The sequence below is a fragment of the Manacus vitellinus genome, unplaced genomic scaffold (genome assembly GCF_001715985.3).
Source record: "Manacus vitellinus isolate BGI_N305 unplaced genomic scaffold, ASM171598v3 scaffold_6_pilon, whole genome shotgun sequence".
NCBI classification, from domain to species: domain Eukaryota; kingdom Metazoa; phylum Chordata; class Aves; order Passeriformes; family Pipridae; genus Manacus; species Manacus vitellinus.
The window spans coordinates 32,735,563-32,878,545 of NW_021940750.1; the positions used below are offsets into that span (position 1 = coordinate 32,735,563).

General features: G+C 44.9%; 1 protein-coding gene and 1 long non-coding RNA gene across 3 annotated transcripts; both read left to right on the forward strand.

The window, feature by feature from the left end:
* The first annotated feature begins 12,708 nt into the window (after positions 1-12,708).
* On the forward strand, positions 12,709-15,853 carry LOC108641345. The gene is made up of 3 exons (XR_001921914.1): positions 12,709-13,031; positions 13,705-13,799; positions 15,696-15,853. It is a non-coding gene; the product is annotated as an uncharacterized LOC108641345 (long non-coding RNA).
* An 11,725-nt stretch (positions 15,854-27,578) lies between these two features.
* On the forward strand, positions 27,579-111,215 carry RCOR1 (REST corepressor 1). 2 transcript variants are annotated; one of them, XM_018082866.2, is made up of 11 exons: positions 27,579-27,633; positions 69,890-69,973; positions 87,169-87,221; positions 91,287-91,448; positions 94,052-94,170; positions 97,587-97,665; positions 102,257-102,451; positions 103,377-103,454; positions 104,182-104,239; positions 104,789-105,018; positions 107,556-111,215. In XM_018082866.2, exons 1-11 carry the CDS (start codon positions 27,585-27,587, stop codon positions 107,595-107,597), a joined length of 1,149 nt encoding a protein of 382 aa, XP_017938355.1. In that variant the 5' UTR covers positions 27,579-27,584; the 3' UTR covers positions 107,598-111,215. The 2 variants fall into 2 exon arrangements, with proteins under 2 accessions (XP_017938355.1, XP_017938356.1); XM_018082867.2 differs by lacking the exon at positions 27,579-27,633 and adding an exon at positions 64,297-64,384.
* Positions 111,216-142,983: the final 31,768 nt, after the last annotated feature.

Sequence of the window (142,983 nt, forward strand, 5' to 3'; positions counted from 1 at the left end):
GCCCTGCGGGACTGGGGAGTGGCAGTAGTGTCCCTGTGCCAGCTCTCATGTATGCTCAGCAGAGCCCTTTTCTAGTCTTTGGTCCCACTGGCTCCCTGTGGGCTCCTCATGGTTTGAGGAGGGGACGTGATGAGCTGGGGCAAATCTTCCAAAGCGTCTGCACAGGCTGGTGGTCGCAGCAGGGAGTCTCTGCGGGGGGGGGGTCTGCTGGGGCTGTTCTCAGCAAAACTGGGCTTTGGGGACACTTGGGTAGAGTTGGCCATGAGTTTACATGTCTCAACACCCAGTTCCTCAGTTACCCCCTGTAAGAGTGGTACCTACTGTCCTCTATAGTCTTTATGGGCCCTGGAAAGAGGCAAAGTTTGGGTGTTACAAGCAGTGCTGGCCAAAACCCAGTGCCTGTGTTCCCCTCCCACATCCTCAGGTGGATTGTGTGTGTGAGCCACACTTCTACTGACAGATAAGTGGTCTTAATGTTTTCAAAATTTAAAAAATCTACTTTTCTTGTTACAAATTATTTCAAAATGGGAGTTAACTGTCTAGATGATTCCCCTTGTACCAGAGAGTTCATCTTTCCATACTCAGCACAGTGAGGGCCTTGTCCAAGAGTGGGGCTTTTGCTGCTCTGACAAACAGCGATGATCAGGAGGAAAAACGACAGTGACGTTGAAACACAATATACTGAGCTGGACTGCAAACATTTTTTATTCTGACAGCTGGACAAATCTCCGCCTGGGGATCCCATGCTGAGAAAAATACCCCTGGGAAAAGCAGTTCAAAGGCATTTTTGGGAGGGAAAACTTTCTTCCAGCCCAGCTTTGGCAAAAGGATACACAAGTGTAGCAGTATAGACCAAAACCCTTCTGACCTCTCCCAGCAATGGGCTGCGTTCCTCAGGAGCCACAAGCCCTCCTTTCTCTGCTTCTTGACTAGAGCCAACCCAGATATTAAGGGCTTGGCATCTGAGTCCTACAATTTGTCGGTGACCTGAGCTATTTGGAAACTTGGGAATGTGCCACCAGGATGCAGAGCAAGACTCTGTTTATAAGTCACGCTGCTGCTGGTAACATATGTCCTTGAGGGCAAGTAGCATGAACAGCAACTCTGAGATGAAATGCTCCTGTGCAGCTCTGTTTCCCCTCACAGGGAGAGACGTGCAGCCCTTCCCAGCAGCTGGCATTGGTTGTGATTTGCAGTGGAGGAGTTTGCATGCAGGGCTGGGGATTCTGGGGGAGGCAGGCAGCTGGCATGGCTGTGCTCGCAGAGCTGGTGTTGGAGGCTGACCTGCTGGTAATGATCTGACCTCTTTCCCTTAATTAAGAGAGCGGCCCCAGTTGGGGTGATCATCATTATGGTGGCTCCTCGCTGGTGCTGAGCTGCACAGGCAGGCAGACGGACACGTAGCCTGCCTGTGCGTGGGGATGGGGATGGGGCAGCTTTCTGAGCAAGGGTGTTTTAACAGGGGTTGTGAGAGCCTACACAGACCTCTGGAAGCACTGGGTGGCCTCTTTATCCCAGGAGGGCATTAAAGGCAATCCCAGAGGGGAAAATGCCAAGACAGGGGGGTTAGGGAGTCATGAAAGGGACTGAGGGGGAAGGGAGGCAGAGAAGATGTTTGCTGAGGGCCTAATTAGCACGAGTGAAAAAATTATAATAGGGTGGAGATAGACTGGGAAGGAAGGGAGAGCTGTGTGTATGGAGAGACCAGCTGGTGGAGAGAAACCAGATGAAAGGGAAGGAAACAGAAGCGGGAGAGGAGCAGGGATGGGAAAATGGGAGGTGGGAGGCAGAGAGAGAAGGCAGGAGGATTAGTTATTTTGAGGGACTTTTTCAGCAGAACAAAATTAAGGTTAGGGGAAAGGGAATCTGTGGAAAGTAAAAAAGGAGACATGAACTGAGGGAGGAAGACTTGTGTTTTAATAATTCTCCTCTCCTGGGAGAGGAGAAAATGGTTTCAGGATAGCTGTGTGTTTGGTCACACTGAGAAAAAAACCTGAATAGTCAAAGCAGGAAAAGGAACAGAAAAAGAGCAAAGGAACAGAAAAAACTATTGAGGTGTTTATTGCAGAGAGACTGCAATTGAATTTTCTTTTTCCTACTACAAAGGATAAAAGTGGACTCACCTCCCCTTCTCTCTCTGGAGTAATCCTGGGGTGGCTGTTTTGCTGTTTCTCTGTTGATTATGCTGCTGTCAGGTTATACCCATGCTGTGCACACATGAGCAGAACTTTTCCATGGGGCTGTTTTCCATTTCCAGGCCTGTCCCAGGGGCTTCTCCTGCAGGGCTGGGTGAGGGCACTGGCTGTGCCTGGGTCTACAGTCACAACACCAGGCACAGGGCTCAGAAAGCTGTGTTGTGGGGGAGATGTTCTCCCTCATCAGCTGTACCCCAAGGAGCTAAACCTCTGTGGCAGCCTCTCCTGCTCCATCTCCCATCACGTGAGAGCTCAGTTTTAATTAATGAGCAATAAACTTTTTCACCTGCCCTTTGGAGCCACCGGTGTTGAACTATGATGGTGTGCAGTGCTGAGCCCCTGCATGTAGCTTCTTATCATACCACAGAGCTGGGAAAGAAATGCAAACAGGAGAAGAGCCCAAACCATGGGGATGTGGCTGTGGTGGGGCCAGGTAGGTCTCTCCTGTCTGTTGGTTTCTTTCTGCAATACCCACCCTCTGTGATTCTGGTTACATGGGTGTAATCATGTCTAGAGGTCTCAGTTCCTGTTCTTCCCAGTTTGTACAGCAGTACTGGTGTGCTGCCTACAAGTTATAGGCAGAGGAAACTTGGGTCTGATTCAAGAAAAACTTGTTACTGCCTGGGCAGTACAGGCTCTGCTCATAGCTGATGGCTGGGCACATGCAAAACAGCACTGGTATCCAGGAAACTAGATTGTAGGAATTTTTTGCTGTGTGTGGTTTTTTGCAACTTCAGTTTCTGTACGTGAATTTCTGACAGACCTGGTGAAAACTTTCAACAGCTTCCACATCACTTAAAACACACCCCCCTCCCCATTTCCTCACTGTAATATGGCATTTGGTAAAATAGAATGAGAACTATCCATGTAGTCTATCAAAGGTGCTTATGGAAAGGGCCCTTCTCTGAAGCATAAATAATTTTGCATTTTAATGCACTTCTGGATAGCTTTTGGTTCTGTGTGAGGTTTGCACTCAGCAGAGAGGGGAGAAAATGTCTGTTAAGCGGAAATCATTATCAAAATAATGACACCATAATACAGGTCCAAATCCCGTTCCTTGTCACCACCCAAGTAATCGTGCCGGACCAAATGCAACCAGAAGTGAACTGCCATTCCTACAGGAATGTCTAAATCCACTGTAGTGGTGGTGTAAATCAGGAGTGACTCCAAAAATCAAAGCATCACCCTTCCTTTTATGTCCTTCATGGGGAAGGCACACTATGAACTGTGAGGTCAGGGATATGAGTACAACGTGGTCCTACACACACCAGCACCCTGGGTAGGACTCCACAGCCAAGGGGGAATCACTCCTGGGCACTATGTGTCCCCAGGAAGACAGCGGAGGGGGATCCTCCTGCCTTTGCAGCTGGCCTACAGCAACGGGATGCTGGTTTGCTGCCCATGTTCCTTGCCCTTGATGCAAAATGTACACCACTGTGCAAATATGGCTGTGCCTTTGATGGGGTAAGGGAAAATCCAGGACTGGGCAAAGCAGAAAGCAAGGTGATCCCAGATGAGTAGAGTGAATCCTTATGAGAAAATCCTCCTTAGATGGGCATCTCTGCTGTAATATAACTGCACTTCAGGCAAAAGCCACATCTGATTTGGCAAGAGATAAAGGCAATGAAAAAGTGAAACTTTTCTTGTTTATTTTTCTTAGCTTTACAGCTCATAACTGGAGTGGCTGGGTTTCTTCAACAAAAAAACACAAAAATTCAGTGACATTGAAATGGCTGAAAGGTAAAGAAAAATAAAACTGAACAGTTTCCTGTTTTTCTAAAAATTTCAAACACCACTTTATTTCAAACTTTTCTTCTTTTTTTACTCAATTTTTATTAATTTTAATTAAAAACCTGAATTCCATGGTTTGGCTCCAAACCAAGTATTTAATTTTGCACCAAACCAAGTATTAATTTTACACCAAACTGAAGTGCCAGTAGAAATAATAATCATATAAATAGCCATTTTCATAATACAAAGAAAGGAACATGCTGAAGCTGGAGACTGTTTGGAAGGGGAGACACATTGGGACCCTGGTGACAGCAGCAAGAACAAGTGCAGAGAGTGGTCTGTCCCTTTCATTGACAGAGTAAGATCATACAGTCAAATCAGACAGTCACTGGCCTTACAGACAGTGGAGCCCTTCTGGGATGGAATAAGGAAACTACAGTCCCTCCATTTCTGCCTTTAACTGCAGTTTGAGGCTATGGATCACAATGTTCCCCTCTCTTCTCTCCTTTCATTTATAGGAGGCCAAAGTGAGTTTGCTTGGTAAAAAAACCTCACAAACCAAAGCCTCAGAAAAAAATACCAAACTCCCTCCTACAGCCAAATTAGGTATGTTTTATAGGGTGACATTTCGAGGGAAGCAAACATCATGAGAGACGGCAAGCACAGAGAGAGCTGTACGTGATGTGGGATAAACTGAAACCATAGCAGGTTGGGGTGGTTTAACTGTTTTAGCAGCCAGCGGGCAGATGCAGAAGGGTGGGAGGATGTGGGGATGTAGATACAGTCCTGCTGCCCTTCAGGACCGAACCTGCGATCAGACTGACCAGCAGGGGGGTTCCCGACCTCCGCTCCCCAGGCTGCCTTGCCCTCGGCTCTGCCCGTTTGCTTCACTTTTGAGGGTTTTGTTTCCTGTCCTGCGGTGGATGGGTTTGCAGGCAGCGCTTCCTCTCAGGCATCAGCTGTGGACCACAAAGCGAGCCAGATCAATGGTCCCACTGCTGTGACATCCTTTCGATCAGTGCAGGGACACGGTGGCCAGGTCCCGCTGTCATATGAGCTGCCCTTGGCTTCAGGGATCAAACTGAGCCAGGCTCGGCCCCTCTTGGAAGCGACAAGGTTTTCTAAAGCATCCTGTTATTGGCAACTTCTCCTTTGTGTCAGACACAGACAAAAGACTTGTCGGGTTTCCTCTGCCTGAGGAGAAGCAGCTGTAGATGCCTCCCCTATGCAAATGTGCGCGGCCAGGCAAAGAGCACAGCCACCCATGGGTGTCAGGGTCCCCTCAGGGGTCTCCAAAGATGTCTCCAGTTTTCTGGTCACAAATCATGGTAATAAAAACGCACTCACTTCCCTCTTCCCCTCCACCTCCAGAATGAAAAGAATGTGTAAAGGCAAAACCACACAGCTTCCAAGTTCTCTTCTTGGTCCCATCTTGGTGTTGGGGGAGTGCTTCCCCATCTGTTTTATAACTAAAGGCTGAAGGATTATGTTCAGCCTTTTACTATCCAGTTCTCTTTCTCCACTCCTTCAGACAGTGTCACTCTGAGAGAAACCTGATGGAGGTGACTTGGCCCTGTTCTGTGCTCTGGCTCTGAGAGCTGGTGCCTGGCAGCTTGCCCACCTCAAACTGCTGGTCAGGCACGAACTTTCTCAAGCACTGTATCAATAAAAATGGAAATATAGATTGTCCCCAGCCTTGTAATGGAAAAAAAAATATTTTCACTGCACTGATAATTTTTATTTTTGTTCTTACCTTTGCAAGCACACGCGGGGAGTGTGACAGGACGGAGGCTGCACGGGGAGGTGCAGATGTTAAACTGCTCAAAATAGTGATACTTTCACCATTTTGATCAAAAGCATTCTTTTGTGAGGAAAAGATTCTCTAAGTGAGGAAAATATTAGGATCAGCTTGAAGCACAGAGCAGCTTTACATTTCATTTTGCCCCTGAGGCCAATTTAGATATCAGCTGCCCCCCACAGCAGAAGTGTGCCTGGCACAGCTCTGGCACAGCTGAGCCCCCTGGCAGGGCAGGTGTCAGAGGCCACCAGCCCCACAACTGCACTGCCCTTTCCTGCTATCAGAAGGCGCTGGCATGTTCTGATAATCCATTATTGTTTGATGTAATTGAGGAAAAATGCTGTATTTATCTTTTGCTCATCTTAACTCAGTTTGAAGAAAAGGCTCTGCTCTTGTAGCTTGAGGAAAATGCTGTCCAGAGAAGTTAACAATAGAGGATGTTTATACAGGAATGGAGCTTCCCAAGGAGGGAGCTGGGTGGAGGAGATGTCTCCTCTAGCTGTCATTCTAATTTCCTGTTTTTAAATGATTGGTTTCAGCCTTTCAAGAGGGATGTGTGTTGGATGTGTGCTTTGCCATTGTGGCGGTGTGAAATGAATAAACTGATGCCTCCAGCCCCACTCGTGGAGGCCCTCGTGGCTCAGAAGCCCAACATCTGCCATGGGTTGGGTGGTCCTGTCTTTGGAAAACAGCTGCTGGCCAGAGGGCCCCTTCAGATTAACAATGGGAGGGGTATACCAGTGACATGAGAGACTTGTTCTACCTCCAGTGCTGCCCAGTATGGTACGTGTCCCACGAGAGTTATAGGGCAGCTGGTGTGGTTATCCCATAGGCTCCTGAACCTTATTCCTGCCCACACCATCACAGAGGTTACACCCAGCCCAGTAGCAGCACCCAAACCTCTTATGGGTCTCCAGTGGTGTCATGTCAACCTGCTAGACAGGATGGAAAAAGACACGCCGGCCATCTTCTGGAGGTAGGGGCTGGAATAGTGCTGTTTTGACTGCAGATGCCAAGCCAAATTCATGCATCAGCACAGCCTCTTTCCCTATCCTGAAAGCCTGAGAGAAATTGTTCCATCACTCTTCTGCAGAAGTCACCTTGGAGAGGTGGGGACTGAAGCAGTTTTGGGGCACAATTACCTGTGTAAGGACACCAGCAACAGCTTGGAAGATAGGTGGGAGCCAGTAGACTGGAAAGGTCATTCCTGCTGCCCATGGTGCCAGAATAAGGTTGGAAATATTGATGGACAGGGGATGTTTGTACCAGTGAGGGTTGCATTATAAAGGGGCTAGCAGATGGATGCTTAACATAAAGGATTATCCAGTGCTGACCTGCACCGTGGGCAGCCCTTGAGAGGGTGGGCATGGGGTGCCAGGCAGCTCCCCATTTGTCTCGAGTGAAGCCATTATTCTAGTTGGACTCTATAATAAGATGTGGGGTTTGCTGTGTTAGTGGGAATGGGATCAGAAATATCTATATAGGAGGCACTGCACACAAACAAAAGTAATTCATCAGTTTTTCATGATTTGACTAATATTTCTGGGGTAAAAAAGGGCTCCTGATGGTGATGCTTATTTAAAATTTCTGCTAGGTAGCTGCATCCTGCCGTGTCCTGCCCTGACCCTACATCGTTTTCAGCTGTCACCAGCTGTCCCTGCTCTCGCCTTGTGAGCTGTGTGAAACAAAACAAGAATAAGTACAGCGTGAAAGTGTGAATGGCCTGTGCTGCAGCCCACCCTCTGGCTCCCTCCAGGAACAGAGGCTGGGAGTCAGCAGCTCTGGAGACATGCCCAGTGCCAGCTCCAGGAGAGACAACCTGCTCCGCACACCAGCAAAAAAACCCGCCTGGCTGAGGGGCACCAGGCTCCTGGCACTCGCTGAAGCAGGCAGGGTGGGGTGGGGGCACAGAAAGGTAAAGTCTTTTTGTGATCTCTTTGTGGTGTCCAAATGGATGGACTTGGGCTTCTGGGCAAGCAGTGCCTGCTGAGCACTCTGCTTTCCTCTTCCCAGTGCAGCAAGGGAATGGGGAAGCTCTTCCTCAGCTTTCTCATGTGATGCATCAGAAAGTCTGTTGATGCTGCTCAGCCTGGATCTCAGACAAGCTGCTCAAAGTCTGGGCCTGGTTGACTGCAAAAAGTGTTGCCCAGCTCTTGTTCCCTTGGCTTTCCTTTCCTGTGTGTGTGGAGTTTTTTGTTGTTTGTTTGGGTTTTTTTGGTTTTGTTTTGTTTTGATTTTTGTTTTAGACTGGGTAAATGGAGCATTTGAATCCCCAGCAAAGATAGATTTTTAGCAACACATAACATATCCACGGCTCTCCTGCAGTCGGAAGAGGCCAGCAGAAGGACTGTGCTGAACTGCAGTGACTTGGGGGGGGCTTTATTATCCCTGTACACCAATGTTGGAGCTGACAGCCTGCGGCCAGCAAGAGCAGCCACATGTCCTCCTGGCTGCTGCCACAGACTCATGCTCCCCAGACTCATGCTCCCTCTGCCTTCTCCTCTCTGTCAGACATGGGTCTCTGTCTGTGTATATATGTATTTATATATGTGTATATATGTATTTGTCATAATGAGTGACAGAAGAAAGCTTAGGCATACCTTTGGGTGTCTGGTTTTTTTTGGCACGGTGATCATTTGACCTCTCTCTGCTCTGCAAGGAGAGGAAGTTGACTGAATGTTTATTACATTTGGTAGATTACATATGCTCATCCACAGCATGTGTTTACAACAAATTTATAGATCCCTATAAAGGGGCTTTCAGGTATTATATTTAATTAATGTGGCAGAAATTATATCATTGTAATAACTGCCTGGCCTTTAGAGGTAAAACTCAGAGCCAAGGATTCCCAGATGAATCATCTCTGATAAGAACCAGAAATGACACAGGCCATATATTGTATGGTGAATTTGTTTGGATTGATACCTTTAGGGTATTCAGCCTTGCCAAGTCTCTGCGGTGCTGACACAGTTTATTACACATTTTCATTTATTAAGAGATTATTTGACTGCAGTTTGTTGTTTTATTGTACAGCAGGTGATAATTTTACACTAAATTAACTGTAACATCTCTGTTAGGAACAGGCCGAAGAGGCTTCTTGCTACGATGCTAAATACTAAGTAATGGCTTTTATTCATCAAGGGAGTAATTTACTGCCATGTGCAGGGCCTGAATAAGACTCTCCACCAACCTGTTATTAGACTGTGCATGTTCATGTTAGGGTTAATGGTCTTGTGCCAGTGCAGGCTGCCTCTTAAAAACAGATATCTGTGCTAACATTGCATAGCTCGCTACTTTCAGGCTTGACTGAAAAATGGTTTGAGGCAACCAAATCTGCACGTAGGCAGAGGAATGGCCACCAAGGTCTGGAGGTGGGTGGTGCTCATCATGTCAGCCCACAAGCTCGGATTTTATCATCAGAAGAGGATGGGCAGGCAAAAAAGTGAAAGCTCCTTGCACAGTTTGACTCTTCAGGAAAATAAAAAGATGTTGTTTCCATTCCTGGCTTAAATATTTGTTTTTTCAACCAAAGAAATAACTCTACCAGAAAATAATTTTCAAACCCTTTATGAAAACAAAGGAAAAAAATTAGCAACAATAACCATCCCTCTTTTCCCACAGAAATTAATAACTTTTGAAGGAAAAATATTTATTCAAAAGCCCTTTTTTTCCATTTAAAATAGATTACAGATGAAAATAATTTGCCTATCCTTTAATGAAGTCCATTATACCAGACTAGTTTCATAGTCTGTCTCGCACAGATACCGTTGAGTCAAGCTTTGTGTTGGGAGATGGGAATTCCACACCAAATTGAATTGGAGACTGAAGCAGGAACAATTATGGCTGCAAATTATTAAAGCTTTGCTATATTGGAAATTCACAGCATGCTTATAGCAGTAACTTACTATTAAGAAGAACCATACTACAAAGCTAAAAAATACAGAAAAAATCAGAACCATATTGCTTTGATCACAATTCCACGTTTAAAGAAACTAATCATTGGCAAAATAATCCCCTTCCCAGCCGTGCCATGGATTAGCTTTGGTTAATGCTATCATTTCCTTTATATGGGACACATCAAGGGAAAAATTATCAAATAAAATCTAGGGCTGTCTAAGTAATTCACAGTAAATAATGTACTCAGGGGAACCCCCTGACACACACACACTCTTTCTCACTTATGATTTTTCTGCGATCCAGCTCCGACTTTCAGGGAGCGATAACTTCCCGAGCGGGTGGCTGTGAGTCACACACATCTGCTCTGACTGGACAAGCAGATGAAGTGTTATATTTCTAGCTGCTGAAAGGATGATCAGAGCTCCTAAATTAGGTGTCCAGTGTAAAGTTTTTTATGATTAGTTATTCCAAATTGTCTTCTGGGGAATATTTTCTAGGGCTTCTTTTAAAAATTTGCTGCTCAAAGATAGTTCTGCAGCAAGCTTGTTAGCTGGAGTGCTCATGGAAAGCTGCTCCCAAAGCAATGTGCATCCACATGCTGAGAATATGAAATAATATTCCTAACTACTTCTTTGCAGTATTCCCTAGATCTAAAAGCAATGAACGGGTGTGTCCATTCCATTTATTTGGTGTTGTTATTACCTTTAGGTGAGGGAATGTGAGACTATATAAATGAATGTTGTCTTGTTGCCTTTTGGGAATGACCTTTGATTTCTGCCTCCCCCCCCCCCCCCCCCCAATTTTTTGGAGTCCCTGTTTTCTGTGAAGGGAACGTACAGCAAGTTTCCAGTTTGTCCTTAATGTGGGATGTTGGGGTTTTTTCAAGAGCAGGAGCAATATCAGCCTATGAAACAAAACTCTCCTGGGCCCCAGGCCTGGGAGTTAAGTGTTTGTGAGTGGAAGGTTCTGCCTGTGCATCCCAGCTCAGGTGTGAACATTTGAGGAAAAAAACCTGCACACTTGGGAGCAGAGGGGGTGCACGGCACCCTATGGACACCACAGACACACCTGCACAGAAGGTACGCGAGAATGAATCCTTTGCTGGACAGCTACAAAAGCTGCTGCTCCTAAAGCCACCAGCAAAAAGATGAGCAAATCTGGGAACGAACTGAGATTCAAACAAATCTTTTGTGTATATTCATAATACTTTTTGTGTGTAGTTGAGAATTTAAATGCAATCAATCCTTCAAGGGAAGTTTCAGTGGATGTGGTTTTAGAGGGATGTGGTCATGCACCTGGACTGGAACCTGTAGATCCCATCTGCCCTTGCCTCTGCACTATCCCAGTGATGTACATCTCTGTGGTTTTTAGCTGGCACACAACAGCAAAACATGAGCTTGTAAAGCTCTGAGAGATCCCTAAGTGAGGGCTGTTCTACAAGGGCCCCTGGAGATTACGAAGCCCTGTTGTGTTCAGAGAGGATTGCAAACAGTGAGGTGAGCTGTCATGAGTGACAAGAACATCAGCTAGATCATATCTATTTTTAACATCCAGCAAAACTATTAAAACCACTACTGGAGGACTAAAACCCTCCTAGAAGGACAGGGCATTGCGGGACATCCCATACAAAGTGATGCTTGGAGGTTGCACCACATAATATGTTATTACCCCACATTTCTACCCATCTAGAATCCCTGTAGCCTGTTCAAAGAACTGTAAGTAAAAGCTGAGCTGCTGATAACCACTATACAAATGAAAACCCTGATTTTATTTGATGGTGTAAGACGTAAGAAGAAAATAGGGGGGAAAAACACGGAGCAGAATAAATTTTATTAGTAGAGTAGATGTGGCAGAATAATTACAGTTTCTGGGAGAGTGTTGGAAATGGCATAAGAAGGCTGGAAAAGAAATAGCAGCTTAAAATTTGATTGTCTGTCTGTTTGGGGTGATAGTAAAGTCAAGAGTGCCATTTCCAGTCTAAAATCCCTATATCCAATACTAAAGAGCATTAGAGCCTAAATAAGGATTTGAATACAAATGTCTTCAACTCCGTCTCACCACAAAATTAAAGGATCTGTTCCAGGAAATACAGTGTCTGCATGAAGAGACCCCCTTAGACCTACGCCTTTGAAGCTTAAGTTTTAATTTGGGATTAAAAAAAAAAAAAGTTGCACAAGGCCCTGCAGAAGTCTGACACTAAAAGAGATCTTGTGCTGGGCGGGGGGTTCTTGCCACTTGCATGCCTTGTAGAGGGAACACTGCCCACGGTGATGCTGCTGATGTGAGAGTGATTCAGCAGTGAACATGGAAAGAAATTCTGAATCCCAGAGAGAAGCGCTGAATCCAGGACATGCAGGATGGCACAGAGGCTGGTTGAGCCCTGCTAATGCTGGTTTTAAAGCCAGACACACATGGTTTGGGTTAAGGATGGCCCCCTCTGTCCAAATGCATTGCAGATTATGGATGATGTAGGCTTTGCATGGGTAATTTTTTTCTTTTTCATCTCAGCATAAGGCAGCCCAGGAGACACCATCATGTATGACGTGAGAATTTTTCTTGTGCTCTGTGTTTCATTTAATCAAAAGAGGTTTCTTAGCAGCCCAGATACACAGGGTGACCACTTCTACTATTCTCAGCATTTTGCAACACTATTATTTTGCCTGTCCTCTTTTATGTGCAGGCTTCAGTGTACTTGGAAGCACCAACCACAGCTCACTGAATTCGAGACATCTGATCTGGGATAAAATAAGACAGTGGGTAGCTTTTAGCATCACGCCTTTACCTCCTACTGTAGATAGAACTGGCAGTGGGGTCATCTTCAACAGGTGCCCCTGGGTGGCCCTATCCAACAAGATGCCTCAGTGCTGGAAGTGCTGTGTCCCAGCAGCAGGGATGGCAGAGTCTGGGGATGCAGGGCATGCTGCCAGCTGGACTGCTGGGAGCTGAGGTTGGCCCACAGCTCCAGTGCTGGGCCATCTGGTGTCAGAGTTTGTGGCCTCTGTGGTGTTCTCTCCAGGTTGGTGTCACAGACCCAGAAGCTGCAGGAGGCTCTGCCTCAGGGTGACAGTGGGGATTCGCTGCCCGGCCTCACTGATGCTCTGCCCACTGCCCAGCTGCTCTGCAAGCAGTCTTGAGGCTGGGTTTTGGTTTTATTTGTTCCATTACATAAAATATTCAAACTTGAAAAAAAGACCAAAAGCCATAAAAATTACAAATACCTAAAGATATTTTCAGATAACAACATTTCCCTTTTGCTCCTGCTGGACACGGTCTCTGCCCTTTCAGCTCGCAGTGCAGCAGTTTCCATTTTGAGGTGCGATGTTCTCAGGTCAGACCTGGACACAGGAACCTACCCAAAATAGGGGTGTCCTAAGCTTGGTTCATGAACCACTTGCAAGCTCCCCTCCAAGGTAAGCGTATGCAAATTCACTGGTTGTGCTCCTTGTCTTTCTGGAGCTTGTTGTGCAACAAAAGATTGGTTTCTGAGTGATCCCACTGTGAATCCCAAGTCCTGCAGGGAGACATGCCAATATGAGCCATATTAGTAAAAAGATCTAGTAAAGGGCTCAGCATTTTATCCAGTGAGAAAATTTGTGCACCACAGCTCAGCTTGGGCTTGGAGGGCAAGGAAACCTTCGGTGAGGGGCTACTGGGGGCAGACGAGGGTTAATTTTTTCACCTGGAAGAGCTGCATCTTCCTGAAGAGGGAATAGCCTCTGAATCTCTCCTGTGAGCTCTGGAAAACATTTTGAAAAATTTTTTCTTCTTCATATAAAGAACTCATTAAGTTTTCTGTTCCTCTGAGTGCCCGTGCCTCCCATTCCCAGAGGCATAATATTGAGCCTAATCACCAACTAGAACAACTGAGGCCTTTATTTTGGTGTAAAGCTGCATGAAAAAAGAAAAGTCCCCTGTGTATGCAGCTGTAACACTGGCATAACTGTAAGAAATATGGAGAAACTCACAACTGATTTCCAAATCTGCGTCTTCCTTTTTCCTATAATGAGTGTGATGCATAATTTACACAGGCAAGAAAACCTACAGAGCTGATTATTTTTTTTCTTTCTGTTTGTTTTCATTCAGTTGCAGAAGGGCTGGAACTGCAGAAAGCTGAGATAAGAGCCCTACCCCTTCCTTGGCGCGGTGAACACGATATGAAGGATGAAGAGGAACTCAAGGTACAACCATGAGCACTCGGGTCTTTCCCGCAGCTACCAAAACCAAATATGTCTCGTCTGTTTCCTGTCTTGAAAAGAAGGAGCATGAGAGCCATGGTGTGAAACACTCAGTGGTGTTGGGGGCAATCACAGCCTCAGCCATTGAGACACTTGCCCACACCCACGACTGTGGCAATAAACTGCTGACTACGACCAATATTATAAAAATTCCTCCCTGGATGCCATAGACACGTCAACAGTTTTGCATATGTTGAAAACTCTCTGGCTAATGACATATTTCCTCCTTGGGCTGACTCATGAGCTGCTTCTCCTAGTTGCTATGAAAGTTGGAAGCACTTTAACACTGCCTGCTGCAAGTACATTTCATGAAAAGAGAGGAAAATCTCTGTATTATTTCTGGATGCACAGATTTGACCCTTTCACTTTTGCAGCCAGTAAGCTTTGCCACTTTGACACTTATTAAATAGCCTGTTAGTGGCAGAAGCAACGACAACAAAATTTGTGTGTATAATTTAAAGCAAACAATCTCTGCTGTTAATCCAGCCTTCGAGGTCTGAAGTAAACAACCACATTTCAAGGGAATGCTACTTAGAAAAGGAAAGGTCTGTTGGGTGCTACTTGCTTTTAAACATTGAGACAAAATATTTAACAGCCTAAAAGCTCTAAGCCCTGCATTGGTATGGGGAGATAACAGCTCCATTAATTAGATGATCAAATATTACTTTATTAGTATATTCTTGCATTGGTCTGGGATAGCTTGTGCTTGTTTATGAGACATGTGACTCTCTTCTTTTGAGGTTATTTAATGTAATTGTCATAATTCTCTAATCCACATATTTACATCAATGTTGTGTGTTGATTATGACCTGGTTCAGGGTATTTATCTGTGCTCATTTTCAGTAGCTCTCAGGGAAAGAATAAAAGGTCTTTTCATGATGTTCAGGTCTGCCACCATGTCAAACCTTGATTTCTGTCCCTCATGAGGAGAGGTGAGGCTCATGAGTCTGTGTACTTGAGCTCATTCCAAGTTAGCACCATGCCAGCACATGTGCAGAGGGAAAAGTGAGAGAAAAGAGGCTGAATAAAGCCTTTGGGGCTGCTGACAGACAGACCAGCAGCCAACCTAGCTCCCTTGCCACTGACTCCTGAGCAGGGGCAGTTTATATGGGGATGGACAATATCTTCCACTGTGTCTGCTTGCCCTGACCCCACGGCAGTTAAATCATCTGCGAGCTGTGATGGCCAGAGCTTACAGCCTGGGGGTTTAAGGGAAACTAAAATCACTGCTAATTCACCTTGAAAAGTGGGCTGTAGGCAGAGTGCTCGGGGGTGCAACAAGAGCCAGAGCAGGGAGCCAAGTGATGGTGTCAGAGCTCTGCCAGCAGAAGTTACCCGGCCCTTGAGCCAGCGCCAGGCTGGCTTACGGGGACATGGGCTGCCCAGACTGAAATCACCGGTGGATTTAAATCAGTCCTAGCATTTCACAACACAACTTCTCCCTGTAGCTCTCTATGCAGGGCCCATACATATTTGTATATCACACAGCTCCTTCACAGCCTGCAGTACTTTTAACACATAATATACATATGTTTATCTCAAAGCAGGATAGACACCAATTAACACTGCTCATTAATGAGGGCACAATCAACTTGCATAACCTTGAAACACTGAGTGCACACAGTGATGTATGAATGAGAGGTTAACTGCAGATGACAGCTCATTTCTTTTTGCTCTTCTGCCCAGAACATTCTGCCAATACACATATTACAAATAACATGTTCTTGTGATGGTAATGGGGGGGGGCATTTCAGAAGCCAGCATCGCTTCTTTGTTTTAGGAGTTATTACATGACATTTGGGGTTTCTGCCTTAATACCTTTGCTGCTTTCCCCCTCAGGATCTCCTCTGCTGGTACCCTTGACTGCAACCCAGTTCTGCTTTCTGAATTAGAAAGTTGAATGTGAAACGGATTAACATAAAAACCTACAGAAAAGGGCAAGTGGCATTTCTGATGTGCCTGAGACACCCGTGCCCATGTGACTCACAGTTCATGACTCGTGGAGTGATGCCATTCGTAAGTCATAATTCACCCACACACCCCATGTCAGACACTGCTTTTCCATGGAAAACGCTCAGCCAGCGATAAAGCCCCGTTAGCATCACACTACCTCGGCTCTCACACAGATTATGCCACATCAGTGTTCTTTCTGTGAGGAATATATTTACTTGCTGTAAGGAGCCATCTAGTGAGGGTTTACTGCACATAAAATCAAAGTAACTGGTTCTTTACTGTTTCCAGGCAATACCAAAAGAAAAGGTACTAATTTTTTCCCCTCTTCCCCCCCACTCCGTGCGCTCCTGCCACACTCGAGCCACGGCTAAAGCAAACAGCTTGAGCAGGTGAGGCTGTGTGGACTGAATGCTCATTCCTCTAGCTATCCCTTTACAAAAGACAGGGAGCACATGTGCTCACCCTCGCTCAGCTCTGCTCTCAGGGGACCCATACAGAGCCAGGCACAGTCCCAGAGGACCTGCCTTATGTGCTGGCAAGAATAAAAGCGAAGTGTGTGGGTGGAGAATATAAGGAAGGGCCATGCTAGGCAGAAGTGAAAGGCCTTAAACTTGGTCCCGTTTTAGTGTACAGGAAACTGAAGAGCAGAGCCAGCCAGTGAAGTGCCTTTTGTCACGCAGGCAGCGATGGCATAGCTGGGAACTTAATTTAATTGACAGAAGGCTGAGCCAGAGCCTCAGTCATCAAACAGATAGTGGCATTTGACTGGTGGGCACTTCTTACTAGTTTGCTTTTTTTGGTTTGTTTTGTTTTTTAAAGAACAATTAACTTGTGCAGATAATGAGAGAGTAGAGTTGAGAGTGTCTGTGCACTGCAGAAATCTGAAGTTACTGCTCCTGGAGCATCCAAAACACGGCTACATTGCAAATCCATCTTGTTAGGAATTGTACAGTCTGCAGAAAGGACCAAACACACTGAGTTAAATATTAACAAGACAGGGAAATGACAGTAGTTCTTCGGGTTAGAAGTAAGACTTCTAACTTCAGGTTAGAATTAGGATTTTGTGTTGTGCTGTGAAACTATACCCAGCGAGTGCAGCTGGGGGAAGGGATGGGGTGCTGGGGCAGCATCATCTGTTTTGGTTGTTGAATCAGTCTCCAGACTAAAACAGAGCAGGCAGTGGGGTGTCCACCAAGGTGTGCCTGGGATGCTCCACAGCAGGTGACATGCCGGAGTCTCCATCGTGACATTCCCTGTGGAGCCTCCTCCAGCCCCTGCAAGCCTCCTGGGGTGGGAGTTTGCAAGCAGCTGTGCAGCATTTTGAGCAGCCTTATGCTGTGCTGGCACTGGAGTAATCTTCCCCATCTCCCAGCTATCTCCAGTGCTGGTTCTAAGGAGGCAGCTTTTCTGCCCCTCGATAACTCAGCTCTGTGCTCCCCCACGTTGTCCTCAGCCCAATTCCCCTTGGCACAACTGGCCAGCCCTCAATGGGAGAGCACTGAGGGACAGCTCCTCCAAAGGGCTGAAAAAAAATGGGCACCCTGGAGGAAAGAGACTCTGAGATGTTTGACACTGTGATACACAATAAACAGGACTGTCATTTTCCATAGCTACACTGCATATCAGGATAGGGAAAGTGATCCAACTTTCATAAACAAGCCTTTATTCTACAAAACCTAGACACTCTCTCCTGTACTAGAAAATGCTCTGAATTATGAATGCCTGCCATTTTACAATAACTATTCCTTGCTTTTAATTTTTTGTCTTGAAAATGCAATTTATTTATTTATTTATTTATTTATTTTTACAGTGAGAAAATCCCTATTTTTAGTTGGTGGAAATTATTTGACTACATCAATGATTAATAGGTTTAATGTAATAGCTGCAATGGAAATTTAAAAAGCAAACACACCAAACAGAGCTAAATGGATTTGTTATAATGATTTCATTAGGGATTTTTAAAAGTTTGCTTTATACTTGCAGTTTGTTGCCAGAAAGAATTCGCTGAATTCAGTCAAAATGGTTTGTTCTTTGTCTGTCCGTGGTCACCATAGCTACCATTTCAATCTGTTAACATATGTGGTATTATTTTGTTCCTTTCTCTTAAACTCTGTTCACAGATGCTGTCAAGATTTTCCTTTGTACATATCTGATCGGTTCATGCCAGGTTTGGCTCCATGCCTTTTCAGAGGAGAGCCTCTGTGATGAGGACAAGGTGGTCAGGCACTCGGTGCAGCAATGGAGACAAGATTAGAAGCTGGGGTGGGGGGTGGCTCCTACTCCACTAAGGCATGGGATCTGTGAGAAATACCTCAGGAACACATTGTCAGAGGTGTATCTTTTTTTCTGGAGAGATAGGTATTCCCTGGATGTGCTGTGGCAGCTCCTCAGCTGCCATAAATCAGTATAAATGCATTCATTTCAGTGGAGGTGTCGCGTCTGCTGGTAGTCAGGTCCTGTGATGTTGCTCATTACACAGGTTTTGGGTAAGGAGCCAAGAGATGAAGGGAGGCACGGCTACAACATTCTGAATAAATAAGTAATAAGATTGTACAGTCTCTATTCTCTTGCTTTTTCCAGTCTTAGAAAAGGTTCAGGTTGCCAGTGAGTACCGAAGTATATCCACCCTGTGCTATGGAGGGGATTGGAATATTTAGTGGAGATCAGATTATCCACATTTTGCATTTTAATTGGCATCGAGTGAGGGAAAAATTCAGTTTTCTCTACTGCTGAATGTGAAGATGATTGAGATGGCTTCATTTTCTGTCCAGCTGTGAAGCAGGCAGGTAAATATATTGATGTACATATGCAGTACAGTTTATAGTGGTGAAGCCGTAAGAGAAATCAGATAGTCTGGAAAATATACAATTTTCTTTCACAACAAAGCACTCACAGTAGAGAGTAAAGTTAAGGTGAGTCTATATATTTATATTTTTAATGGCATAAAAGCATTTGTTTAAAGCTCTGTGGCTGTGATTTTTCAGAGCCACTGAGCACCCTGCTCTCTGATTTCTTTTAACTGGAGATGTAGGTTTTCAGCAATTCTGGCAGCCGGGGCCTCTCTACTAATGCCTGCAGAGAGTAGCTGGAGAAAGTGTGAGAAACATTATTGTAATGAGGGGCTAATTCTGCCTCTCCTTCCTGCCTCTCAGTGCAGATGAAAGAGTGCCTGCAAGTCATGTTATGTGCACAGGGAAAGGGAATTCTGATTACTGGCTCTGGCTCCCCAGGGGCAGGGATGCTCTCCTAGCACAACTCACAGTAAGTCACATCTGCATTTCCAGTATAAGGCTCATTTTTAAGGACTCCTAGTTTGGCTATAAAAATTCACTTAGCATGCATGAATAGAAACCAAATTGACAAGATAGACCATAACTGCTCTGAAAGGGCCATTAGTTCCTGTCGTATGAAAAATCCACGTTTTAAAAAAGCGAGTGTTGTTCACATTTGCACAACAGGCTGTAACTATTCCTTGTAAGTCATTATAGCCTGTATGGAAATAATAATTTTCAAAATCACTATTGATACCACAGACACAGAAACAGCAGGAGGTAGATGCCTGTGCTTGATATTAATCCAGAGCCTTCCAGTGCCTCCGAGCAGGTTGGGATCAGTTTAAACCCTCGATTTACAACATTGTAACTGAGAAAAAGTAGACCACAGAATAAAGATTTGGTCTAATGTCTGAGTTTGGTTTCTGGTGTCATCAGGTGAATTCCAGTGGTGCAGTGGCTGTGAGAGGGTACCAACAAGTTGTCTGTTGAGAAACAGCATCCATCCCCTGTGCTCAGTGCTGGTGTGGGGGGGAAATGCATCTGTCTTAGATGTGTTCAGTGTTTAATAAGGGAAAAAAAATCTTGGGGCAGATAGGAATGTAGCTTTCTTTTTAATAATGATTTTAAGAGGTACTAGGTCATGTTTTTTTATAAAATTGTTTCTTTTGGTTCATGATTAGTTCCTCACTTGACACTAAATAGAGCTTTCATTGATTTTTTTAATTGTCTTTTTTGGGTTTTCGTGTGTTGCAGGTTTTCTTTAGACAAACATCAGTGAAGGACTAACCTTGATTTCTCTTTTCTTCCCCTGAGATAACTAGCATTTGAGATTTCCAGATTATATTTGGACTGAATGGAAGAGAAAGTGCACAATAAAAGGTTGGCACTAGAGTCCTGATGAGCTGTGCTGCCTTAGGGGTGTGTTCACAGAAACACTGGGCCTGAGCCTTCTACTGTTTTTTTTAACAAAGGGAATTTCCAGGGATTTCAGCAGAGTGATCTCCATGTATGTCAGAATGACGCGAAAGACAATTTTCTCCACTCCCACATACGTGTATGGACATACCAACCTGTACATTTTTACTCTGTTACAACAGTTTGCTTGGACCTATGACTGTGAGTTTTGAGGGGAATTTCAGATTAATTCAAATAGTTCCCTTTCCCATAGGAATGCCAGTGGTCAGAGGCCCTTCAGGATACCCCTGGCTGCATTTCCCTAAGATCAGCCTATGTCATGGGAAGAGATTGAGATGAATGGTGGAGTAAAGGGGGCTGTGTTGGCAGGACGTCAAACTGGGGGTTTTTTTGGTAGGATTTCAGGAGCAAGCAGCTGCCTCTCAACTGGACCTCTCTTCCTCATTGCTGAGATTACCCTGATAGCAGCAAGACATGAGGGGGACTGAGGGAGGCTTGGTTGAGGGACTTAGCTGCGATTGCAGCCCCGGGCACTATCGTGGGAGGGTGCTGGTAGGGAGCTGCCTGCCAGGTTGCAAAGGTAGGACACCTCTCTCTGAGCAGCCTTTTCTGCTTCCACCTCTGTTGCTGTGGACTGCAGCAACGTGGAAAGCTGCTCCCATCGAGAGGCTTGTATAGGAGTTTTCCTGCTGGATTCAGGTGATGTTTCTCATAGTTGGTTAGCCTTGCCATAGCAGCATCCTTCAAAGATAATGCCACAGAACTGCACAAGTAGCTGCTCCCGAGGAAAACTTCCCTCACTCAAAAAAAAAAAAAAAAAAAAGAAAAAAAGGTTGATTTAAAAACTGAAGTGCAAGGGATTGTATTCCTTGCAAACCTCTTGCAATGAATATCTACTGTTAAATCTCTGTCCCGCTAGGTCTTGTGACAAAGAGCTCCACAAAGGGATGTGCATTGCTTGTTCAAAATCACCAATGAGGAAAATTATGTTATTTGACTCCCAATCACTCTAAAAATGATGGCAGCTGTCCCCTGTAATTCTGTCTCCCCTCCCAGACTTCAGCACTGTGCCTCGCTGCTGAGATGGTGATGAACGAGACAAGTGAAATGAAAGTTTATAAAAAGAGAGGAGTATCTTCCCAGATAAGTGCTGTGCCACCTGCAATCATCTCTACAATTAAGTGGTTCCCTAAAAGGAAATATTGTTTCTCCATTTGTTTTTTTAAGGAGTAATCTCTTCACACCACGTGTTTCTCTTCAAATATGGAGATAAACACAGAAGTGAGTGGGGCAAGCCCATCAGTTATCTGAGGCTTTCTACTCTGATTTTGCTGTGTGCCTTTTCCTCATCCTCAGGCAGGTAAAGGTCCCTGTCCCACCTCATTCAAAGTTTGGTTTTTGTGAGAAGGCACCAGCTATGGAGGGATTAGTACCACCAGAGACTAGCTCCTGTCTCACCTCCTCTCACTGCTGTCCCTTCCCACTTTCTCCTCCTGAGCTCTTCTCCGGGGCTGATCAGGGGTGCAGGATGGTGTTCAGAGAGGGGCTGCCCACTCTGGGTGCTGCCTGCCGAGGGTGCCCCACTCTGGAGCCCTGCTGGCTGGGCAGCTGGGGGAGCTGAGGGGGAACAGGGCTCCTTGACAGTCTCAAATTTAATTAGCTGAGAGAAGCTCCCAGGAGGAAAGGGAGGAAGTGGAATCCTGTGAGAGCAACACGGGGTGACAGGGAAAGCCATACACCCCAGGAGTCAAGACCCTGCTAAGGGGATGGGCACGAGAGCACAGACAGATGGATGATTCCTATTCCCATCAGCTTCACAGGCTGTGAAATAGCTCCCAGCATGGATGCTGAAACAAAACCACTAGAGTCTGTGTCCATACTTTGCTGGGATACACAGCAAATTCTGCCTGTGCCAAGATGTCGTGTGTTTGTCCCACTGCTCTCCCTGGTGTCGTCAGCCTCTGCCTGTGCAGGATTTCAGTCTCATCCTCTCCTTCCTCCCAGGGCCAGCCCTTAGTGCCTCCCCTCCGGATCAGCCTGGAGCTTTGCTTCAAGCCAAGACATGGTTTCCTGGGCTGCTGTGGCTCCTCTAGTCCTGCCGTGCTTACCCTGCAGCTGCCAGCATCCCTTTTCCTGCCTCCTGCTGCTGATCCAGCCCCAGCTGCCTCTCTGCACCCTCTCACTCCCACCATAGTTCCCCCCTCTATTTTTTCCGCTGGCCTCCCACTCACTACAGGATATGAGCCATTCTCTCCAGTGGGAAATAAAAGTTTGGATTAAAATTTGCTATACTATTCCTTCTCTAAAAGCAACTTTCAGGCTGAAAGGCTCCAAGGACAAATTTGCAAAGGCTCGCAAGAGATTTAGGGACAGACTTTAAAAGTCTTTTAGTTACATTAAAGTGAAATTAGATGCCCCTTGGGGTTTTTACAGCAGAAGGGGGTGTTTTTGAAATTTTCACATGATGCCTGTTTCTGTCTTTTAGGCTTGTAAATGCTTCCAGAGATTTTGGTTTTGAACACCCAAGTCCCCTTGAAATCTAAGAGAACCAGGCATCAACTCCCATGCATTCCTTCCAAATTCCAGCCAAAATTGTTGTCGAACTTGGAGCACAAAGTTCTAATGTAAGAGATTATAAACCCGACTTCCGCTCTGCATTAGCAGGCAGCTTAGCACCAGTGGGAAAAAAAACAATCCATAGTGTTGACTGTATAAACATCTTGTTCAAAGGGCAACATTTTCCTGATTAATAGCCTTTCAGTATTAAAAACAATCAGTCCAGAGTATGATTAATTGTCCCTTTTACTACTAGTAACCAAATATATGTGTGTATATATATATATACATACATACATATATACTTGTGTAAACACACAGGCACATTCTCACTGGGGTAAGCATTTTTAGCATGTCTGTTTTCAAGGAAAATACTGTACAAAAGAGGTGAGAGCTGCTTTTTACAGCTCCAGCAAATGGGTAGGGTTTTAGCTCTCGTAACCCTTTGTCGCAAGAACTGGCAGCCCTGAGGATGCATGATGAGCATTGCTGCCCTGGGAAAAGTCTCAAAAGGAAGGAGACCAAGAAAGAGGCAGAAGACACTTTTTTTTTCATCCAGGGAATGAAGGCTGCTCAGTTGTTGGGCATCCTGGCTGCATTTCTACTTCATCTGTATTTCACTTGTGGGAGTGACAGGGTTAATGGCAATAAGAAAAGTTTTCATTTAAAAACTGGCAAGGAGAGGTGCTTTTCCCTTGACAAAGAGAAACAAATTTCAAGAAATTATTTAAAAAGACAGTCCTGCCTCATGCAACCTGTTAGGTTACAACACACATGCAACAATAACACTGTCTTTATAAGGAGGAGACCTTTTTTCCCATCTTTTTTGGTCTGATATCTAAATAGCTGAGCAGGTTAACCACTACATTTCAGTAATGTCCAGAAGTTGCAGTCAAGCTCAGGATCTAGGAAAAATATCATCCCTGCTTTACATCTGTTGCAGATCATGCACAAAACTCCTCTTGGTGAGCCTTGGCAGGTCACACAGGTGTGCACAGTTACATGTGGGATCATGGCCTAATGTGTCTCAATAGAATTTTGATCCGGGTAAACAGGACCCCCACACACCATAGGCTCACTTAGTGCTCAAGGGGTTTCCTCCTCATCTGTCCCACCTTGCAGAACTTCAAAATAAGTTTTAACACAGGTTTTCTGCAGAGCAAACAGCACGAGCCAGAGGAGTAGAATTCATTGCTCTTCTGGCACTTGTATTAGAGGCTGATAAAAGTGTATTCACTACTGCTGCTAAAAAATAAAACACAGTTCTGTGTTTTGTGTACAGTTTCTGTGTACATGTTCACCCACACTCTGCAAAGAGTTTTCTTTATGGCCAGAAAAGAATTTTTCAAAGTTTCCTTCAAGAACACCCCCAAAATCTGTAGTGCTGTGTTGGAACACCCTCATAACTTCAGGCTAAAGCCGAAGCAGAAAGAAACCCACCACCACAGTGTTCAGGAAGAAGAAACAAGCACAAAAAATTTTTCTCAATGGTTAGAAATAAAAAGCTCCCATTAGCATCAGAGATGTTCTGTTCAGGGCTTATGAATTTCTGCAGAAAGGTTTGAAAACAAATAGGAGCCCTGCTGTGGGTGAAGAGGATGTTGTTGGCCTGGGACAACAGCTGTGACAGGTGCAAACTGCAGTGACAGTGACAATGCCAAGACTTCCTGCTTTGGGGACATACACACATGCACAGAGTGCACACATGCAGCCTTTGGCACCCAAGGCAGAAGGCAGAGATCTGCTGCTGTTCCTGGGCATCTCCTTATCTTCTGCTGGGGTCACAGAGCAGCCTGGTGAGTGGGCAGGAGGGGTAGAGTGTGCCCTACTGCCCCAGGGTATGGTTTCAGCAGCGGTGGCCTCCCTCATGGCACTGCCAAGCAGAATGGGGGACAGGGAATACACTGCTCCCCCAGCCTGGGGGTGGACTGCACTGCTCAATCCCAGTTCCAGGAGGAGCTGCAGGGGCCATGGCTTTGGGAAAGGCAAACAGTGGCGAAGCGGCAGTAAATGTTGTTTCAACAGTTTAAATGAGTGAAATTTTGTTATAAATAATTTAGATGATTGACTTAATATTTTAATCCTGGGGCCTAAGTGGGTAAGGGCTATAAAGAGAGGAGGAGAAGACAAAAATTAGGAGGAGAGAGAGGAAGTGAAGACAAAAATTAGGCCCCAATTTGCAAAGCTGTACACATGTCTCGGTGTAAACTGTACACACACGCTTCCAAATGTCGTCTGTGGTCTTGGGTTCAAGTTCAAGTGTGTTTCAGCCTAAGTCTTGGGTAAGCCTTTTTTTTTTTTTTTAAGTGGTGGGACTTTCAAAAGCAATGGAGAAACCTTTTGAGTTTCACTCAAGCTCATTTTTAAATGAAAGAGTGGGTGTTCCTTTCCTGCTCTTGGATTTCTGGTGTAGAAATCCTAGAGTGTTAGGATTTCTGGTGTAGAAATCCTAGAGTACAGAGAAGGATAACGAACACTCAGCCATGTTTGCATTCCTGTCTATCATGAAAATGTATTCTGCACTACAGAAGTAATACACTTCACACTGGAAAATATTTGTGGCTGTCAGTGCTGGGGATTAAGAGCATCACTAATTACTCCCCTGATTTAGAGCTGATATTTTTAAAGAGTGTGGGATCAAGAGTCATAGTCATAAAATTTAGCATTGTGAGCTAGCAAAAGTTATTTTAATGCAGTGAAAGTGAGCTCAGTTTTTCTGCGTTAAATAACTGTGTTGAATAAATATTCACAGGTAAACGCATGTGTACATGAAGGAAACTGTGCATGTCAGTATGTACAAACAACACACATACCGAGTGTAGAGGAGAAAGGAGATATTGTAAAGACGACAGTATGCTGAAACGAACTACCATGCATTTCAAAAAGGTATTTCTTTCCCTAATTTTAATGGAGAAAATACCGTGTCTAAACTAGAAGTGAAATGATTTTGATAATCTTAAGCACAACACAGAGAGGGAAGGATAAGCCCAGGGCTGGAGACCACGGCTCTCCCTCGGCAGCTCTTTCCCCCTCCCCCTGTGCAAATTCTCTTGGATTAAAATGGCAGAGGGAGGCGGGGAGTGGCTGGGGACAGTTTGGCTGATACGAGATAACCGCTGCTAGTCAAATGGCACTTTTAATTGCACAGGCCAATAAAAAAACCAACTTGCTACAGAAGTTAATTTGAATGAAAATAGCAGACACACCCCACAAGCTGCTTTCCATGATCGTGCATTGCGTTGCCTCATCCTGACGTACAGTCCGAGTCGCAAAATAACAGCGAGCGGTCTATACATACTTTGGTTGCCCATTTAGCCAGGGCGGGTCCGGACTCCCCGTTCCCGTCCCTTCTCCCCCACCAGTTCTCCCCCGCGGCGTGCAGGTTTTCCCGGCAGGAGCCTCGTGTGACGAAGGGAGGGAAAGCGGTCCCGCTGCCCCTTTTGTTCCCTCCCTCGCCCCGCTCCTGGAGCGCTGCCGGCGGCGGGGCAGCCGCTCGCTTGCTGGGTCACCCCGGGGAAGGCACCGGGCGTGGGACGCGGCCGCCCCCGGGAGGGATTCCTGATCCCGGCCGGCTCGTCCTCCTCCGCCGCGTGGGGAACCGGGCGCGCCGCTGGGAATGTGGGAATGCGGGGCGCCGGATCTGTTGCTCGGCCGGGCCCCCAGCGCGAATCCCGGCTCAGCACGGGAGCGAGGATGGGGAACTCAGGAGTTACTTGAGCGGCAGCGGCTCCTCGGCACCGTGCGAGCCCCGCGGCGGGCGGCTCTGCCCCGGGACTGATATCATCGTTGGCAAGCGCCTGCGGGCAGCGCGCTGCACCGCGGACCCCAGTCCGTGCGGTCCCGCTTCCCGGCGGGATTGCTGCCGTTCCCTCGGGCAGCAGGAGCGCCCCCAGTCCCAGCGCTGTCCCGCAACCTCGGCGCCGCTACGCGAGGCCGCCCCCTCCGGCCCGCCGGACACCGGACACCCTTGCCCCTCTGGCGGGCTGTGACCGCGGTATCTGACGACAGGAGCCGTCCCGAACAGGAGAATCATAGACCACAGACCTCCGACCCCGCCGGGCTCAGATCCCCCAGGGAAACTGAGCTTTGTAGGGAATCCCATTCAAACCGCGCCGTAACCTTCCGCCGCGGGGGGAGGCGGAGGGGGGGGGCAAAGTAGTCCCTCGCCACGCTCCTCCCAGGACTGAGTTCCCGGCGGGACGGCGGAGCCGGGCCGCCGGCCGGGGAGCGGCCCGAGGAGAGCTCCCCGGCGGGAGCGCGGGCCCGCCTCTCCCCCGCCTCGGCCCGGAGCAGGGGAGCGGGGAGCAGAGGTATCCCGGGCGGAGAGATCGCGGCTTCCAGGCACACACCCACGGCCCGCCGCTCGCCCCCGCCGCGCCCAGCGAACGGAAGCCGCGCGCGGCCGCTGCGGTTACGATGGACAGCGGAGCCGGGCCAATGGGCGGGCGGGATGGCCTCCAATTGTAGGTTCGGCCAATGGGCGCGGCAGGGAGCGGAGGGCGGGGCTCTCGGCGGGCAGCAGCGCCAGGTGGCGTGAGTCCCAGCGCAGGGCTGGGAATGAGCCTCAAAGTTCGGGGCGCATCGCGGTGGGGGATGTAGCAGCGCCGCCCACCGCCGCGCACCGGCCGGCCCGCCCCGGCCTCCCGCCCGCCCTGTGGCGCTCCCACCAGCCCCCCCCCCCGCCAGTTTTTAAACTCTGATCCCCCCCCTTCCCTTCTTCTCCACTCCCCCCCCCCTTATCTCCCCTAAACTGCCAGCCATGATCGAGAAGGGCCCGGAGGTCTCGCGGGACACAGGGCAGGAACCAACAACGCCCCGGGGCGAATATAACAACAAGGCGGCAGTAAAAGTTTATCCGCCGCCCCAACGGCACAGCGCGGGAACTCTGGTGAGGAGGTTAGGAGGCTCGGGGTCCTCGCGATGCAGGAGCCGGTGAGGGAGCGGCGAGGGGGGGTGGTTTTTTGTGAAGGGGCCGCCTGGGCCCACGCGGGTAACGCTTGTCCCTCTGCCTCCCTCAGCTGGCGGCGGAATGAGGGTCGGGCCGCAGTACCAGGCGGTGGTCCCTGATTTCGACCCCGGTAAGTCTTTATTATATTTTATGGGGGGACAACTCCTCCCCTCTCATCGAGTGCTTTGGACCCCTCCCGATGAGCGGAGCCCCCTGGGGGGTGGGGGTGGGGTACCGGGGCTCCTCTCATCGGAAGGGGTCCAAAAATAATCCTCCCTTAATTCTAGTCTCAAACACCCAGAGCAAGAACAAGGACCCCCCCCCTTCCTCCCCCCTTCCCCAACGCACACGGTTGATAAAAGAAGTCTCGATGCTTTCCAGAGGGCGCTTTGCAGGCAGGGAGGAACAGGGAAGCTGGCAGGGCTGGAGGAGGCAGGAGATGGCAGTTGGGGGGGGTTTTTTTTTTCTTCTTTCTTTCTTTCTGGTGGGATTTTTTTTTTCTTCTTTCTTTCTTTCTCTCTTTCTTTCCCTTTTTTTTTTTTTTTTTGTTTGTTCTATCCTCTCCTGAACTCGTGTTTCTGTAGTCTCAGTGATAGGTGTGGAATTAGAAGACGTCAAGTTACAAATATTTTTTTCGAAGGTATTTAGAAGTGACTTGGGTCTGTATTTTAATTTTCTCTCTTCCTAAGAAGCTGCTCACCTCCCTCCTCCAAAAAAATTATTGTTTCACGTTCCAGCTATTCCGCTGCGGTTCTTTGTAAGCTAATTTAAAGTGGTATGGAAGCAAATTTTGAGCAAACAAAGGAATTGGGGCTGTGCTGAAAGGCAGGTGCTGGAAGCACGTTAGTACTGATGTATCTCCGTGTATAGAAAGACAGGCTGTTGACCTCTTTAGTTTGAAATCTAAGCTTTTTTTTTTTTTTTTTTTTTTGGTATTGTTCCTTTGTAAGTGGAGGTTGAAGCCAGTGAAAACCCTCCCCCTGCCTGCTGGAGATCCTAGCGTTTGGAGTTGTCCCTTTGCCCAGCCCAAACTTAATTGAATCCTCCGCACCTCTCGCCTTAAAACAAAAAGAACAGTGTGGAAAGCCACGGTGTCTCTTTATCGAATAATCCTTAGAGTTACTATTGTGTGGGTTCAGGAAAAAGGTGTCTCGTGGGTCATCCTCAGACTGTGCACTAATGTTGGATACCTTTTATATTATTAAGTATGTTTGTTCTTAACTGTTCAGGTCTCAGGGTAAAGAGGATTTTTTTTTCTTAAGTTCAGTATTACTTGTATTTATTTACAGAATAATTTTTCCCCACCCCTTCCCCCCTTCGTTTTCATGACAAAATAAGATGCAAGGTCTTGGCACATGGGAGCTCCGTTTCTTGGTTGACCAGGAGGAAAAAGGGGGCGGGCGGGGAGAGGAGGAGGAGGAGGAGGAGATGGGGGGGAAGGGAGGGGGAGCAGTTGGTTAGGCAGCAGTTGACACTGGTTTTCAATCTGTAGGTCAAACGTAACATTTCTGTAGCACACACAGCGTGCATCACACTGACTATTCAGCCACGTATCACAACAATACTTGGGCTTTTCGGTCACCCTGGAGAATTATGCTCTTTTGTGCAATTCATTTCTGTAACATAATAGACGGAGGGGGAAAAAAATACTGTGAGCCCCTTCCTCACTGTTATGTGCTCAGCTGTACATTGTTCTGGTTTAAACTCACAGGCATACGGTGACCTATACAAAGGTTATTGTTTTCTGTGCTCTGTGGAGTAGGAGGGAGAGAGGAAGTGTGTGATGTGAAGAAACAAATTTTTTTCTCAGTAATACGTACCCTAACCCAGGATCAGCAGGTACTGGTGTTTGAGTACACAGTGTAATATAGCAAGCTCATAGTAGGGTTACCTGAAGTGAATGGACATCAGATCCTCCTGTACTGGTCTCTATTTTTCACTCTGGTTCTTGAAAGTATACTTGTTAGGTAAGAAGTTTGGGGTGAACTTTTGTCTGATTGGGTATTGAAGAGTTGATTTCCTGGCTCGTGGAACTACCCAGGAATAATTTTGCAGTGCCAGCTTGTTCCCTGAATTTTGTCATCTCTTCTTGGTCCTAAAGGCTAAAAGCCAAGTTGTGTTCATCTGTTATGTCTCTTTGGTTTCTCTCTTTAAGAAAGAAAACCCTAAATAAGCCTAACGTGCTGTGCTAAGACCGTTTGACTGAAACTATTAAATTGTCCTGTCTTGCTGGTAATTTAGAAAGTTAAATCTATGGAATAGTGTTATCAGAGTGCACAGATGCTGGGTCTGTTTCTCTTTAGAAATTTGAGGGGCTGATTGACCAAAGGATCCTAAAGCTTGAAGGTTGGTTGTTGTTGAGTTGTGGAGGCTTTCACCTTCAGGTTAGCTGGCTGGGAAAATGCGGAGTGCTTGTGCCTCTGTGGCTGTGTCTGAGGGGAAAATAACACAGATCAGGCCTTGTGTGTACTTCTTTTTTTTTTTTTTTTTTTTTTAATTTAATGCTCAGCTATACTTCATGTTTGGCTTGAGGTATATCTGTAACTACTGATTCTTACATCAGCATTCTTATGTGGGTGTTCCTCTGTCCCCATGCAGAGGGGCAGAGAAAGCCTTTAATTTTGTTTCACTTCTCAGCCACATGTGAGCTGCTGCAAAGAGCAGTGAAATCAGGAAAGCTTTTCTGAAATCCATTTCTGTGAAGCTACAGGAGAAAAGAGAGGTAGAGCGAAGCAGGATGTCGATTTGGGTTTCATAAATGAAATAGTCAGAGAAGAGAAAAAATTTACTACGTTGCATGGCCTGAAAGTGGAGAGTGTTCTCAATGATTGCCTAGGTTTAGACAGGAAAGGGACCTCACCACCTTTTTGTTAGCATGGAGAAAGATAGAAAGTGCTTGTCTCTTCCCTGTTTTAGTAGAGTAAGAGGGAAATGGTTAAGGGTTGTACTTCTTTGTTTTTGCTTCATCCTTGGAACTAGAAAATGACAAGTTCACTTTCTGGATTAAAATACCTTGATGTTAGTTTTTAATATTCCTTGTGGCTAAAACTTGCTGTGGCAGTGGCCAAGGAAGGGCCTGATGTGATTCTTTGTCTGTAAAAATGCTTGTGGCTGGAATTCTCTGTAAGAGGTGGTTCTTACTCTCAGCTCCTTTAGTAAATCTCTTTACAGTGGCAAGGCCTATTCCATGTGCTGACAGAGCTTATAGGTTCTTTGCCAAAGTTAATGTTGCTAGCTTTTTTACCTATCCCAGTTTCTCTTTAGTTTGAGAAAGTAAGTTCTCACTGCATTGATCCCACTTCTTTTATTCTCTCAAAAACATACACCTTTTTATTAATATTGTTACAGTACTTACACCTCTGTTATTATTTATATAAGAATAGCTGTACTGTAAAGGCAGGGCTTTTTCAGAGACAATGTGTATACTAAATAAGCCAATTCAGCTTGAGAGAAGAATAGGCAAAACTTTTTGGGCTGAAAGTCCCATGTCAGAGCTCAGTAAACTCAGTAAAACTTGCACTTCTGCTCTGTTTCACTTTTTGGCCTTGAGTTCACATATGTGATGTGAAAAATTGCTGTTTTGTCTGCTATTTCTTGTCTTATTAAAGCTCAGAGTCAAATGTTTGCCAGCCAAAAATTCTGTCCGTTAAACAAAGGCTGATATTGGTAGGTCAGCATTTCTTGGGAGTTTGGAAACTGAGACACGGAAGGTTTTGAAGAGGGAAAACTATTATGATTCTTTTAATCCATACAAATGAAACCCACATGTCTTGTTAATGGAAAAACTCAGTGAAAGGAAACATTGCATATCCTAAAGCTAAAAAAAAAAAAGCTTTCGTATAGGGAAGCTCTGATATTGTACTTGACCATTTTATTTGTTGCTTATTAACTTATGCTGTTGGAACACTGAAAATAGGAGGAAGAAAGCATTAGTGAGCACTTTAAAACAGCCAATGAATTTAACTGAAGATTAAAATTGCCATAATTTTGAGGAGTGTTAAATAATTCCCTTAAGAGAACAGTTACTCCCAAGTTTTGACTTGTGTTGAAGGCAGATGAAGTTTTTGGGTTTTTTCTCCTTTATAGCGTTAAAACTTCAGATTTCCTTATTTGTTGCAATGGCATTAACAATACCTGCCACATCATGTATCTTTGGACAGTGGTTGTGTTGGTCATCTTTGAAAAACAGCTTCTGGGGCTCTTTCCAGTGGAAATAGATGAGAAAAAGCAAGTTTGCCTCAATAGTGTCTTGTTGTAGAAATGCAAATCTGGGATATATGTCATTTGGGAGACTTCAATCCCTTGTTTGCAATGCTGCTCTTCTCCCACTTTTTTGTTGTTGTACCATAAGAATTAAAGTAAAAATGGTGGAAGGTACTTTCACCTCTTGGTTCAGAAAAGCCTGCTGGAGGGTGCTCACTAATGTCTCTAGTCCTTGAGGAGCTCATTCTCTGGTGCTCACTGTTAGCTGTGCTCTGTGTGCTCCTGCACCAACAGTGGATATTCCAGACCAAAAAATGAGGGGGGGGGAAGAAACCAGCAACCCTTTTCAATGTAGTGAGAAAGTCTGTCAGTGTAGTTGTGTCAAAGAGGGAGTAAAAGAACCCCAACAACATAGTCTGCTTTTCTGATCTGGAGTGCCTGATCACTGTGGGGAAGTGGTAGCATGGTCGTGTCCTAGGGGAGGAAACTGGTGATTTCATCTATCCATCCAATTCTGGCTGTTAAAATGTGCCCACCCTCTGCCTATTTAGGATCAAAGGTTGAAAGTATAATATTGGGACAGCCCCTAGGTGGCTGATTCCCCTAGAATTGCTGTATTGCTCTGGTGGTTGCAAAGGCCATGTTTTATTAGGTTTTATCATCAGCTGCTTCACGGGGTTCTAGGCAGAAGCACCTATTGGCCTATGCAGCTGGGACTGTAGCCCTTTAACAAGAGGTTGTTAAAAGCCCCTTATGACTTCCACTTCACAAGTCCAACTCCCAGCCAGCTTGTTCTGTTTCTTTGTTTACAGCTAGTCTTGATCCTCACAGTCCTAATAGTTTGTGAGTAGTCTGAGTACTAATGGCTGTAAGAGAAAATGGTGTTTGGATGAACGGACTCATCAGAAAGGGGATGAGGAAAAAAAGAAGTGCTCTTCAGGTGAGACTTTGCAATCTCTGTCTAAGCAAGTGGAAGAGTCAAAACCAAACTCCTGAAACTGGAAATACTGGTATCCTGGAAAGCTATCTCATCTCCTCAAATGACTATGCCTTAAATGCAACAGGCAGGAACTCCCTTAGTTCAACAGTCCCTTCGGAAAAGAAGGAAGAGTTATCAGGATGTTTGATTTAATCAGAAATATCAAACCATAATGAACTAATGCCAAGTGTGTTTGGGCTGACAGAGGCTGCCTGGTGTCTTGGTAAACCATGTGCACCTTGAGTCTTTCACTGTTGTTTGAGATGTGCATCACGCCCAACAAGAGTGTGTTTTCAGAATTAGGTGGTGGAAAATTTGGGTTTTGCAGGTTTTCTCTTAAACTGGTGGGAGAGGAGAAGTTTTTCCCCCTGGTTGTCTGCTCAACCCCATACTTCCTCATGGGCTGTATTTGTCTTGTCCTCTTCCTCAGAGGTCACAGCCTCTCTGTATGTGCTGCAGTGCAGAGCAGATGAGAAGGTCCTCAACAGGCGCTCCACCAGAAGTTGTTGCCAAAGCCTTGTTTTTTCGTCTTACCCCCATAGGCATTTAGGTACAGTCTGAAGGGGTTCTCAAGGTCAGGCTGGTCCCCAGTGGCCTTGGGGAAGGGGGAAGGTGACTCCTGCTGCCTCCTTACTGTGCTGGCAACTCTGCTGGTGTGTGGGTGAGTCTGTCTCATCTCATTCTGTCAGTGGTGCTCGCTGCTGGTCCAATCGCCATGGCAGGAGAGAGTGCGCTCCCGCTGCTGCGTTAGGAGAACGAAGCTGACACGTAGGTGCTGACACTTCAGCTTATCCTCTGTTTTTCAAATCTACCCTGGAGAAAGAGTCATGCTCATGTTGGAAACTTTATTATCCATATCTCTGGCACCTCAGCAGGAGTTCAGCTGTTGATTTGGTGCCGTATCTTTTTTACCTCTGGGCTGCTCACCTGAGGGAGACCATTTTTAAGCCTACATTGCTCTGTAGTCAGCTTTCACCCAACCTGTTCACTCATCCTGTGAAGAGGTTCAGAGGCTTCTGGTGGTGAGCACAACTCCCACTCGAACATATTTCAAGGCATGGCTTTTGGAACTTTCTCATTATTCAAGTAGTACTGAGAACATCCTTTTCAAACCTTAATGCTGTAGTAAACAAACAGGTCTCGGTGTAGCCAAAGCCTGTGGCTTCCTTCCCTGCCTGGCACATGCAGTGTTTGTATGTGGAGGTAATAGCTGTCTCATGTACTGACAAATGTATTAATGGCTGGACTGGAATTAATACTAGGTAGAGTGACTGCTTTGTTCTTCATAGTTGGTTCCTGCTGCTTAATGAGGTGCTCTTAAAACTCTTGTTTTCAGTCCTAGTTAGGTCTGTGACTTGGCCAAGTGAAGGCTTAGAGCTCCCTGTGATTAGTCATTATAATTAGCTCGGAAATCTTTGCCTCTGTGATCAAGGCGCACGGTATAATGCGGCTTATAGTGGGCTCTAGTCCTGTCACATACCTTCAGAGTGGTACAGGTGACAGTGCTTTGGTGGACATGTGTGTGTATTTAACTGTGTTGTAACTTTAATATGTAATTTTTTAATATGTGCCAGGCAGGTGAATGTGAAGTAACTGGCTCCTCAGAAACTTGTGGTTAGTGCTAGTCCCTGCTTCCCTCGCACAGGACAATTTCTGGTTGTGGCCAAGGCTTGCCTTACCCATTCCAAGTGTAAGGTGAGATTGAGACATGTTGACTCGTTGATGGAGCCCAGAGACCAAATAAAAAAGAAAACTCTGGGGTAGTTAGAGCATGCCCCTTTCCTAGGAAGTCTGTACTTCTTTCTGCACTGGGTGACCTTGTCTTCTGAGGCTTTGACTTGACAGGATAACGAGATGAGCAATCCTGTGTTCTTAAGTGTTTAAACTGGAAAGAGCAGTTTGAAATTCAGTTCTTGAAAATATGGAGTTGATTTGTAAAATAAACTTGATCTTAAAAAATACTTTTTAAGGAATGCTGGATGAGGTGTTTCTGTCTTTAAACTTGACAAGCTTTTAATTTATTGTTCCATGTGAAAGTTTTGATGACTTTGTGCTTTTTGGAAGTGCAAGAGGATGTGCTCAGCCTTAGTCAAGGCAGTGGCAGTTTCTCCAGCATGTTGGAGAACTGGGCTGCTTTTGTGCTCTTCTCACTGTTTGTTTTGAAATACAACACATTGTGATGGGACTACCTTTAAGTATTGTAGGTCAAACTCAATAAATTTACTTTACTCCTCAAGTAAAATTTTGAGATGAAACAAGTGAGTTTAACCTACCTTTCCAAGTATCTTAAATTCAGCTCTATGCAGTAGCTTGCTCTTTGAACTTGATAAAGGAAGTATAGGTAAATGTTGCCTCTTTGGGGGCAGGACGCTGCAGCAGTGTGATAAAATTGCAAAAATCCACTCCCAGGAGGAAATTCTAGTCTATTCTTCCCCTTCAGCTCTGTTCTCCTATCATGCAGGTGTGTCTAGGGGACATCAGTAGGGTCTCATAGGTACTCTGTGTCTGTAACTAGGTGTGTCTGTACAAAAATATTCCCCTGCCCCATTAGGGGCAGGAGTTTAAGGTCGTGACTTTTTGTCCTTAAAGTTATTTTATCTTCCTTACCACCTCCCTTATCCCCGTGCTCTTCACCTGGATGGATTTCACAAAACCAGAGAGAGCCAACAGCTTATTTTTGTATTGCACTTGTCTAATTAACCATGTGGCTGTCTATTGCATCTTTTTAGTTCTGCTGTCTATAGGTATCTTTGATAACCTGTTGTGATAGCAGGTGCATGTACTTTTAGATGACTGGATGTCTTATCAGGTTGAGCCTGAGTTCATACAGAGACTTTGTTTTGAAAGTTTGGTCTTGAAAATAATTATTAATGTACATGACCTTGAATTGGTATCCTTCTAGGCTTTATAAGCCTACTGTGAAAGCACAGTGTAACAAATGTGCAATCATAGTTGTGGCTTCTGGGTTCAGAAATCCCTAAGGAATACATGTAAACAAGGCTCGCATGCAGGGGTACAATGCCTGCCCTCTCCTATTAACTGGTCCCTGGGGAGGGCACATAGAGATTCTAGTTACACAAGGGGTTTGAGCATGGATAAAGACTAAGAAAAACCTCTCCTGAGTAGGAAATGGCCTTCCCTGTAGAAGAACAGAAGTGGCAGGACTAGGAAAATCTGGTCCACATTAGAGCATTGCTTTCGAAGCAACTTTTTACTTGCAGCTTGCATTGAAATGTCAAGTTTTCTCTGTTGCCTCTGACTTCCCACCTTCTTTGGGTGTCTAAACTCATCCCTCTGTTCCCATCAATAACATTGGTTTGAGTTTTCGCCAGGTGTGAATGGTAACGAGGGGGGGGGATTTTTCAGCTGCTCCCCACTCTTTGTTGAGAGCTCACTGCCCCATGTAGCAGGCACTGTTGGCTGGAGCCGTGTGTGGTTCTGCATTTAGGTTGCTAACAGCTGTGTGAGAAGCTAAAAGTGCCGCATCTGTAACCCAAGCTTTTTTGTTCCAAAGAGTGTAAAATGATCAGTACATACCAGTGTGCACATCTATTTCTATGGCTGATATCCCTCCATCCTTAGGAGGGAGCTGGCGTGGGTGCTTTTGGGAGGAGTAGGGGCTGTAAAGGCAGGCAGGCATACCAGGTGTAGCATTTGTACTTTCTCGGTATTGTTTTCTGTCTGGGAATCTTAAAGATGTCCCTCCTGGGACCCTTGTGCTGATTTGTGCAGCTGCCACCACACCGTTCATGACAGTAGCCATGGGAACACAAGTAGGATGATACAAGTTTAAAACTCTAACTTGTTGCTAGGCAGACCCAGCTCAATGTGTGCATTAAGTAGTCTAAACAACAACAAAAAATCCCCACTCCAGATATTGTACCTCTTGTGGGGGAAGACAGCTTGGCTCACCTCAAATTCTGAGTCTTTGTCTTTAGGCTGGCAGAATGAAACCAGCCCCAAACGTGCCTTGGGACAAACCCCTCTTGCACATCTGAATCATGAGTACGTGGTGGCTGGGGGGGCTGGGAGTTTCAGCAGGTAGGTTTTGACGCCACCTTTTCTAAAAAACCAAGTACTGTGAAGTAAAGTGATGTTCCCCCCAATGCAAAACCATTGTGCCACTCGGAGAGTCTAAAAGTTTTAGCCTGCGTTAAAATAGATACTGCTCAAAGCGACATACACTCTAAACAAAGGTCAGAGGCTTAAAATATCACAAGATCGTTTCTAAACTCTGGCTGTAAAAACTTAAAATTATGACTAAGGCAAGGTAAACACCTTCAAAACTCGCACTGCTTTTGCATACTGTTGGTGCAGCTGCTGGCATGTGCTGGATGAACTGGTGTAGACCTTTTAACTTGTTAAGTTGCTTTGTCCCAAGCCTGTGTTTTGGCACTAGGTGCTCAAGAAACAAGGGTAGCCCACTCTCTCATGTTGTTTTTGTTGTCAATGCCTGACCAAGGACGTATGGCACTTTATAGGGGCCCAAAGGGAATTGGAGGCCCAAACTTTAAGGGAGCGATGGGCCCCGTATGCTTCTTGAGGGCTGTGCTCCAGCCTGCCTTTGTCCCTGCAGCTGTTGGCTTCCTGTATCACAGCAGTAATTAGTTATGCTCTGGCCACTCGTTTAAATGGATCTTTTTTATTTTATAAACATTTGCTGTGCAGTAACTGTCATTCCTGTTGGAATAAGGCCATTTATAGAGATGCTCCCAATTACCACCTGCTCTTTTTCTTTCTAAGCAAAATACACTCTTACCTAATTTAACCTCCCACAGAAATTGCTTTGAAGTTGTTTTCTCTTTGCACCTTGCCTCACTGCTATCCCTTTTCCCTCCGACCACCCTTACAAACAGCAGTTGTCCCTGTTTGTCCTTTCAAAAATTACTTACTTCTGGGGAGAAAGCCTACTTGCTTGGTTTGCCCCAAATGTTTTTGCAGTCAACTCTTATAAGAAAAGATTGCTTTCCTGTAGTGTGGCTCAGCCCTTTTTTTTGTTTCCTAAGTTGCTATTTGTGGTTCTCCCACTTTCATTAGAGTTTTAGTACAGTTTTTATATCCTATCTGTCCACCCTCTTACTAACCCAGGCCTGCTTGGATTTCTGTGCTCTTCTCTGTGCTCCTGAGCCCTCTTTTCTGGTACTTTGTCTCTCCAGGAGAGTCAACCGTGTCTGAGCTTCATTGTAGTTGTTGTTGCAAGTTCTCCCTCAGGTTGGAAGAAAGTAGTCATGATTTTTACTTTGTTACAATTTTGCGCTAAAAGAGGGAAAAATGTAGCAGGACTCTGTCCCTTAGCCTCTCTTACAACTTTCATGCATCTCTGTGCATGGTGTTAGCTTGCTTTTCAACATAGCAGTGATGTTTTTGTCTTTTCAGGCTCCTTAAGGCTTTTTTTTTTTTTTTCCATCACTGAAGAATTTCAGCCTCAACTTCTCCTGTGGAAGCCTCAAGGTGCTGCTTGCTCCTGTAGGAGCACATGCTTCCCCCCACTTTAGCTGGTAGAGCATCTGTCTCTCTGGACAGTAGTGTTACTCTTCTGACCTGTTGCTGCTGTGAGCAAACAGATGCGTGAGAAAGGTGAGGGAGCTGACCTTTCCTGCAGCCAGGGCTGTCCTGGGAGCCGACCAAGCACTCCTCTGGAACCTCTAGCCAGCCCCTGCCTGATGGGCACTGAGGCTGAGTTGCCCAGAGTAGCTCTGAAGCCTGTCCTGTGAATTTGGAGAGAGGGGAAGTCTCCTTGCCTGTTTTGTGAGTAAAGCAAACCTTGAGGTTGCTGACTAACTTAAATCTGTGAGCAGGGAGTTTTGATGCAGCAAGGACACGCAAGTGCTCTGAAGAGCTTTTCTTTTTGCTGTAGTCTCAGCCTTGGGCTCATGGTTGTGTGTGCTGAGGGGAGCTGGGAGGGTACAGCTGGATCTCATCTGAAGTTCTCATCAGCTCTCTTCCCCTCTTAGGCTTTATGCAAGTATCGAATAACTTGGGAGAGAGGCTTGCTGGTGGGAACTTGGTGGCAGAGGGATGATTTTTCAGAGCTGTCCTCTGGATTTCAGCCCAAGAGCTGAGTTGCTTGACAAATTGTTCCCTCCTGTGTGTACTGGCTCTGAGAAGTGGGTCTGCTCTCTGGGAAACTGCTGCATTGTGCTCTAGCTCTTTCTGTATTTTGGATGGGTTTTTAGTCCTCTTGGTTTGGTTCTTAAAATGATATTCCCCCCAAGATTTGCTTGGGATTTTGAGTACATGGGATCAGTTTCTTTTCTTGGGCAGTTTCAGGTGAAACAGTGAGCTGTCCTCCACACAGGTCAGGCGCAGTCCTTGTGGTGCAAACCGGGCAGGCACAAATCCAGCCGTCCTGCCAGCAGGCTGAAAATTGGCAAAGGTTTAGGAGTATATTTGTAGATTTGGGTGAAAAATGACTTTTTCTACTGGAGCAGAAGCAAAGGTGATTTGAGCTGGGAGGTCTTTTAGTTTGCTCTGGTGAAACTAGTGACTGAGGAACATCCATGTGCTGCTCCAGTGTGGAGATGGGCAGCACTTGCTTTGCCTGACGATCTGAGACTGGCTGCTGCTGTTTTGAAAGGATGGATGTCAATTGAGAAGACCTTTATAAATGCTGAAGCTGTTTAAAGTGTGTGTGTGCGAGTAGTTACTTTAGGCAAATTGATGTTTTCTATTGTACTCACCTTGCTGAAGTTATTTTGAAGGAGGGAGGAGAAATAAAGACAGAACTTCTTAAACCCCACATAAGAATATTTTTAGAGATCATAAAAACAAATAAATGAGATGTTGGGGAATTAGGCTTGGAAGCAGTCCTTATTGCTCTGAAGCTTGCTGGGAAGGGGACTGTTTCGTGCCCTCTTACCTGAGCCCTTGTGAAAGAGGCTCTTGGAGCAGACACCAGGCTTCTCTTGGAACCAAGTCTCCAGCTTAGTTTGGTGGAATGCTGCCCTGTCTGGTTATCTCTCACTCCACTGTGGCTGCTGTGTTGCCCACCTCTGTAGCAGCAGCATGTCCTTTTGTTTCAGCTTGAGAGAAGGAAACTACTGGGTGCAGAAATTATTTCAGTGTCTGCTGGGTGAGGAGGTGGGAGGAGATGCAATGGAAGCTCTGAGAGAGACAGGTAGGAAAAACCTTTCCAGTGACTATGTAGTGCCTGTACTAATACAGGCAGTGGATTTAATTCATGCTGCCAGGGCTAGGACAAAGCTTGGAGCAAAGCTTGGTGCACACCCCGAGCTTGCTTAAGTTGGATAGATGCCTGCTGAAATGTTTATCAAACATGAGAATAAAAGGAAAAAGGTTGTATTTAACATTTTTTTTGATGATGCGTTTTAAAAATAACTTACGTTTCTAAAGTCAGAAGCAGTTACAACCAGGGTTTGAAAAATGGACTTGGCACTTGCAAGCATCAAGCACCTGTGCCACAATACACCCTGCAGCAGGAAGGGATAAAATGGTTGGGTGCTGCTCGCGTACTGTGATGTTTGTTGGCTGTTGCAGCGGGGTTTTCCTTGTGTGCTAGGGTTGCCTGCCTTCTCTTACTGCTACTCTGTTCTTAGTCTTTTGTCAGTAGACAGAATTTGGCTTAGTACCTGTATTTCAATGCTGTACAAGTTATTCTGAGCCTCTGGAGTAGAAGAGAATGAATCTAGTTAGACTTAGCTTAGTTTTACCTCTGTAAGACTGTGGCATGCAGTTGAGGCACTGATGCTGCATCCAAACTAAGGAAGACACTACTGCACTAATGTGCTAATTTTATACTCTTACTTGGCAGGTTGCCTTTGTAATCAAAGGGCTGGAAATTTTTCAGTTTGAACAAAATGTTCTAAGTAGCTGCGCTCTAGGTGGAAACGAATTTGATACGGGATGCTGCCTTCAGAAGACATCCATCTTTCCATATCTTTCTGGGCATAATAGTTCTAACTAAAATTCACTTTCCTGATGATAAGTGAAGCTGTAGCCAAGACTTGAGTAAGTCTTACCTGTGGAGGTTCCTTAGCAGAAGTGTATCTCATCAATCTGTGCATCTCATGGGAATGGGGAGAAGGCAATGTTTTCAGAAAGTACCTGGAAGCTTTAGGAATGACAGTTGTAATGAATTTCAACAGAACTATTCTGTTGCATGTAATTTTCTCCCTGTTTGGTTAATAAATATTGTATGGGCTTGGTGGAGAATGTAGTCAAAATACAAAAGCATTTTTTAAGGAAGTTTGAAAGAGAATTTCTTGGTGAGTTGTACAGTACCTGACACATGGGGATTATACAGTAGGGAATAAATATCTGATTCTTACCAGTAGTGTAAAAGTAATTAGAAGCATCTTTTGATGCCCTTGGATTTTTTACCCATTATTTTAGGGAATCAATGAGAACTAACTAGAGAACGTACGTATCCAGACTTACTTTTTCCAACAAAAATGTCCATAGGAGCAGAACAGTCACAGAGCAGTCATATATTTCTAAAGTGGTTGGAAATGAAATGTTAACTCAAAGGCCATGTTATGTTACTGAAAAGCTTAAAACAAATGGCAGAATTGCTCTCAGGCTGTATGAAATATGCCTTTCTGTTGCCTTTGATTTTTATTTTTTATTAAGTAGCTTCCAATGTTCATGAATCTAATATAGAAATCTTAATACGCTATTTTCTAATGAGTCTAAAATTTCTCTTTCTCCAAGATGAGAGCTGGCTGCTAAACTTCGTTGCTTTGAGTTTAAGATGAAACAAAGCTCTGTGTGCCATATGTTAAAAGGACAAGCTGACTTGACAACAAGAATGTGTTTTATCTTCTGCATTTTGGCAAGACTCTGTAGTCTTGGAGGGCAACTGTAAGGAGAGAGAAATCAGTGAAGATTCAAGAATGATGTGAGAAGGACTTGTGAGGTCAGCAGAACTGGAAGCTAAGTGTCTTGTATGGGAGGCAGGGAATAGGAAGAAAACCAACCAAGAACAGCTGGAAAGCAGCAGTGGGCAAAATTTTAACAAAAAGAAAATCTCATGCTTTTAGTGTCCTTTTCTAAAGATACTTGACTATTCTTTCTGTTGTTTTGTCACTTGATGAATTAAACATACGGTTGCTAGTTCAGGTGAATGTAAATCCTCTCTTCCTACACTTTGGGCAATAGGGTCTTGAATTGAATTCCTGAGATCAGGAGACAGCCAGGTGGTGGTGGAAGGGAAACTACATTCATGACAGTATCAAACTAGCCAAAGGCTGCTGAGGCTGAAGGCCTGACGCATCAACATTGAGCTGAGCTACTGCTTCTGCCTACAGCAGCTGTCCTTGTCTGTGTTTAGGGGCTTACATATGTGCTGGGTACTGTTCTGGCATCCTGGGCAGATATGCAGCGTGCCTGGTGATGGGAGAGCCAGAGCAGGCCTGTCCTTCCTTTTGCTCCTCCTAGGGAAGGAGAGCTGTGGCTTTCTCTGCTCACATGCCCTTTGCCAGACCTGCAGCTGCTCAGGCCATTCAGCTTAAACTCTTCTTCGCTGTGACTTTTGTTCTGCCCTTCCCAGAAGCAGTTTGCCTGGAAGTTGAGATACATAGTGGGATGCACGTTGTGTTTGGCACCTGCTGTTGTGGCTGTCACTTGTGATTTCCTGTGACCATCAGCAAAGTGTGATGTCCCCACAGCACTGTTTACCTGACCCCGCTGTGCTGGGCTTAGTCACCATGGAGTTAATGACTTGCTTGCCATAACCTGCAACGAAGGTGTGTGTGGGATCGCAAGTGTGCGTTTCTGCTGTCCTGTCACTGTATTTTACTCTGCTGTTGGTTGTCCTGCCTGCCCTTTGAAGCCAGGCAGCATCTCTTTGTACTGCTGTCAGGGCATGGGGACCTCGCGTATGATTACCTGGACTGTAGCAGGCTGCTGGAAGTGTGAGCGAGTCTAATGAACTGCTGGCTCTGGGGAATGTTCCTGAGCCAGATGCAGGAAGAGCCAAACACTGTAAGTCACCATGCAGGGTAGCTATTGGCACAATACTCATCTGAGTGTAGTTGCAAGACATGTACTTTGCAGGGTCTTGAGTCTGAATTCAACTCTGAGTAGGTCTTCTAAAGTCTTGTTACTTCTCTTCAGGCTTGAGTTTTACAGTACAGGTCTTGTTCCTCTGTCTCTATTTTATTCCATATAAATTCTTGGATAAATACTTGTTTGAGTTAAGGGACCCTTATGGCTTTCTCTCTTTTCACCTCTAACCTTCCTTCTCTCCAGACTCCTCCCTTCATCGCTGAGCAGTACAAAGCACCATATCTTTATCAGAGGTGGAAATATCATTACTACCTGCATTCCTAGACCTCTCTGAGGCTGGGACAGGCATTATCGAACTCAGATCTTGTGGGTCGTGCCAAATCCTGTTTCTTGTGCTGTGCGAGAGCTGGACCTCCCCTTCTGAAAAACAAGCAATACTGCAGCCTTTCATGCACTGTTCTCTGCCACATCTTCAGAGCAGGACCCTCTTCTGCCACTGGGGTGTCCTTGCTGCAGCAGGTGGTTACTCTGGTGCTGGTCAGGCATGCCCGGGACCTTGTTCAGTAAGAGCAGGCACTTTGTGCTGGTGCTGTTGTTATACAGGCGTGAGATCCCTGTTGTACTTTGCTCACAGTACAGTTATGCCCTGTTGTTTCACAGATGCGCTCGTGTCACGCAGCTCTAGGATGACAAAGCTCTTCTTGCCAAAGCAGATGTTTAAGTGGCTATTTAACTTACGCTGTAATGCACTATCTCCACGCAACTACAGCTGAGTTGAGTAGAATAGAAGTATGGGCTACCACTGAGGAAAGGTGGTGGGAATACTGCCTCCAAATAGCCATAAATAAATAGTCTCTGGTTGGGGCCAAGCACAACTAGAGTGTTAGTGAAGCGAGTGAGGGAATGAAGTAATGATCGTGGACAGACCCTGGAATGAATTGGACGGGGGAAGCTGTCAGCACACCAAAAATGGCCCTTCTGTGTAGATATCTGACTAATTGGCAGTGATGGGGGAAAGAGCACATAGGATGCTGGGATTTGACACGAGCCTCTGAAGGCTCTCAGGGGCATATCTGACCACTGGAAGCTGACTGATAGGTTCCTTCCAGGGTTTGGATGCATAGTAACAAGGGGCAGGCAGTGTAAAGGGAAGTAAAATAACTTGTTCCTCTCATTCAGTCATTTGGACTGTAAGAGTACGAGTTTGTGCTGGTATTGGGGAAAATGAATGTTATTGCCTGCAGCATTTGTGGCTTTTGGTACTTACGGAAGTAAGTACCTACATAGAGGAGGTTGGGACATTTGTGTGCCACAGGAAAAGTAGAAACTGTTCCTGTTCAGGACAGAATTTCCAGTGCACAGTTAATCCAGGCAGTAAGATGAGTAATTAGCACTTCTACTCTACATTTATGTTCTCCATAGTTAAGCCCTCATCCAGTTCTTAAGTTTTGTATTCTGGTAGCCCCTAGCTGGGTCACCTCTCTTTGCACAATGGAGGCTGGACTTGAATGAATGAGAAACCAGTTGGGAGGTGAGCCAGCTTAGTATGCAGATAATATGGTGATGTTTCTTCTCCTTCCTCCCCTTTTTGGCCCAGTGGCCTCAAACCCTGTTCTGAAAAAGAATCCTTCAGTTGATTTTTCAAATGGGGGAACGGACAAGTCTCTCCCTAATAAGGGAAGGTAAGCTTAGTTTAGGGTGCTCTGCCCTGCAGCAAAGAACACTAACTCTGAAGATAAGAGGTGGTGGCAGGGAGAAGCATCCAAAAAGAGTTTGGTTTCATTAAGCAAAGTCACCTAAAATCCTGACACGTGAGAATCATTTCCACTTGGTGTAGACTGTGACAGGTGTTTCACCATAGGAAACTCATTGCTTGACTTCCAGTGTGACCTTGGGCAGAAAGCTGAACCTTTTAGCTTTCTCTGGTTTATATTAAAGCTCCCTGTGTTGTTCAGGATGGGGATGAGAGTGGAGTGGACAAATGTGAGTGAATCTAGAAACATCAGAGAAGGCACCAGGAGCCTGAGAAGAGCCAGTGCTTTATGAGGCAGAGCTGAAATCCCTCGTCTGATTTGGTGACAAGTAAGATGGGAAGAGGAGATGTCAGTGTTTGTGGTCTGTCGTATTAACAGAATTGATGCATCTGAAGTCTGGTCTGACCACAACAGACTGATTCATGTTCTTGAGGTAGAACAGGAAGAAATTTTCCTTTTTAATCTGTCTCCCAAAAGTCAAAAGTGTTTCTGGCTGCAGGGTAACTAAGGTGCATTAACTATTCCACTGTGAATTCCTTGTGGAGACAGTGTGCTTCCTCTGGCTTCCTCTGGCTTTACTGCAAAGCAGGTGCAGCCAGTGCTCAGCTTGCCTGGCTATCTCGGGGAGGAGCCTGTATTTGTGCACTGGTGGGGGGGGAGAGATGTCTGTAACAAGGAAGGCAGAAGCTAAATTTACACGTTTTCCTTTCAGGTTGCTTGGAAGGAAGAGAAATATATAGTAAATAAATGTATGTTGCGGTTAGACTCTGTTGTGCCAGACCTGTTCTATGCCTTATGAATAGCCTTGATGTATCTCAAAGTTTTAACTCCTTCCCTGTGCCTGTAATGGAGCGATGAGGGACTGGAAGATTTCCTGGACTGTCCAGGAAATCTTGTGAGGGCACATATCTCTGTGTTACCTTAACTTTCTAGTCCATGGTGCTGCCTCTCTTGCTTGCTCGTGCAAGAAAAACTACTCCCAGGGACCAGTGGAACTGGGAGTTCTCTGCTCTCACTGCTTTGGCTTTGTCCCTCTTTCTGAATGTCACTTCTGTGGGTGAAGCCTGGCATGACAGAGCAGCCACAACCCTGGATCAGGGGGATTTCACTGGCTCAGGAAAAACCCTCTTACCCCTTACACAAAGGGTTTGGAAGGTGTTTCTTGGCAGTTTCTCTTTCATGCCTTTTTAAAATTTGACTATTTCAGTAAAAGGTTTCTGAGAATCTGGAGACCTGTACCCTGAAAATCTGTGAGGAGAATACAAGATACCAGAGAAAGTAGGGAAACTCTTGAGGCAGTGTGCTCCAGCATACTGGACTCAAGCAAGTGCCTGAAGCCCAGAATTTCTAGTACTTAGAGGTCTCATCTACTGCAAAAGCTGGAGAAGGAAATGTCAAATGATGCTAATAGAAGCATGTTTGGGTCTTCCAGACTTCTCTCCAGCTGCCTGCTTAAATAAACACCCTCTGCATAAGTCACACCATTCATTGTCCTATGCCTCTGAGCTATGCTGGTTTTCCCCATGATGGTGTAAAAAAGGAAATGAATTTAAAATCTTTATTAAATGACAACTGCAGAACTATGCCCTGCTACATGATGAGAGGACAGCTGGTCTACAGAGGCACCACAGCATTTGTCACTTGACCATGTGCAGGGTAGCCAGAGGGTGCTGAGTGTCTGCCACATCTGTCAGAAGTCCTTGGTAGTGGAGCTCAGGTTTGTTCCAACCCACTCTGTGCAAGGTATGTCTGTACAACATGCCTGTTATTTGGAAATCTTAACAGAACTCGTGTTCAGTTGGCTCATGAAAGGAAGAGATTAAAAGCAAGTCCTAAATGTGTCTGCTGTGGTCTGTGAAAACCATGGTCTATTGGATAGTGAAATTATCTTCCTGGGCTCATTTATAATGGAGCCTTAGGGTGTCCTGAGGGGAATAAGCTCTCGTTGCTCTGATGTGGAGGCATAATTTGAGGCCCCTCTCAGGGTTCAAGGCCTCGTGGTGACCTACTTTACCATGAAGAGATGCTACCGTGACACGGACAAGCAGGAGCTGGTCCAAGGCTATGATCAAGTACATCAGGCTGTAGTTTGACATGTGTGTTATGGCAGATGGACACACAGGTGAGCTGAGAAAGAGGGCAAGAGGTCAGAGTAGCTAGAAGAGCTTCTCCTGTATCTTACAGCCAAACAGATGTTGTCCTAATCAGCACCTTGTGGGAATGGCTTGCAGAGAAAAGGATGAAACAAACACTGGCTCAAACGCTGCTAGTGTGCACCCAGGGGTCTTGAAAATGTATTTCTGTAAGGTATATTACCAGCTATGCAGAACATTTCCTGTCTCAGACAAATTGGTCTGTAGCTGTTCCTTGGTTATCATAAGACTTTCTGCAGCGTATGTTTATCATGCTGACATAAATCATCCATCCATCCAGTGACAAAATTCCCCACTACTTATTCCTGGAAACTTGCTTTTGAGTTTCAGAGTGTGAACACTCTGGTGGGCTAAGAAGCAAGTCTGAAGTGCGTCGTGCTGGCTTGGTCCCTGCTTGGCGCAGGATGTGCAGAGGAACCCGGATGGAGCCTCCGTGTGCAGGAGCAGTTGCTGGAAGCCTGGCTGCCTGCTGCCTGTGTCTTCTCAGCTTTGAGGAATTTTATGCTTTAAAGTGAATGACCTTTCTCAGTATTTGGTCCAGGGACTTGGAAGAAAGAGGTGTGCAGCACCATGTTCTGCTGTAGAGCTGCTTGCAGGGGAGTGCAGAGCAATGTTGAGGGTATTTTGAGAGCAGTCCTTGAGGATCATCGTTCTTAAGTGCACCGTGACTGGCTCTGATCAAGGGCTTACAGGCTGGCTCTCTCGCTATGCAAAGCTCTTTCCTCACGGTTTCATCAGTTACAGCTTTAAAAATAAACTTGGAATTATTGGCTGTGTGCAGGCTTGTGATGGTGGGATCTGCTGTTAGTTCATCTTTGAGAAAGAGGTGTGGGTCAGCTGCTGGCAGGCAGAAATCCCTGATGTAGGTACTGTGTGACCAGCAAACCTCATCCTTCCACAGCAGAACTTGCTGGGAGGTGATTTGGTATAACTGTGCAAAGCGCATCTCTGCCAATGTAGCAGGTATGTACTGGGAATGCTCTGGGGATGCTTTTGTACTTAACTGCTATGGAGTGAATTTGAACTTCAGAGTGCAAATGCCATAAACCAGAGCCCAGCTAGGTCAGTGGAACAAGTTCCTGTGGGTCGGAGGACTGTAGGCTGAGCCTTGTACTGCCATTTGTCCTTTCCCTAATGTATCATATGAAAGAATTGTTTTTTTTCCTCCTATAATTTTTATGTAGTTGGTTTTAATCCACAGTAGTGTCTTATCACCTGTGACTCTCCACAATTGTAATTTGGCAAGAGACTTAATTAAATATTTTTTAGTACTCTAGGAGCTTTTACAATAAGAACAAGAAGATCCTTAGAACCTAAATGTCTTGTCTTCATTTGTTTAGCTTTTTGTTTTAATAGCTGTCTCCAGTGATCTTTTTCAGGCAGTCTGCTTGGTGCTGAGGTAAGACTTGCTATTCTGAACTTCTCAGAATCACTTCTGCCCACCTGCCTCCCAAAGGTGTTCTGCACTTGGTACTGCAGAGTCGCCTGGTTAGAGTGAACTGATGTGGCACATAAGGAAGGATGGGCTGGGGAAGCAGGGGAGAAGATGTGTGCCTGAAACTGCACAGGCATAGATAGCCTCCCTTGTTATGGCTAGTAGCTTGCTTTTCTTTCTAGTTCATTAACTTATTACTTCATTTTCCTGTGCATTAGTCTTTGAAATACTGCTAGAAAAGGATGGGCATGCAGTTTCCTCTGTTCTGAAGTCTTAACAGAGATAGATCATTAGCTTCTCTGTAACTAACTTATCTTCCTTAACTACTGTTCTTTGTTCCTGGGTTTTCCAGAAGATCTTGCTGACTTGCATCAAAACAGGAAGTCTGCAATGCTGTAAATAACTGGGTGGTTCAGTCTGATTTTTTTTTTCCAATCCAACACTTCACCAGACAGAGTTAAAATTCCTTTTTATTGGCATCAGTCATTCTGAGCTAGGGCTAGACTTTCTCTTGGCATGTAATAACCTATCAAGTTTCATTATGGAGAAACGTGGGATTTGAGGGAGAGTGGGGTTGGTCCTGCCTTGTCCTTCTGTAGTATTTTGGCAATATTCCCTACAAAGGTACTGTACGTGAAGACATTGCAGAATGTCAGAGCATCCTTGGACTCAGCCTGAAGGTTGTGGTCTGTCTTAACCTGACTGTAGGAAAAGGAGGTTTAGTTTAGCAGCCTCTGAGGAGCACACCAGATGGGCACAGAGTATTTTGGTTTCCTGGTGAAGTTCTGCTGCTGAATTGATACAATTATACCAGTATAACCATGGAGCAACCTTCCTCCACTGCAGCAGTGGGCATGATGTGGTGCAACTCCTTTTTCACTGATAACTGCTCAGTTTAACTTGCTCTCATCTTCCCTATCTGTACAGAGATTTATGTCATGACTGCCCCTCCTTGGGGTAGCAACTGTAGGTATGTTAACTGCACTCTGCAGTGGGATTCCTGGATATAACTTCATGAACTCCTGTTGATAACTCAGGTATATGGGTATCATCATTCTGCTATATTCTCTTAATAGTTTGTTTTAAGTAAAGCTTAAGCTGTGTAGCACATCTCTTGCTACAGATCTACATAGGGTTCTGCCTTACTCTTTGTCTATACTAGAAAGCTTTTCCTGTATGAGCTGAGCTAGGGTGTGAATTTAATCTGCTGTGGTTAGGGTTTTATAACCCTTACAGAGGAAGTCCACTCACTTTTTATTAGCTTGCTTTCCCCTTCCTTTCTTCTCTTTCACAGTGGGGTCTCCTATTTAGAAAGAGGTCTTGTGAAACCTTAAATGGTACTTGGGAAGTTGCAGACTTTTCTAGGTAGGCAAGGCATCTTATATCCTCTTAGACTTCATTCTGAGGCCCATGAGCCCAAGGACAGCTTTCCTTTGTCCTGCTGGAGTGAGTGGTTTCTGCTCTTGCTTTGCCGCCTCAGACCAGGAACCGTTTTATGGAGCTCTCTGATATCTCGGTTCCTGGAAAGGCCCAAGTCTGAAGCAGAAGGGACAAAGCTACCGAGAGACTTGCCCAGGTAACTGGCCTGACACTGGTGTCTGCTTTCATTAGCACTGGAACTGGATGTGCAACTGCTGGTGCACTGGAAAAGTTAGGACATAATTGGGGGTGTGACTGCAGAGTGCTCTCCTGCAGGACTCCACTTTTCTTGGTTTTTTTTCTTCTTTCTCCTCAGAAAAGACATTTTTGTAGTACAGTGTGCTGTGGAAGTTGTTCTTCAGCAGACAGTGATCTGCTTGTGTTGGTAAGCTGTTAACACTGGGCGATTCATTCTTTGGGTGGGATGGATGCTATGGCCAGCAGGAGGTAACTTGACTTGGCTTTCTGTGGTCTTCTCACTTTGAACCGCATTGTGGTAAAAACTCCCCCAACGTCGGGCTTTGCCTGGCTCGTGTGTGTGCAGCAATTCTTTTTGCCATGGAGTGTGGAACGCTGTCCTGATCATGGCCTTCAGACTTCAGACCTACATGTCTGCAAAGTGCTGAATATTGCTGCGTGTTGAAGGCAGGAGCAAATTGAGGCACTGAGGTAAAATGAGTTACTTCTGCTCCGGGGAACAAAACATGGTTTTCCAATAGCATCCCTGTTCCATGTTCAGTCACTTTCTGTGGTAGTCAGAAATAAATCCATTTTTATTCAGCTTTTTCTCCAGAACTGCAGTCTGTAAGCATTCTAGCAGGCGATCTAAGCTTTTGTAGAGGTGCTTGAGAGGAGAAAACATGGGGCTGCTGGCTGCAAAGCAACTCAGCAGGGTAAGGTCTTCATGAATCAGTAATGAAATGCAGGGAGTCCCATTCCAAGGATCAGATCTTTTAGGTCTATAAGAAGAAAATAATACCCTCGAGTTTTTTGTTTGTTTTAATAAATGAATAAAGTGGTTTTATGAGTGTCTTGCAAACTCTGGCCTCAAAGTCAGAAGGTCAGACTAACACGTATCCTCATAACTAGGATTAAATGATACCTGGGGCTGGTTCATGGATGATAGCATTGTGTTTCATGAAGGCCAGATAGTTCTCTAGGGCAAGATTCAGTACATGAAGTAACTCTTAATCTCTCTGGAAAAGTCATGGATGCAATGTACTCAGTGTGAGCATTTGGTAGGAAAAAGGCTAAGTCATTAGCTCTCAGTCTAGTGTGGAAAAATCAGAAGAGATTATCTTCAGATATATTTAGTTTTAAAAATGAAAAGCTTTAAATGGAGATGACCACTGCAATTAAGTTATTCTGAATGTTTTCTGTCACTAATGAATTTGAACATTTGCTTCATTTAAAAAAAGCAAATTGGTACATATGAATTTAATTAGTGATAACATGGGATCAGATTTACTTTTTGTCCTTGCTGTTTTCATGTCACAATGAAGGACACTTTTATGTAGACTGGGATGTTGTATTTGTTTCTTTACGTTTGCATTATGACACTAGGTCTTTATTTACTTACCATTTTAGAGCCCTCAGGATATTTAACCTTCTGTTTGAGTTAACAATATTGATATTTCCTATTTCTGACACTTTTCCTCCCTCCTTTGTCTCATTTTGGAGATATACCAACTGGCAAAAATACACTTACTACTGTAGTGTGCTGTGATGTTCTAGTCTCACTTCTGAATGGTGATAAATGTACCCTGTATTAAAGAACTTTATTTGGAAGCATACCTGGTGGAAATTTATGAGCTAACTCAATTAAACATGACATATTTCTCATTCCTTGATGAGGAAATGAAGTTCCAAGTTCCTACAACTGGCTTCTTTGAAAACTTCTGGGAAAGGCAGAAAGAAAATAGTAATTTTCACTCCCCATGTTTCAAAACTTCGGGAAACATTACACCTCTGGGTGATGCATGAGGTGAACGGGACTGATCGTCTTTACATTAGGATGTAATAAGATGGGACATAGCACGAACCTTTCCCTCTATCCTCTGCATGTGTACCTTGTTCTACCAGGATTTAGATGGCTAGGGAAGTTCTTCCAATTCACAAATGTTATTTTTAGTGTCAGTGCTGAGAGTGATACTGAAATCACCCAAACAAAAGAAATGGGTGGAACGAGGGAATCTCGCCATGTTTTTTGAACAATGGCAGAAGTGGTAGGGTTGTGGGGCTTTCAAGTGAGTTTTATACAGAAGAGCCGAGAAGCCTGGAAAGAGATTGTTAGGATAGCTAAATGGCAAACCCAGGGATGATAATTGCTGCTTCTATTTATATAAAAAAAGAAGGTATTTTTTCCCCTTGTGTCATGGTTTCTAGTGGCCAAAATTGATGGTTCTGTAGGAACAGCAGAGGAAGTGCTTCTGAAAGCACAAAAATGCGCTTTCCTAGCGATGTTGGTAGCATGTCCTTGGCTGATACATTTGAATTGAAAGCTCTGTTTAGGAAGGTGCCAGTGACACAGGGCAAAGTTGGACATGACCAATCATGAACCTGACAAGGGAGCAATGACTGACCACCCAGCACGTGTGCATACAGCTTGTGGGGGGATCTACTCAGCAGGATTCTTCTGTCAGGACATGACTGTAAGAGACAAAAGCTTACATTTTGTTTCTATGCACTAATGCCTGATGAGTTTCCTGTCCCTGTTGTCTCTCTCCTGCTCCTACAGGGTAAATTTCCTCGTGCAGGGGGGCAGCAGAGCAAAGGCACGGTGCCCTTGCCTTACACACAGTCTAAGCTGCAGGGCACTAGCTGAGCCTGCTGCCGTGTGACATTCAGGTTTAGGGATCAAAAAGCAACCTTAGGAGCTCGTTCTGAAAGCTTTAGTGTTCCTGTAGTATCAACCCAGCAAAGTGGGGCTTTGGGAGAAAGGTGCAGTTACTTTGTTCCTGTAAACCACTGGGTGGGATCTTTAGCAGGGCTTTGCTCTCCTTAGGCTGTGAGGGAGGGAGGTTGTGTCACCAGCCAGTGCCAAGCGGAAACCAGTTTTCAGCCTTACTGACTCTGCACAAAGAGAACTGTCCAAGGGCAGTAAGCCAGAGGTGTGGAAACTGTGGTGCTCTGGTGTCATCTTTCCTAGAAATTGCCGCAGAGTTCTCTGATGGAGACAGTGCAGATATTTAAACAAACTGTGTAGAGAGAGTGCTGTTTTCTTGGTGTACTGCTGTAGTCAAGGGAGCAAGGATTCTCAAACAGATAGAGCTCAGGAATCTTATTAGGCATTGCTTAATTGTCACTCTTTTTTCTTGTGCAGGAATAACTTAAAACCTGCTCTCCCAGCATCTGTGCTAGTCTCATGTGACTCTTCTGCATACTGACTGGGCAGTTGCATAAGAAGATGCTGAGGTTGTCAGGGGACATGCCAGGGTTCTGTAACTTGTTATTGGACTGTTCTTGGACTGATCCTGTCTTTTGGTGAACCTGTTCAACCTGTGTAGTTGAACTGTTGTGTTCAGGGAGGGAGCAGGGGGGGGAAGGAGAAACAGAGGCTTTTGGAGGGGATTCTGCTGGTTTAGACCAAACTCAGCAGCAACAGTCATCTAAACTCTCCATGTAAGCTGATACCTCTAGTTCAGGACAACGTCAGATGCAATGGGATTGTCTTGTTCTGCAAGTCTGGAACAGCTGGCAGTGGATCTGGAACACTGCTATGAGAAAGAGGTCTTTTAAGGAGTCTTGTAAGCAGCTTCCTCCTGTGTGGGGGCAGGGAAACAAGTAAGGCCATGCAGTCAGTAGCTTGGCAGTCTTAGGTACTGTGCTGAAGGTGGCTACATGTCTAAGACTGTTGTTGTTATGACTGTTTTTCTGGAGGCCATGTGAGTTGATCTAGCATGTGCCTTAACAGCCTGGGCACAATGCTGGTACCTATGATAGTCATGACCTTGAAGAAAAGAATATCCCAAATTTCTTGGGACTTGTCAAGGGTGCTTCTGTCTCCCTGCCTTCTGCCAAAGTCTTGCAAGCATTGCTGATGTTCAGGCCTTGCTGGAGCAGAAGGGACTGGTGTTTGTAGCTTATGCTGGATATAGTAGAAAAAATACCCGGGTGCAAAGATCCAGCATTCAGCTGTTGAAAAAGCTTGGACTGTATTCCTGCTGAATGACAGTGAAGATGGGATTTGTCTTGGGCTTCAAGGAGTCTCATTTCCCTGCTGCTTCTGTGTCTTGCACAGCAGCACATGTTCACTGCTCCTGCAGGAGTGAACAGCTGTTGCAGGACAGTGGAGGTGTGGGAGGGTGAGCATGTCAGTGCTGCAGCTGGATACCCTCACACAGGGCTCTGCAAGTGGAGATGTGGGATGTGTTGACAAGAGTGAGCTTGGAGTCTTGCATTTAGGCCCAGTACAGCCAGCTAGTGCCTTCTGTGGGCATTGCTTGGGTGGGATCTTAGGAATGAGGAGGGTAAGATGTTCTTGTTGTTCTGCACAGTAAATGGCAGGAATCTGCCATAGGAAAAGAGCTTTAGTTGTTCAGTGAAGCTGGTTTACTCTTGAGTGTTTTTAAGTGAAGCTTGGTATCTTTTACAGGCTGTTGGCTCTCCCTCCTTTGCCGTTATATATTCAGTCTAGGTATTAGTAATTATACCAAGAATCACTGCCAGCATCATGAATATCTGACTACAAATAGCTTTATCATTAGAAAGTCAGACCACTTGGAGCTGTCTTAAGGGAGCTGAGGCTCTCAGCAGGGTCCCTGGCCATTCTAACAAGTATTGGTTTAATATGTGCAAAGCTCTTGCCGAGGGGCTGTGTCTGCAAGGGGGGAGGTGAGACTGAGGGATTTTCTGAGCAAGAAGGTAGACAAGAAGAGAAGCCTGTGGAGTCAATGTACCCTGAGTTATTTTGACACTTGTTCTTTCCTTTTCACATAGATATAACTGGACTCTTAGCATTTTGTATTTGAGTGGTGGCACAGAACAGAAGATTCAAGACTTCCAAATTCACAGAGTTGCAGCAGTACCTGCAGCTCCCTGTTGCAGATCAGAGCTCAGTTGCACTAAGAACAGTGGTTGTTACTCTCTGTTTCATGGTACTGGTCTTGTAGTCTATTCTTTAAAGTAACAAACTTGTATTGAAATAGCAGCCTGTGAAAATTCAGTTGTCAGGGAAAATGGTTGTCTTTCAGTAAATGCAATACATTGTGCTGGGAAAGTTGGGAAGGAAATTCAGACCAGGATAGAAGTGAAGAGGATACACAGCTTTTCTGCTGAGGAAGATACAAGTGTCTCAAAATGCTTGACAGAGCCCCTCACTACAGGTAAATGATATGGATTCCCTGACCTGTCTTGCCTTGTAGTTTTCTTTGACAGTCTGCTGTCCTCTTGGGTACCAGTATGTCTTGGCTCTTCTCTGCTCCCGCCTGTATATGCACCTGTAAGGCTGTTGTGTTCTCCCAAGATCCTCTGCACATATTCCCCCCCTCCTTTGAAGCTCCAGCAACCCTAGCATGGTTTAGCTTCTCAGTCCCTAGTAACTCTGCTCTTCTAAATACTGTCCCTCCCCTGAGGCTCTCTGTCCTCTTTATGTCCCTGTGTGTTTTGTTTCCCTTGCTGCCTTGTTCTTGTTGCTGCGCTTTTTTTTTTTAAACTTCTGTGTGGATGTGTACAAGCCCCATTAAGCCCTTCTCTACAAGCTGGGGAACTGAGGTTGGGAGTTGAAGCAACCTGGTGGCAGAACCAGACACTACCTTGGGTCACTGATGGTCAGAAGGTGATAGTATGGAGACAGTGTTCCAGAGTGGCCAAGGTGGTAGCACTGGATGTAGGAGGACACTTCTTCAGGTGTCTGGAGCTCAGTATGGTGCCCTGTGGGGAGCTGCTCATTGCTTTTATGGAGTTATCCAGTAGTCACTGGATAAAGAAAATGAACTTGGAAGCTATATTTTGAATTTATCCAGAGCAATGTGGGGCATCACAATTGATGTGCAGGGAGGTACATCTGTATTCCTATCAAACAGCTGGCAGAGGATGGCAGCTGCATTTTTTTCCCCCATTTTATAATTTGTGGGAAGGGAAAACAAGACCTCTGGGCGCTTAGCACACACAGTGATGCTCTGGTTGCTTTCACAAGGGTGATAGTTTTTGGAAGGAAAAGAGAGAGGAGATGATTTGCCCTGAGCATGAATTATGCCTGAAAGATATTCCCTCTGCCCCCCAAATTGGAGAAAACAGAAGAATTTTCAGCCTCAATAAAGAGGCATTTATGTGCTGAATAGGATCTTACTCCTCAAATTGGAAAGACTAATGGCCCTGAACACAGTAAAATTAAGTTAATTTTGTAGCTGTGTATGTGTGTGGGGAGGGCTGTGCCGCAGGGGTGCGGTAGAGGGGACGTGCTACAGGGCAGGTAAGTGCTGTGCGAACTGCCCTCCTCTGCCTCGCCGGGAAGCGGCTCCTCCTTCTCCTCCCGGGGCAGTGCCAAGCCGGGTTCCTCCCTCAGCTCTCTACCAAACCACACTCTTCTCCTTCCAGCACGGTCTTGGCTCCTCTGTTTATCTGCACTGCCAGGCTGGCATTCGGCTGGCTTCTCCTTATCTGCTTGGCCTCGCTGTCCCCTTTGTGCTTGCTTCCTCGTGGGGATGGCTGGAGAACAAGGCTAGGTCTCCCCTTCCCCCGTCTCCTGGCTGCCGAGGCTTTCCCAGCCCTCTCCCCCGTCTCCTGCTGCTTCTCGGCTCTTTGTGTGAGCTCTGCTCCTGATGCTCGCCACGTGGTGGTTGCGTTTGAGAGCCTGCAAGGCCCTGCGCCTGCAAACTTCTGTCCTCTTTGTTAAACGGGGTGGGGAAGGGAATCGTGCGCCAGACGTGGATACGTCGTAACCGGTTTGCTTTTCCCTGAAGCATCTGAGCAGAAAGCCACGAGCTTTTCTGCGGGGTGCCCCAAGTACTACCGGCCTCTTCTCCGTGTTCACCTCCGGGCTTGTGTCCCGATTGATTTCTTTGTAAATATGCTGTGGTATGCAAATGCTGGCACTGCAGAAAGAGCGTTTGTAATCCTAAAGCAGAGGCAGCTCAGGGAAATCCAACGTCTTTGCAGGGCTCTGCCCTTGTTTTGTTCCTCTGGGCTGCAAGTGTGCTTGGTGCTGCTTATTGCCGAGAGCCTGTCTCTCCAGGGCTTGGTTTGCTGTTACTTGGCATCTTTTGGGGTCAGTTATGTTCAGCATGAAGTGGGAATATAGGGAGAACAGCAGAGCAGAATGAGTGCAGGGCGGTGCTTGGTGTGCAGCGGTGATGAATTGTTTAACCTCTCTGTAGTTATCATACTGCGTTTTTGCTCTGAAACTGTTAGTGTAGATGCAAGACAAACTAGTTCTGAGATTCTTTGAAGGCAGGAGAAGGAGAGAAACCAGATAACTTGTTTTTGGATAGTCTTGTAGTAAAAGTTGAATGTTAAAATCAAACTGTTAAGATTTGCTGTGATTGTTAGCTGCATTTTAAATATAGTCCTTACTGTGCCTCTGAGTTTGGCAGAAATGGGGAAAAAAACAAACTAACTTGTGAAATCTGTCGGAAAATTGTGATCCAGGAACTGCCTGCGTTTCAAGGGCATGTTAAATCTGACTGTGTTTTTGGGTATGAATATTATCCTTACAGCACCCTGTTGAGCCGGGCCCTGTGCAGACAGAAGGAGAGAGGGACTGTCTGTACCTTGGGGAATTTGTGAGATAATGAATGCACCAGTCATCTCCAAGGAGAACTGGAAGCAGACTGAGTTTTCAAGATCTGATTTGAAATATTAGAAATGTGTTATTTATGGTTTCCTATTTGATTTCAGCATTTCTGAGAGTGGGTTGATGAGGAAGGATGACCCACAGTTTGGGCTCTAGCAAGGGGCCCGGGAAACCTCACTCAACCCCTGCAAGCCTGGAAGTCAGAGCTTTGCATGTGTGTGTTGATAAAAGCTCTCATCTGCTGGTAGGGGTGCTGTGAGGATAAGGACCTGGAAGGCTGTCATGGATGGGGGTGAGAGGAGGATATGCAACTGTCACAGACGTTTAGAAGTCGGATTTGTGTGGGTTAAACTGGGCATGCTCTCAGCCTGTTGATTGCAGTTGCACACCACATTGGTGCATGACTCAGTGCTGGGTGGGATTTGATATATAAGCTTCTTGAGCGCTCGCGTTGGCCTGAGGACAGGTGTCTGCTTCTGGAGATGGCTGCGTCGGGAGAAGAAGCTGTGCCCCCTTTTCAGAGGCTGCAGTCTCTGCAGCTCTGCAGCCAGGCCACTCTTGTAACCTCTGTGAAACCAGCTTTGGGTAGAGGTGGCCAGGTTAGTTTAGGTGAGTTCAGCACAGAGGTGAGGCCTCTCCTGGGCATATTGGCAGGGCCTGATTCTGCTGCTCTTGGAGGGCACTACCTCCAGCAGGGAGGTGCCACGGTGGTACCTTCCTTGGATGTCTAGCCTATTTAAAGCACCCAGCTGGGTTTGAAAGATGTGTCTGCCACTATTATATGATGATATTTTCTGTTCGTGGCCTTGGAAAGTGTTGGTGTTTGACCCAGGTTTTAAGGAATAATAATAAAATGACAAACCTATACTCTTTGCAAGCTGACTGTGCTTGATTGATTCATTTGACTGTAAAATGATTTGGTACTGCAAGAGTAGAGTAACATGGAATTTCTCTCTCACTTGACCTTTTGAGTGGGCTTGTGTCTGAATGAGGACACCAGTGTGTCCTGTCTCCATGCCCCTCACAGTACAGTCTTGCCAAGCAGTAACACATTTGCCCAAAAACCTTAGTTGGTAACCCATGGAGCTGGTTGGTTTTTTATGTATTCTGATCTCCTGAGATGTGGGGTGAGGAGAAGTGCCCACATCTTCATACTCTTTCGAGACTGAGTTCTAATTAGTCAGATTTGTTCTTGACTATCTCTTGGCAAGGGTTTTTGAAGTGTGGTGGAAAAAATAAACCAGTTATTCTTTGTTAACCAAGAATCTACATTTTATATCACTGGTGCTTTCTAGGCATTCATTACTCTACTAGTCAGTTTAAGCTATCTCAAAAGGATGCTGTTGTGAACTTTTGATGGGTGGAGAGGGGTGTTGCTAAAAATATCAAAAATCTCTGGTTAGTGAACACTTGAGACTAACTTTTTTTCTTTCTTCTTGCATTGGGCATTAGAAACAGGCCAGCTGGTCCTTAGTGTGTGGGAAAGATGAGTAAAATGCTGCTTGTTTGGGTTGCCAGGGACTGGAGAAGGGTGGCTGGAGCTGACGAGTGGGAACTACTTGGATGGGTGTTCTAAGCAGCATTGCCATTTAACAGGAAAGGGAATAGGGGAAGCTGCAAGGTCTGAGAACCTTTTGTTGGCTTCTTGCTCCTTGTGTCACTTAGTTCTCCTGGGAGAAGAAGCCTGGGGAAACCAGAGGTGTCCTGCAGCTGGGGGTTGGAGAAGAGACACTGTGCACTTGTCACTCTCCAATTTAAGCAACACTTGTGTATTTCCTATTTCAAATAACATACCTTGTTATTTTTTGTTTCTCACCTAATTTTTACTACTAACAGCTGGATTGTCCTTTTGTCAGTAAAAGACAGTATGTGAACGGGGGCAGTGCAGACATTGCAGAATGGAGGGAATGGGCAACCCATTCTTAGTCTTGTGACAGGTGACACTTTTTACATGCTAACTAGTATTGAGGGGGGGTAGGGTGGAACAGCCCTTAACTGTGTGTGTACAGTAGTGGTCTCTAAATTAGATGTTGCCTTTCCAGATAAAGATCTTGGGGAGTCAGAGTGGGTTTTTTATCAACTCGAGAATAATAATGAAAAGGCAGGTGTATTGTTAAAAGCTGTTATGAAAGCATCCGAGAACAAAACAGAACCTCATTATGGCGTGTTTTATAAATCCTGTGGTGAACCCTCTATTCGAACACTGTGTACAGTTCTGGTTGTGCCCCGTTCTCATCCCTCCCCCATGCTTACATGCTGCTCAGAGCTGTAAGATAACTAGATAAAGTACAAGAATTATTCTTGCTTCCCATCTCCACACGAGGAAGAAGCAGAAAAACGCAGACTGTTAAGCTTGGAAAGCAGATGACCAAGAGGAGCGTAGCAGAAGATCTGTAAAACAGCAAGAGACATGGAGGAGAGGAACAGGGCACAGTTATTCTCTGCTTCTCATAAGGCAGGAAATGGGGCCACCAAATGAAATGACTGGGTAGCAGCTTCAGAGTAGAGAAGGGAGTGTGTGCATGGGCTTTCTTTGTTCTCCTTCAGACAACAAACATATAATTAAATTGAAGCACTCTGCCACAGGATATTGTAGATGCCAAAATTACAAATGGGTTCAAAAAGGATTAGACTATTTGATGGATTTTTTTTTTTCTTTTTATTCCCTTCTCCCATGAAGGGTCATTAAATCCAGTGATGCAGATACAGTACCAGGCTCAGGAAGTCTCTCTGCTGGTCCTGGTCTTGTTATTCTTAAGTGCTGCCTGTGAATAATGGGCAGGACTGGGCCCAAGCAGCTGCACTTGTTCTTTAGGGAACACAACAGAGAACCCCATTCAATAGGTGGGAAGAGCTGAGGGCTGGCTTAGTAAAGAAATGGGAGGCTGTATGAATGTGGAGCTGTGCATGTAGGAGTTGCTGATTGTCAAAGATCAGGGGAGGCAGCAGAATCAAGATCTGTGATGGAAAGAGAGGATGTGTTCGCTTATCTTTGCTTCCTCATTAGTAGGCTGTTTGACTTCAAATAGATTTGGCAGTGTCTAGATATTTGTCAGCAGCACGGGACCTGGCACTTGAGGAAACTGTGTGGTGTTATTGTTGTTTCTTTTGTGTGTATTAAATTCTATATGTGGATCTTCCTTGCATACATGTAGCCATGTCTGTGTGACTGCTTGGTCACTTGAATGAAAGTGGAAGGGAAACAGCACGCAGGGAAAGAAGTCAGGAAGTGTCTTCTTGGGGCAGTGCTCAGGGAGACTGAACAGAAACCAACAGTAGTTTGCTTATTGTAGCTTGGCTCTCAGAACTGACTGCATACATTTACCTATTTTTAACAAACTTTAAAATAGTTCACTGTGTGGCTCCGTGAAGGTCCTGCATTGATTTTTTTTTTTTTTTTTCCCCTCCGGTAGGGTTGTGAGTGTGCAGGGGTTCCCAAGGTTACTGGCAGGATGTGGGTCCCAGTGTGGAGCTGTGGTTTATGGGCTGGTATCCACAGGGTGTGTGGGGCCCCTGAGACCCCATGTGTGGTGTTTGCTTTTGTTAGTACTGACTGGTGGGGTGGAATGGGTCTAGTCCCATCCCAGCCCTTCTGGTGGAGCTTTGGAGCTGGTGTGGCTGTGAAGCACAGCTGGGGAGGCAAGGGATGCTCTCTGCGATGTGGAGCTGGGAGAAGTGTGCTTGGGAGGGCGGGTGAGCCTCATCAGTCCAGCTCGACGTGTGCACTGCACATTTTGGCTTTGTTCTGGTTGCCTCCTTTCTGGGTGTGCATTCACAATTGCTCTGGTGTAGTTATCAGCCCTCCTCCTTCAAAAAACAAGTGTTTTAAAAAGGCTTACACGGGATCTCTTGTAAAATCTTGATCAAATGTGCATTTTCTCATTTTAATTTTGTACTCGGCTCTCTCTTTAAACAAACTCCAACCCTTCCACGTTTCAGTACAAAACCCCAGCCCTGTCTAGACAAAAGCCCGTTGTGATTAGCAGAGGTGTGCTGCTCCATGCTGAGCAAGTGTGGGGGTACAGACATGTTTCTGATGTGGTAATGTATTTCCTGCTCATGTGTGGATCGCAGGGCTTGTGTGTGCAGAACTTGCCGAAGAGCTCAGGTTGGAATTGCGTGTGCGTAGAAGATTTCACACACTAAGAGTGTGTATTGAAAGGCTGTTCGCTCGTGTAGTTATTCAGACCTCATCTATGGCTGCACATTGGTGCCACCTGCTTGCAGGAGGGAATGAGCGGACTCCTATTATTCAGGAAAAAAAAAATACAAGGCGAGGCCTCAACATCTGTTCTGGCTTTATTGTTTGCTCTGGCCTGGGCTATGGGCAAAATGTAGGCCACAGCTTTTGTGTTGCTGCTAGCTCTGAAACTGGAAAGGCATCTTGGATCAGATGTGTTCTTAAAAAGTTTAAAAAAAAAATACAAAGACGTTAAGTTCAAACTTAGGGTGGGATTGAACTTGATTACTTTAAATAAAAGGAAACTGTATTGCTATCTATGCTTTTTCTCGTTTTCTCTTTCAGTTCTTCTAATGGTAATAATTTTTATCACTGCAAAGTGACCTTTGTAATCATTGCTGGATGATTAATCTTTAACCGGGTAATTTTTAAAGCAATATTTTGCACACTGTTGTAATGTGTGATACTGTGGGATTTTGTATCACAGTACCTGCAGTTATTTTGAGGCAGTAGGGCCCTTCAGCCTGCATTTCCAGTGGTGCTGCTCTGTACAGAAACCCAAATAGTCACTTTTGTTTCCCTAGGCAGATACAAAAATGCCCTCAGAACTTTATTTGCATATAGATTATAGTGCTGCCCGGGTGTAGTCATGTATAGGAAGAGCTAACTACTGCTTAATTTATAACTTTTTAATTAAAAAATGTTCCTCAGCTTTTAGTATTCCAGTCTAAAATGTTCTCCTGCATTTAATGCTGCTATAGTGTGTATGAAGATGGTATTTCTGTGAGGTACCAGCTGCTACAACTAGGCAGTCCTTGGAAAACACGAATGAAAGGGGATCACAAGCATTATCTGCTGACTCAGGGAGAAGTCACATGCAGAAGGAAGTGGAGATGAGCAGCAAAGTTCTTCAAATGTCTTTGAGTTGCTGCTTGAGACACCAGTGCCAGCAGTGGGAAAGGAAGGTGAAAAAAGCTCTTCTTCTGACTCTCAGTTATGTTTGAATTCTCTTGTGCCACATAGGTGTTGTGCTATTGTATCACAGCTGTGCATTTACAATTACACCGTGAGCCTGAGTAATAACAGTGAACCCGTGAGAGTTTTTTATACTATGGGAGCCTGTGCCTCCCTTGGCTTATTTCGTTTAACAATCATCATGGGTACAGTAAACAGGGGATTTCACCCTATGCAATGAATTTAAGGTCTGCATTGATTAAAAATGCAGGGTTGGGAATGGAAGCACATGTTTAATCTCACTTCATTAAAAGTAAATACATTTAGACTTGGTTCAAAACTGCTTGAAGAAGCATTCAGCAGCTAAGTTATTATATGGCAGCTCCAGCTCTTCCTAAACAATAAAAACACCTATTCACCTTTGGATATTATGCAATGCATATTTTATATATAATGCTCAGGGTTACATATTAAAAGGAAGAGATGTTTCTTGCTCTTTCTTTTTAAACCTGCAATGTGTGATTTAAAAATGAAGGGGCGGTTGTCAAGTGCTGTTAGTAAAGCAGTAGCTTTTGTTGGTGGAAATCTTGCCATCCTGTACCTTGGGGATTTCAGTTGTTGTTGTGTAAACCTTATTAACTTTTTGAAAGACGTTGTTCAGATCTGGAAGTCTTTTTTTACGTGTTGTTTTGCAAAAGATCAGTACCTGAAGAGTTCCCTGTAGTTCTATGGCAAGTGTTTTTTAAACTTTGATTTAAGGCTTTTGTTTGCTTTCCAGAGACGGTAAGAAGTATGTATCTGTATCAAGGTACACCTGACAGTGTACCTACTTTTCTGAGTTACTTTTTCCCCAATTCTGAATAACAAAAGGATCTTACTAGCAGCAGGGTCCCGCTCTTCCTGGTGTGTGTTGCAGGGCTCCTGCATAGTCATGTGTAGGTGTGCTTTGCTTTGAAATCCAGACGGGTTCACTAGCTCTGAAATGCCTTGTGCAAACAGCAAAAACATCACAGATTATTGAAAGGATGGAGAATGGAAAATGCTGGAGGTCTCCTGGCAGAGCCTCATTCTGACTTGGGCGGAAAGTGTCTTGGCATGTGCAGAAGGTGAGGATCATCTCCCAGAGGGGTCAGTACATGTGTCAAAAGCAAAGCACAAAGCGCTTGAATGGCTCACAGCTGTGGCTGGATCATGCAGCATCCTTGGGGAGAGCTGTGAGATGGAGCAGGTCCCTCAAGTGGGAGCTGGCACCGCTCCCTTGCACAGAAGCAAAATAACAGACAACAGAGTGATTGGTGGCTCCTAAAGAGGCCTCGGCTCCTGCTGAGTTTATTCTGGCATGTTTCTTCTCTAACTTGGAGAAGGAAAATAAGATGCGATGGGTCAGGCTCGAGCTGGGCAGCGCTGTGCTCCTGCTTGCTGACAGGCTCTGCCTTCCTGCACGCTCTCTGTGTGTGGTGTCCATTCCACCAGTGGTCCTTAAGGCGCAGACCAAAGTGATGCTGTGACCGAGGGAGGTGTCCTGGCTGTCCCTGCTTCCTTACTCTCCTTCCTTGTCTCTTAGGATATGTGCTGGAAAACTAGGAATTGATATTGAGTTAAAACCAACAGGAACACCTGGCTTTTTTGTTGGATTAATTTTTTTTTTTTAAAAGCTCAGGTAGATCCCCTGCTTTGGTTTCTCAAGTAGATGGTGGTGGTGGAAGGGGAAACAATCTCCCACCTTCTCTTTTGCAGTGGTGCTGCTGAACCGTGGTGTGGGTGAAGGCAGAGCCCCCCACCCACATGAGTCTGCCACTGTCTGTGCACCCTCTCAGCTGATTTGATTTAATAACTGGGGAAAATGCAGTTTGCTTCATATTTTGCTAGGTTACTTTTAGCGATTGTGCTTGGCTTGGAGGGATAAATGCCAGAGTCAACATAGGAAGGGAGGAGGAGAGGCAGGGAATGTGTCAGGAGGGCGGAGAAATGCTGGCTGAGCAGGATCTCCTTTCCCTTCAGAAGTGGTGAGGATGGATTGAAGCTGTGAGGTGCAAGCTTCACCCTTTGGCCTTTTGACACAGCTCTTCAGAGGCTTGTAGTTCATCTCACCAAAAGAAGATTCAGGTGGGTTGAAGGGAGTGGTATTACTGCCAGGCACAAGTTTCCTTTTGTGCTGATGCCAGTTACTCCATGAGTAATTTGAAATTGGGGAGGGTACTCTCTGACCTGTAGGAGGGACTTGATGTGTGCGGCATGGTGACCCTTGGTAGTTTGTTTGGAGACATGCCCATTTCCCTTTCCCTGTTGGGTGTCCTGGCTTCACAGCACCCAGGTGGAGGTGGGGAGAGAAGCAGCCTTGTTTCTTCCAGCCCTGCATTGTGGTCCATTTGCAGCAACTCTACTGAGTGCTGTGGCTGAGGAGACTGCAGGGCACGTGCACATGTCTTGGCTCTCTTGCAACATTCTGGAGAGAGCCAGAACAGAGATCTGTGGTTTCATGTCCACATTATTCATGATGACAAACTCTGCGGCATGTTCAACACTGAGCTTCTTAATACAGTCCTCATTCCAGCACTGGTGCAACTTTGGTTTGCCTAAGAGTAAATATGAAGTTACAGTATCTGCAGAAGAATGCCGAGGATGCGAGGAGATAAAATGCATATTTCTTGGTATAGGAAGGGGGTCTAGACCCAGGGTTTAAGTTAATAGACACATCAGGGGACTTGCAAGGGTATTTAGGGCTTGGTGTCCTTTATGAAGTTTCTTTCAAGGAACTTGGAAGTTCTGCCTTTCTCCTCTGTTTCTGCAGAGGGTCCTGGCAGAGTTGACCATCTGCTCTCTGATTTGGACTAAATTCAGCAGAGGAGTTTGGCTCTGGGAGGGAGTAGATTTGAAGAGTTTTGATTCTGGGTTTGTTTTCTTTTTTGGGGGCATTTGGTTTTTTTTGGTATTGACAAAAAATCATTTTGCTTTCACTTCACTCTTTGTTCTTTTCCTTTGTGAGCTGAGATCACTCAGGTGTGGGGTCTGAGGTGGATTTAGCCCTGAGGCTTTAAACTTTGTGGGTGGTAGTGGGAGAGCAGAACTGACATCTTTGTGTATGCAAGTGAAAATTGGACAGACAGATACTAGAGAGTGAGATTGCCCCATGTAGTAACCTTTACAGCAGGGAAAATACATATTTTAAAGACACAAGATACATTTTGGTTTTTAAATCAGCCTCATGTCACTTGGTGTCTGAACTGACTGCTTCTGCTGGTTGGAACCTCTGTCTTGTTTTTCTGTGGGGCAGTCTTGTAACAGCTTTCCAAAAGCTGGGGAAGAGCCTTGACTGCTGTGGATCAGGGTTTCACATCCTGCAAGGTGCTAGTCTTGCACGTGCCAGGCCTGTCCCTTAGCTTGTGGAGCCCCCAGGGATGGAGAGCTTTGGCCTATGGGCAGAAGTGATAGGAACTTCAGTGGTGGTGTTGTTTCTCTCCTGTGCAAACCAATGTGTTTCTACACACTGGTGTTGAGATGTGTCCTCACAGTTTCGGGGGGGGGGAAAGAAAGGCCCCCACAACCTTTAGAATGATGCTGATATATGGGTGTTCTGCCCTGCTTCATCTCTCCTCCCTTGCACAGTAGAACTGTTTGGGCTTTTGCAGTAAACCACTGTAAAAAAATAACATTTTCTTCACAAAGTGAGTTTTAAGCTGGATTGGTTCTCTCCTATGTTTTAGTGTATAGTCTGTGGAGTAGGGGTATATTCTAGAGGTGAGAGAAGAGAAAGGGCTGGGAGCTGCTGTGGAAAAAGCAACACAATACTGTGCCTGGTTGGGGCTGCACTTTTCTGTTTGGGTAGAAGCAGCGGGAGTTTGCATTCCATGTGAATTCTGACAGTGAAACAAAACTCAGGGGGTGCTGCTTGTAGTAGATGGTCTTTCTCTTGGGGATGGAGGAAGTGTCTGTGATTCCTGACAGACTTGGGACAAATGGGAAAGCTGGCAGTGGGAAAGTGATTGGAGTGTTTGCTCCCACAACAGCTGTGATAGGAACTAATGGCAGTGGCAGAGACTTTACAAATATCTGGTGGGTAGCCTAGATGAAAGTGCAGGATTACCTGAAATGTCAGGTCATCTTGTCTGCCAGTGTACAGCTTCTCTAAACACGGGTTGCACTGGTTTAACTGCAGTTGCTTAAACAAGCAAACCCCATTGATCCTAAATTGATCTGTTCCCCTAAAAAAAGACTAACACTTGCCCATCTTACATGGCTATTTTTATATGAGATATATAACAGATTAAATTATCTTTTTAGCTTTGTCAGTGAAGTGCAGAGTGTTAGTATTCACCCTGGTCTTTGTCCTGAAGCAGGAGTAAGGGGAAAGAATTTCCCAGTGATGGTGAGCCTTGCAGCTGTGCTTGGAATGGTGCAGGAAAGGGATGTAACAGCCACTCTGCTCGAAGACCTGTCTTGTGCTCTCATGGCTGTTGCTCTGAAGCAATCATTTCAATGTGCTTCCAAATTCTGAGCAAGCTCTTAAATTTTTCCTTGGCACATCATGAAGGAAGAGTGCTTATGCTGTGTGTATTTATGATTGGGTCGACACTGGACTTGGAAGAATGCCTGTCATGTCTGCCTTGTGTGTGAGGGACAATACATATGGGGGCTTTGGGCTTGAGAAGGGGTGTTAGGGAGGGAGTGGTGCTAGAAAGTGAAGGAGTTGGGTGGCCAGCATCTCGGATGTTAAGGAGGGAATCTCAGCCTCTGTGGATGTTTAAGGAACATGCCTACCCTCCAACCTTCTATGTGTGTTGGCCTTTAGGTGCTTCAGTCCTTTGCAGAGAAGCATGAGTTTTGACCTAACTGTTCTGTGTGCTTTGCACTGGCCTCTACATCTGTCAAAGAATGAGGCCTGAGGGTGGATAGGTGTGGGTTTGAGTGGAGAGACAGCAGGAGATAACATTTTGGGAATACTGGAGGTGCTGCTTCACACCTATTCGCAAGTGCAGCAAAACTTGGCTGGTTGTTCTACCAAGGGGCTGGAGGGAGGCAGAGAGAAAGAAGCTGGGCTGTGGGAACTGGACAGAAGAGGTCCTGAGGGTGGCACGAAGGCTCCCATTCTGGGTATGAGGCCCAGGGAGGGAATGTGCGACTGGAAGGAGGCAGCTCCTAACCCAAGGCATTTTCTTTGCAAGGGGACATCCTGGGTGCATGTGGGGGAGCCGTGGTGGGAGACGAGGAACACATTTCACCAACCCCATGGGTGCCATGAGGTCCTGCAGTTCCTGCACTGGTTGTCACCTCCCAGGGCTGCTGCAGGTCACAGCCAGGAGGGCTGTGGCGCTCCCTCTGCAATACCTCAAAGCGTACCTTGGGGTTTTAACCGTGGGAGGTGAAGCTTCACCCGTCTTACTGTGGGTGAGCTGCGTTAGCGGTGCTCTGCTCCTGACAGGGACAGCCCGGCTGGGACGTGTGCCTGACTATCAGAGAGGAGAGGAGGTTCACCCTGTGAAACTAGGAGGAAACTTTTTCCTTTTCCTGAGTTAGGTGGATTTCCCAGTTCAGCGAGTGAGACTGTGGTAAAGCCTGGCTGACAGAAGGGGAAGTTTAAGGTTGCCTCTCTTTACATTCCTGACTGAGACTTGAAATAAGAGGGAAAGTAAAATTTAATGCCCAGTGTTTCAGGACTTGTAATTTTAATTTCAGACATCCTTTGTGTTCTGTGTACAGACCTGATGTCCACCTCCCATCTCTTGCCACCAGAGGCTCTTGTCTCACTCCTTTTTTTGCCTAGTGTAGAAAATAATGAACATGCACAACCTGCAAAATATCTTGTATGTGCAGTTGCTAACCTTATTTTAAAAAAACCAACAAACTGTGTGTAAGATAATCATGGTGTTTGACATGAAAAAACCTGTTAGTTCAGTGTAAATATGTTGCTGGCAGCTGGTTGTTTTTAGTACATGCTATTTGTACTTTAAATTTAATGTTAAAATATTATTGTCGTCTAAACCGTGACTGTTCTTAGTTGAGCAGATTTTGGGTTAAAAACAGTAGTCAAACCATGACTGTTTGTAGCACTGTAATGTAATTTTGTGTTACTAGGTCTTTTCTGACCTGTTTTAATGCATTATGAAGTGGTGGTTATATGCCTAATTGCACAGTGCAGAGAAAATTGTGTTGAAATATTGCATAAAACTTGAGCGTTATGTGATGTTTTGTAGTGGAAGTATTACTGCAGGCACTCATTCATAACAAGACCTGCAAGTTTCTCCCTGCCAGGGCGGGTGGTTGAGCTGGCTGTGCTGACTCAACAGAGCGAGTTTCTTTCTCTTCTCATCCTCTTCTTCCTCCTCCTCCTCCTCTTTTTGACTTCTTGTGACCAAACATCAGCAGATTCACAAGAGCTCATTCGTGAAACATACCTTAGTTTGAGGTTGCTTTTTGAAACTGTGTGCAGCTGTGGATCTTCACTTGAGACTTTCAGAGGTCTCGTGTCAACCAGGTGTTAAGCTGGTTAAAATCTGACTTGCTTTCTGAGCATGGGTGTGTGTATGCAGTGTGGGTGTGAGTGCACACAGGCTCCTCTGGAGTAGTTGAGAAGAGGACCTGATCCTGACCGGGAGGGAACTGAGTGTCGCCTTGGTGGGCATTCCTGACTATGGGGGATGGAGGCATAGGAGGGCTGCTGGGGCAGGGCAGGAGGTGCTCAGAAGTGAAATCTGAGAGGTTCGTGCATGTGTGTACCCTGAAGTGTTCATGCAGTTTTGGTCATCGCAGTAGAAGAAAGATATAAAGTTATTAGAGAGTGTCCAAAGGAGGGCAGTGAAGATGGTGAAGGGCCTTGAGGGGAAGCTGTATGAGGAGAGGGGCTGAGGTCACTTGATCTGTTCAGCGTGGAGAAGAGGAGGCTGAGGGGAGACTTCATCACAGTTACAACTTCCTCGTGAGGGGAAGAGGAGGGGCAGTCACTGATCTCTGTGGTGACCAGTGACAGGACCTGAGGGAATGGCCTGAAGTTGTGTCAGGGGAGGTTTAGGTTGGATCTGAGAAAGAGGTTCTTTACCCAGAGGGTGATTGGGCACTGGAACAGGCTCCTCAGGGAAGTGGCCACAGCACCAAGCCTGGCAGAGTTCAAGAAGTGTTTGGACAATACTCTTGAGTGCATAGTATGACTCGTGAGGGTGGTCCTGTGCAGCGTCTCAATGATCCTTCTGGGTCCATTCCAGCTCGACATATTTTGTGACTCTGTAGCTGCACAGTGTAGCCTCATGATGTCCAGGGCTTGGAGCCTGCTACCTGAGCCTAGCTCCTCCCTTTTTCATTTAACGATGGCTGGAAGAAAAATAATCAAGTATGCTGGAAGAGAAACATTAATTAACTTTTAATTTAGATCTAACGTATGCTGCTTAGTGCACTGCAGGAAAGAGTGAGTGTGCGGTATCTGTCATGTTATATAGAGGATGATGCATTGAAGAAACAAGGAAAAGCCTCAGGTCTGAATGGGAAGATGAGGTTTTAACTCTGTGGATGGGTTTTGTATCTTGATTAAAAGCTGCAGATGTGTGATAAGTCGCTTTTGTATCCATTTTGCATCTGAAATTACTTTCTCTGTAACTTGGTTTGTATCTGTTTTCTCTTAAGCCAAACTTGCAAGGAGAAGTCAGGAGAGAGAGAATCTCGGCATGCTGGTCTGGTCACCTAACCAGAATCTGTCTGAAGCAAAATGTAAGTCTCTTCAAATAATTTTATTCCCCTTTTTCCTTGCATGTATCACTTCAGGAATGCAAAGTTGCCACTTTTGGTAGAGAGGTTATGTCTATGACCTTTCCATTATGATTAGAAATTAATTTAAAAAAAGAAAAGCCAACAAAGAAATCCCCCAGATCATCTTTCTTCCCCGCTGGGCAGCTGCTCAGAGCATCAAATCCCCAGGGGCAGGGAAATCAAGAGAAATGTGACATGCCTTCTTCCCTGGTATGAATTCCTTAAGGTACTTATCTGTGGGCCTACACAATCTGCTTTTTTTGCTGTTGGTGCTGTAGAAGGCAACAGAAATAGCTGGGGAGAGCAAAATGAAAAATATTGGGAGGGGGACATGAAACATTTGGTAATTAGTAGTACCTTTTTCTCCACAAAGACGCAAATAAAATCCACATCTGGAGCCCATGGAGGTTTTAAATGCCAGAACAATTGCAGTGCCTTGGAATTCCACGTGAGGGCAATTAACAGTACTCTGTGTGTGTCTGGGAACAAGTCTCAGTGCTGCTGCCAGATGGCAGAACTAGTGTTTGAAAGGTTTGTCTAGCTACAGTTCTCCTCATGAATAAGTAGGACTCCTTGATTAAAGGGCTGCTGTTTGAATGCAGTAACTAAACCTAAATGCTTTTGGGGGAGGGAGCTGAAAAGAGCTATTTTTGACTTTGCTCATACCTTTTTTTTTCTTTTATCTTTTCTGATTCTGGGACCAAGACTGAGAATCTTGCATTCCTGTTCCTCTGCAGTTTTTTGTGGTGGAATTATTAACTTGATACCTGTTCTTCCCCTAGACCCAAGGGCTAGGATGCATCACAAGGCACTTGTGAGGCTGTAGTGGCATTTGCAAATTAAGGCAGCAGAGATTGTGCACAAACTGGCTCTGCCATGAAAGGCCTGTGTTCTGCCCTGGGGCATTTGTTCCACTGAGCAAGTTGCCCCTTAAATTACATAAGGATGATGGTACTGTGATCTACAGATAAAAAGGGCTTTGCAAGGATCATGTCTGCCTTCTCTCCTACCAGTAGTGTCTTGTCTGCTCCCTGCTGGCTGTTGCATGCTGAACTAAATAAGACTGATGAGGAGAGGAATATGTTTGACAGTTATCTACAGCTAGAAACCTCTTAAAAGGTATAAGAGCAAGAAATTGTTTCTGCCACCGAAAGGAATGACTGTTCATGGGCTGTCTGTGACACAGAGAATTCCTGTAGATGCCTCTCAAATCTGAGTGTCTTTTGAATCTCAGCTCAGCTTTGTGGAACGTTTAATTCCTGCCTGGTAGGAAACAGGTTTCTTGAAGAGGGAAGAGGAAAGGGAGGGAAGATATGTGGAATTGAGTAATATTATCTGTAACTGAGAATTTTGTAGCAATTGGCAAAAATAGGCTCATATTATAGAGCACAGAAAGGATATAATATCTGCTAAGATGTCATGAACCTAGGAGGTAATTTAAAAAGTCATATGAATAAAAACTAGGTGGCAGTTGATGGTGGTACAACAAAAAAGTTGGGGAAAACAATATGAATATAAGAAGGCAAGAAGAAATTTCTCAAAATACTCAAAATTTCAGTAAGAGTATAGGGTCTCAGTTATTTCACCTTCCAAAACAGATACAGGAAAAAAAAGAATAAATATTTCATGGGGAATTTGAGGAAGTAAAGTGTGAGGGTGTTGCACCATACATGACACACAAAATACCTCCCAGGTGCCTGATTGATACAGAGTGGATGGAGTTATGAAATTAAGCATCTAGTAATAGTAAAAAACCCAAGGAAATATTGGGAGAGGTGGCTGGGAGGACCTTGGGGTGGTAGGAAGTCTCCAGCAGATGGGGAAAGGGCAGCTATACAGGGAATGAGAGAACAGGGAGCTGGTTGGTCATTGCTTTTTCTTGAGTCAATTTGAGCTGATCCTACTGAAAGATATCAGTTATTCCTGTCTCTATCTGGCATTACTTAAAAATGAACAATGAAAACCAAATTCTGCTGAAGGTAGATGCTTTTGGGTTTTTGAGACTAGAAATGGATTGATTGGTAGAAATAAGTTTATTACTCTAATGTATTCAAGCCAGCTGTTAGGCACTGATTGCACGAGAGCCTGATTCAGTGCCCCTTCCTTTCTGAAGATGAGAACCTTCTCCAAAACACCAGTGCTCTGCAATGGCTGTAGAGCACTTACTAAATATATTACATGCAGAGTTCCCTAATCTGCTTTATGGTTTATGATGAAAGAACATCAGGGGACAGGAAGTCTCTTCAGCGACTCTTGAATTCACTGACAAGTCTTGGCATCGTTGATAGTGAATCCTAATTAAATGGGGTCCGTGGGGATGTGTAAGAGGACTGGTGATGATCAACATTTCATCAGTGATGTGGGAATTGATATGAAATTGTTGATGACCCGTAGACTGACAGGGTGGTAAATAAAATTAATGCTACTGACAGTCTTGTGGAATGCTTTGGGTCTTTTCCTAACTTGGATTGCTGCCAATGCAATGGGCCCTTAATGACCCAGATGCAGGGTTATGAATCTCAGTCCTGAAAGCTCTGGCCTTCTACATCAAGTCTGATGTTTGGAAAGAAATGGCTTAGAGAGCAGTATTGGGGAAACAGTGGGCAGGTAATTCAGCAAAGGTTCACGGTGTCCTGCTTGACCCAGGGGATGATGTGGATGTAAAGAGTGAGGTAGTCACTGGTACAGTTTGCTGTGTCTATACCCAGCAGCGTTCAGGAAAATGAACCTCAAAACAGTGGCTTTAGTTTAAAAACTGAGAAAAGGATGGAGACAGGAGCTACTGAAACATTTTGCAAACTGAAGATGAAGCAAAATCCATCTGTTTAGCTTACTGAAAAGAGGCTGAAAGGGGACTATTCTCAATTATTCACTTAGAAGAAAAATTTGACATGCATAATACAAATAGATGGCTGTGAAATAAGTCCACGTGGACTGAAATGAAATGCCTGAGTTTGGGTTTTTTGGTGTTGTTTTTTTTTTGTGATTGACTACTGGAAGTTATTCAGGCAAATGATGGATTCTCTATTTCTTGATGCCTTTTTAAACCATGGATTTTTGTGACATGGTGCGGTAGATCATTCACTGGCAGTGTGAAATTGTGAGTGGAAGGAGATATGGTCTCCAGGAGGTTGGTGTAGCCCCTTGGGCTGTAAGTACTGTTAGTCCTGTCTAGCACATCCATTCTTAATACTGCTGCTCAGGTTGAAGTGTGGGTGAGCAAATCCTTCCAATCAGCAGCCTGTTGGTACCTGTGATTACTTTGGTTTGTACTCCAAAGTCTTTAATCCATCCTGTGCCTGTAAGACACAGGACTCTTCTCTGTTCCTGTGGCTCACTGTGAAGATGGAAGTTAGTGCAGCACATTAGCTCTTCCTCAGAGTGAACTGGTACCTCTTGTGAGCAGGAGAGTTCAGTGCAGTCAGTGCAGCTTGTGGAAGTCACCTCTGTTAAAGGTGCTAAAAACCACTGAGCAGATTCTGTGACCATGCTCAGAGCAGTGCACCTGATGGGTTTGGCAGAGGGCTGGCCAAACTGATGGAGGCTGTGGGAGGGTCTCTGTAAGCTGCTAAAGGAACCTTAGAAAGACCAGTGTGTCAGCCAAGACCTGGTGGATATCTGCATACCTGATGCTTCAGACTCACACAGTTAAGAGCTCGTTTGGGTCCCATGAAGCAATGTTTTAATCACACTGGAGAAACCTTTTGCCTGGATGCCATGAAATGATGGATGTAAAAGAGAAGATGAAAACAAAAGTATGTGTTGGCATGTTGCTCATTTATTTTATCCTGTTCCTTGTTAACCATTAATCCTGGACACAAACCACTTATTGCCTTGCCCATATTAATACCAAAGTTGAATGCTGCCAGCATGGTCCATATCTACTGACAGACTTCTGCCTTTGAGGGGTCACTTGCACAGCAGTGTTGCCATTAGTGAGTAGGTCACAGAGTTAGCCCAAAGCTAGAATTTTGTCCTGTGTCTTTTGAAGAAGAAAGAAAGAAATGTCATTGTGCAGTAACTGAACATTGGGATTAAAATAACTGTGCTCCCCTTCCAACTCTGCTCCAAATACCCTGTGGCTGGTGTCACACCTCTTACAGAGAGCTTGCTCTCAAAGTGAGACTCCTGAGAGGCTGTCTGTGGACTTGGTGCCATGGAGGGCAACTGTTCAGGCTGTTGTGGTACTCTGTCATGGAGGGTGAGGAAGGAGACAGGGAGAGGGGAAGAAGAATGATGCCTTGAGCAAGGTGACATTGAGGAGCAGGAACAGCTAGGTGGAAGACAGGCATCTGCTCTCTTTGAGTGGCATGTGGGGAAGGAGGAGGGGAAATAGTGAAAAATGCATTGTAATGATGCTGTGGAAACTCTGCACAGGATAGAGCTGGGCCAGCAGGAAGCTATTAATAAAACAGCAGTGTCTCTCTCTGTGCCAAGTGCACCAGTGAGTGGAACCATAAAGATGACTTTGGGTTGGTTTAAAATGAGCAAGTGCTGGCATGGTGCAGCTGCCCAGGAGCAAGGGATAGATACCAGGTGAGAGGGTAGGATGTGATGATTGCTTTTATAGACCTGCAGTTCAAAGGTGAACTACAAGAGGGAAAGATGTATTGTTTTACCAGCAATAAGCTCTGCTTTGAGAGTAATTTTTCTGCTCTCTTCCTGACAGAATACATGTGCTGCTAGATGGGAGTTCTGTTTTCTCACTTGATGTCTTGGTGGATGTCTCCAGTGGATTTACAGTTCATGGGTATCACTGAACAGGCAGGCACTGTCCCTAATGCCCGTGGGGCAGTGGGGGTGTAGAGGGCAGCTGGGTCTTCTGGTCTTGCAGTGCTACTTCTGCTTGACCTGACAGTTGATTGGCACTGCCAGCTTTGGACATTGACCAGTTCCTGTCTCCATTACTCTGTGACACCTCTTCTTTTGAGGCTGCAGCTGGCTCCCTGCTTTACATTACACCTACCTTGATGCACATGGAGAGAATTCAGATATCTTGTTCCCGCTATGGAGGGGAAGTAGAAACGGTCAGGGGACATGGGGATAGAGAAATGCCAGAATTAAGTGAAAACAGCTGAGTGCTTTGACATCCCCTAATGTGTTTGGCCAAACCCTGTGGCTGGGGAAAAGGGAAGGCTTCTTAAATGTGCTGCAAAACCTGATGCTGGGAAGGCGGTAATGTGCCGGCTGAGGCTCTGATGGAGGAAGAAGTGCTGGTTGCTATGGTTACTAAGGATATCAACCCTATGGTATTTGGATGGGCACGGTTTTAGTTAACTGTGCCACAGGCCGGGTAACTGTTTGGGAGTGTGTGGTGCTCCACCCAAAGAAGCTCTGAGTTGGCATTCAGGATTTCAGTGTCCCAACCACATTTCTAAGTGTGTCCTGGTTGTTAGTGTTAGCAGCCTTCTTTGGGTGAGAGTGAGTTTTGGTAGCTGTCCTCTCTTGTGAACCCCAAAATTTCTGAGGGCAGGTTGCAGGTTTAAGTGGCCAGAGTCCATCTCCAGCTTTAGTTCAAGGGATAATTTTGGCATAACATGGACTCTGGACTTCTCTTTAATATTCCTTTCAGAAGAAAAACTAAACAAGCTTGGAGTTCTATTTTGTCTGAATTTTCTGACTTAAAAATGACTGCCAGAGTAATGAACATGAAAATGTCTTCTAAGGTTGCTGCATGTGTCTGACTGTGATTTGTGTGGCTGGTCTCTGTTTTCAGTGTGTAGCTGAGCCATAACTGTTTTGCAAAGGGCTTCTGCTTGGACATAGCCTTTACTCTTGTCTCACTTATTTTGGCTTATGAATTCTGTGGACATAGGACTACACCTCACAGAAAAGAGAGCTAATGATGATAGTTGATGGAGAGTGCCCTAACAATACATAAATGTGAGAGGAAAATGACAAATGGGAGAGAATAGACTGGGGAAAGTGTTGATCTTAAAATCTCCCTTTTAGAAAATGAAGCCCTTATTTAACAGGATGCATTTAAAATGGAAGGGATTAACACTTCAGAGCTATTTGAGAGCCACCCCCTCCTCGAATGGAGCAGCAGTGAGGCAGAGGATATAGTCTGGTACGTGTTCGGGTGCTTTTTAAGTCTCCTCTCCATCATCCCCTGAACAGGATCCTTGAAACAGTTGGAATCGTGGTTTTATTTTTAGTACCCTCTCCCCTCCAACCCCTGTCATCTCTGACCTGGTTTATAATGTAACTCTCCAAAAGGTTGTGTTGATGCTCAGTAAGAGTGTGCAGCCACCTTGGTCAGGAATGGGAGAGTGGGAACTGCTTCTCACCAGAGAGAAAAAAGTATTGTTGAACTCTTAGCTGAGCTCATACTTGGGGTTTTTCGTGGCTGGCTAAGTGCTGGGAGAGGTTGTGAAGGAAGGAGCATGTGTATTGTGCTTCTCTTGTTTGAGTTTTTTCTGCTTGTTTGTGTCCAAGGTTTTACTTGTTGAGGTGTTGGGGTTTTTTTAGTAGTAGTAGAAGTATTAGCTTTAGAAAGAGCTGCCAGGTAGAGCCAAGACTTCTAGGTCTCTGAGGGGTGAACTTCAGGGGTTGTCATTATCTCCTGAAGGTAGGTGCTGACCTTTTGTTGCTCAAGTGGAGATAGCAAAACTCCCAAATTTAGGATTATGCTGTTTCTGTATGCTCCTTCCTTGGAAATATCAGTTTGTTGTCTGTCCCAATGACAGCGAAAAGGATTAATGGAAAAACAGAATTAGGTTTATGTTTATCCCTAATCCAAATTTCATATTATGCAGTGAACCTGGCAGCTGTGAAGCTTGGATGCAAATACAGCAGCTGAAGAATGCAACTCCATGAATTTAGAAATGAGAGAACTAGTGTTCAATTTAGGATTCTGCTTGAATTTAGCTGTAGAAATAATAGTCATGGCCACTTCTCCCAGCAGCTGCGATTGCTGCACTTCAGAAAATGCTCAGAAGAAGGTGGTGAAGGAATGCAATGTTTTATTTTAGCTAAGGCAACTTTTGATGCTTATAGTAGCAATATTGTGAACAGCAAAAAGAAGATGCCAGGCTTCAAAGGCTATGGGTGTATCCCAGAAATGGCTGAGTTGCTTCAAACTTAGCTGCAGTTTTCCCTTTGTTTGTAATCTGCTATACTAGTTGCTGTTGCAACACTGTGTGGAAATCTCAGAACAGCTCTTTCATCATTATTGCTGCAGGTTGATATTTCTGGATCCTGAATGAATATTTAAATTAAGATGAAATTTTAACCCTTTCCCAGCAGTGGAATCAGGAAAGCACTTTAGTTCAAGAGAACTAGGTAGGGTATGTGTTGGGATGGATTGTGGTGGGGGTGGGGGCGGTGTTTGTGGTGTATTGGTTTTTGTTTTTTTTTTTTTTTAAAGCTCACAAACAAAAAAAAAACCCTAAGGAGAGAGAATGTGTTGGAGAGTATCCAGGAAAAGGATGTCTTATCTAAGGTAGCTGTGTTATCCTGAAGGAATTTTTGCTGCTGTGCTGGGAGGGGGGAGGTAGTCCTCAGTTTCTTCATGTGCCTTGTTCTCTCCTGCCACCTGTTTGTTCCTCCTTTTCACTGCAGTGTGATCCAGACCTTCTCTGAACGTGTCAAGATGACCCACTTTGAAAATGCCGACTGCCACTACTGTGGCTGCTGCGGGATTGAACTGGTGCTGGCACTAGGAAGGAGCTTTTATTTCCTAGGAGAAGTTTAGAGATAAGATGACGTGGATGTAATGGAGTGATGATAGCTGTGTTAAGAGTTACCCTGGCAGCAAGCCTTGATCTGAAATGCATTTGGGAGCAGTCTTAGCCAGCCTGATCGGCGCTGTGTGAGTTGTAGGACCAGTATGACGAGAACGAGCAGGCTGCAACTACTTTGTGCTGCTTGGGCTCAGCCCTGGGATGGGCTGAGTGTGCTCCAGTCTTGCTGGTCTTGCTGGGATGGGTAGGCTTGGAGCATTTCAGAGGACTAGGTCTTTTTTTTTTTTTTTCCTGGCCTCTTTTCTCTTACTGTAGCTGTGAGTGAATATAAGAAGGATCAGGGAACTGGAGGGTAACTTTCTACATTTTTTTTTGTTTGTTTTAATTTTTCCTTGGAGCAAAGTTAGTCAGCAAATGCATGTTTACAGGTGTATCATGGGAGCTGTGCACAGGCAGGGAGGAACTCTTGTGGGAGATGTTTCCACCGAGGAATGCTTGAGTAGGTCATGGCTATAACATCTTGCTGTGATGAGTTCATATGCTGCCAAGTGTGACCTTTACAGAGGTGCTAGTGCAGGAGGCAGAGCAGCCAGGCTTTCTCAAGGACATGTACCAGAGCTTCCCTCATAATGTGCTTGCTGTGGCATTATTTGCTCTAATTAGGAACCACTCCCACTAGTTAATTTTCCTGTACTCTTATTTTTGCCCTCCACATTAAGTTACTTTCCTGATCATGTGCTTCTTGTGCAGATTCATATTATGGTAGGGTAGTAGTGAATTTTCTAGCACTCAAAGGATTAGTAGTAATACATAACAACTTCTCAGTAAGGACTAGGCTTCTAAATCCTGGCTAAAAGCTATGACCACCCACCACTGATACTCTAGGGTCTATTTTATCATAGGCTTTTCCACTCAGTCTCTTTAGGTCAGTCTTGAAGGCTGAGGATCTCTATGTAATTCATGTTTCAGCAGATGCTGTATGAATTTGTAACTTGATTTTTTTCTAAATTGACTTAATTTTATGTATTTTTTAATACCTTAATATCAGTCAACACTAATATTTTGATTTGGAGACTACTGTAAGAATGATGTCCAGGATCCGGCTGTGGAAGCTTCCTGTCTTTCTACATGGACTTCTTGGTGAGGTCAAAAACACCTTTGCACCTCTTTTCTTTCAAGGCTATAGGAAGTACAGAAGTGCAAGAATGGATGCATTGAGTGTTCGTGTCTCCCAAGACTGACCTGTCTGTAGTAGGGCAAAGCAGATCTGCTGAGGGCAGCAACTCCGTCTGACTCAGACTTGTCTCCTTCCTTTTGCTGCCTGCTGGCTTGCCCGATGCTTCCTTTCTGCCCAAGTGACATCCCTCAAGGAGGTAGCCAGGGGACAAATTGATCATTTCTTTTGCCTTTGTGTCCAGTATAAAGGGAGTCAGCGTGGCTTCTACTCTCTTGTCACAAGCTTTATTATCAGTAACAATAATAATGAGCTGTAATTTAACCTGATGGCTATTCTGCTCCCGCATACCCCTTGTGTGTGTGCCCTCATGCTGCACAAAGACCCTCTGTCGTGGGGAAGTGAAGTTACACATGCTGGTTAGGAAGCTTGGCTCTGACACAGGGCCTTCATTAGTCTGCATTCCTACAAAATGAAGAATATAACAGTTCTGGTTTTAGACAGGAGCTTTCCAAAATCTTACTGAGGATGGAAAATGGACCTTGTGGAGGGTTTCACCCTCTTTAAGGAGTTTTGGGTCTGGATATTCTTTGGTGGCTTCTGAAGCTGGTTGGCAGCAGGTTGCTTGACAAAGCTTAGTGGAATTCTCACTGACTGTTTTGCAGACCAAGAATTTCAGTGTTATAGCATGACGTGGATGAAGAGTTGAGAATGTTCCTAGGCAGAGTACTGAAGCCTTGTATTGCACTGCTAGTAGACTGAATTTGTGGTCTCCCATACTGATTCTGTCATTAGTGTGTGCCAAACTGTATTTTTTTTCAAATTAGCAAATCTGGCTTTTGGAAAGGGTTCGCTGGATCAGGCATTCTCAAGGAGTGAGAAGAATAATTTCCATAAGAAAATCTGTGTGAGGGAGGTTTTGTTCGAACCCAAGTTAGCATTCCCTGCACTGAAGTATATGACGAATTTTTTTTTTTAATAATCTACCTCTTGTCACAACTGTATTGATAATGTTCCTAGTTGCATTGCTTGGGCATGTTGCTGCCTGTAGTTGAAGTGTATAATCCAAGGCTGTAACCTCCCAGTAGAGTGAACTCAAGCCATGGTTTGACAGCAGAATAAATCTGGCTTTAGGGCTTCTCGGACTGAATTGAGAGCACTCTACTGAATAATGCAAAGAGCTGTTCTGCTATAAACTCAGTTTGTTGTTGAGGCATATGCTGTGTGGATTTATCCTGTCTATAACTTCCTGGCTCTGTCTTGGAAGGTCATACGTGGGAACAAGTATTCCCTCCCTGCCAGAAGCTAGTGTGTACTGGTTTTATGTTTTTATATGGGTTCTAAACCCAGTATCAATTGCTCTGGCTAATTACATTTAATACAGTCCAGTCTCTGTGTCTGATTTAGGATCAAGTTTTCACTGCTAAATGATAGACATGCTCAGATCCTGTATGGTCACAGTTTAGGTCCCTGGATGATCTGATGTCACTCTCCCTGTCTGTGCTAGGTGCCAGAGACAAGTGTTTCCTTTGTTACTGCCCTGCCAGATCTCCCTCATCCTCTTCTATTCTGTGGTACATGTAGCAACATCTGTTGCCCCATTGTGCCCAGGGCTCTGTAGATATTTAAACCTGTGCCATCCCTCCAGTAAAATGGTGTTCAGTGCTACGGTGGAGCAAATTTATGACTGACGGTTGAATGTTGTGGATGTATAAGAAGCAGCCTTTCTTCCCAGAGCATCCTCCATGGATGTCCTTACAATGGGCATCCACATGGCCTTTCTGAGGGAGAACAGCAGCAGCATCAGAGAGCAAGAGAGCATCAGCTGTGTGGCTTTCCTTATAGCGATCCTCATTAATACACCACTCCATGGATATACACATTGTGTTAGGCCTTTTCTTGATGTGATGATGTTAGCTGAGGGTGCAGCTTCAGGAATGAACATGTGTTGGTGAAAGCTTTAAAAGTAACACATGTCTATTAGCAGAAGGCCTTTCCTGGTAAGGAGTTTAATATAGTTTTGGTGAGGTACAAAAACTATGCTAATTTATCAGTACACCTGTGTCCGCAGTACAACCTTCTAGCTGGTATAGCAAAATCTAAAGGCAGATGAGTCAGATCTTTAACCATCACTGGGCCTTAGATGCAGGCCATGCAAAGAGCAATATTAAAAATAATTTAAAAAGGCGGTAGGAAGTAGGTGTTTCTTTTTAGCTTATTAGTTGGGCTCTGGTTGGGGACTGGTTGCCTTTGTGTGAAAGAAGAAGCTTTGGTAGGTATCACCACAGGTAATTTTAAAGGGATAAATCTCCTAGCAGTGGGGCACTCCATTTTACTCCTTGATTTTTTTCTCTGAGGCTGGAGTTTCCCCAGGCTCCAGGCGCAGTTCCGTGAGCAACTTTTTCCTCCCCAATGCCAGTTTTCGTAGCCGTGCCTGTTCCTGCCCTCCTGCTCATCCCTGCCACTCGGCTGGGGCAAGGAATGAGTCGCACTTATTGCTTGAACCAGTCTTGTCCCTTGCTTGAAACTAGGAGGGCTCATCTCTTCTCAGGCTTGTGTAATCTCCCAAGAAAGTGATTTTTATATGGTATGCAGCATAGTATAAACATAGAGTGTAAAGCACCGGAGGTGGTGCAGGAGAAGGGGGCAACCTGTGTAGGTAGGGCTGGTGCTATGATGGTCTGGCACTGCCCCTCCTGGGAGGTGAGAGCATCTCCCTACTTTCAGCCACCACGCAGTGCTTCTATGGCTTTTCCAGGTAAGGTAGGTGTTCCTTTGCCTTGCAGTTGCCTTCAGACTTTCTCCTCACCTGCTGTAGATGCAATGGAGTTGAGGCCTAAATCCTCTTGTGCCTTCAGTTGCATGAAGTGATTTTTAAGTAGCCTTTGTGTCTGTAACTAGCACTTTTCTGTTCCTAGAGACAGTGTTAAAGGGTGCTATGTGCCTTCCCACCCTGTGTGGGTGCAACACAGGACACAAAACATGTCTGTGCTGTGTCTTCCTGCTCTTCTCCTGCCTCTTACACAGATCACATCATATCATAGCAAGAAGAGGAAATAGCTTTTCCAAGAAAAAGAATTATTTGAATAGAAAAGTAGAATGATTAAGGTTAGAAAGACCTCTAAGATCAGGTGGGTTTTTCTTTCTTCTAAGTGATTTTGTTCAGGCTTTGATCTCTGCCTGCTTCCCATGTTTCCAGTTGCAGCTAACTTCAGGGAGACAGTTGTCCAAACTCGTGTGCTTTTGGCAGCTTCTTCTCCCGAGCTGGGACCACGAGGTGGCAGGAGTGTTCCACCGATGCTGCTAGGGCAGCGGGACAGCAATGCAGCTGCTCGTTTTTTATAGTCGAGACGAAAACTGTGCTTAGTTGTTTGTATACCGTCATAATTGTGTTTTGAAATTTCGAAAAATTTCACCTTTATGTCTACATGTCCTTATTTTCTTTATATAGTATTGATTTGTTTTGGGTCTTGACTTTTTTCCTTTTTTTTATTTTCTTTTTTTCCCCGTGTTCTCAGGGGAGATGGAGGGGAGGGGGAGATGTATAGCAACATCCAGAATTCCTTGCAGGTTCTAACATTGATCAAACCCTGTGAAGCACATTACTGAGGCTGTGAAGGATGCTGCTTTTGTCCTCATTTCACCTCGTTCTGTCAGGGTATTGCATCACGTAATATGCAAAGTGTTCAGAGCTCCTGCAGTACCCTAGTAATAGGGGTGAACTGAGGTTGCAGCAACAGCCCTACCTCTGCATTCCTGTTACTTTCTATAGGCTTTAGCACACTCACTTATGCTGCAAACCCTCCTTGGGGTCATTGAGTCCACTGAACATGATGTGATCCTTGTGGGGTCATTAAGAAACAATTTGGGTAGGGGGGTAGAAATTCTTCAGAAAGAACCACTTGGAGAGATCGTGATGTGATCAAATGGTGCAGAGGGGAGTCATTATTTTCAGGCGTTTGTCTTTTCAGAGTTCTCCTGCCCCCTGAAATTAATGCTCCTGTTTTACATCTCTCGATTCTCTGTTCAAGGATGCGGGACTGAAAATCAGCAATGCAGTTGTTTGCTCTTGTTCTTCCTTCCCTCTGTCAGCCAAGAGGGTCCCCTTCCTTTTCCTCTAGTGAGGAATTCTTGCAGGGAGATGGTTAGCAGAAGAAAAGTGTTTATGAGAAAGATGACTGGAAACAAGAACACAAAATTCAGGGGGTTGATGGCACCATTTTGGTCAAACTCTCTTCTCTAGATGACAGGGGGTGGAAACATCTTTCTCTGCTTTCTTTCCCACTCTCTTCAATTTCCCTTATCTCTTTGGCTGTGTTAGTGCTATACGCAGGGTCCTTCCGTCATCTCATTGTATTTGGGAGAGGTGTGTGTTAGCATTTGAGTACTTTGTACCCCTCTTTGTTGATGACTGCATATGTGAGGCTGTTCCCTCTGTGTCCCTGCCTTTTGTGCTGCTTCTGCCTTCCTGAGCATGACAGGCTGTATGAAAGGGACCAGTGCTCACTCCATTTTGGGTGTGGGGTGGACACTGGGATCCTGCTCACCCACACAGCTCAAATGTATGCAATAGAAGAAATGTAGCCAAGTAGGTAAAGAAATAACAGTTTATGGTTCTCTTTTCTGTCCCTCCCCCCATCTGGTTTCTAGTAGCAACAAGAGCCTTCACAGAGCAATGCATCTCCTGTGTCACACGACTGTTTCTATTCAAGTATCATTGTATTTTTGGTCTGGTCTGTTGAAATATCTTTCTGGTACAGGGGAATGAGTTGGATGGGAGGGAAGGATACTCCTGTGTGCCCTGTTTGGGGAAAAGTTACACTGGCAGAAAGAATGCGTGGTGGTGTATTTTATGCTGGGGAAATGGGATGGGAATGCTCTGCTGCTCTTGCTTATTCTCTTCTGGAAAGCAGTGAAGAGCTGTGCTGGCAAACTGTCTCTTCTGGTGTAAGTAGAGCTCTGCCCCAGGCTTCTCTGGCTCTGAACTGTGATGTCTAAACAGATTGCTGGGTTACACGCTGAGCGTGACTGAATGCCGCTAAAATGCAGTGGAGCAGAATTTCACGTGCCCGCTGCCCTGTGCTTGCTAGAGTTGTGTGGGGAAGGCAGAGATGGAAGAGGGCACTTATTTATCTGGTGTGGCATGTAAAGCATTAAGCTTGTGGCAATTCCAGGCTCTACTGGTATGGGAGACTAAAGGGATCCTGTGACTGAAATGGTGCCGTGCTCTTCCTTGCTTACTTCATATGGAGGGGGATGGTAAAGAAAGAGCAAACTGAAGGATTGCTTAAGGGACTGTCATACCTCTCAGATGGTGCAAACATCAAAGCAAGTGAGCCCACAATTAGCCATGAAATGACAAGCAGAATGGGCTAGATTGTCAGTAAGTGGGCAGGAAACAGACCAAGAGAAGAGTACCATTGTGTATTCCTTGTCCTTCCTTCACCCACAAACTCTTATGGTGTATAGAAGAAGCACTGCTGTTTGCTCATGGTCATATTTACTGCTTTATTGCCTTTTTCTTATTTTCTTTTCACTGTAACAATGAGGTGTAATACTGATGTGTTACAGAACCTACTGTGACAAGAAAAGCATCTTGCTTCCTTTCATGGTGTCCAGTCACTCATAATCTACTGTTTGGCTCAGTGATGTATTGACTTGTTTGAAGAGAAATCCTACTGATATTTGGGGACCTTGCTAATATTCTTGCTCAGTTAGGAGAGAAAATGCTGTAATGATTTTTTGGGGGGCTGGGAAGCAAGTATGTTTTCATTACTTACAGCATCTGGCATAAGGAAGGTAATACACTGGAAAGGAGAATGACCTCATCTCCTCTCTGTATATATTAAAGGATAAGATGCTGAAGCGAAATGAGGAACTGTAGGTCTTTCCACAGTGAAAGCAAGGTACTTAATGCAGCAGTACTTAGCATTCAGGAGCTTAATTCAGCCTTGGACTTCAGAGAATTCAGCTCCTTTCCCTCCTTCCACCTCCTTCTTAGACAAAATATATAACACTGCATGTGCAGTGTCTGTTTTAAGGAAGCTGAGAACATTTTGCTGAAGTGCAGGGAAATGCTGCATGTAGGGTTTCCTGGCAGCTTTTTTTTTGGTGTGGTTTTATAACCATCTGTAACTGGAAGCACCTAAAGTTGTTCTTTTGCCCACATCTTACTAACGTTCTCTACCCTGTTTGGCATGTGGAGGGAAGGGATGGTGTGCATCCCTTCTCTGTCCCTGCTTACCCTGTGTGGCCCTCCTGGACCATGTTCTTCCCTTGGGATGTGGTTTTGCAAGTTGTTTTTTTTTCTCCCCACGTCAAAGCTGATTTTTGAGGTTTGTACTAACCTTTGGTTGCCCTCAGGATATTCTGTTAGGCAGTGCAGCGAATTCAGCCTAGGAAGTTTTTGTCATTGTCCCAATCACCTCCATTGCCTTTTCAATTATTTTACAGTGTTTGCCTTGTGCAAGAAAAGGTTGTTTGTGAGAAAGGATGGTTTTCATCCCAGTTCAGCACAGTCCTTAGAAACAATTTCACTTGGACAGATGCACGTTTGTGCTGCAGCAGTGCGAATGAATGGTTATGGCTGCACCTTTTTCCAAAGGGCTAATAAAGCTTTTACTGAAAGTATCCAGAACATGGACCAACAAACAGGTTCATCAGCCCATTGGTAGCTGCCATTGTGTGCAGGTGGGAGCTTGGAAGAGCAAAAACCTCATGGAGTCCCCTTGCTAATGTGTAACTGCCTGTGTTTATTGCATGCTCTTCTGCCACAACATGTGGCTGTATTAATATTCTCACAGACTTTTCCATGGCACTTAACAAAGTCCTCTTTTACAATGCCTCTGTGAAAATTAACAAATGCTTCTCCTTTCCATATGAAGCTCTGGCATTGGTACCACATGTCATATTGAGTAGTCTAAAGATGGGATGTTTACTTTAAGTACCTAGATTTAAATACTTATTAATGACAAGCTGAAAATAACAGGCTGTTGCTGTCCTGCTGTGTGTTTTCTGATTTATCCTTTCTGTTTTCCCAGTACCTTTTGAGTTTATTGCTTAGCTGAAGGAAGAATTGAGGACTGTCACAGCTTGAAGGAAAAACTTTAAAAAATGTCATGCTGTTCCATGACAGTGTTCATAAAGTCAGAAAACATGGGAGAAGCACAGTCAAGAGCTGAAGTGAATCACGAGGCCCAATCACGAGTGCGCGGAACCATTTTCCTTCTGGAGGTGCTATGGATGCTCTCCATGACTCTGGTGCTCAGTACAGGAATTTACTTGCATCCCTCCCAGCGTATCTCTAACAAAGGAAGGGGGAATGATTTTTGAGTTCATTGTGACTTGTCATGAAGTCCAAAACTTGTAGAAGAATGAGAACTCTGGCTGTATGTATCTGTCCCAAGTACATTACGGATCCTACATGCAATGTGTACTTCCGGCATCTTCCACTCCATTAGGTGAAATAGGAGTCTGACCTTTTAGACTGAATTTTTATTTTCAGGGATGTTGTCACTACAGTCTGGTTAATAATGAGCAAGCATAAGGGCACAGATTTCAGAACACCACCACTGGTACTGACTTTGATCCAGTCCTCTCAAATGGCTGCTGTTGGATATAATGTAAGCTCAGTCACTCACAGCAAAAGAGACATTTGGGGTTTAGTCCCATCTATACAAAATATAAGTGCTCAGGGTGTCTTCACGTTGTAAAGGTTAAAAGCTTTTGGGGACCTAATAATACATAGAGGTAGGGTTTGGTCCAAGATGAAAATTGCTGAGGCCTAAGAGTAGAAAAATTTGCCAAGATATCTGCAGTGGTTGTGCAACACTAGGAGTCTGGCAGTACTGGAAGGTATGGATTGTGTTTGGGGATGTTTTTCCTTAAGAAAACAACTGCTTTGGGGGATTAAAAAAAATCCCCACCAACCAACAAACAAAAAAACCACAACAAAGCAAACACACACCCCCAAAAATAGCTAACACAATTACGTTTACAGTTTTGGTGAACAAATTTTGAAATATTATATGCTGTGTTTCAGAAGTACTGGAACTGGATTGGATATCATGCATCATTGAGGCTTGTTAAGAAAATATGTAGTAGTTTGTCTGATGACTGTTGTTTTTCTTTTGTTTCATTTCTTTCCTGAATTGTTGGAAACAGCAGCTGTTCATCAGAGTTCTCTGTGGAGGACTGAAGTCAGAGCTGCAAATCTGGGTTTTAGACTGGGAAGGGCAAGGGAAGAAAAGGTATAAGAGCATTTAATATAATGATCTCATCTCTTCTTTGTTTTTCAGTGGATGAATATATTGCCATTGCTAAAGAGAAGCATGGATACAATATGGAGCAGGTAACAACAATCTTCTGAATACTTACTTTATTTTAAAATATTTTCCAGCTTGTATTAAAACATGACTTCAAGTGACTGCCTAGAACTGCTTCTTCCCTTCTTTATTGACTGTGTTTTCTTCTCTCCTACTTGTCCCAAAACTGACTGTTCCTAGTAACACTAAGTTGTGCTCTGGGGATATGGAGTTCACCTGTAGTTTTATCTGGGAATATGGTGTTAGCTCCTAGTTTTACATGAAGAGTCAAAAAAACAAAACCAAAACCACTGTAATTTCTAACAGAGTCTGGCAATAAGTGTTATGCTTCCTCCTGCACACTTTCAGAACCCCTAAACAATTTTAAAAAGATTGACTTGTCTTTGGACAGCTGCCTGATTGCATTGCAGTTTCCAGCTGACTGCTCCATCTCTTGCTTCATGGATGTCTTGGCAGTTATTAATGAGCTATTGAACCATCATATGCTTTTCTAAGGCGAACCAATATCTACAGTTATTTACCTTAAAACTGTGTTGCAAATCATTTTGCATTTCATAGATGAGCACCTTGCCTGTCGGTGCAGTAATGGTGGGTGACTTTGCCAGCTGTCACTGACATTAGCCAGTACCTGTAGCCTTGGGATGGGAATCCTGATCTGAGGAGCAGATCTCCCCTTTACTCCCTGTGGTCTAGGATTGTGTACTAATCTTTCCTGTGTTAACTAACATTGATTTCAACACTTGTTGGGGAGATGAGTAGATCTGTGCCTGGGAAACTTTTCTGAATTCTCTGGAGTTTCCTTATGCACTGCTACTTGCCCGGAAAGGGAAGGCAGGGGATCTCATGACTTACTGAATTGTCAAATCACATACTGTCTCTACAAAGGGATTCTATGAAAACTTGAAAGTTTATAAAATTGTTCAGGCAGAGCATAGAAACCAATGATTTGGATGGGCAAGGGCTTCTATTTAAATGATACTGCTGTCATCTTTGAGTCAGACTTTCGGTGGTTGATACTCATGCTCAAGAAGACTTCTTGCTGAACAAGAACATTGAAATTGAGATAGCCAGCAAAACCAGGAATGATCAGACTTGATAATTGTAGTTTCAAAGAGCAGAAAATAGCAATAAAAGGAACATGAGGGCTTCAAAAGGCTGTGAACTTAAAATGAACATAAAGGTGGCAACTCTCTTCAGCTGATATGGGTATACCCTAATATTGGATATTGTGGGTAATATTTACCAAGAGAGATGGCCTCAGAGTAATAGAAATGGGTTTCATTGTTTTAGTGGAGAAGTGATGTTTTAAGAGTATAGACTGATACAAAAGACTGATACAAATTAAGCTTGTGATTTAAAACAAAACAAAACAAACAAAAAACCCAACAAAAAAACCAACTGAATTCTTGTCAGTTGAAAAACTTAAATTTAGCTAGCAGAAATTTGCATTCATTCTAATGTTGGAAATACAGACCTCCCACTCATTCCTTGAAGTCTTTTTCTCTGTTTTCCTCTTCTCTGTGTACAAAAGTTGTAGGACTTGCCACACCAGGATGTAAAGTGGCTGAGCAACTTGTAAAAATTCCCTACTTCTAAAAATTTTCTCATTCCTCCTGTAGTACTCTCACATAATACTCTGGAGTCAAAAATGTTTCCCAGGTCCTTTGGGATTTCTTAGACAACTACACTAGGCACTTCCAGGAAATAACTGGAGAGGATCTATCTTCTATTGCTCTGGAAGGCATGTATTCATTTTGTATTATAGGGACAAGTGTCAAGGCTTTCAAATCAGGATGATTTGTTGTGTCACCAAGGGACACTCCGTCTTCAGCAGGTATCATCAGAGTTGCTGTTGGCTGAGTAATTGTGGACAAGCTGGAAGCCAGTCAGAGCTTGCTTTAGCAATTGGCCACCGTCTCTGGGCTTTGCTGGCCAAGGCAGCCCTCTCCCACACACACATCCCCCTAACAACTGGTCTCTTTGGACCTCTGTCCAGGTGGCTTGTCTGACAGTCACTGCATGGAGATTCCCATTCTTCCACCTGTGCCCGCTGCCCAAAGCCTCCCTTTGCAGACTAAGACGTGCCAGTCTGTTGAAGGGAGTGATGAGCAGCTGGCAGGGTTCTGGGGTGTGTGCCAGCCCTCCTCTGCCCAGCGTTGTTCCCGTCCAGCCCAGCCGGCCACATCTGTGCCATGTGCAGCTCCCAGCTCTGTCTTTTCTGTCCCCTTCCTGTGGCCGAGTGCCCTGTTGGCTCTGCTGCTGTTGGATGATGGCTGGAGGCTCGGGGCTGTGCTGGTGGGAGTCTCTGCAGCTTTGCCAGCTGGAGGGCAGGCAAAGGACAGGCTCCTGCAGGCCAGTGAGCTCCGGCAAGGCAAGCCCACTTCAGCTGGTGGTGCAAACAGCTGTCGGTGGTTGTGCTGAGCTGTGGCAGTCTCAGGCTTTTGGAAGCACTACAGTAAGTCTGGCTGTGAGCCGTGTTTTCCTGCCAGCCTGTGTCAGACACCCCGGGACAAAGGAGTCTGGGAAAGCTATGTACTTACCCGTGTATGAGTGCAGAGTTCTTCTCGGGCAGCACGGGCTGGAGGAGGAATATTGCTCTGCTGCTAAAACAGGCCTGTAAGGAAAATCTTTTTGTTTACCTTTTGCTTTGTGTAAGCAGCTGCCCCCTCAGCCCTCGCTAGCATCTCAGTGGTATTTAATGCTACCCTGCCCTCCTCCCAAAATGTCTTGCTCCTTGTTTTTCCCTTACTTCCTCATGGGGATATTTGGTACAGCTTGTGTCTGAAGCTGAAAAGGATGGCAGGAGAGAGAAAACTCAGTCCTTCATGACTGCAAAATAGTTCCTTTGGCCCCATGCTTGCCAGAGTGGCTGCATGGCTCCTGTGACATCTTGAGTGACTGATGCAACCAGGACTACTACTTGTTCTGCATGGTGGCAGAAGGGAGAAGAGGGTGTCTGGGAAGCACTGAGAGGCCAGTAGGGTCCGTGCAAGATCTTGGATATCACTAACATTTATATGCATGCTCTCTGCATAATCTTAGGGGCACAAGATCCCATAAAGGAACTGCTTTTTGCATAGCAAAGCACAGTGGGGAAACCCCAGATTTGGAGGGATTTTGTAACACTGAGCAGCCAGGGCGAAACTACTAGAAGAGGGTAACTATGGCTGTGAAACCTGAGCTGAGTTTGCATATGATGAGCAGGTTACTCTTATGTTTTACTCAGCATGTTAGGGATTGCTTTCACTTCACAGCCATTGTGAAAGGCTGGTTTTTAGCTCTGTAGAGTCAGGCCTTCCCAAAATGACTTGCAGTGGTTGCTGGCATGCCAGAGGCAGTGATGTGTCATAGCACACAGGGGCTGTGCACCCCTGGGAGGGGGGGCTGCATGTGAGTGCTCGGATGCAGCGGGAGGAGAATGGTTTGCAGGTGCTGAAGTGCAGCACATGTACTTTATCTTTGGAACTGAGAATGAGAGACTGCAGCAGTGAAATGAGGCATCTCTCAAGGGAACAAATGAGCAGCCCCCAAAATGAGTGAGATTTATTCCTCCTTTGGTCCAGGGACATTTTAGCAGCAAGTCAAGGTTGTGCAGGCTCCTTCTTCCAGTTCTTCTCTCATCCTCTAACCCTTTTACCCCTCCCCCTCAGAAAGAACCCCCTAAACAACCATAAGAACCCCCAGTCAACTAAACCATCCTTCTGATTGTCAGGAAATAGAGTTCAGCACTGGCAAGAAACTGGATTTTTACCAGGACTTCTCAAGTCTTTGCTTAGCTTTCGTATGCATACCATGATGGGTAAAGTTGGAGTAATTTCTTCAGTTTTCTTCTCCCACCTTTCTGTTGCTGCTCTCTTATTATGTGACTACCTGTGTGGTTTTGATAAACTTCAGATTGATCTTCACAGCCTAGGTGGGGGTCAGATTCCAGGTTTCTCAGAAAAGCCTCTGATGTAGCTGTGAATTAAAATTATACCTGCTGTGTTGCCTGAGAAAAATGTTGTAGCTCTCCCTCTCCATTTTCCAGTCATGTTTCTTTTTACAATTATTTTCAATTATGATTGTCCCCTTGGTGTCTGTGTTATTTCTAGGCCCTTGGGATGCTGTTTTGGCACAAGCACAACATCGAGAAGTCTTTGGCAGATCTGCCAAACTTTACTCCGTTCCCAGATGAGTGGACAGTGGAAGACAAGGTCTTGTTTGAACAGGCCTTCAGTTTCCATGGGAAAACTTTTCACAGGATCCAGCAGATGGTAAGTGGTGTCACAGGAGTGGAAAAGCAGAACAGGCAGTTGGACTGTCATCTTCGGTGCTGATTGTGCTGAATGCATGTGTAATGCTCTTGGGAGAGGCCAGAGGAGATGTTAGAGGGAAAATACTGCCATGAATAGAAAGAAATAATATTGTTTCCAGAGTCTCTGTAGAAATGTTTTCCTTAAGTGCTTTACTGGTTCAGGATAGACTTTGACTGTACAATTTTTTTGGTTGGAAATTACAGTTTTCAGTCCCCTGTGTGCCATGATAGTGTTTGTCTCAGCTGGAGTTCAGGCATGGTCTATAAACACGTGCCCCCACACACACAATAAAGATCATCTCTGTGCAAAGTTGATCTCCTTTCTTACAGCCTGCTTTTTAGGAATTAATTTTATTTAACTATGAAGTCTGTGCTTAATGTGATTTGGGACCATCAGCGGATGCTGTGGTGGAGGTTTATACATCATTGCAAGCATTCAGTCCTTTGATTTTGGTTGCTGTTGATATTGTTTTAAACTGTAATTGAAAACTTCAGGGGTAGATTTCTGCCTGAAAGGGAGATGCTAGGAGAGTGTGCAATTTTCTTTTGAAAGAGGGAGAGGATGGGATGTAAAAAACTTTTATTAATTGTATCTTTAGAGTGTCTTCAAATTTATCACCTGGGTGGGGAACCAGACTTTTTCTTTGGTCTCATTCGATAAAGTGCCTCCCTCTCAAGTGTTCCAGCAGGATCCAGTTACATTGGCTGTGACCCTCTGAAGTGAGCATAGGCTGTTGCAGTCTGTCTGTTCAACTTCTTTAAAAGCACATGTGAAGGTCTGTGTTGCTGATCCTGCTGAAAAGTGAAAGCTGACTTGGCCTTCCACGGATGAAGGAAAACCACCAGATCCGTTTTCAAAAGGGAAGAGCAGGAAGAGGCTTGTTCTCCTCATGTCCTCCTTGAATGTTCCTTCACTGATGTCCATTTCCAAATGTTCTTGGAGTCCTAGGGTCTCCCACTCCCTTCGGTCAGGTGACAGGGCTTGCACAAACTGTGGGCAGTCTGGACTTGTGGAACTCTTGAAGGGTGAAGCTTTGTTATTCCTCTGTTTTTATATAGGGCGGAAAAAAAGGGGAGGGGAATGTCCTGGGGGAAAAAAAGAGGACATAAAGCCCATCCTGTTGCTTGGTTAAATGCTAAAGCAAGAAATTCTCCATTCAGTTTATGTGCAGGAGCGTGACTCTGTCCCTCAGTGAAGTGCATTCCAATACAGGGATGCCAAGCTAATGCACTGTTCCCTAGCTAATGATACTTTTTTACTGTTGCTCCCAGGAAAGCCATCCTGCATGAAAGAAATTAAATGGCAAGAAGCTTTGTGTTTAGCAGGGGACAGGAATCAATGGCTCGGGAGCATGTCAGTAGTTGGTTTATATATGCTGCCCCATTAACACCCATGCAGTTTGGAACTGAGGGGAGAAATCATCAAAGCCAGAGAATGAAGAGCAAGTTACGTTATTTACCGAAGCTACTTCTGATATTTTGGCACTCTTAGCATGGATTTGTAGCCAAGTGGATGTTTGTCAGGAACAGCCTTGTCCCTGAGTTTGTTCTGTGGAACTCTTAATTTCAGCATACCAGCCTGTTGCGTGGCTATTGGCAACACAACATCGACACAGCACCTGTGCTTTGCCAGCACAGATGGATTTCTGTGTGCAGCTGTGGGCCAGAGTGGTAGATCCACTATTAGAACCTAAAGTCAATCTGCAGTTTGAGAACCAGGCTTATCTCAAGTGAAGACTTAAACTGCAGTATCTGAATAAGAGAGATCTGGCTCTTGCTCACAGTTTTGTTTCAAGCCCCACCCGTTCTGCCCTCCAAGCTGAATCAGACACTTAACTAAAACATGTTTTATTCAGCAAGAAAGGCTGGACTTTTGCCTTTTAAAAGTCCTGTGTAAGAACATCCATGCAGAGTGTTTCAGAAGTAGAGAATTAGTTGTAATGTAGTTTTATGCTTTTTGGAGGCAGACCTTTCATTCATAGCTACAGGGTAATGGTATTAGTATAAAAGGACCAAAAAAATTAATTCTGAGACTTGTGTTTTTCTGTATTGTAAGTTCACCATACAGTAACATTTCACCTTTTGAAAACATCCTTTGTTGATGCCTTTGAATAGACTTCATCGTGTGAATGGTGTGAATAAAGCTATTTAACCAAACATCAAAGATGTGCTTGGGATGGTGCCTGCAATTCAGCAGTTCCTGCAGTTGTTTACGCGTGTCTCTGTCAGCTTTTAAAACTGTTATCTCAGTTTCAAGACCTCATTGTGGATATGCTCTTGCTCTGTTCCTCTACTCTGAAGGGAACCAGCTACGTGGCTGGTGAGTGGAGGCTTGCTGAGATGCTCTTCAGAGATTTTGATGTCCTAAATAGTAGGCACTAACCTGAAACACTCTGCCATTGCTCATTTTTGGAAAGGCTGCAGAACTGCCTTGCTTGAGCCTTTGAGACAATCCAATGTAGAGAGATCAGATGTTCCTTGAGAAAACCAGACCAATTGTATATGAACTCCTGGGAATACTTTACATATAAACATATAAAAGGATACATGTTTAATTTACAGCTTCCTGACAAATCAATAGCCAGCCTGGTGAAATTTTACTACTCCTGGAAGAAGACAAGGACTAAAACTAGTGTGATGGACCGTCATGCTCGTAAACAAAAAAGGGAACGTGAGGAAAGGTAGGTTTGCAAGCAGAAAGGCTGTATATTGCTGCACACTGGTTTCTTTAGACTATCCCAGAGATTCCTGTTAGCTTGTAAGAAACTAGATGGAGGATTTTCCCCAAAACATTTCCTGGTACCACACCTTTCCCCACCCCTCTTCCCTGCTGTGCATGTTTTGCTTTGCTTAAAGCCAGAAGGAATCTGTTGGCAATTAGGTGTGCTCCCTTTTTCAATATTGTGCGATTCCTGCTTGCCCTGTAATGCACTGGTTACCATCCCATTCTAGAACCTTTTCTCTGATACTGCGTGAGGGTGGAGAAAATGAAATTAAAACTGTTTACAGTCTGATTGGCACTGTAGTCAGCAGAGCCAGAAAAGCTGATAAGCAGGATGGTAAAAGGAAGTAATGAAAGAGCTAGAAATCTGCCTTTATTTCCTCTCTGTGATACTTAGCAGAGTGAGAATGTGCACCTGATACGGGGAACAGGCTCCAGTGCAGGACCTCTCTCCTGTGTGTGTATGCACATAGACCCTCCCCTGCCTCTTAGAAAGCTGTGACCAGTGTAAGGCTGTCAGGCCAAGCTGTTCCCTAAGAAAGGTGAAGTTAAGGCTCTGTTTTTGAGTGACTGAGAAGAGGGTAGCAGAGGGCAACTCAGGATGAGCTCTCTGGCAGAGGTATCCCAAGGAGTGCTGGGTGCATTAGGATCTGAGTGAGGCTGGTGGTGTTCTGGAAGTCACTAGCTACTGAGGTTTAGCAGATGAACTTGACCCCTGCTTTTTCTGCAAGTTCACCCTCCTGGATAACCATGGAAGCCCTTGAAGGTAAAGCAGCCAGTGGCCTTGTGTGTATTGCTATAAATATCTGTACAGTTGGAACTGCCACTCGATGACTTTGCCTAGTTCTGGAGCTGACAGAGCCTCAGAAATGCAGAGACCTCACGTGCCTGTGGGGAAAGTAACCCCTCTGAACAGCAGCAACTCCATCTGCTTGATGCAAGTGCCTTCTCAACCTGCTCTAAAATGCAGTTAATGTCTTTGCAGACCAAACTTGAGTTGTTCCTGGCTTTGGAAGACTTCTAATATAATTAAGCACAATTCTACAAAAGTTTTTCCCTCTAAGGAGTTGCTGCACTTCCCAAGGAGCTCTTTGCTGGCACCAGTGCATATGAGCAAGCTCTGTTTGGGAAGGGGGAAGAAACGTGTTTCTAGGGTTGAGCTGTTCTACACCAATGACTCACTCAACCTCTCCCATCTCTCCATTAGGTCAACAATACTTGCTTAACAGGCAGGGCCAGGGAGAATACTGCCAGCCAACTTGTCCAGTATTTGGTTGACTTTCTTTGACTTGAGTCTCTTTTTCCACTCTGTTCCTTTCTTTTCTCTGCAAAGGCTATCTATTTTTCTTCTCCCCATCCTGATGGGGTTTATTTATTTATTTATTTTGGTTTGGTTTGGTTTTAGTTTTAGTTTTCCTACTAATTTATGGGGGGCATGGAAACTTTTATAAGGAGTATTTGTTTGTGTCATACTATGTAATTTTGGGGTCTTTTCATACTACCTCCTCTGTTTTTGTTCTGTGCTCATAAATGAAATTACTGCAATTTGGAAATGCACCTCTCAGGTACCTATGCCTGTTTGGTAGGAAAAGCAGCACCTCAGACCATCTGGTGATTGGGAAAGAACTGTATGGGCTGTCATGTGCTGCAATTTTGTAACCTTTGAGGAAAGCAGCTGGGTTGGAAATGCATATTTGGTTTACATCTGTAGCAAGCTAAGCACAAGACCATCAGCTTGATTTTTGATTTCCATTCTTCCCCTCCATTACATAAAATAGTCAAACTCTACACCCCCAAAGGATTTGTCAGTGCAGCTGTGTGGGGTGTGGAATCCACACTGGGTGAGTTCAGGGTGCCTGGATTTTCAGGTTGTACTGTGCCATTCGGTGCTGGCAGAACTGCAGAAGTACTCTTTGGTTATAGTGATCAGTGTCTAAAACTGCAGAAATGAGTGGGTGGGTTTTGGTCTAGCTCATGTCTAGAGAACATGCTCGAATACAGGATCAAACTATCAGCACAGCAAAGGCTGTGGGACTTGACTGTTGTAGAAAGGCTGAAATCTGAACCTAGGTGAGAACACAAGGAAGTTCTTTCAGAGATAGGGTTAAGAGAAGAGGCAGTCTGAGGTATCTCACTCAAATACCTCTGTATCTCTTCTGTGGCTAGGCAGGGAAATTCCCCAACTCCTCAGGTTGTTGCTAAAATAACTCCCAGTGCATTTAGAACCAGGTTTTCAGTAGCCGTTCTTAGTAGCGTGTGAGGGGCTTTGCGTGTTCAGCTCTGGGAGGGGATGCTTGGGAGTTTATTCCCTGGAATCGTGATTACTCAGACTAAATGCCCTGTCAATCAGCTGGTGAGCCAGGCAGCTTGGGAGAGCAGAAGTGGCTTGAACAAGTGACTGCTCTTGTGGAGAGGGATGCCAGCCCAAGCCACCTGGCAGTCCGTTCCTCCTTGAGATGTGGCTGCAGCAGGGAGCCAGCCACGAGCGGTACCCTGTTGGCTCCAGCACTATAGTACAGCTCTGCCCTGCACTGAAGCTGTGGCACACCTGCACCAACTGATGGTTCCTCAGCCCAGGCTATAAAGTTTGACTTGACAAAATAGGTTTATTTTTTGATTAAAAAAAAAAAGTAAAAAGCTTGGATTAGATCAGCTTATTTCTTCTGTTTCTGGGCATCATCTCAAATGGTGCAATTAACTTTAGTTGTGTACAGTACAAAAATTCTAAATGGTGGAAATACATTTGATTTAATGTCTGATTAAAATTCCAATGAAGCTAAACTGGACAGGTGTGCCAGGGGCACTTTCAATATGGCCCCAATTTCATGCCTATTATTATTCTGTAACTGATAGTCTTTTTCTTTTCCAAGGGAAAATAAAATGTAAAGCTGTCACTGAAGAAAAAACAAAACAACCAAACATTTTTTATGCTTGTTCTTGAGGGAGCTCATCTTGTGCATGTCTGTTTTGCAAAATGTTAAGGAGTTCTATGAAATCCAAGTTTTAGCTACTTGCTGTATTTCTCAGTCTTCTTTCTGTCAGTTTGCCTAAAGTTAAAATGCTCAGTGTCCCGTGTTCTTTAAAAGATAACTTGTGGAATTAATTTCATATCTCTGTGCAGACTTACTTTGCCCAAGTACACTACTGAGAAGTTATCCTGTATGTACTATCTTCACAGTTAAGAATTTATTGACTTAAACCAAAGCCAAAGAAACCCAAAGATACCTGCAACCCTCTAAAAAACCCCACATCCTGGGAATAAAACTAAGGAAAGCTGTTGGACTTGATATTGCATCCATGCATTTGTTTTAGCATGCTATTTATAGAAAAAGAGTCTCACAAACTAATACAGTACTGTTTGCTTTTATCTTCCAGTGAGGATGAAATGGAGGAAGCAAATGGAAATAACCCAATTGACATTGAAGTTGAACAAAACAAGGAGAGCAAAAAGGAGGTATAATTCTTTTTCTTATTTCTGTACAAATGAAAGTGTTTACTTACTAGCTACTTCATGTAGAAGCTGACAGTATGTAATTTTCTTTTTGTGCTTTGTATAGTTGTCATACAAGAAAAGAATTGTCTTCAGAATTATTCTTAGATCAAGACAAGTTTAGATAAGTTATTATGGATGGAACTGGGAAAATTTCAGACTTTACCGTCCCATGATTATGTAGTCTGTGATTGTTTCCAGTCTCTTTGATTCTCTTTTTGGGTGTGTTAGCTTAAACCACCTTCAGTGATGGTTTAAATCAATCTAACTGCGTGGAGATGGAGTAGAAGCACATCTCCCCATTAAGATGGCTTGGAAGGGGAGAAGACAGCCTTTTGTTCTAGGTAGACCATCAAGAGCGTGTTTATCTACTGCTTAGATTCTGAGGTAAATTCCTGATGTACTGAAATTCCCAGCAGTAGTTCTGAGGATTTCAGTTGCACCAGGATTGCAACTCCATTGGTGAAAAGGAGGTGGTTTTTGTAACCAGTTCATTTTGTGTGACAGAGGGGCCTTAACCTGTTATGTGCAGAATATTTTGTCTACTTGAAGTGCAGTACTTGCATCTCACTTAAAATGAAGTAGTTGAAGTGAGCATAGAGTTCTGGATGAAAATAGCCACACAGATATAACAGTTTTGAAAACCTAGTCTGTGATGCTTAACCAGAAAGCATATACTTCATGTCTGTAACCTGCAGGTTATCTGCTACTAAATGAAAGCACCTTGCTTTTCAGCTGCAGCGTGGGTTGTATGCGTGAGTGAGAAAGATGCTTACCCTAAGGCCATCTCTCCTTGAAGTAGTTCCCTTTCCTGATTTCTTGTAGTCTAATTTCTCTCCCACGGACATTCTATTTCCTTTTTTAAATTCCTTTAAAGGTTATATGTCGGGAAAATCCACTAGAAATATTTAAAAAGCTGATCTAACTGAGGCAAAAACAAAGTCCTAGAGCAGCTGTTTTGTCAGCCACTGTCAGAGAGATTAATTTCTCCAACAAATTATTTTTAATGGAAATAACTGAAAAATTGCAACATTCCCATCTGTTCTTTGCCTGTGCCAGGGTGCTCTCTAGACTTTCCAGAAAAGCCTAACTGTTGCTTCCACTGAAAGGGCCAGCACCCTTGATGTCTGTCTAGAAGCAGAGTGGATGTGAAGCCATTTGCATTCATCCTTACAAGAAACTGCTGAAGCTTCAGCAACAGCCAAAGAGGAAGGGTTCTCACTTGGCTAAGTTGCAGCTGCATACTGCAACTCTCCAGTGTCTTGTAAATAATAGTGTTGTCCTATTTCCCAATATTTTAATAAATTTTCAAGTTTAGATTTCTTTGTAAGCTCTTCGAAAGCTTGCATCTGTAAAAGAGCTCCCTTCAATCCCCCCCCCTGTTATTGCTTCCTTCCCTACCAATGCTGACATGCCCTGAATTTGCTGCAGAAGAGGGAAAGGTAGTTCTTTGCCAACTTTCTGTTGTAAGACCAAACCAGATCAGATGTCTAATAGTTGCCATCAAGGCATTTTTGTAGAAAATATTGTGTGGGAGGAGGCTGTGTGCCCTCCCTGTCACACTGATGCAGGCCATGGCACTCCTGCTGAGCTGAAACTCGTGCAGCATGTGCAGTCTGGCTGTGTGTGCAGTGTCAGGCAGCCTGGTGGGGGCTCTTCTGGTCAGGGATTGTACTGGAGGGCAAAATAAAACCAACAGCTTTCACAGCCTGTTAAGAGTTTAGCTGAGGTTGTTTAGCCTGGAGAAGAGGAAGCCTGTGGGAGACCTTATCACTCTCTACAACTACCTGAAAGGAGGTTGTAGCAGGACGGGGGTTGGCCTCTTCTCCCAGGCAACTAATGACAGGACAAGAGGGCATGGCCTTAAGCTGTGCCAGGGGAGGTTCAGGCTGGACATCAGGAAGAATTTTTTCACTGAAAGGGTTGTTAAGCGTTGAAATGGGTTGCCCAGGGAGGTAGTGGAGTCACCAGCCCTGGAGGTGTTGGAGAAACGAGTGAATGTGGCTCGTAGTGTTATGGTTTAGTTGTCATGGTAGTGTTCGGTCAGAGGTTTGACTTGAAGATCCTGGAGGTCTTTTCCAACTTTTCCAACAATCTTTCCAACAATGATTTTATGATTCTGATTTTACAATACCTGCACCTGGGGCTGATGGAAATGCCTTGAGAGAGAGCAGGTATCCAGGAGGGGGCAATAAGGTCGTTCTTGGTCACTGTGTTTCTTTTAATGACATGGTCAGATGTGCAGGGCTGGTGATGTGTCAGCAGCTCAGGACTCTTACCGTAAAGAACCTCCTTGTCCCAACGGCTCAGAGGTGTTTTTTGGGTCTCTGAGACATGTTGGTTACTATATGACTTGCCCAGTAATACTGGGATTTCTCAGAGTATCTGAAATCTCTCATCTCTTTCCTCTTTTGGGGATCACTGGAGGAGGAATCTTCCCTTTTTACTTTCAGTGTTAGTGCAACTGTTCGGATTTCCTCAGATAGTAACTCTGTAATACTGAGGTCATGACCTAGAGCTGCTTTCTCCATATCTTCCCTGTTCCTGGAAATGCCTCCCATTTCATCCTCTGCTTTTACATGGCTTGAGATAGCTTGGTCTTTTCTTCTCCCAGAGTGAAATCTGAGGAAGGGAACTTTGTATTAAGGGGTTTGTAAGACTGAAGTGCACTGGATAGCAGTGGCAATACCTAAATAAACAGAGGAGCACTGTTAAATCCCTGCATTTTAATTCTTTCTGGTTTTCATTACTTTATTTAATTCTAAAGAGGGGTGTGTGTGACCAGGAAAGCAAGAGTTTCCAAGAAAGAGTAGATATTCAAATTTTTGCTGGATCCTAGAGGCATTTGGAGCCATCAAAAACTGTTCTGCTGGAGCTCTGGCTTCTTGTCCCCAACACAAAAGAGTTTTGCATTTTTTGAACTGTGTAAAACAGTCATTTAAAAATGCTTTCATTTTTCCTTAATGTTGAGGCTTCTAGGGTGTTTGCACTGTGGGAATTGCATGTTGGTCAACCTGCAACCTGAACCTGTAGTGAGTTATTGCTGTGTGGTCCTGTGAAATTGTGTATGCAAATGAAATAGGAGTAGATCTGAAATGCCTATCCATGTTGAATAATTTACCTGGCTCAGTTATCAAAGTGCTCACTTCTGAAGCAGGGTACAGAGCTTACCTCGCTCGTAGATAAACCACTTTGCTTTCCCCTGCTCACCACTCCCTTCTGCAAAAAGAAACAGGAGTATCCATCCTGCCATAGCAATAGTTACCTCTTGCTTCTGGGCTTGCCTTTGGCATTGTATCTCATGGAATACTTTGCACTAATCGATGGAACAAGAAGGTTGAGAACAGGCAATTGTCCACATTACTGCTGTTATGTGGCTCTGGCTCTTGTGCCCATGAAGAGGGTGCAAGCTTTTGTCTGCTGACATCTGTGGAGGAGCCCTCTGGACTTCGGGAGTCAGAACCTCATGCTTACATGGGGTTGGTCCTCAGCCTTGTGTGGTTTCAAATGTTAACATTTAATGTTCACTAATGAGCAAATGTCACAAACTCTGTAGAAACTGCATGTAGCTGCAAATTAGGAGGGGAACAATAGCTCTAAATGAAGCCAATGTGTTTAAAGCTGGCAGTGATCAAGTAGAGTATTCAGCCTCCCTTCTCTGCTTTTTCTTTCCCTGCCACCCTTCTTCTGTTCTGTGTTCTTGGCCAGGCTCCAGTCACTGGGTAGTAAATCTTAGTTATGAGTTGCATGTTGAAAATAACTTCTGGAAGAAATGGTTTTGGTTTTTAGAATCAGATGTGCTCTTGAAGGATGTGTAGTGTAGTGTTCTGGCTAATCTCTCTGTTAGAGGTGTGTGCTAAATTCTTTGCTTTAAATGTAAGGGATAAAAATAATAAGTGGTCTGTGAAATACTTGTTTTTCCAGAAGAGACTTAAATTTTATTTTAGGCAAAACTGCATCAGTTTAATGGAACAGTTGATATACAAGTGCTATGCAAGAAAACTTGTCTTCCAATGAATGGTGTAACAATCTAAGAATTGCTCTGTAGTCATCTCACTCCTTTATCCTTCGCCTTTAAATAAATTTGATTTATTCCTTTTCCTGTCTGACTTGTAATAATACAAATCTCGGTAAACTGTTCTAGTTGTGTTCTTCCCCTGTCTGCAAACTCTACTTTGTTTCATTCTGGAGTTCAGTTAAAATGGTATCTTCAGGCCTGGTGATGAAAGCAAAAAGAGAGGTTTTGGAGGTTTCAAAATAAGGAGAACATTTAACTGCTGCAAAATTGTGCATCTGCCTCCCAAAATGAGAATGGGCAGAGATGACAATCAGTATCTCTGTAAATACTGAAAGCTGCCTAGAAGAAAGGAGAGATTTGTACAAGACAGTGTTTGTATGACACGCCACTTAAAGCAAAAAATGTCTTCCTGTCTGCAAAGTAGCTTTGTTGTTCTCCAGTCTTTGATGGCTAAAAGTCACAGAATCATAGGATGGTTTGAGCTGGAAGGGACCTTTAAAGATCATCTAGTTTTATAAAATGACTGCTCTCTGCCAGGTGCCACCTGCTGAAACTGTCCCTCAGGTGAAGAAGGAGAAGCACAGTACGCAGGCCAAAAACAGAGCAAAGAGGAAACCTCCCAAAGGAATGTTCCTTTCCCAGGAAGATGTGGAGGCTGTTTCTGCCAATGCAACAGCTGCTACCACTGTACTCAGACAACTGGACATGGAATTAGTCTCAATCAAACGACAGGTATGGATTGGGGTATGGATGGGCTGGTTTTGGTGGTAAGGCCTGTTTCAGTCTGTGAAGCTGGCAGGAATTTGTGGCTTGGCAGTGATGATGTGTATTGTTATGTGGCTTAGTTGACAAGCTGCTAGTTCTGTGCTCTGAACTAATGCAGCCCTGGGTTTTACATCTCATGTTGTAGTTCTTTAGGCCAACCTATTTTATATCTAAAAGCAAGGAGAAGTTCACAGCGGGGACTCGAAGGAACACTTGTTGGCACTTGCTGTTTCTTGCAGTTCAGAGTTCCTTTGGTTTTAACTGTGAACTTTCCTCAGGTGACATTAGTTTCAGCAGTATCCGATTTCCATCTGCAGCAGCTGGTTTCCTTTGCTTTTTCATATGGTACTTTTAGAAGAGGCAGATATGGTTTAGTCTTTCTTAAACAGGCATCATACAAACTTTCCTGTATACCTTTTGCTTCCCTCATGGATCTGCCTTTTAAACAAATGTTTTTCAAATATCTGTGATTAAAGACAAGTTTACTACATGAGTATGTTGCCTAGATCTGAGCATTTTTACTCTTTCTAAAGCAGAGATCTGTCTCAAGCTCTTTATTAAACTTTATAGAACTGGTATTTTGGCCTGAAGCCTTTTTTTGGCACTCTGGGAGAAGTGAAGCTCTCTAGCAGTCTTTGATTCATTACTTGCTGCAAACGGGGTCTTTCTTCTCATACTGACCTCAAAGTTGGGGCAGTTCGTGCTCCAAATAACTTGCAAACAGCAGAGAATAAATTAAATGGGATCTCCTGATTCACCAGCTACTCCTGCTTTCCACACACTTCCTTTTGGAAAGGCTGAGTTTGTGGGGTTCCTGCTGAGGCTGCTAGAAAAAAGGCTTGTCCAAAGATATGTTTTAATCCTTTTTAAAGGAATGAAACTTTCTTTTCAGATTCAGAATATCAAACAGACAAACAGCGCGCTCAAAGAAAAACTTGAAGGTGGTATAGAACAATACAGACTTCCAGAGGTAAGATTGTTTTCTGACCCATGTTTATTGTGAAGATAAATGCTAATCTGTGTTTACATACCATGGCTAGTGGTTTCCAGTAAAGTAGGACCAATGTCCTATTCGTTGTCAATGTGACTCAGGTCCTTTACCATATTCACTGATGTGTAATGGAAATGGGAGATGAGAAGAAAGTAAGAAGCAGTGTTTAAATTGAAACTTGTGAAAGTTGCTTCTAACAGAAGTACAGGTATCCCAGATAGATCATGATTTGTCAGTGCTATATCTATATGCCCTTGTGAGAGAGGTAGTTGCTTTGCTCTAAATGCTGAGAAATGTGGAAGAGGATATTAACGGCCCATCTTTCTTTGGGCACTTGGGGCTTTCTCTGTGTTCCCTCCAATGCTGGTACCTCATGCTGGAAGTAATTTGACCCAGATTACAGAAGGTGTCTGTGATAAAAACAAGTAGGTGCTCTGGAAGAGTGTGGCTCTTAGTTATCTGCTCAGACCCTTCCCTATCTTCTTTTGTTACCATGACTTACAGGCACAGTGTATGTCACAGTTAACTGAATGGATGCCATATGCAGTTCTTTATGCTGAAAATGTCATTCCTACTAAAGGAATTATATACTTTGACTAACAATTCTTTTTTGCACTTTTGAGGGGTTTTTAAGAGCTCAGATACAAGTGAAGGTACATAAATGAAGTTACCTAATTTTTATTTTTTTTTTTTTTTTACTGTCTAGGTCGTCCAGAAATTTAATGCACGTTGGACCACAGATGAGCAGCTTCTTGCTGTGCAAGGTATGGCACTGCAAGTTTTTTTGTACTTCAATTGTTGATGGTCAAAACTTTGCTGTATTTCAGGGCTGAGTTTCCTTTCAATGGCTAATGAAGGATTTTGACATTGCTGTGTACTAATGCACCAAGAATGTATTTGAACAAGGCAAAAATATTCCCCCTTCCCCTCCCTGGGCAGTATAAATTTCATCATATGAATATTTGCAAATAATGTCTGCTTGTCTAAGCTTTCAGAAAATGAAACTCTGCTGGAATCACTGCTATGCTGTCTTCTTGTGTAACTTTTCAAGCAGTACAGGCAGATTTACACAGGTCTTGTAGATTTGACTCTACCCATCTTTTACTAAACCTTTATTTTCTTCTCTTCTCCAGGGCTGGTCTTAGCTGTGTCTCTTGCCCCATTTAGACTTCTTTTTTCCTGGATTAATCTGAAAAAGGCTTGAAACCTTGACAGAAGGTTCAGCTTTGGATCCTTATGCTGTGACTTGAGCCTGATTTGTGATCTTAGTGGAAATAACACATTGCTTTTGGTTTTCTTTTTGTCGCTTCCAGCAATCAGAAAATATGGCCGAGACTTTCAGGCAATCTCTGATGTGATTGGAAACAAATCTGTGGTGCAAGTTAAAAACTTTTTTGTAAATTATCGACGTCGTTTCAACATAGATGAAGTCCTACAGGAGTGGGAGGCAGAGCACGGCAAAGAGGAGACAAATGGAACCAATAGCCAGAAGCCTGTAAAATCCCCTGATAATTCCACTAAGATGTCTGAAGAGGAAGATGAGGTAAATCCAGTTTAAAAGTAACATAAAATTCCTGATCTGAGCTCAGTTCGGATAGATGTGTGTGTGTATATATATACACATATATACACATACAGTCTTTGCAAATTTTTTACAGTCTTCAATCTGAGCATATTTCACTTCCTCTGGATATACACATTCCAGTACTGATTTTGGGAATTGGGAATTCCAGGCATGTACGAAAGCAGAAAGAGAACAGTTGGTTTGCAGCCCTCTGACAGTATCTGTATCTCATCAGAACAAGGAGATTTTAATGCCTCTTGCTGCTGAAACCCCATACATCTTTATCTCACTTGGATGTTTTCCCTGCACTCAGTTCTCCCAACTGTTCTAGGTTTGGCTTTGTGGGACCCTACAGTCTTCTGAGCCAAAACTTGCTCTTTCATTTTTTATGATTGAGTGGCTTCACTCGAGGGAAGGGAAGAAACCTATAAACAAGATGAGTATGTGAAACTCTTCACTCTGGAATTACCTAAAGACAAAGTTTCCATGATTTTTACGACAGTTTCTGTGAAGACAGACATTTTAGAAACAGCATCTCCGTGATGGATCTTCATGGAGTTAACACTTCTCCAAAGGCCATGTATGCTTAAAGTTAACTAAGGGACTGTAGAATGTTTAAATATGAAAGTGAGTTACAAAAATGTAGTATCAACACGATCTTGCAAAGAAAAACCCCAGTAGAGGCTTGTGTGTTAAAAATGTCAAGGACTTCCTTTGGCCTAATTTGTAAGACAACTTGGTGCACAAACCATGTCTCTTAAATGCAAGCACAGTCAAAAACATAGGGCGAATTTTGGAGTAAAGACTTCTCAGAGTACTGTATATCTTTGTTGGTCTGATTAAGGGTGGGTCACCCATACCTTGTCCTTCAGACATTCAAAAAGCAGAACTCCACTGCTTCACAAATCCTAATAACATGTAATTCAAAGATGCTTATATTTGGGAACTAGATCCAAAGGTATGACAGATAAATAAAATCAAACTCAGAAAACTCGACTTCTCAGGAGGGTGTGAGTGAAATTGTCCCATTCTTCCAGAATTGAGAGGTAGAGCCACCAATTTGAAAGATAGATGGCTCATGTCACTGCCTTTTCCTGTCATCAGTAGAGTTGTATCTGTTGGCAATGCAGAGCTTTTCTTCTCTGCGCCCTCTGAGATTCTCCCTAGCTTCAAATACACCCTTGTTCCTGACAGTTAAGGTCAAAACAGGTGAGTCTTGCCTGACATAAGAAAAAATGGCTGCAGCAGGAACTGGAGTGGGCTGATGTGGCCAAGTGTGAGGGTACTGGAGCAGTGAGGATCCCAAAAGAGTTAGCAGAGGAGGAGCAGGGAGAGTGGAGGCATGATGGCAAGGTCTGGTAAAATTACTGCTAGAGGAGCTGTTGGGATCCCCGAAACTAGTGATGGAAAGTGCCCAGTCTGGAGCAGAACAAGTGCTGAGTGGTGGGAACCAGACCAAAACAACAGTCTGGTGGAAATGGTTGCAAAGCCTGGAGAAACAGCAGCTGTTGTGAAAGTCAGGCAGCTCAGTGCCCTGCAATACTGTGGGGATGAGGGCAGAGCCTGCCTGCACCAGGCTGACACAGACGGGAGCTAGGCAGGGTGGCAGTGAGCTGCCAGCTGTGGCAGACCACATACGCCTAGCCCCGTGTGGCTTGTGGGTCTTGATGAGGCCTGTTCTGGACAGTAGGAGAACTTACATGTCATGACTGACAGCATAGAGGGGATTTTAACTACCAAACCTGCAGTTGTTTATAAAAACACATACGGAAGTGTCCCGGTTTGAGGGACACAAAGCTGTCCCACAGTGGATATCTAGTGGCCACCATGCTCTCTGAGCACATCAAACCTTGCCTCTCAGACTGGCTATAAATGCAGTGCTCATACCTTCAGAAATAACATAAGCACTGTGCTGACTGGGTGCCTGTCTCAGCAGTTCCAGGGGCAAGGTGATATGTCATTGGGATTATCCCATAAGTGATCTGTGTGGCCTAGGAGCAGGTTTCCCAGTCCCTCCTGAGCTGCACAGTACTGCATGGCTGATGCCTGCTCCTGAGGGCACTTACACAGGTGGCATCTGGTCAAGTCAGGGGGAATTTGCAGCAACCAGGAGAAGACTTTGCTGGCCTAACACTGAAGTCCCTTGGGTGCTTTCTCCCCTGGCATGCCTTAGCTGTCTGGCCACCAGCCTGGTGAAAGCTTCATCAGGGCTCTGGGCTTTTCCATAGCAAGTGGCTACAGTTCCCTTTTTTTGAAGGAGGAAGGTGAGACTACTGATTATAAAGCAGCTGCAACTCCAGTGTTAATTCCTGTACGTTTAAATTCCCAACAACAAATCCCAGTGTGCCTCAAAACAGGGAAAGCTGCTGCAATTCTTCCTATTTGCCAGGGTTGTCTGTTTAGTCGCTTTTAGTACCGTGGATGTGAGGTGAAGTTTGGAGATGCAAGAAAGCCTATTGTGTATTCATTTTAAACTAAACATCTCCTTTTTCTCCCCCCTTTCCCCTTCCCTCCAGGCTACTTCTGTTCTTGATGTCAGATATGCATCTGCTTCGTGAGAAGGTGCTGTAGCCTAGAACAATTTGTGTTGACTACTGTGTTATCCAGGATATCAGGTATTAGCAAACCTCAGACAGCCATCTGCATCATATCTGTGGACAAGCAGCTATTACCAAAAAAAAGGCAAACGCTTCCAGTCCTGTGCTACATCTGCCTTAATCTCCCCTCATTCCTCCATACTGCCTCCACTTTCTTTCAAAAGCACCCAGGTAGCTCAGCTCTCCATTTCATCAACATCATGCTTAAGCATGGGGACTTCTAGAACCAGTAACACCTATAAATTTTTGACCAACCTGCAAAACAAGGAGCTCCTTAGCAGCCCCACAGTAACTCTACACATTAGGAGTTCTTATAATACTTGGTCCATAGGGTATAAGTATGTATTGCTGCATGGCCTTGTGGTCTCCGCTTCCTGTGTATTCTTACGATGACACTATTGTTAGTGAGCTTTCTATAAAGGAGAGGCCTGTGCACATGCCAGCAGTGTCAGGTTTGTTCTGCCGTGACAGGACATGTTAACAAACAATCTTGAATAATGCAAAGTGATAGGAAATGTTATTTCTAAGGTTTGGTCAGTCCAAGGTTGTAGATGTAACTCATTACACTTCTGGTTTGTGCAATTCCTTCCACTGTATTTGTGTGTTCTTGCTTCATAGAAAGCTCCCTAATTGAGCATTTTATTCCTGTATATTTTAATGGCTTTTATTTAGTGCAAAAGGGAATACGTAACCTGAAACTGTTTGATACGCTATTTAACCCCTGGCATTCAGCATTTGCATTGTAACTTGTTAAATGAGTGCTACACAACTTTCTTTTTCCTGATCCTCTGCGGGATTAAGTCAAAACAAACTTCCTCTGGTGCCTCTCCTTTGGGGAATATGTGCCTTTTTACATTTGGCTACCATAGGTCACTTTCTGTCCCAGTGTCTCATTTCTCTTCAGAGCGCTGTTTGCCAAAGACATCAAACTGCTTCTCCCACTGGAAGTCTGGATGAGGGTTGGAGCACAAAATTCAACCTTCAGGAGTTTTTGATCTCTTGGAAGTTTAATGGAGAAGAACCGGGTTAATTTTCATTGGCCATTTTAACCCTTCTGAAGCACACATCGCTTTCATGTTCTGAACCAAAATATGCAATTTAAAATCTAAGAGGTGCTTTTCCAAATACTTGGTGCATGCAGCTTTCAAATCCCAGCCCTCTGCTCGGATGACCTGGCTTGAACTGGAGCTGTTCTTGGAAGTCCTGTCTGAGGACTTTGCACCTTGAACAAGGTAGTTGCTGACTGCCGAGCAGACAGTGTTCAGAGAAACTAGAAGCAGCATTATTACTTCTTGTCCAGTGGAAAGCTGCAAAATAACACTAGTCACAAAGCATTTAAAAATGGTTAATTTAATGGTGTTGAAAGAAACCACCAGGTGGAAAAAAGGACCTTTTTTGCTTCTCTTCCTCTGCAGAGGGTTCAAGCCAAGATGGCACACAGTGATGTACAGCACCAGCCTTTCTTAACACAACCTGAAATGAGCTAGTCCGTGGCCTGGCCTGCAGCTGAGGTGCTGCAGCTCATAGTTGAGCCCCGTCCTTGGTGCTGATGTTTAGCTGCTGGGCTGTGCCGTGTTGTGTGCTGTAGTGGCTCTGCTCTCTGTACCTGAGTGAGGCAGGCTGATACCAGCTGGGTAATAGAGCCAGCTCTGTGCACCTCCTGCAGTGTGGACACAGCCCAAGGAAAGTCCTTCCCCTTGGGCCTTGTGTGAGGAGAGTAATTCAACATCAGAAACTGAGCAATGACACACAGGCACAGAGCAGATAGGGATTTCCTAGGGCATGCTGGAGCATGGAGCCCACAAAGGGCCTGTTTCAGAAACCTGGCAGCTGTTTCTGAGCAGTTCCGTTCTAGTAGCTCCAGAGAGATCCTACGAGGTGATGGGAGTATGGAAGGGAGCTATTCCCTATCCTTTGTATTGATGTTTGTGTCTCTACAGCTGTTGCTGTGAACTGGGAGCTCTGATCGTGGTTCAGATGTTCCTTCAGACCTGTGCCAGTTGGAGTTGGGAGTCTCCTGTGGGAAAGGATGCTAGTTGTTAGCCAGTGTGTGAATTAGGATTAAAGACCGGGCAAATAGCACTGTGAATCCAGTTGACAGTTGTGTAAAGCAATGCTGCTCATTAGAAACACTCTAGTATTAAACCTCCTGCTGGTACCAATGCATGGAGACAGGTCCTCACCAGTGTGGGAATGTTGTGGAACCTGCATCCCAGCTGGGGGGACTCGTCAGGAGAGGCTTCTGCTGGAGAGTTAGTTACCTGTGAGGACTTTCTATTGGTTTTTGCCCTCAAATCTGTCCATCTTATGATCAGAAAAGTTGTGTTTTGGCTTCATCCCCAAGGGGTAGGGGGAAACATGTATAATTCGTGATATTAGGAAGAAAAAAGTTGTTTAATTACTTTTCAGTTGACTGCTATCTTATTGTAGTTGATACATGCAATATAATAGCACTGTATTTTAAAGGTTTAGTTTTTTACGTTCTCTTGAACTATGTTTTTAAATGCGATAAAATCATTTTAGCTTTTGAAATGGTTTGATCTTGTTTAGGTGAAGACCCTCTTTTTCTTCTTTTAAATGGGTCAAGCATTAGAAACATCAACTGGTTGCATTCTGACTAGAAGGGTCCACAAAGATAACTGCATAAGATAGAATATTCACTTAAATTTTGTTTCTTAAACTATCAATGTGAATGTCATAATTATATATATTTTGTGGAAAATGGGAAATTATTTCTCCTAAGTATAAGTTATTGTGCAAAATATGGTATCGTTAAAGCAAATGATAGTTTAAGTTTTAGTTTTAGAAATCTTAAAGATATAAAAGTGTATTGCATATGCATAAACAAATTTCATTTGTTCTATTTAATTTTTATGTAGTTGTGTAAAGTGCTAGGTAACTTCTTTTTTCACTTATCCATTAAAACAACCTTGTTACTTGAATATTCGTGTTTAACTGGTTTGAAACAGTGATCAATTTTTGTAATTTAATCTTATAACCAAGGGAAAAAAATACACGCCTCAGTTGTGCTTAACAGTATAGCAACAATGTACAATCAGATGCTTAAGACCATAGTAGCCATAACTGGTAATGCAACCACAATGGTTGTGTCTCAATATATTTAATACCAATGGGGATAATGATTTCTTAATATATTTTTACAAGTTTGCAACCAGGAAGACCCCATGAATATCCACTAGAACACTTTTTTAATAGTTAAAATAAGAGTGAAACTCTTACTCTCTTAAAGTAATGTCCCGACAAACATTTTTCTTTCCTGTACAAATACATCAGAAACATTATGTATTAAAATATGCTCATTGTCACTTTAAATTTCAGTTTTTATTCTCTGAAATCGCTAATATGCTGTTGGTATTCTTGCACACCAAATATGAGCCAAACAGTGCATTACACTAACTCGATCACTGGATTTGTGAACAAAAGTCTCCAAGTCAACAAAATGCAAAAATACCGGAGGAGATTTCTTTTGATAATGCGTGTTTTTCCAATTGGTATAGAGTTGTGCACAGCCCATTCAGCAATGAGTGGCCTGATACTTACTGTCTACAAAAAAAAAAAGTGAAAAATTATTTTATTAGCTCCAGCTTGTCTTCAGCAAGTAAAAAATCTAGTGATCTTGTGCAATGCCCCTAAAGCAAATACTTTCTGCCACTCCCTGGATTAATGCAGCTTTTCCTGTTGATAGTAAAGCACAATTGCAGTGAAAGTTACAGTTCAGAAGATGGAAGGTCAGTATAGTCTATGCATGTTGTATAATAATGAGTGTTTACATTCATATTCTCCTAAAATAAGATTTATACTGGAGTGTATAGTATTCCATTATGTAGATTTTATCAATTTTGTTAACTGCTTATAGATTGCTTAAAAGAAGTTTTTTCAAGATTTTAAAAGATGTATAAGGTTAAGTTTGCAAATATAATGGAAATGCTGTATAGCTTTTGAAGTGATTAAATACTCGTTGGGATTTTAAAGAAAGTATGTTGTAATAATGCTGTTGTAAGTAATATTTTAAATGTCTTTTTTGCCTGTTTTCTATTATTCAGCACACTTACTGTGATGAATGTTCATAGCATTATAAAACTGCTTAGCCACTGAAAAGTAACATTTGGTTTTGGATTATTTTACTGTATGAGGAATTATAGTGGGGTAAATTCCTTTGTGAAATTCTACATAATTCATTTTTCTATGATTTCCAATGTTTGCTGACATCAAATAAAATTTTTTCAAGCCATTGATGTAATAAAATGTGTAGTAAAATGTTATTGACATAAAGTGTGGTTCTGATGTGTAATTGACCCCCCTTACCTTTCAAATTTTGGTGAGGAGATGCAACCGGCATTTGCCCCTTGCTGGGTTGCGTCGTCTGTGTGGAGGTGTCATTGGAGTGCAGGTTCCCTGGAGTCAGGGATCAAAGTCCTGGGCTCTTGGGAAACTCCAGCAGCCTTAGTACACTGCTGCCAGCTGGAGCTGCCTGTTGTGATTCCCACCAGGGGCCCTGGAGAGGTGGCTGCTCCTCCTTTCCTGGTGGTGTGGCACATTCCTTTCCCTGGCCACCTTCCAGGCAGCTGCTCTTGCATTTGGGAAGCAGTGGGACTGGAGTCATGGCTGGTTTTGAAGGGGTAGAGCAGGAGCCTTGCTCATAGAATATGGGTGGAGTGTAGTTGACAGTGTCATCCCTGATATGAGGAGGACCTGAAGAATAAACTTCTTCCTCTGCTGCGTGCAAAGAGCACTTGGCTGTACACGTTGACAAGATTTTCATCTTTGTCCTACAATGAAAGAAATGCATTTAAAATATATAGAAAAAGGCAACCCTTGCCCTCAAAGCTTAGCAGTGCGTAGATGTTGCTATTGAAGGTGCTCAAAAGGGCAGGAAATCTTGTGCCTTGAGATTTTCAGGAAGGTTGTGTTTTGTCTCTTCACATGTTTGGTGCTATTAAGCACTAAATGCAGAAGCCCAGACAAGACTTTATAGGACAGTTTGGGGGAAACTGCTCTGTCTTGCCTTGTTACCTTTGACAGGCAGGTACCAGCAGTGCTCTGGGTGTTAGTGCAGGACAGGTGACAAGAAGTTCTCTATAGTAGAACTAATACAGAATGATACTGTGGTGGTTTCCAATGCTGCAGCATATGGAGGGCAGGAATTAACCATGCCTTTCTATATTGTGAAGTAAGGGAGTGGAGAGGAAGAAGGGCTTGGGGTTTTGGAAGAACAGACAGCATTTTTGAAAACTGAGGGTGCTTCCTTACTGGAAAGCATCCTTGTAATTTTCCTGCTGGTAGAGAATATGGTACCAGTATTGTAAAGTAGCGATCTGCTCTTTCAGGGGAGTTTGACTCGAAGTCCTTTCAGCCCTTAAACCTTCAATACAAACCAGCTCTTCTTGCCCCAAAGTAAAACAAAGACACAAATAAAAAAGAAGGAATTTCCCCTTCTTTCAATCAGGGAACAGAAAGAGGTGAGGAAATGGGGACTTCCCTGCCTGAACATGTACCTCAGGAGTCTCCTGAGGAGTCCAGAAGCAAAGGTAAAGTAGTGGTAATACTGCTGTTTTTGGAAACACAGGTGCTACATTTCTACCTAGTAGTGGTATGTATTTGTAAATAGGAATGCAGTGGTGAATTAATGTTTTCAGTATTCCTGATAGCCTGTCCTACATAAACAAATTGGAATCTGATAATTTCCAGTGCTGAAGTGTTAAGGCATCATCAGCACTCAAGCAACTACTGTGGTTTGGACTTTGAGGTCTGACCTTAACTAAGCTTTGGACCTTAACTAAGAATGGAAAGGTGTATATGGGGAAACCTTAGTTTCCAAAGCATAGGTGTGTCTTCCAGGTCATTCCCCTCCTGTGGAGTATGAGCAACATGGCAGCATGGAGTACTTCTCCCTTAGGATAGGAAATGTCTTGTAGGATGCAGTATGAGCTGGAGTTCAGGCTGAAAGGGAGGAGTTCAGTGTTGGTGCTGTTTGTGTGTTGAGATCTTAATCAAATCCCCAACTATCAGCTTTATGAAATAACAGTATAAGCTTGGATTTCATTTCATAAACTATCTTCCAGTGTGAAAGATGCTGTGTGATGTTTGAGAGAGAAACCCAGTTATCAAACCCGTTATAACATTCTCCTCCAAACCATGCTCTGGCTTATCCACCCATCTAGTCTTTGAGGTGATAACAGCAAATGTAATTTCTGGTCTTGCTTTTAGTAAACAGTCAAAAAACTGTGTGTAAAAACAAACAAACCCAACAAAACAAAAACAATCCTGCTGACAGGGGTAGAAAAATTGTTTTCTTTTGCTGCTGAAAGGCTAAGGAGAGAATCACTGTAAAATATTAAGGGAACTAGTTTCTGAAGTCATCAAGGAGGGAATTCTTGAGGACAATAGCATACAGGAGGTCTGGACTTTGATATGAGGTGGAGAAATCACCTGGAAGTTTCCCCTACTAAAATGGGAGAAGTTTGTTTGGAGGAGGGCTGCAGGCCTAGCCTAGCAAGGGCAGCAAAGGGCAGGGATTTCTGAGATGGGAAAAAACACTGACCAGCCAAGAAGTTTACACTGGGGAGATCGGGAAAGGGGAGTTAAAGAGCTGATACATCATGCTGACTTCTGCTTGTATCCAGCTGGAGATGAGGGTGAGTGAGAGGTGAGGTGTTTGTTCTGATTCTGGACACATGCTTAGTTTTCATGAAGTTAGTTTGCAACAGGAGGTGGTGTATGGAATGATGGAAATAAAACACGCACATGTGAACTGGGAGGTGCTTTTCCCTATGTGCACACTTTGGGGGAACAGACATAATTTGTCTGACACCTAGCTGTATGGCTTAGCAAGACATGAATAAGCTTTTGAAATGGTAGATGAGACTATGTGTGTGACAAAACTGAACTGATTTCTCAAAGAAAAGATGAATAGGAGATCTAGGCAGCTGCAGAGTTCTTGATGCTGCCTTGTGTATTCAAGGTTTAGAATAAGCTGTGATGGAAAAGAGAATTAGGTGAATTAATGAAATAGAAGAATGGATGGAGTGGGTTTGCCAGAGAGAGCAGTGTGCCTGACTAGTCTATCACAAGGTGCAGGATTCATCAGTGGATAAGGATATCGCTGCCTGAGCTCACTGTCCAGAATCCCTTAGAGAGAAATAAGCTTTTCTAGGGTATAATTAATTTAATCCTAAATTAGATGTTGAAAACTGATCTAATGTATTACATGCTGGAAGTGCTTATTCCTTCCCTTATTATAGATTAAGGTAGAGCCTAGGGCTCTGTCTCGGGTGTGGAAGCTGGGCATTAACCACACTGGTGCCACGGCTGCCTGGGCTTAACCCAGGAGGGGAGCAGGACTTAAACCCCTCACTGTAGCACTGGGTGTTGCACTTGCAGCTGGACAAAGAAATGTGGATGTCTCATACCAATGCTTTGGGAGGTTCCTGTGGGGTGTTTTGTACAATCCTGGCTCATCCTCTGGAAGACTGGTCTGCCCAAGCAGATGGAGATGAAAGGAAGGCGCCTGTGCCTTCCTGCCTTGCTTGGAAAGGTGGAAAGGAGGTCTGGGGGTTGTGTCTGTTCTCTCAAAATGGCACCTGGGCATCACATGTTCTGATAAAGGCAGTGTTGATGGAAGTAAAACTAGGCTGTCCAGAACCTTAGTGAGGTGATTGTTCCAGGTTTGAGGACAAACATTTCCATTAATCCTAAACTTTGAAAGTATGTGAAGGAGGTGCTGTAGTTACTGTGCTGAACATGGTACTGAGAAGATTCTTCCCAGTTCCCTGCTTCTTGGTACAGAAGAGTGTTGAGCAACCCTGGTTTGCCACTTAGGTCCAGTTACTGGTCCTTACTGCCAGCTGCTTTTCCAGGAGAGTAGTGTTGAATCCCAGGAATTATACTGTTGGCAGGACCACAGCCTCTGGTGTAAGGGTGCTCCAGGAGACATACCTGCCTCTGATTGTATCTGGAGTTGTCCTCTGTCCTGGCTTTCAGCTGCCTGCAGCTGGCCAGTGGGTGCAGAGGCCAAGCAGCTCCGGTGTCAGAGGTGAATAGAGGTGCTGGGACTGTGTAGGAGTGTGCTGGCTGTGGATTTCGAGTCCAGCCATGCACCAGGATGAAGCTGCTGGCTGGCACCTGTGTGGGTGAGAGCAGGGGACGGAGAGCTCCCTTGAGTAGTCAGGTCCATGGCTATGCTCCGTGTGCTGTCTGGGGGGTGGGATAAATGGCTTTGGAATAGGGGAAGACTTGAGAGACATGCCCCTGGGCAAGTAAAGGTGGTGTTGTGGCACTCAGCTGGATTTTGTGTGTGCTATTCTCGGTATAGAAGCTGATTTGAAGAAACTTTGGCTCGCTGCAGGCGCCTTGCCTGCCTTGAACCGCAGCCCACAGCAGCCGGGACACTTGCCATTGGGATGCAGTAACTGTTCATTCTCCAAGTGCCAGACCTCTCTGGCTTGGTACCTTTTGAGTACTCTAGAAATGTATCTGTGTTGTGTGGGGAACCTCACTGGACCCAGTTTCCATTCCTTTGGGCCCTGTGTCCCACTTGTCTTGAAGAGACAGCTCAGGTAAGAAGTGTCATCCTGTGAAGAAGTGTCACTAATGCTGAAAATATATGTATATTTTCTACCATTTTTAGCCTGTCCAGTACAACTTCAGGGACAGCTTTTCTGATGCCAAAAGTACCTTTGTGTCTCTTATCAATGTATTGTGCTGTTAATGTTCTCTCTTGAAAAAATAAATTAAAAAAACCCTATTAATGAACCCAAAAGCAGTCAATTGGATGTTCTCTTTTAAGCTAATTCCCTTTTGCTGCGCGACTGGTTCTCTCCCTTGTACGGTCAAGTCTCACTGGTACAAATATTCTGAGAAGATAACTTTTAAGCTTATACAAATTATCCTTTAAAAGTATTTGTATAAAGATTTCAGTTTCTGCAATTAATCATGGGAGGCTGTGGGATCAGCACCGTGCCTTACTCGGGAAGCAAACAATACCCTGTGCCTGTGCTCCATCACAAGCAGCCTCTTGCTTTGACTCAAAATGAGTGACCCAGAACCACAGTGGGATTTAGCAGCAGAAAAATAATTTAAGAGAATTGTGCTGTGTACACAAGGAAGATAAACTAGTCAAGCAATTTGTTATGAACAATGCCTTTAGCCCAAGGCATGGATGGATAACTTCTCTTCCTCCTGGTTTTATTTTAGTGCATTGTTAGCGGTGAGTACTGGGATCTGCCCAGGGCTCCAGATCTGTGGTTCAGAATTCAGTGTCAAGAAAAAAGCTCCATAACAAATAACTATCAACTGACTTGCATCTTCGCTGCCCTCAAATGTGCGCTTCCTAGGGCCTCCATAATGAGAAATACTGAGTCTTCTTCTGCCAGCCTGGCTCTTGAGGTGCAGAGAAAATCTCTTACAATAAGAGGAGAAAACTTGATTTTTATATACATATATATAAATAAAAATTACTTATGATTCCCTAGCTTCCCAAGATATTTTTGTATTAATGCTTTAAACCACGAGTCCCCCCCAAGAGGGGGTGTAGGCCCTGCAGTAGGCATTAAATAAACAGTAAGGAGCCTAATCCAAGCCTTGTTAGGTGCATTTACATAGTCTGCAGTAAGAGTTGGACCAGGTGGATGGTAAATAACTTGATAACGTTACAGCAAATGCAGTTTTAAATGATTACCTGTCAGCCTCTTATTAGTGTTGTGGCCAAGCAGAAACCTGACAAGGAAGGACGTGCCTTGCTAATGAAGGGATGTGTTGGTGTGCTGTGAGAAGCAGCAAGATTTCAGCAATGCTTTATCGACTCACGAGAGCATCCAGCACCTCAGATTGCTTCCTTGTTGGTTGGTGAACCCATTTTGAAGGCATTAAGGAGAGAATTATCTTGCATTCATGAAACTCTTTTTTTTTTTTTACTTTGTCCCCTGGAGATGGTAATCTCCTGGATCGAACAGGTTAATCTTAAGGATTTCCTGAATAATTGTGTTAACAAGAGGCCAGTGAATGTGGTCCTGTTTTCTGTCCTTCTGCAATGTTTTGCTTTTGCTCTGATATGAAAAGAAAAAAGTTATCTGTAAAATGAAGCAAAGAGGGTTTATATAATTTTTGTTGCTGTTCTTACATAAAAAGATTGCCAAAAGGCAGTGGAGTCATCTCTATTTTTCTTGTAAAGGTGCATTTTTTCATTTAGTAACTCAGTCTTGTTTCTGCAGCCTCCTGGGACAGAGAGGTCACAGTGCTGTATAAATGAAAGCTGAGTAATTGAGAGGGTTTTCAATGTTTTTACATTTTGCTAAAAAGTTTAATGTTTACTTAATGGTCTGTAAACCCTCAGGAGAATATGTCTTTGTTTAAAAATTCAGAACCTACTAAAGGTTTCAAACAACTGCTGGTCACTTGGGGAGGACTCACAGCACTGCTGTGCGTTGTTAACGTGCTTGTGGAGGTGGAGCAAAACTATAATTCCTGCTAATTTCTGCCAAACCTGAGTCAAGGTGAACTCACCCATGAGCTCTGGGTAGACAGTAATGTCAGTCTGATGTCTGCAGATGGGAAGTGTTAGGATGTGTCCTTCCTATGGATTAGTCAGTCCTAGAAAAGGGGTCAGTTAGGTCTTGGGTTGCCAGCCTGTGGGGGTTTGGGAGGTAAAACATTAATGTTTCACAGTTATAGAAGAGCAATTAACACACCTAAGGAAGATGCATTTTCTAATCCTTGTGATACTTGGCTACCAAAGACCCCACAATGTCATTTTAGGAAATGTGCTCAAACAAGGTATTGTACAAGAGGTCTGTGGCGGATATTCTCTAATAGCAAAGGGTTATTTTTGCCTTGTGCAAGACAAGTCCTATGAAAAGGCAATGCTAGTGGGAAGGGGCTGACTTGAGCTGCACGTGGCTGTGAGTGTGTCCCTGTTGCAGGAATGTTATAGAGGCTGAGGTCATGTAGCAGACTGGAGGAATGGGGTCCTTGGCTGGATGCAAGAATCTTCTGGAGAGAGATGTCAGTGTGGACTCACTTTCTGAAGGCTGAAGTTCTCCGATACTAGAAGGATGCTGCCCTTGGTGTTGGCTTCCTCCTCGGCAGTGATGGTATTTTTAGCAGGTTTTTCTGCAAACTCCTAACCAAGTACAATCAAAGCACAGAGGAAAGTTGGAGAGCACAAGAAGAATGTCTTGATATTATACACATCAACAAGATTGTTCGGCTGTGCTCCAGCTACAGACAAGCGTGGGTGTCTAGAAATCAACACCATGGAATCTACACTGGGAGCAGTGGAAGCACCATCGCAGTTTGTGGAGGAGTTGGGGCTTGGGACTGCTGCCATGGTCCCATCTCTAAGGCCATTCCTGAGTAATGGATGAAAAGTTCGGTTTGTTTTTCCTGCTGAGTCTGGCTGCAGATCGCAGGTTCCATTTTTCATGACAGCCTTTTATAGCAGGTTGTTCTCCTAGAATAGCTGGAGCTTTGGAGAACACTGTCCAAATTTCTTCAGTGACTATTCTGTGACAATTTTGTTCTAAGTGAGTTGTTTTGTAGGCATACCCCAAGGGCCACTTGCCTGGGTGGCTTTAGCTCAGCTTGGTTTATTTTTTGTATACTAATTATTCCTTTGAGATTCAGTTTGTGATTTCTGTTCAGCTGTTTAGGTGTCTTGGATGTGAAGACAAAGTAACATGTCATTTAAGTAAATTAGTACGTGAAAACTGTGTGTCCTGAAGTGTTTGATTAATGCTTGCAGAAGCCTTTGGAAGCCGTATGTTTGTGGCTGGAAGCTGGGCAGTGTGTGTGTGCTGCTGTCTTGAATAGTGCCTACAGCAGAAACTGGGGAAGAAACGGAAGATCCTACAGGAGGAAGGGGCATGGATGTGTCCTTGTATTTCCTCTTCACTCCCTCCTAACCCCTCTTAGAAGGAGGTCTTTCATGTGGGAAGCTTGGGATAAGTTTATTACTCTGACCATTCAAAGATACTGAAATATACTGACAAAAAATCCAACTCTTGTCCAGTGGTGAAGCAGAGGCTGCAGAAGGGCAGTGGCAGGAACAGTGAGGGGCTGGAAGGAAGCGGTGCAAGTCCTTGGGGGATGGAAAGGAGGCACTGAGTGTAGACTATGCCCCTGGTGCAGGGAGCAGCTCAGAGCCCTGAACTGACAGGATTTATTTTTGCAGGAGATGGTTTCTGGCCAAGGAGGGTGGAGAGGTGGGTGCTTCAGCCCAGACTGTGTGGTAGGGCTAGAAATTAGCTCTTGACAAAGTCCTGGAAATGAGGCGGCAAAGGGAATTAATCATTAGCAGAGCTGAGTGACAGATGTGCCGTGTTCTTTATTGCTGCGAAACTTCGAGTTTGGTTATCTTTCTACAGAAAACTGTTTCTCAACAGCCTGTGCTCGATGCAGGAGTGCCAGGTGGCACCTCCAGCCTGTACTTTGCCAGAGTCGGCAAAGCTCTGAGGAGGCAAGGATGGGGAAGGTGTTCCCAGTGGCTCTGAAAAGTGATTAATCTTGTCAGATGACAGCTCAAGCAATACCTATTCCAAAGGATTGGGAACTGCTTCAATAAATTATGAATCACTAATGATTTATTTGGGGGATTTCTCTGAAGAAAAGTCTAGATGAATGTAATTTGAGGGGGAGGCACAGGCTGTGCTGGGATGCATGAAGGACCCACACGTCTAGTGGTAAATGATGAAGTGGGATGAATTGCAGGTTTTGAAGTCTGGAAACCCAGGAATGGGTTTTAAACCTGCAGTTGCTTTCTGATGTGCCGTGGTAGGTTCCAGCTGTTGGATGCCAGCTAGACCTCCCCAGCTGAGGGTAGAGGCTCCTACAAAGCAGGTCCCCGTTTGCCCAGGTTAGCAGGACAGCAGTAGGAGTAGATGGTGCATGTGGAGCATATGCCTGGCATTTGGTACCAGAGTGAGGACTGCTCTTCCAAGCCTGGCATTGTTGGTATTTACCTCAAGGGTCTCATCCAGCCTCCCAAACCAAGCAGTGCTGTTTTCCTTGGGAGGTGATGTCTCAGGAGGACAAACCATCAATACAGGCAGTTGTGGGAGCTTGCCCTAATTATCCCTTTCTCCCCTTTCCTCTCCCACACATTTCAGCAGTTCCCATCAGGTAAGGAATAACAATTTATTCATAATGATATCCGCTTGATGTGACTGTTTCCGTGGCCTTTGTCATATCTCTGCACTTCCAGAACATAAGCTCTGTCACACCTGTAATTTATTCTCGAGCTGTAACGTAGCTCTTGGAAAGATGCCCAGGTTTGACTTCAAGCAATGATGAATTCACAAGGTCCCTAAGCAAGTTGCTTCAATTTTAAGTTACCTTTGCTGCCTTAATTTGCCCAGCGTCTTTTTTGTTTTCTCCTTGCTATACTTCATTGCATTGCCTTCTGCTAGGTTAAAGACCATGATCAGCCACTTCTTCCCAGCCTGGTACTTGATGAGGAGGCAGCTGCACCTCAGTCTTATTTTGGATAAACCAAGTAGTATGAGTTTCCTGCTGCTTTCATGAAAAGGAGGACTTTGGAAAACTTAAATGCCCTCCACTCAAACCCATGATACTTGGCACTGATGACATTTGGAGGTGAATCTCCCTTCCCCTGTGTTTCCTGGAATAAATCATTGGATAGGTACGTTATCAGATGGGTTCCTGTTTCATAGCTGCATTGAAGATGCTCTGGAAGTCAAGAAAGCCATTGAACCTGATCCTATTTACAAGGTTGCTGCCTTACAAAAGGTGATTTCCTCTCTTTGTGTCTGTTCTCATGCGTTGACCACAACTTGCTCTGGAAGTAAGTATATGCATGAGGCTGCTTTGCCTGTTTAAGGAGCCTGGCCAGAGCCCACCTCCCAGCATGATGGAGGATGCTGAGTGCAGAAAGTGATTAAATGTTTGCCTAGCAAGTCGAGCTGCGTGTTTAGCTGCCTGGAGGAAAAGCAGGCTTGTGGGACTTGAGCTAAGCTCATTCATTTTCTGATTCCTGAACTAATCTAACTGAAAAAATGAAATACCAAATGAGAGTAATTCTGCAGTCTCTCTGCAACTCTGCCTCTAATTGGCAGAGTCCAGGCAAGGCCCCAGGTGTCCCTGAGAGAAAATAATGTGATTTCCTCTGGAGGCCTGGGGGGCACCAGGATCTCGAGGCAAAACCAGTCAGGGAGCTGAGCTGAGTCTCCTCTGGGAAGGGCATAGGGGAGGCTCCAGCCCCTGTATCACTTCCTGAGGATACTGAGGGGCACAGTTAGCCAGGCATGCCACCTCCTTCCTGTGGTGAGGAGCTTTCTAGATGTCACCTTTAACTGAGAGGCACAGCTAATGGGTTTGCGTTTCCTGCACTGCTGTCCTGGGCTGCCTCTCCTCTGCTGTAGGGAGAGATGGGGAAATGGTTTGCCAGTGGAGGAGCATCATTGGCATGCCAGGCAGGTCAGCTTTGGTGTTTAAACTGTCACCTTCCTCCTCCTCCCCTGTTTACCTCTGGTACTCACCTACTGAAAGTTCAATTAAAAAAAAAAAAAGATGGAAATGAGGTTACCTATGCCCAGGAAAAGTGAGCATGGACCCTCGCTCGGGGGTCTTATCAGCAAATATTGAGGATGGCCAGGGATTAATTATTTAGAGCCTCTTGGCCAGCAATTTTCCTGTTGGGCAGGAAATGCCAGCCCCAGAAGTGTCAAGTTAAGGACACTTGTCAGTGTGTAGTAACTGACTGCACAGAAACAAACATATTGCTAAGCTACTCATAAATCTTACTCCAACCATGGGACCTGTTGGGTTCCTACTCAAGGCAAGTGCCTTCAGCTGAGGCAGGAAAAGGGCACTGGAATGCTCGCTTCCCCTTGGGAACAACTGATGATTCTGGGTTGAGCCTTTCTAAAGGTGATTTTCTTCCCAGAGATGATGGCATTCAAATCTCCTTTCCTCCTGGACAGGATTGCTTTCCACCTAAGTTGAGGAAAGCATCTCCAGCATCTGAAATAATGGGAAAGCTCTGGGATCTGTGGAAGAAGCTAAAGGAAGCTAAAGGATAAATGCAACTACTGAAATTGCCTCCCACTAATGCAGTGCCAGCAGCATTTTCACCCACTCGGTTAGGAGGAATGATTATGGAGATACTCAGTTCTGACCAAGTGGGATTTATCGGAGTCAGCCTGCTGCTGTTCATCAGCAATGGAGAAAAATTACGTGCTGTGCTGGGAGAGGAATTTGCAAACCCCACTACAAAATGAGTAATAAGGGTAAATCAATTGGAGATGTACTGTGCTTTTTCTGGGAACGGCAGAGTGAGCAGCGTTTAGTTCAATTGGGAGTGTTAGATAAAATGCTGCATTTCATATGTAGGCATTTCCTGGTATTTCTTTATTTTTAGAAATACTCTTGGTTTTTGTAATCATACTTCACTTAGGTATTGTAACAGTTTTATTGGGAAGAGAAATAGCAGTGTAGATGCTAGGTTTCTTCTTGAGTGCTGTGCCCATGTTTCTCCAGGTCCTGGGGGGAACTGGGGCCAAAGAGCTGCCCAATTTACTCCAGCCTGGTTGGGTTACTCAGGGATGAGGTGTCTGCATGCAGAGTTCCTTGCCACTTCTGCTCCCATGGCGGGAGCCTCCCCCATGTGCCTTTGAGCAGTTACTTTAGGGACATGCCCCTCTTACCACGTGAGCCCCCAGGCCTCTGCTTCCCGCAGGGAAAGATCAGGTTTGTCTTTTTCCCAAGCCTGACTCTTCAGCTTCAGTGCATAATTTCTCCCTGTGGCTTCTGCAACAAGCCCAGAAGTGTTAGTGCCCTCTCACAAACATGCCACACTCGGAGCTGTGCAACCAGCAGGTGCTGGCAGGAACACAGGCAGCTTTCTCCAAGCAGGACAACCTCTCCCGTGCTATATTGTAACTGCCCTTATAGTGGGTTGGAAAAGTTGAGCCTTCCACTTCTCCAGGAGCCACTGGTGTCCTCTCCCCACTGCCCTTCGGCCTCGGTGACCGTGGTACAGAAAGGAGATTTAACAGGGAAGATGGCATTCTTTTCCCACGCTTTGTGGGAGATGAATTAAAATGATCCTTGCTTTCCCCCCCCCCCCCTCTAACAGAGAACTGTAATTAAATGTCTCTTTCCTTAATGTCTCCTGTGGTAATTTGAGACAACTTATTAAAGGCTCAGTGGCTGTTACTGCTGCAGAGCGCTGCCACCTCCTGCCCAGCACCCCAAGCAAGGTCAGGGGTCTGTTGTGTGAGATGCTGCACTAATACACAGCGAGATGTGACTCTTGCTTTAATGACCTACTTCTCAGTAGGTAGCTGGGACCTGTGAACCCCCAAAGGAGGCCTTTATTTTATTTTTCTTTTCAGAGACGTTCCCTGAAATAGAGGAATGAAATGAATACCGTATTTCTCTGTGATTGCTTTTAAAGAGCAAGGGTAAACCACTGAAAATATTACTTATGCCTTTGCCAATCCATGCTCAGGCACGCTGATGGGATGGACCAAAAGAGAAGCAGCTTTGTTCAGTGAAACACTGTTGCTCAGTAGGAAATTTCCTGTATGAAAATCTCCCCAACTAAAGGCAGCAGCACAGAGATTAAGTGTCAACATGAGGCTTCAGCTGTGGAAAGGAAAATATATTACAACTGTGAGGAGAAAATGAGGAGAAATTCAGCATGCTTTAACATGCATACTCTGTTAGGACTTCCACCACTCAATCAGACTTCCTATCCTTTGAAAAAATGAAAAACTGCAGTCAATTAAAAATCAAATTGTCCCATGTATATGAGTTCAAGTGACTAGGCTGTTTTTTAAAAATGTTTACTTCGTGTGCTTACACTAATTGAAATGCTAGTTATACTGAGCCTTTAAAAATGCCCTGGCCTCACTATATCCCAGCAAATGTCACAGGGAAAAGCATACATAATTATAGCCTACTTCAGGAAAAAAAATAAAATCAAGATTAAATTAATACTAATGTCTGTTTGAAAAATATAATAAATGTTAGACTAGGTGAGTAAGCATGAACAATCAGCTGCAGCTTTGCAGGATGCTGCTTTTGCAAATTCATGGAAAATTAAAACCCACTAGCATCCTGAGTCCTTTGCAGAGGAATTTTAGCAGAAGTTGTAGCTGTTCTCCTGCCCTGCTGGCACTGCCCTGGGTAGCTTGTGCATGCTGCACTCTCCAGGCCGTGCCTGCCCTGGGCTCGGTGAGCTGGAGCCTTCCTCCTAAGGGAACTCCTGGCCAGGTGGAAGGAAGCTCAGCTGCCGTGCTGTTGTCCTCCACTGGGAAGTAGGGGCTTGGTGGAGCTGTGGTGAAGGTGGGGGCTGGGCTGGGACTCTGCAGCCTGGGGCAGCATTAACAAGTGGGTGTGGGACAGGGAATGCAGGGGGGTTTAAACATCAGTGAGAGGTGAAGCTGCAGGTTATGTGTGGCTCTTGGCCATCAGGAACAGAAATTTGTTCCCTTCACAAGCGCTGAAGCAATAAAACATACAGAAAGAGCCATCCCAGAATGCTTGCCAGCCTTCAGATGAGTTTATACAGGAGCTGATGTGTAGCCAAAGTGGGAGGACTTTTACTGCCATTAGCAGATGTTGGTGGCTGCCACTCTAAAAATGAGCTTGGCTGTAAATCAGCTTTTCTACCTCTGCAGGATTATTTTTTTCTTTCTGTAGTTTTCACTGTGCTCAGAACAGCATTGAATTCTTCTCCATCACCCTCTCCCTCCTCCATCCTTCTCGTACCTCTGCCAAGAACATCAAGCTTGCAGCAGACCCTGAAGTCACAGTGCCCTGGACACAGAGGAGCTGCTGGAGACTCGGAGGGGCTGCAGCCCCAGCAGCAGCTGCTCAGCCCCTGGGCAGTGCTGGCCCCTGTGGGACCAGCCCACTCCCCCCTCCAGGCAGCTCAGCCACCATGGAGGTACAGCCACTCATTGGGTGGAGGGGTCCAGCTGTTGGTTACAGCTTCTTCACACAGGCAATACATCTATGTGGAGGGGAGGCAGTTGCCTGGCTGGAGTAATGACTTGGATGCATCTTAGTGTATGAGATAAATTAAAAAAAAAATCTTCCTGCCAGCTGAAAAAAGGCATCATCTTCTTGTCCCTGGCTGCAGACTCTTACTGTTCCCAAAACTGCTCTGGCTGGGTTGCTCTGGGACACTGCAGCTCAGCCCCACTGTCTGGAAGGAAGGAAGGATAGACTTGCATAGCACTGAACAAGCAAATCATTGGGACTTGGTTGTGCCTGGCACTGGACTTCTCGCTTATATGCACCCCAAGTGTCCCTGTGCTGACCCCTCAGTCCCCTTCCAGGTCGGATGAGCCTGGCCAGCCTCCCTCAGCAACTTGGAGAACCAGGGCTGCCATCTCTCTTTTCCCTGGGTGAACCTGATGAAGGGTTTCCTGTTTCTCTTACAGGTCTTATCCCCTCTAGTAATCCCTTTGGAGGCACCAGGAGGGTGAAATTGCCTCCCAGCAAATAGAGTAACACCTCATTATCCATTTGTATGCCGGGCTGGGACAGTAGGCATTGCTTCCCATGAGGTAGATAAGCTGGAGAACCCAGACTGAGCCAAATCGCTTTGGGCTCAGTGGATTTTATTCACAATAATTTTTCCCCCCCTGGACCACTTTAACTTGTAATAGACAAACCGTGGTTTGTTATCTGTTGTTTCCATAGTTGTTATGCTGTGACTGGCAGATAGACTTTTAGACACATTGTTACTGGTTTGTAATCTTTAATCATGCTATTTTGGGATTCTAAGAACAATGATCCAAAATCAATATATATATTTTCCCAGCATCAGCGGGCCTGTGCCAGCCTTGGCCTGTGAATCTGGCTTCCTTCAGTATGTTCAGAAACACTAGCTTGGAGGTTTTTATTCTGTCTCTTTTTCATTTTATTTTAGAGATATCTCTCTCTGCATTGCCTTCACCTACTACTGGGAATTGGGCTTTTATTTTTTGTTCCCTTCTTTAATTCTGCTTCTCTTTATTTTTTTCCTTGCAAGCTCCTGTACTACAAATTTTCCTTCAGTTAGGTAAGATGAATCCCACCCTGGTTTCAGATGATGGTGACCAACCAGCTCATGTGTAGATACCTGTGTTGTAAAGCCCCTCTTTTTATCTGATGGAGAAAAATACTCCTTTCTTGGATGCGGCTCATCTCCTTCTAAGCTAGTTCTCTAAACTAGCTGAGCTGAACTGCATCTCAGAGGTGTCTGTTCTCCCCTTAACCCATGAGGGGACCCTGGAAACTCAGGTTTCCATCCAAGCTGAGGAACATGAGTCCAAGTGCTGAAGCTTAAGATGTTTTCAGCTCTGGGATAGAAACTTGTTACTTGAAAGAAACAGTTCGATATTTTGTTTTCCTCAGACATGTAGCTTGCCTCTATCCGCGACAGAAATTATTTTCCCACTGTGCTAGCTGAGGTCAGCAATGAACTCGATTACAGTTTCTTTCCAACCCTTTTATTGAGCCTCTCTCTACCCACTCATAGAAGTGTTCAGTTTATAAGAGACCCTCATGCTGATGCTCATGTTTCACCTGCTGAGTGCCTTGACTTCTTGAGAGATCCCCGTGAGAGGTTCCCCTCCTCATCTCTGTACCAAGGCCCCATGGGGATGGACCTTTGGGGTTTCTTTCAAGGTTTGTTTCTGTGGGTCCTCACCGTGTTCTTGTCGAAGCAGCAGAGCTGCAGAAGCCCATGCATACTTCCACAGTGGATGGGAAAGCCTTTCTGCAAAGACACTGGGCTTTGCAAATCTTTTCTTGGGTCTGGCAATCCTGGCTCTGCATCACCACTTCCTGGGGCTGCGATGGTCTCACTCAGCCCACCATGGTTTTCTGGCCAGGATTTGCAGCTGTGATCTGCAGTAGTAGTGAATCCTCACTGGGCTTTTTTAGCAGCATCTTTTTGAGCTTTGTAGCTCTGACAGCCCTTACAACCTAGCCTTAAGCAAGGCATTTCACCAAACTGAGTCTGATGTAAATCTCCCATCTTATACCTCAGGAGTGTCTGTCTTTGTATAAAAGCGTTAGCCCTCCAATATTTTTTGTAGGATTGCAGTGTCGTTCTCTTTCTTGTCTCGTGTCACCTAATTACTCCCTCTTCCCACTTAGCTGTAGACTATTGAGCAAGACTAATCTTTTTGACTGTGAAAAATTATATTTGTTTTAGAGCCATGCTTTGCTTGTCTTCCTTTTGAGCATGTCTTCATAAAAATAAAACCTTCCATGAGCCTTTATTAATGGTATTTCTGGTGCTAGGCACATTCCCGTCTCTTATTTTCCAGATTTTCACAGGCAAGAGACAAGTGTTATAATCCATTATTTAATTTCATATCTCGTTTCTCCTTTACTCCTGCCAGTTTTATCCAGTTGATGCCCAGTGCTCTCAAATCTCCATGAGTCCGTGGGTAACGTCCCTCTGGTAAAGGCAAGAAATGACTTTTTTTTGAGGAAAAGCAGTGATTTTAGTAAGTCCCATTGCCTTGGTCTTGCCTAGAGCATTGGGCTTTGCAGCCATAATACACCAGAGATGCAAATCCTACCTGCACATCTGGTGTGGCTTTCCCATGTCTGGTCCCACCCTGCAGCACAGGACTAACAAATTCAGCACCACGTCTGGGAAAGGAGGGGAGACTGTGGCATCCTGAGATATTTGGGTTCTTGAGAAGACCGGAGGATTGCTCTTGACTCAAGAGCCTCAGATCCAATTCTTCATTTCCAGAAATACAGGGCACGCTGTTGTTTTGAAACACCCATTCTTACCTGGCCTGCTGAAAACAATAAACCTCTTGGTGCTGGTATATGGCTTTCCTCCTGCATGATTTCTGTGAGCTGCCTGGATGGGAATACAGTGATTCAAGCTTGCAGCTGGATCTTCTGGTATACAAAATCCTGAAATGAAAAATGAAGCTTTCAGAAACAGGTACAGTGTAATTCCAGAGCTGCTACGGAGCATTTTGTGTACATGCTGTTCTCCTGCCTGATTGCCCATTGCAGGTTATGATGCTTTTTCTTCCCCTCCCCTATTACGTGCAGTGAAAAAATGGATTATTCTGAGCATTTGAACAGATAGTTGCAGCCCTCCTAATCCATGGGAAAGAGAGGCTGTACTATTTATTAGTCTGTCAATAAGGATGCCTGGAGAGGAAAAAAAGGAGGTTTGAAATACAAACATGGAAAACAAACAAACATTTATATAGCTGATATATATTCCTCACAAACGAGCAAAGAGGAAGCAAACTGGTGTGTCCATGGTGTAGAAATGGGCTGGTTCAGTGAAAGCAAGAGGAACCTTATCACTTAAACGCTCACAAAAACAGCAAATCAACATTTTCTCAGCTGAGCCACTATAAAAGGGGCACCTCTGCATTCCATTTCTAAATTAATTTATATAAAAGCAAAAAACCCCAACCAACCCCAACCCACACATGCCAAAATCCTGACAAATATCCAGCCAGCTTTTGTTCCTGTTGCAGTGGAGATCATTGCTAATTTCTCTGTAGGATGACTTGGTGCCAGACTGCCTGGTGCTTTTTACTTGGGCTAGAAGTGTCCTGCAACTCCTTTCTTCCCTTCTCCAGGAGCAAAAAAGAGCATTTCCCCCCAACTTTCACCCCCCTCTCCCAGCCCCCATGATTGATTGTTTCGCATCCTGGAAAATGGAAGAGAAGAAGTCAGGTAAGGGGAAAACAGCAATTCCTTGTGATGACAGAGACAAGGTCATGGATGCATCAGCAGCCAAGCATTTCTTCATGTTTATTAGCAACAAATTTGAGTGTTGGTGGCTGCATGTTGGATTAATGCCAAGTCCTGTGCGGCATTAGCAGCATGGATAAGGTGAGGGGTTTCTAGTGAGCATTTAATGAAAGAAATTCTTGCACTAAACTAAATCTGAAGAGTATTTGCTCCCTGTGGCATGGTGAAACTCTGGGAATAAAGGATATAGGTACCCCTAGCCCAATCACTGTGAATGCCAGTTGAGTTTGAGCGAGCTTTGACTTTGAGCAAGTGCTGGAAGCAGAGAATGGAGTGACGAGGTGAGCAGAGATGCTGGTTTGGGAGGGGAGAGCTGCAGGACAGAGGGACACCCCATGCCTGCATGCACCCACAAAGGGCTTGTGGGTTTGGCAACAAAGCTCAGGCATCCACAGTGCTCTGCTCTCCTGATCCAGCCAAATGCTGTCCTCTGCCACCATGGACATCTGCTTATAGTTTCCAAACTTAACCTCACCCAGAGAGCTTGGGGACTCTGGGGACTGGTGAGAAAAAAAGCTGTTTGGGGAGACGGAGGTGCAGAGATTAGGGAGCAGTCTTGATGGTGGAACTGATGATTCTTGCCTGAGAGAAAGCACAGCTTAGTTCGGTGTTGGAGCTGCAAATGTCAGATGCTGAACCCACTGAGCTCTGGAGGAAGAAGACAGCAGGAAAAGGTAAAGAAGGAATGCAAGTGATAAAAGGAGAAAACACAGAGAGCAAAGCAGAAGGAAGATCCTCTGCTGCCCCTCACACAGTCTCTCTGGTGCAGCTCTTCCCCCTGGCTGTGTGGCCACACTCTCCAACTTGGCTTGCCAGAGTGGATGTGGCTGCTGAGCTGCCTTTGCTTGGTGGTGACAGCTGGGTGCAGTTGGCAACATGAGAAAACACAGAGTTTCTCAGTGGTAAAACAGAAAAAGAGAATATTGCACAGGGTGTTGGTTTTTTGGACTAGAGTTGCAGCCCCAACCTGGAGACCTTGGGGCTGGCAGGTGGCTGGCTCCTCATGACAGTGTTGTGCTCAAAACAGCATCTCAGGCTCCTGTAAGCACAGACCTCTGGGTCTACCTCAGTAAATTAACCCATTACTTGGAATTTGAACATCCCAAGTTGAGATCCCCTTAGGCAGAAAACTCCCTACTCCTACCTGGAACACCATCCAGGAGCCAGGCAGCTGACCAGTGGCATTAGCCTCCACCCTGCCTGGTTGCCCTTTGCAAAGGCAGCCATGGAGATTGTAGAAAACAACCCCAACCAAGAGGCTTTTGGTTGTAACTTGTGTTGGTCACTGTTGCCAAAGAGAGTGACTTCATGACCCTGGCTAAGAGGTGCCTGCTTCATGAGGGAAAGTGGTGCACAGTGGCCCACAGGTCCTGAGCACATGAGGTTAGTCAGAAGCACTGAGGTCTCTCGTCTCGAGCTCCTGGACAGCTTGGCAGTCTGCAGGTAAGTCTCATGTCACACAGTGATCTACAAGTTGTTGCAATGCACACAGTACAGAGTGCTATTGCCTGGATTTGGCCTTCACAGGCAATGAAAACTGGGTATTATAAAGGAGCTTCTCCAAAAATTTCATCCATCACACTTTTGGGTAGAGATAGTGAGTGTAACCTATTCTGTCAATAGAATAGATAGAGTTCTATAGGTATAGCTATAGCAGGTGTACCTATTCTAGTGAAGGGGTGTGGTGCAGAGTCTCTGGCTTGTTTTACAAGGGCATGATGTCAGTTTTAGACAATAAAGGTGCAAATAGCAAGTGCCACCACTGCATCTGCAGTGGCACATTGTCAGACACTCTTTGCTTATTTGGGTTCTTCAAACACTCCCTGTGATGGAAGAGGATGCAGGGAGCAGGTAGGAAAAGGAAATGAGATTCTTATTATCTGTAAGCCTGAAATGCATAGTAAGGATAGTGGGTTCCCCTCCCTCCTCATATCTATACACAATTTTAGCTAAGCCACTGTTTATTTTTGTGTGTCTGTAGAGTATCTGTGACTTCTGGAGTGCCCTTTCCCTCTGCATGTGGAACAGAAGTTGTAAGTGATTTTAAGTGAGGCGGCCCGTGAGCAAAATGCTAAAGCCTTGCTCGAGCTGACTACATTTCATTTGGGTGCCTTTCGCTTCTCAGTTCTGGACCAGCAGCCAACTGTGACTTGGGTTCCAGATAAGCAGCTACAGACAACAAGCCATGGCAGGCAGCTCCTCCTGCCTGCCCGCTGCAGCTCTCGGAGCAGATGGTCCCAACAAACACATTTAATAACTTTACATGTTTAGGGTGCAGTGATCCAAGGCACTCTCTCTTCAGGGCCAGGCAGGAATCCCTTGTCTTCCATTACTGTCTGCAAGCCTGGAGGTGATTGCACACATTTTTAACCTGGATGGCTGCGTTGCTGCACTGTGTGTGATGCCATGTAACTCACAAGCAGGAATCAACCTGAGCAACCTAATTCATTAGCTGAGGTCATTTAAAGTTTCCTCAGTTTTTAGGTTACTATGCTGAGAGCTTTTAGAGGGAAGTTTCAATTCCGCTCTAGCTAATCAGGCAAGGCTTCATTTTGTTCATCCTGAGGTTGGGGGATGATTTTGTTTGCTCTCACATGAGATTTATCTCCTAATTTTTAGGCACAGTAACAGAAAATTTTTTAAAAAAAATGAGCACAGCAAAAGGTGGCAGACCTATTTTCTGCTGAGATTTAGGTAGTTCTGGGAAGTAATGAGGGATGGAGATGCCAAGAAACGCAGTGACAGGGGTGAGGGTGAGGAGGCTGTGGAGTGGTGGGACAGAGCTGGAAAGTGGTCTGGGCAGGAGGAGGTGGCAAAAGAGGGATGTGACATGTCCTAAGGGTCACCATGCAATATTTAGAAAGTAAAGGATGTATTGAAACGGCTCCCAGGACAAAAAGGAGGCAGGTAAAGCTGTGTGAAGACAGAAAAACAGCTGGTAAAGCTGCCTGAGGACAAAAAAACCCAGCCATCCCACTCCCCTGTTTTTGAGAAAGGGGAACAATACATGTACTGAAGCCCTGCAGGCTGAAAAGGCAACATGTTATGTTTAAGACCAGAGGTAACTTCATTAGAGCTGTTATATTTAGTCTGTCCTATAAAGACTCTTATTTCTATGGAATATTACATAGAAACTGTTACTATGTACAACACAGTAGAAAAATGTGGTTTCTGTCCCACAGAGCTCACAATCTGCCTCTGCAAATTAACTTTGCCAACAAAGGTTAAATGGCAAAAGGTAGAATATTTGACTCTGTGTGAATTATCAAATGGATGGTGAACTTAGAGGGGGGAGCTGATCTAGCGGAGAGACTGTCTTCTGTCCTAATGGGATGGTACCTCTGAGGTGGTGCAGGCTCCCAAGAAGCAGAGCTGGACTAGGGCCAGGCAGTGAGTGACAGTTTTACACACATAGGGAGGAGACTTAGGATAAGGATGAAGATGACCAGCTCTGCTCAGCTGCGATGACATTTTCAGATGTTGACTGAGATTAAATCCCAGCCTGCCTGGATGTCATAGATGGTCAAACATGAGTATAGGGCACCCAGAGAGGATGTAGCATCTCCACCCACAGAGATACACAAAGCCTAATTGAGCAATCTGCTCTGCCTGACTCTGCCCTGGCCCAGGGCATGCAGGGAGGTCAGAGGGTTAATTGTGAGAAGCATGTGCCTTTGAAACGGGCACTGAAACTTGTCTCTCAGCTCTCTGCTCCCTAGGGAAGGTGTGCAGCTGCTGCTTCCCCTCACACCCCTGCCCTGCACCCCAGGGATGCCCCAGAGCCCCCTTCCACCTGCCTGGCCTCCACCCAAACATCAGGTCATCTCTCCCCAAGGGTGGTCTAAATGCATTGGAAGGATGAGCTCCAGGCTCAAGCTGGGGTAGAGCCAGCCCTCAGTGAGCTGCCCTGCAGGAGCTGGGCATCCTTGAGGATGTGGAGGCACTGAACCAACCATCCATCCATCCATCCATCCATCCATTCATCCATCCATCCATCCATCCATCCATCCATCTATCCACCCATCCATCCATCCTTCTAAACAAGTGTGAAACAGAGGGAAGAGCCTGATGGAGGTAACTGCCCTCTGCATTCTCCCCACCCAAAGAAAGGACTTTGGAGGTTGTCAGCAGGAGCAGTGCTCTGGAGTGGGCTCATGTGCAGGGCTCAGGGAGCCACTTTCCACCCGCTGGTGCTTTGGGACCATGAGGTGCCTCTGGGTTTCATGCAGAAAGCCAGTGCTGGGGAAACCACCTGTGGTGGGACTTGGCTGTGGGTGGCTTGCTTTTAAAATGCAAGCAAGCATCACCTGGAGAAATGCCAGGCAGCTGTGAGCTGAAGCAGCACTCTGGTCTGCTCAATGGAGGAAGGCTGGGTGTGTTAGTCTTCCTCACATCCCATGGGAGCTGCACCAGGGTCCCACCAGATCCAGTGCAGGGGGTGCTGTGGTGTTTCTTAAAGGGGGACTTTTGGGAAGTCCTCAGCATTGATAGCATCAGGGAGAGAGATGTATGACTGAGACTGATTGCTGGGAACAAGGGGCCATGCCTTAGGTAGGCAAAAGTTGCTCCCATCACTGCTGCTTTGGCAGCACGTTGCTGCTCGGTCCAGGCAGTGGGTGAGCAAGAGCCATTCAAGGTGTCAGATGATGGCAAGGAGCTAAGAAAAACTGCAGGGAAATTATTAGCCTTGGCTATAAATACTCTGTTAAATTGCCATAAACTGCATGCAGTGGTAGCTTAAGATGATGCGAACAAATGGCCACTCGTTCAACCACTGAGCAGGGCTTCTAAACCACAATTAACATAAAAATGCTATACTTCACGAAGCCAGAGTTTTATCCTATTGTTTTCTATTCAGAGCAATATTACAATGCTGGAATGTGCCTCAGCAGCTTTTTAGCCTTTGCCCATAAAAAAGAACAAATTGTTTTCAGACTGTGTTAGACAGAGTGACTACCTGGTTATGTCCCCCCAGCAGAATCTGAATGCTGGGGAGGGAAACTCCTCCACTAGCAGCATACCTATCCATGAGGGGGTTTCAGACTGTGTTTGCTTGAAAGGAAGAGGTTTGGAGAATTGGTCGCACTTTGTTTTCCATCTGGGTCATTGTGGTACTGCAAACTTAATGAGAGGTGAGCCAGAGGAGGAAAGTCAGCTAGGAGAGGCTCAGGGCTTTATTCCTTGTGGGAGTGGAGCTGCACACCTAGCTTCAGAGCAGCAGCACATTAAGCTGCCAGTAGTGATATGTGTATCCAGCAGCAGGTGATGCCAGGGACTCCTTAGCTGGTAGCCTCACATCTGGATGGCTGGTTTTGTTACCCCCTCTCAAAAATCCGGTTTTTTTAGTTTTGTTTTGTTTTGTTTTGTTTTCAAGTCTCCCATGAAATCATTGGTACCTGTAAAATGCTACAGACCAGCACAATTCTCTACTTGCTTTAGCTTAATACTTCGAGTTTTCTATTTCCCTGCTATAGACTGTGGTCACCTACATAGTAATTAGAAGGTGGATCTTCAAAGCATGGGTGTCAAACAGAAACCTCTGCAGATTCAGATTCCTACTGTGTATTTATCCAGTCTACAACTAGGTTTGCACAATGAGTGGGGCACCTGCTTGGCATATTTTGTACCAAGAAGCACTTTTACTGAGAGGAGCCTTCTTCCATTGATTTCCAGCAAGTATCTGAGGGCACCCAGATTTGAGGAGGCTTTGATTTATGTGTGTCAACGCTTGGTTAGCTGGCAGCTCCAGGCTCTGTGTGGAGAAGCACCTCATCCTGAAAATGATTGTTTTAATTTCATTCTAAAGGTAGAGGATATTAGAACCCGAAGTCTTAATGGCTCACGATAAAATATGGAATAGCAACTACCCATTACATTTGTTATTGTCTCTTTCTTCTGTAAATCAATATAATTGAATTTTTCCTAACTTCCCCAGTATTGCATGCAGCCGTGTGTGATCACAGGGGACATTGCACAGAGATGAATAAGCACAACGCTGTTCTAAACGAGCAAAGCACCCAGTAGCCTCTCCAAGAGATTTGTTTTGCAGCACACTCACATTCTCCTGAGCCGGTCTGGCACTGTCCTGGGGGGAAGACTCCTTTCTCTGCAGCAGCTGGGACTTTCTGCAATATTTAGAGGCAATATATGGACTGCCAGGAATGTCCTAGTCTCAAGAGTGGATGAGGCCCTCTGCTGAAGAGGCTTTTCAGTATCAATGGATTGATTCTCAACTGAAGCTTGTCTCTGCCTCAGTTTTCCCATTTGTTTGGCTTTGCCAGCCACCCATTTTCTCACCTGAATTTCTTAATTTCATTTCCTTTAGCCAGGATTCCTGTTTTTTTAAACTGAATGTCGTGGGAAAAGCAGGTGCTAAGGTCCTTTCTGCTGTTGCTGCTACGCAGCTGACACATCTACCTGCCCCCAGCCCCCTGCCTCCCCCCAGGGCAGCAGCCAGGCCATGGCACTGGCAGTGCTTCCTCTCCCTACCTGTCAGAGACCTCACCAGAAGGGTGGTTGCTAGCCCATTTTACAGAGAGGGAAACCGAGGCATGGAGCCAGGCAGGCATCTTGTACAGGACCATCAGGAGGAAAAGGTGGCACTGGAAGTAGACTGTGTTTTCTGAACTGTAGGTCTGTGCTCTCGCCTCTGCTGCTTCTTGCTCGGGTGCCTTTTACCCACGTTAGTGCCGGGCTGGAGGCGGGGGAGGTGCAGAAACTCAGAGTGAGCACGGCTCCTCCAGGCTGCTGGAAAATCTTGCTGCAGAGCCAGACTTCCTCCTCTATCCCAGGGAGAAGCCAGGTTTTGTGCTTCACCACATGCATTTGTAATTGCCCTAAAGCTCCTGAGGGACCCCAGGAGAAAGGAAATAGCGTCTTGAATGCTGGGAATTCCCCAAAGGAGTCCAAAGCTTTGAGCTAAAATGCTGGGGTTTCGCTTTCCATACTGTCTTCACTGCAAGGCTGATGGTCCTCGCCTGTCCCTCCTGATCCTGCTCACCGTGGCTGCCAGCAGCCAGCTCAATTCTTCCTATCTGGACAACACACATCTCCTTAAACAGCAGCAGTTGGAGACTGAACCAGCTTTCCATCCTGAGCTAGTCTGTGCTGAGGTGCAGGGCAAATCCACTCGGATTTGGAGCATCTGCCTGTACTCGAGCACCATAAACCCTTCAGACCAGCTCTGACATGTAGCCTATAACTGAGCCTCATTTTTAATCGCAGCAGTGACAGAGGAGGGACCTCTGCACTTGGCAAATGTGGCTGAGGCCTGCAGGAACCCACCCCAGGCACCTTCCCCAGGCAGGGGTAGAGCGCTCCTGTGAGGTCCGGCTGCCCTCCAGCAGCCGGGTCAGCCCCGCGGGGAGCGAGGGATGCTGCGCTGCAGCAGAGGCGGCATTTCCAGCCGGACAAGGCAGTTAAAGCTCAGCTTGACAGAGCATTGATGGAGAATCCAGCCCCACATTTCGCTGGGCTGCAGTCACGGCAGCTTTTTGAGGGTGTTAACTACGCTCCCTCAGAGTGTGCCTCAGCCAACCTCCTGCGTGCATGGCCGGTGATCCAGCTGTGTATTGAAACAGGCACATCCTCCAGCTTGGATGGATTATAGCCAGTTCCTGTGAAGAAGGCTTCCCGGGGACCCGCTCCCCACCCAACACAGAAGGGCTTTACTCACTCAGCAGCCCAGGATGAGGGCACAGACTATTCTGGCTCGCTGCAAAGCAGGCTAGTACACTTATCAGCCATTAAGCTCCTCCCCCACCACCAAGAAACCCCCTAAAAATCCCAAACCACCATAAAAATGTATTGCAGAATAGGAACGAGTCATGCAGTGCTATTTGGAAAACATGATCTTGTTTTCAAAATAGATTAATGATGGATTTGGTGCCGGGGAGTCTGCCCTCCCCAGCCCCCCCTTAGAAAAGCATTGCAGACAGGTCTGCAGTCCAGCAGTAGAACTTCCTAAAAAATAAATACAAGACTAGCTAATAATAACAGTGCCACTACTAGTACTACTTATAGTGTGCTTCTGGCTGGTAAGGTCTGTGCCTTTACAGACTGCTCTGAATGAGAGGAGCCAGGGACGGGGAGGTGACAATTAACTGGGATCTACCCAGTGAATTGACAGGGGCAGTGGTGTCACCTGATGGAAACTTCATGATGATGTTAAATGGCTGCCCCACAGATCCTAACACTGTCCGTGCTGCTCTGAGCAGGACCTAATCTGTCATTTTTTGAAGCTTTTCCCTTTTGTCTTACTGGAGGCCAGGCTCTGGTGACCCTCCCAGAGCCTCACCAGCTGGAAGTGTGATGACATCCAGAGGGTGCTTGAGAGAAAAGTGATGGAAAAAGCCCCCTGGATACGCCCTGAGCAGTCTTTTCCCTACTAGGGCTGTTTTGGGGTAAGGGAGGCAGAGGAGAGGTTGGGTACACTTATCTGGCAGAAATTCACTTTTGCAGATGGCCAATGACTGCACTCAGACCACTTTGCCTGGGGATAGTCTGGTCTAGTTGTTCTGATAAAGCCCCACCTTGTGCAGCCCTAGCCCATACCCAAGCCATAGAATCATGGAACGGCTTGGATTGGAAGTGATCTTAAAGACCATCTAGTTCAACAACCCTTCCATGGGCCAGGACACCTTCCACTAGAGCAGGTTGCTCAAAGCCCCATCCAACTTGGCCTTGAACACCTCCAGAGATGAGGCAGCCACAGCTTCTCTGTGCAATTCATTGTGCCAGTGTCTTACCAACCTCTGAGTAATGAATTTCCTCCTAACATCCAGTCTAAATCTCTGCTCTTTTAGTTTAAAACATTTTATTCTGGCACAATATGTTGTTGCACATCCTGCCTGGTCCAAGCACAAGCACTGCTCAGAAGGATTGATGCTGTCTCTTGCCGTGGAGGATTTCAGTGGTGGCTCTTGGGGACGCAGGGCCGAGCGGGGCTGGCGGCAGCCCGGGGCCGGGGGATTGCAGTCACATGCTGCTACTGCAGGGCTGGAGGAGAATTAGTAAAATTTGCTGCAGGATTCCCACACCCTTGCAGCAGAGACTGGCGCTGCATCCCGAGGGCTTCTGATTCAGCTCTTTCTCCCCTTGGTCTGGATTGATAGCACCGTGATTTTTATCAGATGCTACGGACTATAAAGTGATTTTCCTAAAAGCCACTTTTCAGAGCAATTTCCCCCCACCCAGTGCTATTATTTAATGAAATCAATACACAGTCTTGTTACATGTTATGTTGTTTGTGGGCTATAAGCTTTCAAGCTAGGAATTGGAACAACATTATTCAAAACCTTTTCAATTTGCCGTGCCTGCCAACTTATATGTTGATTGTGGTATTTTGCCCAAATAGCATCAACTTGCTAAACCGTACCAAGAAATTTAGGGACGTTAACAAGAAGGATTAGAGTCTGTCATCAGGATTTACATGCATGCCAGCAGAAATGCAGCTTCATATACTTTGTTTTGCCTACCTGTTCCTCAGCTTGCTTGCATGCATGTGTAGCTATAGCACAGGCTCCTTCCAGGCACCATCAGACTGCACCATGCACTGATTGTTAAAATGAGAGCCAAGGTGCGAGCCTGCAGAGGCTCTGGAAGTTGCATCCAAGGCTGTGCCAAGTCTCCCTGAGCTCTTTGCTCTGCCAAAACACCGTGATCGAAGCTGTAACGCTGTCAGCGTGTCCTCGCCCAGGGGAACCCACCTGGGTCACTGCAGCAAGGCTGGACTACTGCTGCTGCTGAAACAGCCCCTCAGCTTCCCCTTTCTGAGCTTTTTTTAAACTGTAATTTCACAGTTGCATTAGTGGAGAGCTCAGAATTGAACTTCGCTCCTTTTTCACAGGAGAGAGGTAGGAGGGCAAACGTTATTGACGAAACAGCCCCAACTCCCCCGTGAAGTTCACTGCTCATTAAAGCCACGGGGCTGCAGCCACGCCGCTGGGTGTTTGCTTCTTTCAGCAGTGCCCCACAGACCAAGCGACAGCGCTGCAGCTCTCGTTGCCAACACAATGTATCTTTTCCTGCACAAAGATCATTCAAAGCTTTTCCCTTTGAAACCAAGGCTTTGTAGTGAGCTGATATCTGAGGAGACCCTGTCGGGTTAGGGACTCCAGGAGGTGATGAGTGACTGAGGGAATGAACTGATTTGCAGCGTATGGCCCACTTCTCCCAGGTCGTTTGGACCTGTTTACATGAGACATTTTGGCTTTATCCACATGAGAAGATAGCGGTACATCCCTCTCCTTCCTGGGCATACCCAGAACAGCGTGTGTAAGTTACAGTGGGAGAAAGTGGGGCCAGTGAAGGGGGACAGAGGAGACAGATGCTATCAGGGATGCAGTGGCCCTGTGCTTCTGTTTTGCCAGCATCGTTGTGTTGTTTGGAACAGTGGCTTTTCACCCTTCTCTTGCCAAAAAATAACTGTGCTGGCAAATGTCCTAGTGCTGATGCAGTCGTATCACTTGAAAAGGACTTTGCTGGCACTGTTTGCTATCTCTTAAGAGCCAGTCTGAGATACTCCAGCTGAAGGAGGTTGCAATAAGCTGTGTTTCCTTAAGGGTGTTTGCTGGGGGATGTGACCTGTATCTGGAGAAGGTGGAGATAGTCAGGAAGTAAAAGATATCCTTATGAAAACATGAATCAACCAACCACTTGCAAATTCATATGCATTTCTGTTACCAAATCAAAATGAAGAAACAAACCCCAGGTTTTTGGGGTGCTTCCTTGCATGCTTTTTGAACCTCTGCAGTTACTGCAAGAGCCAGAAAGCAGTAAAGGGAGAGTAGTTTTATGTAATTAATGAGAACGACTAAGCTACAGAGATCAAGGGCTTTGTCAGAACAGCTCCAGGAGATCCTGTGGTGGTAGTTTGAAGCCTGAATGTCTCTATCTGACCACCCCAGCCTTTCCTGGATGTTACTACTTTTGTAGCAGTGAATGGGAGTCCCTGTCATGGTTGTGAATGGTCCCCCTGGTGTTATTGGGTCAGCCAGAAAAAAATAGAGATGGATACATGCTCACGTAGAGATGTCCCATTTGAGGTCTCTGACACACACATTTTGCTGTGCTGTGCTCTTGTACAGCACATGGGAAACGTTCCATTCTTCCAGGAAGAAGGTCTGGGTGGCACATGTCCTACTGTCCTGCCCTCAGTTCCCACAGAGGACCAAGGAGCTGCAGGAAAGGGGTTTGTGAGCTGGGCTAAATTACAACTATGCAAGTGATACTATGTGCTCATATTATCACTCTGTCCTCTTTAGATTTTTAACTTATTTGACCAAATAAGACAAAATTTCAGGGACTTCAGAAGCATTAAGCTCCTTCAGTTCCACGAATATATAGACCTGTTACCACTCCTAGGATAGGAAAGTAGCAACAAGTCATCTTTTCCTGGGTATCTGGGAAGAATCCAGCCTCAGCTTTGTAGAAAGCAAAACTATATTTATTTTGCCGCACACAGTATTACTTGTTTCTTTGATTGATTGCACTTCTCTGTTTTACTGTATGAAGATCCCAAGCAGGGCTCCATGACACTGAGACTTGGGGATTATTTAAAGCCCAAGGGCAGGACAGCCTTTCCATCTATGCTGGACCTTGTCATGGCACGGAGTTTGGGAGGCAAGAGATGAACAGGGGAGCAACTGCTCTTCAGATGTCCCCTAGGGACAAGTCTTTCAGAGGAGCCTCTGGTGTAGCCTGGAGATGCTGAGCAGCACTCATGGCCTGCAACATGAACAATCAGGTGATACAGACCGAGACAGCTTTGGCATTCACCAGGGCCAATTTGGCTGCCTGTGCCAAAACCCAGAGCAGTGACTTTCAGAGAGACCCAGGCCTGAACCTGATGTGGACCTGCCAGTTTGTTTGGTGGGTAAATCTCCTCAGCAGAAAGGTAACAACAACTTGGATATACCTGGGGTAGGACCCTCACAAAGTCAAATTTGGATGATGATGGGTTGGTAGAAATGGGGGCAATGACAGACTGTAATTTCCTTCTCGAATTTCAGAAGGATGGTGGGTGAGGGAGCTTGAGACACAACTCATGGCAGGGTACCAGAATACCTCAGGATTGTGCTCAAAGCCTGAGTTTGTGCTGCTGGTGTAAACCAGTGTGGGGACTGACACGGTTTTGCCGGTGCTGATGGTGCTTAGCAGGTATTTCAGGGCTGTGATGTGAGAGCGAAGCAGGGCAGCATGGACTGAGTCTCTCACAGACACGTGCACTTCTGGCACAGAGTGGACGTGCCTCTGGGGCTTACAGGGCTGGCACGGATGTTGCGGGACCAGCTGGTTACTGAATCACAGGGACCAGGGCTCCGAATGGATTTTTGAAATCTGTCTGCCTGAATACAGTGACACCAACAGCGTTACAGTACAGCACTAGGATAGTCCTTTCTTCGTGACCAGATGTTCACAGGGTGTTCCAAGTCCCTCTGTCACTGGTATCATGACAAAAACCTCATGGCAAACTCTCTGGATTCTGAGGTCTCTACAGACTTTAGATCTTATTTCTGATCCGGCTCGGCCAGGATCAGGATATGTGTCTCAGGATATGTATATCAGGATATCAGGATATGTGGCACCTGGGAAGTGCTTCCATTTGGAGCAAAGTCTGATCTCCATGAGCTGGAATGGTCCAGAGCATGTGTGCACCACATGGGTGGAGTGTAACTGCGTGTACCTGAGTGCACTGATGCAGACTGTGAAGATAGAACTCGCTGCTCTCGTTGCTTTATGATACAGAGAAAGGAGAGAGTGGCCAAGCCCATGCTGTTGAGTCGTATCATGGAATCATAGAATGGTTTGGGTTGGAAGGGACCTTAAAGTCCTCTGGATCCTGTAGGAATTGCTTGGTAGATGAGCAATGGACGAGGCACTCAAATGGGGGCAAATCTCTGAACTCCTGGCAACAGGAAGAAGGGGAGGGAGAAGTGGGGAGCTCTTCCCCCAGGGAACCAAGGAGAAGGGCTCACCCTGAGGATGAGCAGTCCCTTAGGCATAGGGGCTTTACTCCACCACAGGACTTCACCAAAGCAAAAGGGATTAATTCCTTTTCAGGTACTGAAATTAAGAAAAAATAAACAAATTAAAAAATGAAGGTATTTTCTACATAGGGACTTTAAGGTAAGAAAAAAACCCCTCAATTCAAAAAACAAATCCAGACACAATCCCCAAAGTGTTTTTGTTTTTTTTTCCTTTAGCAACATTCATGGCAGAAGTCCCTTTAATGCAGTGTAATGTCACAGCACACAGTACTTTGGGACAAATGACATATTTCAGACAGAAAAAAAACTTGTAGTTGGAATAATTTTTAAAGTCATTCATTGTTTATGTGACAGGAATTTTCTAATTTTTTGTTTCATCTCCTGCTTTCCTTAAAAGAGGTAGAAAAAACCCATCAGCTTGATGACAGGGCTGTATATACCTGCAATAAATGAGAAAACCCCATTACACAGAGATAACACTGACCGCCAGCACAGACTGGCAGCCTTTGCTAATGCTGAAAGGATGCTACTGATTTCAGCATCACATGACTTTTACTCAAAATAATTAAAATGTCTCTATTTTT

Coding starts and splice junctions, on each gene's coding strand:
- RCOR1 (XM_018082866.2), top strand. CDS start 27,585: ATGAGGGTCGGGCCGCAGTACCAGGCGGTGGTCCCTGATTTCGACCCC. Junction 27,634..69,889: donor GGTCCCTGATTTCGACCCCG/GTAAGTCTTTAT, acceptor TTTTCTCTTAAG/CCAAACTTGCAAGGAGAAGT. Junction 104,240..104,788: donor GCAGCTTCTTGCTGTGCAAG/GTATGGCACTGC, acceptor TGTCGCTTCCAG/CAATCAGAAAATATGGCCGA.